Source organism: Artemia franciscana, chromosome 17 (genome assembly GCF_032884065.1).
Source record: "Artemia franciscana chromosome 17, ASM3288406v1, whole genome shotgun sequence".
In the NCBI taxonomy this organism is placed as follows: domain Eukaryota; kingdom Metazoa; phylum Arthropoda; class Branchiopoda; order Anostraca; family Artemiidae; genus Artemia; species Artemia franciscana.
The window spans coordinates 38,412,422-38,535,507 of record NC_088879.1 but is presented as its reverse complement, the minus strand read 5'-3'; the positions used below and the strand labels follow the sequence as shown (position 1 = coordinate 38,535,507).

The following is a 123,086-nucleotide window of genomic DNA, read 5'->3' as shown; positions in this document are numbered from 1 at the left end:
CTTCACCTGAGGATTCTCACAAACAAATACATAGGGTGATTCGCTTTCACCATCTGGGAATCGATTCCTGTACTCTTCTTGGGGAAGGACGTCAGAAACATCAACACAACCAAGGAGGCATCCTGTTGGATAGGCTTCAGGAAACACCAAATTTTCATCTACAATAAAAAAACAAAAATTATTGTTAGTTGTTATAAACCAAAAATCTAACATTTTCAGAAAAGGAATCACTTCATGAAATCTATTTTGTTTCTAATTCTAAGTAGACCAACGATGCCACGGAGAGCTACTTCAGCTGTGACTTATGGGTCCTACCTCTAAGTTTTAGGCCTTAAGAAATTTGATTAATTTGAGAAAAAAAGGGGGGGGGCAGGAGGGAGAGTGTTTATGATCAAAATTACACCGTCAATACTCAGTATTTCCGAAAATACAATAATAAAGTATTCTAATCCATAACTACAAATGATTGTGTGTTCTTTTTGAGAAAATTGTTCACGAATATTTTTTTTCTTTTTCAGGCGATTGTATTAAAACCAGTGGTTTTTCAAAAGTTCCTCAGTTTCAGAGGTTATAGTGACACATAGTGATAAACCTCACTCCTAAAGACACGACAGTTTATACACAATTGAGGTGTTAATACCTAAAGCCTAAAAGAAGTGTTTGTAGATCCAAATTTACAGACTTCCACTTATGAATCTGGATTTAAAGTTTCACTCCCCTTCATTAGGACGACAAGTATACGAAGAAAGATAGGATGAAACTTGTAACAATGATCTTGAACTTCAATTAAGATGTGGTACTAAAAACAAACGGAAATCAAAAAAGAAAATGTTTGTTTTTTCAAATGAAAGTAAATAGTAACATGAAAGTTTAAAACTAACAGGAGTTATTCTGTATATAAGGGGAATGCCTCTTCTCCCTCTCTTCGGTCTTCTACTCTTTACAGCAAAGTTGGATTATTTCCTCAATACTTCAAGACCAAATGCTGTAACACAAGGACAACACAAGTAACACAAGTGTAACACAAGGGCTGAGAAAAAAAAAGTGTTTTTCATGAAGCTTCAAGAGTGGAAACACTTATTTATGTACAACATTACGTTCATATATTACGGTTTCCATTTCAAGTGTTTAGAAAGTTTAGAATTGGTTAGAATTAGAATTAGTGTTTAGAAAGTGTTTAGAATTGTGTTTAGAAACACTTCCAATTATCCGCGTGCTTTTATTTGGTTTCACTCACAAATGCTTTCAATAAAGCAACAGTAAAACTTTACTTCTTGCAAACAGCCTGCAGAATCCCCTCAGCTAAACTTGCTCAACAGCGAAAGTTTTGGTTTTGCATGGCTAGACAAGGTCTATTTGAAAAAAGCGCTATATTTTGTCGGAAACATCCATCATTACTTGCTGGATCTCCGTTAAATCCTCCAGGATTTATCAGCTAGGTTATAATTGCGCCTTAGATCTTCTGAGCAATAGGACTTGTTTCATTTTTTTTTTAGTTACGGTACGTCTTCCTACTCGTAAATTGACAGTGTTACAGACAATCCATACTGCAGCAAATTTTGCGGAGGGATCATTTTGATTTAACTTTATTAAAAGTTTTTATTTATTACTCACAATTTATTACATATGAAAACTCCATTGGAACAAGTAGATATGCGTCAATGATTTGCAACTGGAAGTTAAAATTGAAATTTCGAAGTGCCGATGATTTGCAACAGTTCTCTTTTCCCACTACTACAATATTTTAATACCATATTTTATTTCTACAATACTATTACTAATATTATTACTATTATAACGCATACTATTACTACATACAATACTATATATAATACATATACAATACTATTACTACAATTATTACTACTATTACTATATATTTTATTACTAATACTATTACTACTGTATTTACTAACGATTTATTCCCACAAACTATTTGAGTATTCCCACAAACCAAAAACCTTTCAAACGAGCAGATAAGCAGCAAAGATTTGCAAAGGGAAGTCAAAAAGAAAATTTCGAAGTCCCACTACTACAATATTTTCTTGGAATAGTATACAAAAGAAACTTAATGACATCTAAAAAGCGGCAGGTAATTCTAAAGTGCTGCCATCTACTTTCATAAGCCATTTCAATCTGATTCAATCTGATGAAGTTCGTGACTTCATTTTTTTGCTTGAAACTAAGGTATAGAAAAGGCTTCCAAAGATTCGATAGTTCTCATTGCTAAAGAAATTGATGATTGCCCTTTTCTCAGCAGTGCTATTAGAAAGTTTTACCACAGCTAGAAAACCAAATTTTTTACCTGAAGAGATGAAATTTTCTTTTTAACAATTATTAAGTCTAATCTTAAAGCTGACAAATGACTACTCGCATTTTTTTAACAAAACGGATTCAAGAAATAAGCCATTTTGAAGATTTTGATAACACCTTTGCTGTGGTACACACTGGGAAAAAAAAGAATTGGATAATGACTTAGCTAAAAAACAAGCTTATTCTTCGCTGAATACCAATTAGGGGCAAATTAAAACCTGTGACTATCAATCCCTCCCATTGCTACTTTTGGTAAAATGGTTGGCATATTGCACTTTTTTTAAAAACTCATCAAAGGATTTCCGTTTCTAAAGTTGAAGAGTCAAACTGTGTTAGAGCAGGTAAAACTGAAAACAAATTCTTCAGTTGAAGAACCAAACACCATTAGTGGCAATCAACCCCCCCCCCCTTCTCCTCGAACGATCATTCTAACATTGATTTACTAAAGTTTCAGTATAGGACATTAAAGAACCAAAGTTGGGTCTTGTCCCTCCAAAATTTATTGCCGGCAACTCTACCGGTCTATAGCAGTAAGAAAGGTATGTTGCACCTTTTTTGAACCAAAAATCATGTAAAAATTCCTAATCTGTATGAATGGAGGACCAAACTGGGCCCATTACCCATTAAATACCCAACGCTTCTTTCGTACCAACTTTTTTGCAGAAAGATAGGCATGTTGCATCTCGCTGAAATCAAGAACAAACAATGATTTTCAATCTTTATGACTTGTGGGAAAAATGTATGTATAATTCCTCTAAAAGCACCGCTGTTCCCCGTTCGGTAAGCGTGCAACCCCTTACATCTACCTTACATACTCCTTTTTCACCCCCTGACATTAATAGCTTTTTAGCAGAACGGCCATTATGATACACTTCTTTCGAAAACGAGTCAAGCAAGGGTGTTAAATCTATTGAACAAGAAAATCAAAGCTGGACAGCTACCCCTTTAATACCCATGCATCTTGCACCTTGCATCTGGGTTGATTCGAAAATATGCAATGATTTTCTACAAAACACTGCATCCCGATGACATAGTTAAGCAATTATTAGTAAAACTTTAACATAGCAGTCAGTAGAGATAGACATAGAATAAAATTGTTCTTCATCAAATACATAGAACATAATTAATAGGTGCTATATTTGAGGCGAAGTAGCCTGCAACTTCAGAACTAACAAAATATTCCAGCCACTTTTATATTTTGGGAGCCCGACATTTAATATATGGAGCATTTTAAAACTAATACCATTGGCTGAATGTCAGAAAATACAGATTACAGTTGGCTTTAACAGCATACTTCAAGACCATCTTTAAGGAAAGCCCCAGCATTTTTTTTTTCGTTAGCTTTTTTTGTTGGTAAAAAAGTGACAATAGCGTTTTCAAGGTTTTGAAGAACTGACAGCTCTGGTCTTCAAGCAATAGAAAAGATACTTAATACTACAAAATTTTGTCGCCAAAGGTTGCTTCAACGCTTCAAGTTGTTCACCCATGCTAAACACTTCAATAAATAATTGGCTTCATTGATTTCTTTTTCTTTTCGCTAAAAGAGAATTAATATCAGGTAATATACAAAAACTGAGATTGCATTAGATACAATAGCATATTCATCTCATTAAATATTCATTAAAGATAAAGAAACTGAAGGAAAATTTTGACTCAAATTTTTTTTTTCAGATGTTTTTATTAGATATAATTAATTTCTATAATTTCTCAACGCAATATTACCTTTAAGAATATGTCTATAAAGATTTTCCAACTCTTTGATTTCTTGTTGAGTCGGAGTTTTAACAGCAGATGCGATCCAAAGTCGCCCTCTATGGGTTGAGTACCATGTCCTAAATTCATGCCTTGAAAAAAAATATTATCAATATCTAAAATAATTAATAAGTTCATTAGTGATTAGGCCTTTTACTTTAAATTATGTTACACTTCCAGTTTAGCAAAAATCACTGTTAAACTTTAAATTTTAGAATCTTACGACTAAACACGGCAAACCTAGCATAAAAGTTACATGATTACCGATGATAGCAACTAGTACGGCTAATTCAAGTTGACGAGAGAATTGGGAGGACACCATTTTGGGACGGTGTCAGCAGGTTCACAATACAAAAGGACAGTGTTCGTTTTACAGCAGATTCGCAATACTGCAAAAAAGCAGGTTCGCAATACTGCAAACGGAATGGTGTCAGTTTTAGAGCAGATCCGCAATACTGCAAAAAAGCAGGTTCGCAATACTGCAAACGGGATGGTGTCAGCTTTAGAGCAGATCCGCAATACTGCAAAAAAGCAGGTTCACAATAATGCAAACCAGACGGTGTCAGTTTTACCACAGATTCGCAATACTGCAAAAAAGCAGGTTCACAATACTGCAAACGGGATGGTGTCAGTTTTACAGCAGATTCGAAATACTTCAAAAAAGCAGGTTCGCAATAATGCAAACGAGATGGTGTCACTTTTACAGCAGATTCACAATACTTCAAAAAAGCAAGTTCGCAATACTGCAAACGGGATGGTGTCAGTTTTACAGCAGATTCGAAATACTTCAAAAAAGCAGGTTCGCAATAATGCGAACAAGATGGTGTCACTTTTACCACAGCAGGTTCACAATACTACAAAAAAGCCTGGAAAAGCAATTAATCAAAATATGAATTTGGGATCTCAGCGGAAATTGTTACCGAGGGTGGGAGAAGAATTTAATGCCGTGGAGAGCAAGTTTTCAGCCCATAGTTTTTAAAAAGCATGCTGGTTGTCCCCCTGGGCTTTCCTTGAGACTGAAGTTATATTTTCCCCCAATCATAGACACAAGCACCAGAAAGTATGTGTGATGAAAGAGAGGACTAGGAGCCAGACCCCAATATTGGGAGCCACACCACTGGGTCTGATGATTCATATTAGCATGTAATAACCTAACAACACCTAACATTTGGGATAAATCGTAGGGATTTTAAAAAACTGTAAGTAATTAAGCATATTGTCAATATTACAATTGCGCTGACAATATATTAGGCTTATGACGTTTATAGGACAATAAAAAAGTAAATTGGAAATGACCCATAGAGATATTTTGTAAGGAGGGAGGGGGGGGGGGGCATAAGTACTGTTGAATGTGTATGAGCTGTTTTCATTGCTGGTTATTTTTATCTTTTTTAGCCATGGTCCATGTGCCTTTAAAGGATTAAATATCTATCTGGCCACCTATATATTATGTGCGCGACATTATATGTAATTACATGAGTTAGTGTAATTGTATAATTGTGTCATAATTTTGTGCGTAAATGTTTTTTTTCCATGACCCAGTGACACTTTTTTTTTGCACTAAATATTTTTTTTTATCTACCTATATTATTTTTACTGTTGCTGTTTTTCTTCCTTTTTTTTCAAAAATAGCACCTTGCCAATCTATAAATTTTACAGTATTCTTTTCCTGAATAAAACCGAATGAAAACACGTGTTACTTTTTTGACATGGGAATTATTTCTAACATGTTTCCGAGTCCACTAAAATTTCAATTCAGATCTTCAAACTACCTCAAATTCTTTTTTTTTTCGCATTAAGAACACAAAGGAGTGATAAGCGTCTGGCCCTAAAAGAGAAGAAACACAATTTGGACACTATCAAGGATCAAGACAAAAGTTAACATCTTTTTACTTTAGATGTATACGAAGAAGGCAAGCTTTTCATCTTTCCGCAATTCTCTATCCTACAGAGATACTCTCTCATAATTCTTATTAAATTATCTCATAATTCTTATAAATTCTTATTAATTATTCATAATTCTTATAAAAATAATTCTATTAATTCTTTTAAAAGCCGAAATAAATTTATGGACTTGAAGTTCACAAACAGCACTCTAATGGAGAAAAACATACCCTTCTACTGGAGTGATAGCCATACTATTGCATACTGACAATGAGTACCATCCAAAATTGTGAAAAAAAATTACACAAGAAGATTATATTTTGTTTAAATTTTGAGCTATTAATAAAAAAACGTAAAAAAAGAAAAACAGTGAAAGACACTTAAATTATATTAAACAATCTAAGGAGGCATTCAGAAGATAGGTATAAAAAATGTAATATATACAATTTGCGAGGACAAGACACAATCATTTTTTCCCCTTACCCTACAGATAAAATTATAATTCTCTCTACCCCCCCCCCCCCCAAAAAAAAACATCTGAAAATTTCAACTTGATCCACTAGCTGTGAACCAAATCTCGTCTCTTCCGATGATGTAATCTCTTAAATATGAACTAGACTCTAATTGTAAAAGTAATTTAGAGGAATATTAGCTTTAACCACCCCTTTAAGATCACGTGATTGGCTAGGTGCCAAATACAGTGATATCTGTAAAAATTATGACAAAAAGTAAAATATGAGCTTTGTGCCGTTATGCATAAAGGTGGTCAGGTCCACTGTTGAAAGAAAATAACTACGAAAGGAAGAAACATTTATCTAATGCGTCTTTATCCTGTTTAAATCCACCTTTATCCTGCTTTTGAGGTGCATTTGCATCATATTTGGTTTAGGTCGCCCCATATTTGTAAAAAAAAATGGAACAGAGCATTTTGCTTAAATAATAAATAAGCACTACGCTTACAAAAATAAAGTTTATTTTTTAAAAAGAAGTTTATTTTAATTTTTTAATTAATTTTTTATTTATTTTTTTTAAGTTTATTTTTTATCTTTAAAAAAAATTTTAGCAAGTTTTGTATCTGATCGAGAGCAGTGTATTCTTCTTCAAAGCAGAGATGAATCCAACTTTGCCAAGATGGTTTTGTGGGTCTATGCAAGAAACAAAATCATGTCCTTTATCCATTCTGATAACTTATGATAGTGTTCTGAGCAATTACTAATATATTTTCAAGATTTTAGATGACCTAACTATTTTGCGGTTGACACAGGTGATTAACCTTACAGTAGAACTTAGTATCGATTCCTTAGTTAAGACATTGAAACACAACCACGATAGAGTAAAGCTTACTTTAAACAGTAACATAAAATTCCCTCATGCCAATTTCCTTCCTTAAACCATTTCAACTAACTTACCAAATTAACTACAATGTTTAATTTATTTTTCTTATTATTTTATCTCCTTGGTGGAAAATAATGTATCCCTAAAACACACAATATTTTTGCTGTCCTTTAACATTTCAAATAAGGGGAGTAGGCATCTTTATATGTGATATATACTGTAATAAGTTTGAATGAAAATTCAGCAAATTTTAAATAAGGGAAGTAGGTATCTTTTTAAATATATACCGTAATAAGATGGTCAAATATGGCTTTGAAGCAAGGGCAGTCCGAAAAGCAGATGAAAATTTACTAGATGTTTTCCAGAGAAACTGCCTACGGATTGTTCTGGGTACCCGGCTGACTGACCGTATTTCAAACAGTAGGTTGTACGAAAAATGTGGTTCAAGCCCGCTTTCTAGGGCTATAATGAAAGAAAGGTTGAGATGGCAAGGCCACGTTCTACGGATGAAGGATGACAGATTACCGAAAATTGTCCTTTTTGGCAACCGTCTGGGGCTACACGGCAAGTAGGCCGTTCTTGTTCAACCAGGACTGAAAAAGCTTTCTCAGAATCACCGCTTCTTCTGGGTGTGCTCCCATTGTATCTGAAAAGATAACTTATTTTATGGGTCACATTCCGAACTGGACATTAATGAGTGAGCTGTTAGTTGGCATTGTGTGCTTTTGTACGCAGTCAAACTGCCAAGTTCCAATTAATAATTTGCTTTAGAAAACTCAAGCAGTTTGTTTCCTATCTCTGTATATCCGGCCAACTTCTTATAAATCCAGCCCTAGTCTGTCCACAATCTTGATCCCATATTCATCAATTTATCTAAATATATAGTCGATTATGAAAATCAACAGAGAATTGAGACTGCAAGACTCCTTGTTTAGATCAAGCTATGAATTTGGAGTATCTTGTAATGCATTATAATATCAATGAAAAGCAGGTCATCCTCGAACAGGTTGGGAGAATGTCATAAGAATCATGGAAACTTCACGAGAGGGTGTAAAGAGGGAGGCTTCGAATAGATCGGGATAGAGGAGGGGCGTGCCTATAATGCCTATAGAGGAGGGGCGTACCAGCCATAATAATGGCTGGATTATAAGCTTTGACGCTTCTAGGCTCAAGCATTTTTGCCGTTACGATAGTTTCGGAGAAATCCCCGGAAATTTGGGGATAGTGGAAGCACCGAACAAAACACAGCTGATGAGCCTAAAGTAATGAAAGAGAGGGAGGGGATACCAAAATCTCAGCTGTCATTCGTGGGAAACATATGACAGCTTGTAAGTGGCCATGAAATTCTTGAGTTGTTTTAAAATCACTTTTCTGTGAATAAGCAGCTTGGCATTGGAGTGCACTTGGCACTTAGACGATAAATCACATCGTTCCAGTTCTGTTAAAAAAAAATCATTCATTATTAATTTATTGTGCCCCTTAGCACTGTTGATCTCTAAGTCCGGGCCTTGTAGGTCTTTTGGTAAATCTGGGCCTGTTGATAATCTCACAAAGCCCAGCAAGTCCTGGGCAATTCTTGGTTTGAAGCCCCGGTAGACTGAAATAATCCCAAAATTAAATCCTCTGTGAAGTTGAAGCCTTCTTCTTTCCCTTTCCCTTTGTTTCATTTTTATCTTAAATGGTGAGTCCTGGCAGATTGATTTTAAATATTTATTTTCTAATCCAAGAATTTTTGTGAATTATATGTGAACAAAAATTCCGCGTCTTCATTCACCTTGTATTGGGAGCAAAGTAGACTTGGTCTATTTCGATGTATATATCTTCTTCTTTGAGGAAAACTGATGAGGGCTTTAAATTTTAATTAAATATATTTTTATTAGTTTTTTTTATTTAATTCAAAATAGGGATGAAACCTTCTAAGTGACAATGAAACAAATATAAAATTTGTATCTGGATATTTCGAACGCATATACCGTGTCCATCATCAGCAGCAAATCTCATTTTTCTGCTGATGATGGACATTATATATGTGTTCAAAATATCCAGTTAAAAAATTTCTCATTTGTTTCACTGACAATTAAAAGGTTTTATCCTTATTTTGAACTGTTACATTTTGAGTTTTGGTCTTCATATTGCCATCCAGGACCCGTTGCCCCACCAAGGCACTGAGTCTCCTCCAGGGCCCCAATGCCACCCCTTCAACTTTTCGATCCCCCAAGGAATTTTTTCCTTTTTTCGACACATTTTCTTTTGACAGAATTTTGTGGGACTTGGAATTTTTTTTGGGACGCCGAGAATTTCAAGAATGATGCGTTACCCGGTACTGCGCAGTTATTCTTGTTGTCTGTGAAGCTATAGAATACGTTCTGTGAAGTACCTCACATCTGCTCTTTTGAGACACAGATACTGTTTTAGCCCATACTCTGATGTATTATTTGAGTTGCTAACACCTTCTTTGACATCATCCCAAAAATAAGCATCCTGGTTTCCAAGAATTTCTTGGTATGTCTCCGAGAATTTCAAGAATGATGCGTTATCTGGTTTTGTGTATTCATTCATTTAGTCAGTGAAACAATACAATACATCCTGTGACATCCCTCACATCTGAGATAACAACTGTCTTCTGAAATAACAACTGAGTCAACAATATTTTTAACTTTTAAGCAGTTTTCCATTGATTTTATGAAGTTTATGAGTTTTATGGGGACTTAGTGTTGTTTTTTTGTTTTGGACTTAGAATATTTGGGGACTTGGAATTATTTTGGAATTACAGAGATTTCTTGTGATGCTTCCGAGAATTTGAAGAATGGTACGCAGGTATTGCGTAATAATTACTGTTGTCAGTGAAACAAAACAATACATCCTGTTACAGCCCTCGCATCTGGTCATTTGATACATGGATACCGTGGCATTCACAGGCTTTATTGTATTGTTTCACTGACAACATGAGTAATTATGCTATACCAGATAACGGATCATTCTTGACATTCTCGGAAAAACGCTAAGAAATTCTTGGAAACCAGGATATATATTCTCGGAATGATGTCAAAAAGGTTTTAGCAACTCTAATAATACGTCCGAGTATGGGCTGCAACAGTATCTGTGTTCCCAAAAAATTAAGTCCCAAAAAATAAAAAGTCCCAAAAAAAAATTCAAGTCCAAAAAAAATATAAATTTCATAAAATCAATGGAAAACTGCTTAGAAGCTACTTATGTCTTTCTCCAAAATTACCCAAAAATTACAAGTAAAAATCAAAATAATTCTAAGTCAATCTCATAAAATCAATGGGAAAAACACATGATTCTTGAATTTCTCAGAAACATGCCAAGAATTTCTCGGTGAAAGTACAAAAAAATAAAATAAAAACAATTCCAAGTCCTCCAAAAAATCATAAATTTAATAAAATCATTGGAAAACTGCTTTGAAGCTAAAAATGTTGTTGACTTCAATTTCAAATTCAAGAATGATGCGCTATCTGGTATTGTGTAGTCATTCATTTTGTCAGTGAAACAATACAATACATCCTGTGACAGCCCTCACATCTGGTCTTCTGAGTCCAATAACTCCAAAAGTCTCAGTCCTAAAGTTCCCCCAAAAATTCTAAATTTTATAAAATGATTGGTAAACTGCTTACAAGCTAAAAATGTTGTTGACTCAGTTGTTATATCAAAAGACCAGATGTGATGGTTATCACAGGATGTCTTGTATTGTTTCACTGACAACATGAATGATTACAGAATACCAGATAACGCGTTATTCTTGAATTCTTGGAAACATGCCACAACATTTTCGGAAAACAGGATTTATATTCTTGGGATGATGCCAAAAAGATGCTAGCAACTCCAATAGCACATTGGAGTATGGGCTGCCACAGGATCCGTGTCTCAAATAACCAGATTTACGGGCTGTCACAGGATGTTTTATTTTGTTTCACTGATAACATGAACAATTACGCAATACCAGATAATGTATCATTTTTGACATTCTCGAAAACATATAAGGTTATTCTTGGTGCCTCTAAATAATTCTAGTCCCTAAAATATTCTAAGTCCAAAAATATTTGAAGTCCATAAATTATATGTTTCGAAATAATTCGAGGTTAGTTCCATAAAAAAAATTGAAGTCTGAAAAAAACACATAAATTTCATAAAATCAATGGAAAACTGTTTACAAGGTAAAAATACTATTGACTCAGTTGTTATCTCAGAACACCAGCTGTAAGGGCTGTCACAGGATGTATTGTGTTGTTTCACTGACAAAATGAGTGATTATGAAATACCAGATAACGCATCATTCTTGAAATTTTCGGAAATATACCAAGAAATTATCGGAAACCAGCATGTATATTCTTGGAATGATGTCAAAAATGTTTTTAGCAACTCCAATAATGCATCGGAGTATGGGCTGCAACAGTATCTGTGTCTCAAGAGACCAGATGTAAGGGCTGTCACAGGATATATTTAAGTACCAAAAAAAATTGAAGTCCAAAAATTACATGTTTCAAAATAATTCGAGGTTCCAAGAAAATTCCACGTCCCAAGAAAATTCTAAGTCCCAAAAAATCTTTCCAAAAACATTGTGTTGAAAAAAAGTTGAAAAATGGTTGGGGGCAGAAAGTGGGGGTGAGACATTGGGGAAAGGAGGGGAACTCGGGACCCTGGTGGGGGGGCATTGGATCCTGGTTGGGAATGTTGGGACCCAAAGTCATGCGCAAGCCCGGTGATGGAAAACCTATGTGATCCGGGCCATTACATTACCATAATGACTCCTGGCCAGTTGTAGTCATAGTCAGATATCTATTATCGGATTGATAACATTATAGTACAATAAGATCTCTACCCATTGTATATTAAAATCCATATCAAAACTTCGTTTATAAGACATCTTGCCACTTCAAACTCACTTCAATTATTGAGTAACGTACTTGGCAGCCGAAACTCAGATAATAATAGTTCCAGAGATTTTCTTATCAACCAGAAATGATTATGTAATACCGGATGCTCGACAGACCCCATCTCTCCAATAGCACATTGGGATAGGGCTCTTGTTGTATCCAAAGGACCTATAAGAGGGGTTAGCAACTCCAACAGTACATCGGGATAGGGCTCTAGTTTGATCTATCTGGGCCATAATATTCCTCTCTCTCCCACTCTCTCTCTCTTTCTTCCTTTATCTCACTCTTCCTCTCTTTTTCCCTCATTTGCTGCCTTTCCTCCCTTTTTGTTTGTCTCTATCACACTCTCTTGTTCCATGTCTGAATCTCATCTCTTATGATTTTTTCCATTTTATTACTTAGCTACCATTCTGGCTTTTCTTTCCTCCCAAATATGGTTCTGAATATAGAGTAGACTTATATTTAAGCTCGATTAATTTGTAGTATCAACCGAGATTTCAAAGTAAAAATAAAACTATTTGAATTAAATCTATTTATCCTTATGTTAAAAATGAATATTGACGAATTTAACTTGTTGTCCTTTTATGTGACTATTTTATGTGACTATTATGCTGCACAATAGTGCTCTTAATGGCTAGATTATAATAATGGCTGGAGTTCAACCAGGACTGAAAAAGCTTTCTCAGAATCACCACTTCTTCTGACTGTGCTCCCATTGTATCTGAAATAGATAGCTTATTTTATGGGTCGCATTCCGAACTGGACACTAATGGGTGAGCTGTTAGTTGGCATTGTGTGCTTTTGTACGCAGTCAAACTGCCAAGTTCCAATTAATAATTTGCTTTAGAAAACTCAAGCAGTTTGTTTCCTATCTCTGTATATCCGGCCAACTTCTTATAAATCCGGCACTAGTCTGTCCACAATCTTGATCCCATATTCATCAATTTATCTAAATATATAGTCGATTATGAAAATCAACAGAGAATTGAGACTGCAAGACTCCTTGTTTAGATCAAGCTATGAATTTGGAGTATCTTGTAATGCATTATAATATCAATGAAAAGCAGGTCATCCTCGAACAGGTTGGGAGAATGTCATAAGAATCATGGAAACTTCTCGAGAGGGTGTAAAGAGGGAGGCTTCGAATAGATCGGGATCCTTCTAATTTTTCGAGACGACCTTCTAATTTTTCAGTTTTCTTAACAATAAACCATATTCTATGTATATTTTTGAATCCTCCGAAACCATGTTTTGGGGTTTACCCTAGCATATGTCTACGAATTGATTAATTATATTCTGATCAAATGCTATTTTGTAGGTCCTGCGATTAAAAATGCACTTACTGAACTTCTGAAGAATCGACTGGACGAAGCTGTGCTTTCAAATCTCTACCGCCTACTTGCTAGAAATCCTCAACGAAAGTTAGATCCAGAAGATGTCGCGTTTTTGCAATCAGAAGGCGAACAACCATCAAAGAAATATCAGGTAAATGATCTCATATTGTTGATCCTTTTTTTTGAACCCTCTCCATGAGCCAGTAGGATGGAACAGTAAGAAGCATAACTTTAACAAGAATTGTAAATTTTTCCATTGGTCGGATGAATCTACCCTTTTCATTGTGTCTACATAAATGGTCAGTTGATTGAAGTGGTTTTGCCAGAATTGCATTATCTATATTGACTGCTCTAGTTTCCTTAGGAGGATTTTTTTAAAGTTTTTTTTTAAAGTTTTTTTTTTTTTAGAAAAAACATTATTAGTTTTTATTCTCACATTTTAATGTAAGTTTATATATATATATATATATATATATTATATATATATATATATATATATATATATATATATATATATATATATATTATATATATATATATATATATATATATATATATTTATATATATATATTATATATATATATATATATATATATATATATATATATATATATATATATATATATATATATATATATATATATATATATATATATATATTTCTTTCTCGTATTGTGCTGAAGACGGCCCTTAGACACAGGGCCGAAATATCCTCTGAACAGATTTACACTGTCTTGAAAAGATTTTCCCTATTGTTTCTACTTTGTGTTTGTTTGTCAAATTCCCTCTGAGCCTGTCCCTGTTTAAGATACTTATAAAAGGAAAGCGTGCTTCCTTAGTTAGCATAATGCTATTATGCTTTACATAGAGCACCAAGACATTACTTATTTTTGTTGCTGATTTTAAAGAGCTTTAAATGCCTTATCAACCCTATATCCAAGGCCATATTCAGGAAGGTAACGCGCTTTAACTCACCACCCTCCACCTTGAGCTTTTGTCCAACTCGTCAAAAAATATTAAAAACAAATTACATAAAATATAGAATAAATATAAACAATATTAAAAGACAAATATATAACAAAATATACAAACATGTAAACGTAACGTGTAAACGTATAACGTGTAAAAAAAGCGTATAATATAAGAGCATCTAGGAGCTGCTATGACCATGCTACAACTTGCTAAATCTTGATAAATGATTAATATTAAGTAAATGAAAACTGGATTTATGTCAAGTTTATTTTTATGGAAAGAAATTAGAATCCTAAGATGTTGCTCTAATTAGTGTGTACACACTTTACATCAAAAACATACTTAAAAAAAAGCTTACGCTAAAACAACACACTAAAAACTGCTAACCGCTATATACCAAAAATGCGTACACACTTTAAGTAACAGTGACAAGAAAAATCGACCCCTTTTGCTCAAAATGTTTTTTTTAAGTGAAAATTTTAAAATGAAGTCGAGAATGTAATTACGGTATTTCCGTCACACAAAGCTGTGTAAATTATTCTTTAATTATGTGTTTTTTGTCTCTTTTTTATGTAAAATTTGGGTTTTTCCGATGGAAACAAAACTGAGCAAGTTTTTATAATATATGCTTATATGCTTGACTTAAAAATTGAAATCAGACCATTTTAATACCGTTATTTTTGTGTGTTTTTTTCTTTGGATTTATTTTCCTTTGAATGGTATCTTTTCAATAGAAACCCCAAAAAATAACCATGTGAAGACTTTTAACACTAGACGCTATTGAAACATACCCATGGTAATAATTTTACTCAAAAATCTCAAAGTGCGTAAGATTTGCGACGATTTCCTGATTCTGTCAGAAATCCATAAAGTATTAGTTTCCATGGGTCTCAAAGTGCTGCTGTCTACTTTTATAAGCGATTTCTGTTTGGTACAGTTTACTCCCGATTACCCGCGGTTCGATTATTCGCAATGCGGATTGACTGCGGCAATGTAAATTAAAAAAAAGTTATAAATACAAAAGTCGAAAAAAAATATAGTACAAAGAAAATGTATTTATTTCATCTTTAAAAGCATATTAATTTTAAAATTATGTTAAGGTACTTTGCTTGTAATAATAAACTATGTATGCAATATTGCGAAATGTATGCTACATTTCGCAAACATTGCGTCTCGCCTGTGTTGCTCAGGGTTGTGACGTGCTATTGGCGGATAAACTCGTTTTGCAGATAATTCAGTCACAAATGAGAAAAAGAGCTATATGAAAAAGGAACAAACGCAAGTGATTCACTATTTTTAGAAAGTTTAATTAGGATTTTGATTTTTTTTTTTTTTTTTTTTTTTTTACACTTTAAAACTGTAAGTAATTCTACGGTTTGTTCTTCTTTTTTCGATTGATTGTCATTCCATTTATTACTTTTTTCCTTTGTTATGTTTTAAATACAGGTTTTAATAAGCGTAATTTTGTTTTTCTTTGTCCCTACAATCTATTTTTCTAATATATGGATTATCCACGAAATTCGATTTTCGCGGCATTCACGCCACTCAATTCCGCGGATGATTGAGTCGACTGTATTTCGATTAACTTTGTGATTTTATCTGATGTGTTTGGGCCTGAGACTGAATAATGGCACCATATGTGCCTGTAAACATCGAAACTTCAACTTCTGCACCTCTAAACTTCTCTACTCTAAATTTCAATTGATTGCTCATTCCTAAGATAGCCCAAGGCAAAAAATTCAGCTTTTAAACTAAAAAAAAAAATACAATTTCCTTGTTAAAGTTGATTAATACGCTCTGCAGAGCTGACGAATCTATATTTCTTGAATATGCTTTTTTTTCATAATAATTCGGTCGTGATTGAAGCCAACTTGGAAATTTTGAGGGGCTGGCAGTTTCTTTATTCTGGCAAAAACAACACAAAACTGGATAATTGATTATACTCAAAAGTAATCTTTAGTCTGATTCGTTGCAAACAACTTGCTTCCCTGGCATCTAAAATTCAGACGTGTTTTTGGAATTTTGTTTTTAAATCAACCTGGAGGCAAAAATTGACCCCCTGACCCTCTTAAAAAAACCAGGTGTGTGTTCCTTCTCCACCCTGCCCCTCCCAATGCCAGCTTTGTGACCTGAGCTTCGTCTCATTTTACGTTATCATTTACTTTTAATAATAGAGATAATGACAATTCTAAGGCACTTAACCATCTAATGGAACTGTATCAGTTTACGCTTCCTTCAGTTGCTCTGTCTTCTGCTGGACCACTTGAATATTATCTTTGCCACCAGTAGACAGCTTTGGCATATGACTTACTCAGTTTTGAGATGGCAGTGCATTTTAAGTGTGTCTTTAAGGAACGTGTCACTATTTTTTCTTTTTTTTTGGAAAACAACTTTCTTTTTGGGGCAACTCATTTTTAAGAATTTGAAGTGCTAATAGCTTTGCTACATTGCGTATCTGTTTTTTACGTCATAGAGTTAGTTTTGAGAGGGCAGTGCATTTTAAGCCTGTCTTTAAGGAACGTGTCGCAATTTTTTCTTCTTTTTTTGGAAAAAAAAATTCTTTTTGCGGCACCTCATTTTTAAGAATTGGAAGTGCAAATAGCTTTGGCATAGTGTACATCTATTTTTTACGTCATAGAGTCAGTTTTGAGATGGCAGTGCATTTTAAGTCTGTCTTTAAGGAACGTGTCACTGTTTTTTTCTTCTCTTTTTGGAAAAAAACATTCTTTTTGGGGCACCTCATTTTTAAGAATTTGAAGTGCGAATATCTTTGCCACATTGCGTATCCGTTTTTTACGTCATAGAGTCAGTTTTGAGATGGTAGTGCATTTTAAGACTATCTTTAAGGAACGTGTCACTATGTGAATAACTTTAGCACAGTGCGTATCTGTTTTTTACGTCGTAGAGTCAGTTTTGAGATGGCAGTGCATTTTAAGACTGTCTTTAAGGAACGCGTCACTATTTTTTTTTCTCCTTTTTTTTTGGAAAAAAGCATCCTTTTTGCGACACCTCATTTTTAATAACTTGAAGTGCGGATAGCTTTGGCGGATTGCGTATCTGTTTTTTAAGTCATAGTTAAGTCTGAATAATATTTCATGGCCCTATTTTATGTATTACTAGCTGTTGGGGTGGCGCTTCACGCCACCTCAACTCCTAGTTGGTGGGGGCGCTTCGCGCCCCCCCCCCCAAGCCCCCCCACGCGCGTAAGTCGTTACGCGCCATATTAGTTACGCGCCATTGTAGCTGTGTCCCTATGTCCGACCTGTGAATATAGATATATACATATATATATATATATATATATATATATATATATATATATATATATATATATATATATATATATATATCATGAAAAGAGAAATCACCAATGCAACAGCACAAACACAAAAAAAAGAGAGACAGAAGGAGAAAAGGAAGACTGTTTTCCTAAATTAGTGATTAATGTAGACCAGCACTTGAATGAGGCCTCAACCCTACTCATCCATACAATCACATAGGTCAAACAGCATAGCCACACACAATCAACCATAAAGAATAATCCATGGGCAGGCAGTCATGTCGTCAATAAGTATAAGTCGTCCTTTACCAAACAATAGAAAAACAATATAGACAAATAATTCAGAGGCAACACCCAACATAAGGGTTCATCAGGAGAATACACTGGCCTATATAGGATTTCTATATATATATATATATATATATATATATATATATATATATATATATATATATATATATATATATATATATATATATATATGTTTTTAACTACGTAAAACTTGCGAATATACAACATTCTTTGCTGTCCCATTGTCTGTGCATATAAATAGATTTCTCAGGTTTACCGACTCTTGAACATGCAACATATAATGGTCCATGGGAAAACAATCCGTATTCAGATCTATACCTCATGATTCTAATGATTGCCCTTGAGCTTTGTTAATGGTTATTGCTAATCGACGATTCCCTGTGTCGCCGTCGTCATTTATATATCCCCCTGTGCCCCCCGGCGTCCCTGTTGTAGTTGTGTCCCTGTGTCCCGGTCGTCATTTATATTCCCTGTGTCCCGGTCGTCATTTTTGTCCCGGTGTCCCAGTCTGTGATTTCTCTTTGAGTGTCCCGGGCGTCATTTATATTCCTTGTGTCCCGGTGTCCCGGTCGTCATTTGTGTCCCGGTGCTTTGTTGATGGTGATTGCTAATCGAACATTCCTTGTGTCCCGGTCGCTTTCTCTTTGAGTGTCCCGGTCGTCATTTATATTCCCTATGTGCCGGTGTCCCGGTCGTCATTTGTGTCCCGATGTCCCGGTCTGTAATTTCGCCAGTCGAAAACATGACGTCAGTCGACACACAAACATGAAGTCACTCGACAGACACACACACGCACAGATAACTTATTTTTATATATATAGATTATTCTAGCCATCCATCTTCATTAGCTTTTTGAAGCACACATGTTTCGATCTCTATCAAATGTTGGATGCGCCTCCTTTTTTTTCGTCTCGTTTTAACAATGGAAATAATGACGATTCTAACGCACTTAATTATCTAATTGAACTGTTTCAGTTTACATTGCCTTCAGTTGCTCTGCCTTTTACTGGACCCCTTGAATATTATCTTATGGAAAGTCTTAGCTCCTACTTCACACCTCCAAAATATGTTGATGCTCAGGGTGACTATCGATTTAAGGTAAGTTTAATTCATTTTCCTTATTGCTTGATTTACAGTCACTTAACTGAATTCAAAATTTTTGGGTTCTTCCCAAAAACAAATCATCAATAATTATAAATCATTTTTTTAGATAGATGGATGAACATATATATTTTTAATTGATTAATATTTCATTTACTGTGAAAAATCAAATACCACTAGCCTATATATCCAAACAAAACCTAGAGAGCTTTTTAGCTCATTCCATTATCCATACTTAACTAATTAAACTAACAAAGTATAAGAAATATGCTCATCGTCAGTTCACATTGACACGACATAATTCATCATCGTCAAAAAAAATAATAATAATAAACAAAATAATAAATTAATAAAACTGCTAGCATAGAGGCCCTTAAAGGCAATTATCTTAAAATGGCTCATAAATTGAAACTGTCGCCTGCTTTCTCAGAATAAGAACAAAAAGTTTGAAATTTTTTATACGGAACATGTTTGGGGGGAGGGGGGCACTAACGAAAATTGTGTTTCTTCATTGGTAGTTCGGGGCAATTCGCCTCTGTAATTAATATAACGTTCAACCTTCTAGGGGAACACGTACTTCTTTGCCAGTTCTTTCTGTATTTAGAAAGAACGTTTTGCCTAAATTTTAAGAAAAATGTAATGACAAATTATAAATGGGCATTAATGATGATTTAAGGTATCTGACACACCTTCAGTGTAGGATGAAGCGTGTTCAATTAAGTTTTTTAATCGCTATTTTTTATATGTTTTGTGTTTAGATAGTATATTCATCCAAAATTTGGAGGTAATTACAAGTAAATGTAGCTCAAAAGTATATTTAATCAGAATGAATCAATGGAATGATGAAATGATATAAGATTGTGGGACTTTTCTACTCCCTTTATTTGTTAATTATTGATGGAATGAAGTATATTGCACAATAGTAACCGAAACTCTAAGAAACGCAATTTTGATACCAATAGATACATCAGAAGAATTGAATTTTTATCTTGATTCTAAATATATAAGTTTTATTAAGTTTAATCCTACCCATCAAAAGTTATGAACCTGAGAAAATCTAACCTTATTTTCAATAAAGGGGGAAACACCCTCTAAAAGTCATTGAATCTTAATGAAAATAACACCATCAGATTCAGCGTATCAGAGAATTCTATTGTAGAGGTTTCAAGCTTCTATCTGTCTGTCTATCTATTTATAAGTGAGTAATAATTGTGTATGTATGTATGTTCTCGAAAACGGCTCCACATTTTTTCTGGAAAATTGGTATCTTGGGATATTCTTGCTGAGAAAATCTGTTAAGAGACAATGTTGGTTTTTGCAAATGACATTATGTACTATGTTAGTGCATCATATAAGCATTTCTTATGACATCATGTATGGCATCATATAAGAGTTTTCTTATATGTTGTCATGCATAGCATAAATAAGATTGTTTAGTTTCCAACGCAACAGTTATTTATATAATATAATTTCTGTTGGAAGGCCCAAAAAACGAAAATTTGCAGTTGTAGTTACTATAAATGACGATTCTATGGAACCAACACCTAAACTATCAAACGTGATAAAATTTAAAATTCGACAACCTGGACCATCAATTGCGACAACACCAATACGGACAGCTAAAGCAAAGCTCATTGCTAATATCAAAATCCAAAAATGTGTCAAAAATGAAAATGAAGAGCAAAGACAGGGGCGGTTAGAAGATATGCGATAACGACAACTAGAGCGTGCTAAAAGTAAGAATGAAGAGCAAAGACAGACGTGGTTAAAATACATACGACACTGACCTAGTAAGTGAGTCAAAAATTGAAAACAAAGAGCAAAGACACACATGATTAGAAGAAAAGCAACGGTGTGTCAAAAATAAAAATGAAAAGTGAAGAAACACGTGTTTAGAGGACACGCAACTGCTAGTATGTGAGCAATTCAAAAATTAAAATGAACAGCAAATACCCAGACGTTTAGAAGAACCGCGGCAGCGTGTCAAAAATGAAAATGAAGAGCACAGACACGCGGTTAGAAGACATGCAACACCGAACAAGTGAGCAAGTCCAAAATGAAAATGAAGAGCAAAGACACACGCGGTTAGAAGACATGCAAAGTATCGGGGAATAGGGCTGGAAGCCTTCTTCACATTTAGGATAACCCTGATTCGATGTTAAAACGAACACAAATTAAATATTAAAAAAGAGTCTTTCACGATGAAAGTAAAGAGCGATCAAAACTGAAAGCGAACGGAAAACATTCCACATATAAAGGGGGCTGACGCCTCCTTAATCCAGCTCCTTACAATAAGTTTTGACTTTTGCCCCCCCCCCCCCAATGCTTTGAGCATGACTCTTCAAACACAAGAGTAAGTGGAATGAGATAAAAATATTTTCCCGATTACATCAAGAATGAAACGGCTTATTAATGTGCATTACTTTAAACGATAAAATTTTCAGTTTAAATATTTGAAAGGCTATCGGTAAATAAAATTTGCAACTCCCGAATTTTTAAGTGCTTTTATTACTTATTTACTACAAAACTTAAGCGCAACAAGGGGGAATTTAAGGACTCCTCTTTATATATAGAGGGGAATTTAAGGACCCCCCCTTACAGATAGAAGAATTTTTGTTGATTTAAGTTTTAATTTCGCTCTTTATTTTCATCTTAGAAAAAGTTTTTTTTTTCATTTAATACCTCTAGAGAGGTTATTGTTAGGCGCTTATTTAAACCTTTACAGAAAAACTAGTTGCTTTTTTAAAGTCCGGTCTTAATTGGTGTTTTGGCTTTTCTTAAGTGGGGCATAATGGTAGTAAAGTACGGTATTTTCGGGCAATAACGTTAATAACGTTATACCATCATCATTAATAATGCTAAACTGGAAAATTGTCCTGTTTTCTTAGATATCTCAATATTGAAGCAGAATCTGTTTACAGGTTGGCGAACATTACAGGTCGAGTGAAGAACATCTGGTCTCTTCTAATCACTTATGTATACTTACAGGGAGATTAATAAAGATGAGGAGGTGTGTCTAGTCGTGTTATACACAAAAGCCCTTAAACATCTCTCTGTGACGTTCAGCGCACCACAAGTTGTAACAAAAAAGAAATAAAAACGAAAGAAACAGATCACTGCTTCCCATATGAAAAAGTGATGTTCCTTATTACTCACGATGGTGGACTCTAATTGAATTTTCCTAAATAGGGTTTTCGGCTATGGCAGCTCCAGTGATGTGGGTTTTCATTTCGATTCGATTTCATATTTAAGGGATTCCAGGCTGTTTTTCAAAATTACCGTATATTTTTGTCACAACAAACTTTTATCATTAAGATTAATCAAAATAATAGTTACCATTCATCAGTCAGGTTCAAATGACGATCCTTACTCAATTGATAGCTTTTGTGTTTTTTTTGTTTTTTTTTCAAATCTTGTTTTAAAACTTTTGGCTACTATATGAAGGAGTTGCTTCTTTTCTTAGGGTTTTGGCGAGTGCTTCAACCATGATTAAGACAAAGCCAGACTCAACAATTTGTGTACAACCTTCCTGGGGTATTGAATCCTTATAACCCTTTTTTTTTTACCGGTTAACATGGATCTTAAGATGTCAAATATTGTATACAGTAATTTATTAGAGTAAAACTGAAATCTATATTTATTTGCAGGACTACTCTCCTGACCCGGTTCCAGAAAGTCATATGCTCATGCATGTAAGAACACCAGAAATGTCCCAGACTTGGATAGGAATTGTTGGCTTTACATTTGTCGATGGATATGGTAATCCACTTTCTAGCCAAGAAAGATTGAACTTGCATGGCTGTAGAATGCCGTCTGATATGGCCGAAATGGAAGAATTTGTGAAAACTGAGCTTCTCTTAGAAAAAGAAGAAGAAAATTACAAGGGTATGTTTTTAGTTGGGCTATTCTGCTTTGTTGAGTCAATTAAATAAAAAAAACAAGTTTTTTTAACTGAAAGTAAGGAGCGACATTAAAAATTAAAACGAACAGAAATTACTTCGTATATGAAAGGGGCTGCTTCCTCATCAACGCCCCGCTCTTTACGCTAAGGTTTGACTCTTTCTTTCAACTCTTCTTTTTAAAACAGTAAAAACTTAAACAGTAAAACAGAAACGTTATCAAAACCTTTAACGAAGAAATGTCAGTTTTTTATTATCCAGTAAGTTCCATTTTCCCTTTGTCGAACTTTAGCAACCCAGAGGATGAGAGGGGGGCTGAAAAGGGGAAGTTCCCCATCGCAAACATAATAAAATTTTTGCACTTTAAGTTTTAATGTCGCTCTTTATTTGCATGTATCAAGTTCCTCCAGATGGAAACACCCGAAATCTTTTTCAACTACTTCGTCATTGCTAAAATATCTAATCAAAATCTCGTTAGAAATTGGAAAAATATTTGCTGAAGTATCCTATCTAAGACTTTATGCTAACTCAGAAATTTCTTGGGCTAAGTAAATGAAATTATCAGGTTTCAAGTTTCAACGTTGCAACTGCCAGGTTCTCAAAATCAGTCTAAATGCCTGGCAGTGAATATAAATCCAATGAAGCAAACTGGTTAATAGTGACTGTTGTACCTGAAAAGGGTCCAGTTAAACAGTTCGTGGTAACGAACTGCAGTAAGGAGTGACCCGGCTCAATAGTAACCGAAACTCTAAAAATGGAATTTTTACGCTGATTCTAAATATATAAGTTTCATGAAGTTTAGTTTTACCCATTAAAAGTCACGAGCCTGAGAAAATTTGCCTTATTTTAGAAGATAGGGGGAAAAACCCCTAAAAGTCAAAGAATTCTAACGAAAATCACACCATCAGATCCAGAGTATCAGAGAACCCTACTGTAGAAGTTTCAAGCTCCTATCTATCAAAATGTGGAATTTTTTATTTTTTGCCAGAAGATATCACGGATGCATGTTTATCTGTTTTTTTTTTTGTTTTTTTTTCCAGGGGTGATCGTATCGACCCAGTGGTCCTAGAATGTCGCGAGGGGGCTCATTTTAACGGAAATTAAAAGTTTTAGTGCCCTTTTTAAATGACCAAAAAATTGGAGGGCACCTAGGCCCCCTCCCACGCTCATTTTTTCTCAAAGCTACTGGATCAAAACTTTGAGATAGCCATTTTGTTCAACATAGTTGGAAAACCTAATAATTATGTCTTTGGGGAGGACTTACTCCCCCACAGTCCTCGGAGGAGGGGCTGCAAGTCACAAACTTTGACCATTGTTTACATATAGTGATGGTTATTGGGACGTGTACAGACGATTTCAGGGGGACTTTTTCACGTTAAAGGGGGTTTAGTGGAGGTGGCTACGTGGGAAGATCGTTCTATGGAGAAAATTTATCATGAGGGAAGAAAATTTCTGTGAAGCTTCTTTTCTTAGGGTTTTGGCGAGTGCTTCAACCATGATTAAGACAAAGCCAGACTCAACAATTTGTGTACAACCTTCCTGGGGTATTGAATCCTTATAACCCTTTTTTTTTTACCGGTTAACATGGATCTTAAGATGTCAAATATTGTATACAGTAATTTATTAGAGTAAAACTGAAATCTATATTTATTTGCAGGACTACTCTCCTGACCCGGTTCCAGAAAGTCATATGCTCATGCATGTAAGAACACCAGAAATGTCCCAGAGTTGGATAGGAATTGTTGGCTTTACATTTGTCGATGGATATGGTAATCCACTTTCTAGCCAAGAAAGATTGAACTTGCATGGCTGTAGAATGCCGTCTGATATGGCCGAAATGGAAGAATTTGTGAAAACTGAGCTTCTCTTAGAAAAAGAAGAAGAAAATTACAAGGGTATGTTTTTAGTTGGGCTATTCTGCTTTGTTGAGTCAATTAAATAAAAAAAAACAAGTTTTTTTAACTGAAAGTAAGGAGCGACATTAAAAATTAAAACGAACAGAAATTACTTCGTATATGATAGGGGCTGCTTCCTCATCAACGCCCCGCTCTTTACGCTAAGGTTTGACTCTTTCTTTCAACTCTTCTTTTTAAAACAGTAAAAACTTAAACAGTAAAACAGAAACGTTATCAAAACCTTTAACGAAGAAATGTCAGTTTTTTATTATCCAGTAAGTTCCATTTTCCCTTTGTCGAACTTTAGCATCCCAGAGGATGAGAGGGGGGCTGAAAAGGGGAAGTTCCCCATCGCAAACATAATAAAATTTTTGCACTTTAAGTTTTAATGTCGCTCTTTATTTGCATGTATCAAGTTCCTCCAGATGGAAACACCCGAAATCTTTTTCAACTACTTCGTCATTGCTAAAATATCTAATCAAAATCTCGTTAGAAATTGGAAAAATATTTGCTGAAGTATCCTATCTAAGACTTTATGCTAACTCAGAAATTTCTTGGGCTAAGTAAATGAAATTATCAGGTTTCAAGTTTCAACGTTGCAACTGCCAGGTTCTCAAAATCAGTCTAAATGCCTGGCAGTGAATATAAATCCAATGAAGCAAACTGGTTAATAGTGACTGTTGTACCTGAAAAGGGTCCAGTTAAACAGTTCGTGGTAACGAACTGCAGTAAGGAGTGACCCGGCTCAATAGTAACCGAAACTCTAAAAATGGAATTTTTACGCTGATTCTAAATATATAAGTTTCATGAAGTTTAGTTTTACCCATTAAAAGTCACGAGCCTGAGAAAATTTGCCTTATTTTAGAAGATAGGGGGAAAAACCCCTAAAAGTCAAAGAATCCTAACGAAAATCACACCATCAGATCCAGAGTATCAGAGAACCCTACTGTAGAAGTTTCAAGCTCCTATCTATCAAAATGTGGAATTTTTTATTTTTTGCCAGAAGATATCACGGATGCATGTTTATCTGTTTTTTTTTTTGTTTTTTTTTCCAGGGGTGATCGTATCGACCCAGTGGTCCTAGAATGTCGCGAGGGGGCTCATTTTAACGGAAATTAAAAGTTTTAGTGCCCTTTTTAAATGACCAAAAAATTGGAGGGCACCTAGGCCCCCTCCCACGCTCATTTTTTCTCAAAGCTACTGGATCAAAACTTTGAGATAGCCATTTTGTTCAACATAGTTGGAAAACCTAATAATTATGTCTTTGGGGAGGACTTACTCCCCCACAGTCCTCGGAGGAGGGGCTGCAAGTCACAAACTTTGACCATTGTTTACATATAGTGATGGTTATTGGGACGTGTACAGACGATTTCAGGGGGACTTTTTCATTTTCACGTTAAAGGGGGTTTGGTGGAGGTGGTTACGTGGGAAGATCGTTCTGTGGAGAATTTATCATGAGGGAAGAAAATTTCTGTGAAGCGGTCGTAGGATTTTCTAACATTATTTGAAAAAAAAGAGAAAATAAATATATAAAAAAAGTTTTTTTCTGGTGGAAGTAGGGAGCAGCATTAGAACCTAAAACGAAAAGAAATTATTACGTATATAAGGGGGTTCGTCTCCTCCACAATATCTCACTCTTTACGCTAAAGTATTTTTGGTAATTTCAACTATTTATTCTACGGCGTTTGTGATTCATGGGTTATTCTTAAAGAATTGGGACCAAGTTGAAGCTTTAGTGTAGAAAGCGAGGTATTGACGAAGGGGAGAACCCCCTCATATACGTAATAAAAATATACAAATATAGAATTTCGTTACATAAGTTAATTCGCAAGTTATGTATATTTATTACTAATAAAAACGTCCGCAAAAAAATAAAAAGTTCTAGTTGCCTTTTTATGCAGCCAAAAATAAAGAGCGAGGCGTTGAGGAGGGGACAATCCATTTCATAGACGGAATAATTTCTGTTCGTTTTAAGCTTTGATGTCGCTCCTTACTTGCAGTTAAAAAACTTGTTTCTTTTTATGAGTTTTTTTATTAGTTTTTTATTGTTTTAAAATGTAGAGTTGTGAGAAACACCTGAGATCTTTTTCAACTGCTTTGTCATTGTTAAATTATCTTATCAAAATCTCCTTGGGAATTAGACGAACATTTGTTGAAGCATTTATCTGAAAGCTTTGTCCCCCTTTGTCTGGTAGGGCCCCAGCCTTTACAGCCATGGACCTATTCCACACTTTGTGAATAATAGTTTCGCAAATGGGTTTATTGTCCAAATAATTATCCAGAAAGGTGTCTTCGTGCCTCCATTGCTACCCTCTTTGATAGTAAACAGAATCTTCCCAGTCTTACATGAATTAAATAAAAAAAACTAGTTTTTTTAACTGAAAGTAAGGAGCGACATTAAAACTTAAAACGAACAGAAATTACTCCGTATATGAAATGGGTTGTCCCCTCCGCAGTCCCTCGCTCTTTACGCTAAAGTTTGACTCTTTGCCACAATTCTACTTTTTAAAACAATTAAAAACTTTAGCGTAAAGAGCGAGGGACTGCGGAGGGGACAACCCATTTCATATACGGAGTAATTTCTGTTCGTTTTAAGTTTTAATGTCGCTCCTTACTTTCAGTTAAAAAAACTAGTTTTTTTTATTTAATTTCTGAACGTTTTTGAATTAATGCATGTTTGATTTTGGCTCTCCGCACATAAATTATTGAAATGAAATTAGTATATTAATTTTTTTTTGGCTAAATGGCTTTCTCTTAGTTTTGATCAGACGATTTTGAGAAATAAGGGGTGGGGAAGGAGGCCTAGCTGCCCTCCAATTCTTCGGTTACTTAAAAAGGCTACTAGAACTTTTAATATTCAACGAACGTTTTTATTAGTAAAAAATATACATAACTTAAGAATTAACTTACGTAACAAACTTTTATATTCTTATATTTTTATTATGTGTACGAGGGGGTTTGTACCCTCGTTAATACCTCGCTCTTTACACTAAATCGTAAGTTTTGTCCCAATTCTTTAAGAATGACCCCTGAATCAAAAAGGCCGTAGAATAAATAGTTGAAATTACTAAAAATATTTTAGCATCAAGAGCGAGGTATCTATCTCCTCCTAAATACCTCGCTCTTTATGCTAAAGTATTTTTAGAACCCCTCATATGCGTAATAATCTCTGTTCGTTTTAAATTTCAATGCTATTCCTTACTTTCATTTGAAAAAACGTTTTCATGTTTATTTTTTCATTGTTTTTTTTTTTATAGTAATGCTAGAAAATCCTGCGCCCTTTTCATTGAATTTTTCTTCCCCCGTGACATATTCCTCAAAGGAAAGATCCTCCCACAAAGGCCTCTCCCATCAACCCCACCCCCCAAACCAAAAAATCCCCATGAAAACGTCTGTGCACTTCCCAATAACCATTACTATATGTAAACACTGGTCAAAGTTTGTAACTTGCAGCCCCTCCCTCAGGGATTGTGGGGGAGTAAGTCATTCCCAAAGACAAAGTTATTATGGTTTTCGACTATGTTGAACAAAATGGCTATCTTAAAATTTTAATCTGTTGACTTTTGGAAAAAAATGAGCATGGGAGGGGGCCTATTTGCCCTCCAATTTTTTGGTCACTTAAAAAGGGCACTAGAACTTTTCATTCTAACGGAAATAGAATGAGCCCTCTCGCGACATCCTAGGACCACTTGGTCGATAAGATGACCCCTGGGAAAAAAACAAAAAAAAAAACAAACAAATAAATAAACACGCACCCGTGATTTGTCTTCTGGCAAAAAATACAAAATTCCACATTTTTTAGATAGGAGCTTGAAATTTTTGCTATAGAGTTCTCTGATATACCGAATGCGATAGTGTGATTTTCGTTAAGATTCTGTGACTTTAAATGGATGTTTCCCCCTTTTTTCCAAAATAGGGCAAATTTTCTCAGGCTCGTAACTTTTGATGACAAAGACTAAATTAATTGAAACTTAATATTTAGAATCAGCGTAAAAATTCGAATCTTTTGATGTATCTTTTAGCATAAAAATTCCGTTTTTTAGAGTTTCGTTTACTATTGAGCCGGGTCGCCCCTTACTACAGTTCCTTACCACGAAGTGTTTGAAAAGAAAATAATTCGGTATTTCGGGGCTTCTGACATTATTACTCCTTTGCGGAAGTTAGGCTCAAAATTGAAAAAGGACTATATTTTTTCTCTGGGCCCCTTCCACCTCTTAGTTCGTTTATTTTCCCGTTGGTTTTCACCTGTTTTCGCTTTATAGTTGTGTTATCTCTTAGCAGTTCTTTCGTTAGTTGAGTTATGGTTGTGGTATTAATGTTTTATCGCTCGTATAGTTGTGTTATTTTCAAATTATACTCCATAATAGAGAGGCTCCGAACACCCAGCATTGTATATTAAGCTCTTAATTTGACATTTTTTTCTAACGTGACCAGATTCGTCCTGCGCCCTTTTCATTGAATTTTTTTCCCCCATGGCATATTTCTCCAAGGAAAGATCCTCCCACATAGCCCCCTCCCTCAACCCTACCCCCAAAACCAAAAAAATCCCCCTGAAAACATCTGTACACTTTCCAATAGCCATTATTATATGTAAACACTGGTTGAAGTTTGTAACTTGCAACCCCTCCCCCAGGGGCTGTGGGGGAGCAAGTCATCCCCAAAAACATAGTTATTATGATTTTCGACTATGCTAAACAAAATGGCTATCTCAAAATTTTGATCCGTTGACTTTGGGAAAAAAATGAGCGTGGGAGGGGGCCTAGATGCCCTCCAATTTTTTTGGTCACTTAAAAAGGGCACTAGAACTTTTCATTTCCGTTAGAATGAGCCCTCTTGCGACATTCTAGGACCACTTGGTCGATACGATGACCCCTGGGGAAAAAAAAAACAAAAAAACAAAAAAACAAATAAACACGCATCCGTGATCTGCCTTCTGGCAGAAAATGCAAAATTCCACATTTTTGTAGATAGGAGCTCGAAACTTCTACAATAGGGTTCTCTGATACGCTGAATCTGATGGTGTGATTTTCGTTAAGATTCTATGACTTTTAGGGGGTGTTTCCCCCTATTTTCTAAAATAACGCAAATTTTCTCAGGCTCGTAACTTTTGATGGGTAAGACTAAACTTGATGAAACTTATATATTTAAAACCAGCATTAAAATGCGATTCTTTTGATATAGCTATTGGTATCAAAATTCCATTTTTTAGAGTTTTGGTTACTATTGAGCCGGGTCGCTCCTTACTACAGTTCGTTACCACGAACTGTTTGATAGTCTAGTTGCTGGCTTGAATGACAAAAAGTGCTTCGGATTTCATAACGTATGAAACAAAAAAAGATAATGATAAATGAAAAATAAAATCCAACATGTGAGAAAAAACAAGGATTTTTTCAGCCAGTAACAAAATATGAAAACGAAAACAAGCAAATAGTTCAACAAGGATCTCCGCAAAGTCGTCTTCAGTTCTCGGAAAAAAAAATCTAACCTTTTGAAGTCAACTCTACAAGAAGAGAAACGATACTAAATAAGTAAATCAAATTTGCTTATATACATGGTCATACAAAACTATACATTTACAGAGGTCTCTGTATCTGCTCAGATGATACACGTCAAGCCCTAAGGTGACGCTTCTTACTTGCGCCAAGTGGCTAAGCTTAACTGCTTTTTTTTTCGAATGTCTGGCCTCATGAGAATTTTTTATAATTTCAGATGCTATAAACAAGGATAGATTGAGCCCTTTCGCAGAAAGGGGGGGGGGGGTATATGCTAGTATAATAAACTAAGAAACACCCATACAATACTTAGCCAATGAATGCACAAAAATTTCTTTTAAGTTCAAGTTTTATTACTTTCAACAAGAAATATGCTGTTTAGTTAAATATGGTAGATTTGAATAGAAGTTGGGTTGGATCAGGAAGATTTTAGTTTAACTGTAGGGAATCATCTACAAAGGTTTGAGATTTAATGAGGAGTTACATTGGCTTGAGTTGAATTAGAAATGAGTTTCATTGACAAATTTTACAAGTGACAAGTCAAATCTGTCACATATTATTCATAAACATATAATCGTTAAGTAAGTTTCATGTTAAATTTCAGTTTTTATGGGAGTTAAATAGTGTTTGGGGAGAAATAGCCAGAAAGAATTTTCGCTAAAATAATATAATAAATATATAATATAAATGTGTCCTCTCCTTTTTAGATTGTATTTACCTCATAAAATAATATACGCTAGGGTTTTATTTATTTTTATGCCGACTGTTCGACTGTTTCTTTGTGTAAGAAAGTATACAAAATAGGATATTAGCAAAGGTGGGAACTACGATCGAGTCATACAATGAAAACAAAAATGGAAAAATTCAGTTTGACAGATTTGACTTGTCCTCCAAGGTTTGAGCTGAACAGTGATTACTTTAATGGGGTTTAGTTGAGGAGGCTAAGTTAAATGGTAAATAGGGTTGAAATGCAACATGGTACAGCTGAATTGGATTTAGTCCAGTAGGGTCTAATTAGAATGGAACAACTTTGTTAATTACAACCTTGTTAAATTGCAACCTTGTTACAAACCTAATTACAACCTTGTTGCAACCTAATTACAACCTTGTTGATTTATGACAGAATTATTTCGAATCCGAAATACATTGAAAATTGGAAGGAAGGAAATCATACCAAAGAAGAAAAAAAAAGATTTATGTGGTATACATTTTTGCGTTCTGATGCATTACGTCTACGGAGACGTTGGCTTTATTTTTTCTTATATATTTACTTTCCCAATGTAACAGCTCTAGCAAGTAATGGTCCCATCCGTACCCTGTACATATTGAGGCAATATAATGCTATTTAAGATACTTTATACATGATACTTTATACTTTGTACTTACTTTATACTTTATGATATTTATTTATACTTATTTATATTTTTTATGATATTACGTATTATATATTCCCGTTCGTACTACTGCTACTAGTACTAATAACTACTGCAGCACCAATCCACCTGAGGTCAACACTGCTATGCCTGCTCCCCCATCCCTATTTATTCCAAGTCCCCTCTTATTGGTATTTTTAGCCACTTATTAGTATAGAGCCGACCCATCTTAGAAGGGTAAGAGGTAAATTTAAACTTTTCAAACCATTTATTGTCCAAGTACTGAGTTTTGAACTTCAGAATTTTTTCATAGAAACTTTTCAACGTTAATATTTTTTTTTCTCTATGGATTTTTTCAAATTTTTTTTTCATTTTTTTTTAATTCATCGTCTCTGATTGCTCATGATGTCATTCTCCGTGAACGTTTATTTGATTGTTTTGTTATTGTGTTAATTATTTTGTCATTCTGTTTTGTATGGTGGGTCGTGGACTTGGGTATTGGATCTTCAACTAGTTTTATTTATGTTGTAAATATTGATAGGGTCACCGAAATCACGAGCTCTGCTTCTCCGTGGTGACCCATTGTATTTTATTTGCTATACGTACTATATTAATAAATTAAATTGAATTGAATTGACAAATGTAGCTTTTAAAATGTGTCCTCTCCTTTTTAGATTGTATTTACCGTTTTTTTTTTAAATAATACATGATTTAAAATTTAATTAAAAATAATTTTATTAAATTAAACTTCTTTAAAGAATCGGTAGTTAATAATTGAATTGCAATTAGTTCTTTCATTGAAAGACCATTTCAAGCCAACTTCGATCAAGTGTGACTGACATCAATGTTAATGTCTTTTGTGGTTTCAACTATACTACACTTTACATCTTCTAGAAAATTAAATATGCTCAATCAGTATTATCATTGGTGCACAATTCAATCCTGTCCAAAACGCCTGGAATTGTTTGATCTAGATCAAAACCCTATTGATATTAACATTGTTTTAACTCTAGATATTAACTTATATAACTCTACATATAACTCTAGATTAGATATTACCTCTATAGATCGAAACGCTATGAAAAGGCTCCCCGTGCAATTTTTGGTGGGTTTTTTTTTTGCTCCCCTATGGTTTAAATAAATCAACAAACAACAACAATTTTGTTGCCATTCCATAGTTAAGGTTCAGCTCTATTCATCCACCGAATTACATTTTTGAATGGTTTTCTAGATTAAAAATACATTGAATATGAATTAAAAAGTGCTGACAAAGGGCAATTTTCTTGTTTTTTAAGCAAGTTTAGATCCTTCTCCAGGGGAAATTTTTTGGTATTTCATGTTATGGCTTGGTGAATAGAAATCTGAGATTATCGAATCCAATGATATAATCGTTCGTTTGGTGCATGTTATAACTGTAGCCTTGTGGCAAAATCGCTTGTTTCAGAGGGAACATATATCTTAAACTATTGGTAGAAGCTTTGGCTAGTTCCAGAGTGCTTATGGGTTTGACTCCCACCAGCAGCGATTTTTTATAGCAGTTTTTCATTGATCTTTTATCTCCAGGCTCTGGTGCTCTAATTGAATTTCGACTCTGGGAAAGGGGAACTAGAAATGAAGATAGACTCGTACAGCTCTTTACTAGCTGTATACAGCATGCCCTTTGGGATCTGTTCATGGAGAACAATATGCTTGTGCACCCTTTATGCAATCAGTCAGAGAACCAATTCCCTGCTGTTGCTGTATCAGAGACAGAAACTCCTGTTCAAGGCAAGTTGAGCTATATACTTTATTTATTTGGTGGTGGTTGTAACCATTTTGTTTTAACTTGGTATAAAACTGAGAAGTAAGTATCGTTGGTCCTTAAACAAAAGCTGCTGTATCAAAAATTCAAGAAAATTTTTATTTAAATTTTTCTCTCTCTCTGTGCTTATAGAATAGAAATATTGTATGATAAATTGATTTAACCCTGTTGTTGCTGCATCAGAGTTAGAAACCCCTGTTCATGGCTGCTTGAAATAACGAAGTTAACTCTTGGCTAAATTTTTTATTATATGTTTTCTTCTTAAAGAGCTGAAATATTGCAAACATAATCTATTTATCTCTCTTGTTGCTAGATTTTTCCTGTTCTTGCTGTAACCATTACTCAAAAACTCCAAAATATTCAATCCATTTGCGGCGGGTACTATTTTTGTAAGCCCAAAGATCGTTTTTTTTAAGTCTAAAAGATTGTTTTCTACAGTTTTTCTGGACTGGCTGGGCTTACAGGACTTCATTCTGAATTTTGCCGAACCAGGGGCAAGAGCATTTGGTTAATAAGGATTAGTAGTGATTTAGGATAATAAGAATTAAGGACGAATGAAGGATAAATAAGAATTTTCTGATTGAAAGCCTGATAATTTTAACATGGCATTAAAGATAGTAATAAATTAAACGCAGTTGATATTTAGGATAAAAGGATAAATATCCTCCAGAGCGATTGATCACGCATAGGGCTTCGACAACTGTCGAGGTTTCAGTTGCCAGGAACAGTTTTACAGGAATGTACTGAAAGTGAAAAATGAAACTAAGGAAACGGTAAATGAGAACCCGCTTCCTTTTTTCTTTTTTTTCTCTTTTTTTTTTACCGTCAAAAACTATGTTTTATAACGGGTAAAGAAACGGTTTTATAAAGTGGTAGCTTGTTCTTTCCTTTTTTTTTTTACTTACCGTACTTACAGGACTACAACATGACTTCGCTGATCCAAGAGCAAGATCTGTCTCGTTTGGTGGCCCGATGACATATGTATCCCATGCAGCTGAGCAAAGTGGTAGCCAAGGTAAAGTACTTCTTTTTAAAACGTTTGAAAATGTTTTGTTTATATATTTAACTTCACCTCTGAAACATTTCTAATTTTCAGAACTTTGTGGATGCACCCCCTCCCTCCACACCTCCTTCCCTTTTCAGTCTATATTTGAATTTCTTTTTTCATTAAACTAGCCGAATAAACAATAGAGACCTATCAGAATTGGGTGTTTGAATTTCTTTTTTCGTGTAATTAGCCGAATAAATATTAGCGACCTACCAGAAATGGTTTCAGCCAGTTAATCAGTTAATTGTCCTAGTCAAAACTCTTGTAAAAAAAATCATAAGAAAACAAAGAGTATTACAAGTTTAATATATTTCAATATTTCCCTTTAAGTAGCATGTTTTCCGGACTTGTTTTGCAATGATTTTTATTTCTTTGAATTGGATGCCGTATATCATATTGGTTGTTCTATTTTCTTCTGTATTAACTGTTATGCTAACCAAAACTAGTGTCATGTCATATTATATACGTTGTTACCAAATTACGGTTATAACTTTAAAATGCTATATTACCCAATTACTTAAAAAAAAGAAGAAGAAACCATTTTATTTCTTTATGGTTAGTAAACAATTTGCAAAAATGGTTGTAAGGGTGATTGCCGCTTGTATTTTTCCAAGGACTGCTTGTATGGTCTGGTATATTTCACTCCAGGCAATAATTATGAGCCCCCTTTCATTTCTCAAAGATCCTTTTTGTCCTCTGCAAGATTGTGGCTAGGCGTACTTATGGAAAAGAACATTTTTTTCTGTTTTTAGATGGCAGAAAAAGAGGGGTGTTCAATTTCACTCAAAATTTCTTTTCTTTCATTTAGATTATATAGAAGTTAATCTAAAAAATATTGTTACTACTAACGACTCACTGTAGCATCATGCCTATTAAGGCAACACCGCTCTGCTCGCTCCTCTTACACTCCAACCTAAGAAGCTTCCATATTTATCATGAACCTTACTTGCCTGTTACCCCATCCTTCTTACCTATTATTAAATAAAAAAAAACAAGTTTTTTCAACTGAAAGTAAGGAGTGACATCAAAACTTAAAACGCACAGAAATTACTTCGTATATGAAAGAGGCTGCTTCCTCATCAACGCCCCGCTCTTTACGCTAAAGTTTGACTCTTTCTCTCAATTCTTCTTTCTAAAACAGTAAAAATCTTTAGCGTAAAGAGCGGGGCGTTGATGAGGAAGCAGCCTCTTTCATATACGAAGTAATTTCTGTGCGTTTTAAGTTTTGAAGTCACTCCTTACTTTCAGTTGAAAAAACTTGTTTTTTTTTTATTTAATATCTGAACGTTTTTGAATCAATGCATGTTTTGATTTTGGCTCTCCGCAGACGAATAATCAAAACGAAATTTGCATATTTTTTTTTTTGGCTCAATGGCTTTCTCATAATTTTGATCGAATGATTTTGAGAAAAAAAGAGCGGGGGACGAAGCCTAGTTGCCCAAAGATTTTTTGGTTAATTAAAAAGGCAACTAGAACTTTTAATTTTTTACGAATCTTTTTATTGGTAAAAGATTTACGTAACTTATAAATTAGCTTACGTAAAGAACTTTTGTATTCTCATGTTTTTATTACATATATGAGGGGATTCGCCCCATCGTCAGTACCTCGCTCTTTACACTAAAGCTTAAATTTTATCCCAATTCATTAAGAATGACCCCCTGAATCACAAAAGCCGTAGAATAAGTAGTTGAAATTACCGAAAATACTTTAGCGTAAAGAGCGAGGTATTAGAAGGAGGTGAGCCCCTCATATGGGTAATAATTTCTGTTTGTTTTAAGTTTTATTGCTGTTCCTTACTTCCAGCTGAAAAAGCTTTTTCACTTTTATTTTTTAATTGTTTTTTTTTAAATAATGCTAGTAAATCCTGCTCTCCCTTCATGGAAATTTTCTTCTCCCATTACAAATTCTCGAAGGAAAGTTCCCCCAGCATATCCCCCTCTTCTCAACCCCTCCCCCAAACAAAAAAAATCCTCCTGAAAACGCCTGTATACTTCCCAATAACCATTACTATATGTAAGCACAGGTCAAAGTTTGTAACTTGTTGCCCCTCCCACGGGGACTGTGGGGGAGTAAGTCGTCCCCAAAGACATAGTTATAAGGTTTTTCGACTACGCTGAATAAAATGGCTATCTCAGAATTTTGATCCGTTGACTTTGGGAAAATAATTAGCGTGGGAGGGGGCCTAGGTGCCCTCCAATTTTTTTGGTCACTTAAAAAGGTCACTAGAACTTTTCATTTCCGTTAAAATGAGCCCATTTGCAACATTCTAGGACCACTGGGTCGATACGATCACCCCCGGAAAAAAAAAAAAAAAAAAAAAAAAAAAACAAATAAACACGCATCCGTGATTTGCCTTCTGGCAAAAAATGCAAAATTCCACATTTTTGTAGATAGGAGCTCGAAACTTCTACAGTAGGGTTCTCTGATACGCTCAATCTGATGGTGTGATTTTCGTTTAGATTCTATGACTTTTAGGGGGCGTTTCCCCCTATTTTCTAAAATAACGCAAATTTTCTCAGGCTCGTAACTTTTGATGGGTAAGACTAAACTTGATGAAACTTATATATTTAAAACCAGCATTAAAATGCGATTCTTTTGATGTAGCTATTGGTATCAAAATTCCATTTTTAGAGTTTTGGTTACTATTGAGCCGGGTCGCTCCTTACTACAGTTCGTTACCACGAACTGTTTGATATGACCATTTTTCAAATTTCTCTGGGCGGTGATTTTTTGAAACCCCTAACAAGTCTAGTTAAAAAAAAATTAAAATTACTCAGTCAAATATAATAAAATAGTTATTTTTTAACGTTATAACGTTAAATTTCGGAACTTATATATTTTTTGAATCGTTGAAATTGTTTTGACCTCTAGAAAAGCAACTTTTGCCGCTAGTGTAGGCTTAGGGTTAATAACTTCTTATCAAGTCGACACATAACGCTTATGCCAACATGGAACCGGAAATCTAAGAATCCGTAGGACCTCTAATTGAAGGGAGGCAATTGCCCCTCTTGGCAGCACTTTGCAGTACTTGGCAGTACCTGTGCAATACTTGACCCCTCTAATACTGGCTTTTCTGCTTTTTCTGATGCTTCAACAAGAGTTGACGTCCTGTGCAAGCAATCGCAATTCTTTTACCTCTGACTCATTCTATATTTATGCCTACAAATACTATACTACAATGGAGGGTTAACCTATAAAAAAAAAACATTTTTTTTTTTAATGTTTGATTAGGAAGGGGCATTCTGCACAAAAAAGAACCCAAAAACAAATAAGATGCAGAAGAATTATCCATTAATCAAGGTCCTATCCGATACTGTGTTGTTTACTAAGATAAGTTCCTCGTGGGGTTTCACTCCCCAATGTTAAACAGCAGTGTTGTTTGAAATCTCGGTTCTTGTCAAACTCATGCCATTGCGAGGCCACGCAAGTACCATTCTCTTTCCAGACAGTGGGAAGTGGACAGGAAAATTTCCAGTATTTCCAGGTAGTGGACAGAAAAGTGGACATTTGAGACAGAAAAGAGAATCCAGGCCATCTCACAACACTAGAACAGCTCCAATCTTTTATATTCAAACAATCCTCGTCAAAAAATTTTCTTGGGAGCGCTTATACAATTCTCGATATTTTATATAGTGTAAGATTACCACCTTATATAGTTGCTTTCATCTAACGAAAGAATGTAGAGAAACATTAGAAATATCAGTCTTAACAATAATTATGGGCCCCTCCCATCGTTAAATCACCCTGTGTTATCCTTTGTAAGATTGTGGCTTGGCTCAATTATTGTTAGGACCACTCTTTTATTTATTTTTTTAGTAGAGAGAAAAAAAGGAGTGTTAAATTTGCCGTACAATATCTTCAGTTTTTTTTTATAAAATAAGGTACTTATGACTTTTTTTTACACCAAACAGTTATATTAGAACATTTCTTTATGTATTTATAATATGTGAGGATAAGTAAGCTTATTCCCGAATTAAATTCCTTCACTGATTCAAATATTGAATTCCTCTAATTAATTAACAGAAATAAACCTAAAAAAAAATATATAAACTGGACCTGATAATTAGTGCTATATTTCGTTTGTACAAACCTGATTCCCGTGCATCTTAAGCGACCCTCTCCTCATTGGCTGCAAGCCAAAAATATTAGTGAACAAAAGAGTCGGAATGCATTGATTCCATATATTGAAGAAGATGTGTGAACAACAAGTAACACCAACTACAAATAACAATATTCCCGAAAAAAGAAAAAGAAAAGCAGCACAAAATAAGATTAATTTCAACATTCAAAATTTCTGATTTTAAGCTTAAATTATCGATGAATTATTTTTTTTTGTCTTTTTTATGTGATGTATTATCCTTATTATCTTCATCTTGAAATATATCCCCTTCTTTTTCTTCACTGTCTATTCTTTTCTCTGCACTGTCTCTTCTTTTCTAGCAAATGTAGTAAAATCAAGACATACTAGCGGACTCACTGATGTAACCACAGTCGTAGCCCAGTCTCAGGTTTGGCTGATTATTTATATTTTTTTTTATTATTAAATCTGAAGCAAGTATTATTCGCATAATGAAACAAAATCAGTGACCTTATCTATACTATAAAGCATTTTGCTTGTCTGTTCATTTTTTATGTGTTAATAAGGTGAATGGATCGCCTGGGCTGAAATTTGGCCCGTGTAACCCTTGCAAAAGAATATTAAAATGGCGCTGGTGGGTTTATTTGCGAGAAGGGTTTTGAAAAATATTATTATTTACTTGGTAATTATTACCTAGTAGTGATCACGTCTTTATTACAATGAGAAAAGTCTTTGTTTTGATTTTAAATGGAAATGCGCTTTGGAATTTCCAAACTTTGCGAAATGTTTCCAAAACATTTCCAGAATGGCGGAATTTCCAACATGTTTGGAATTTCCAAACATTTTGCGGCTGGAAATACGGGACATGGCAGGAAAAGGTATCGAGAGGGCTGAAGAGATTTTTTGGAGAAGGGGGGGGGATTGATGGCCATAAAGTCATGTCAGAAAGCAGGAATAAATTAGGAGTATGATAAAATTCATTACCGAATCTCATACGACTTCCCAGATAATTATTCGATGAAGGGCCTTTTGGCCCTGCAGCACTGAGCCACCTAAGGCAACACAGCTCCACACGGTCCTCTTCCACCCCAAGTTTAGAAGCTACATTATTTGTCATGAGCCCTACTAACTGCCTTTCTACTCCGTCCTTCTCATCTGTTTAAATAAATTTTATGCTACCATATATAATATAAAACGTGCTATAATTCTGTCCATATATATTTATGTGTATTTTTGAAAAACTACCTACATAGGTCACCATTTTGGGAAAAATTTGTTACAAAAATAAACCAATAAATGAAAGTGGACTTTCTAACGTGGAGGTTTAATTCCACTTGCTCTAGGTCTATTTGAAAATAAAATATTAAATTTAATATTCGAGTTTAAATGTTGAATTTAAATTTAAGTCTCATTTTTAAAGACATGAGGGCTTCGAATTTGCTGTTATTTCTGTGACCTCTGTGACTTATATTCTCATCCAAAAATTATTTATGAATTTATCTCTAATTGTCTGTTTACAATCTTCTTGCAATAATAATTTAATTATCATTCTTTCTAGGTTCAATTTCTTTAATCTTTGACCTCTTCTTACAAATATTAAGGCATCAAAGAGAGTGTTAATGGAAAAAAATAGAATTATTTAAGTGGGAGCTTGTACAGCCATGTATGCCGTAAAAAAGTTAAGTAAAATCAGGAATTTCATTTTTAACGGAAGGAGCCTTCATTTTCAGTTATGCAGCTTTTGGTAGTAGCAGGTGCCACATTAGGAAAAAAATAAGTATGGAAAAAATCGACAAACCAATCCAAAATATATGGTATCAAATAGCATAAGAAGGTAAAACTTTTTTTGAAGGTTTATTTGTCTTTGGTAGTCAAGAGATCCTTAATGTTTGAATTATCACAGAAAAAAGGTGTTTTCAAATTTTACTGATTAATTTTACCTATTTATTTTCATGGTTCAACACGTCAACACTTGACGAAAAAGGGATACTACCCTAAAAACTTCATAAGTGCGAAACAACCAAAAGTAAAATCAAAGGAAATTGTTATTTTCTGGTATGAATAGGCCTATGGTAGATCCAAGAGGTCGATTTTTTTAATTTTACTTTCACATACTTGATGCTTTAAGTAATGACTTATTTAGGGCTTTTAAATAACCTTTTTTTAGATTAGAAAAAACCTAACTCCTCTCCATTCTAAACTTGGAATGACCTCTCTTTCAAATTTCTGTCCTTATTACTTTTTGTCAACTTCAGGGTAATGAGTGTTTCTAATTGAAACTTCGAAATTGAAGTATTCAAACATCTTGATAAAAAAAAGAAAAAAATTAAGAAACCCAGGATACATTACACTAATGAAAAATACCCAATCTATATCTAGAGCCCCCTCTAGAATTTGTCGGTGTTTGTTTCTGTTTCTCTTGCGTAGATGTTATTCTTAAACACATTTTGAAAATATCGAAAGTGACACTCGAGCGTATTTTGTATTATCATTGTGGTGTTCTTTATTTTAGACACAAGTTGAGGTATTATCTATTTAAGCATACCTTGTGTTAAATTAATCAAATATAATGGACATAGGTACGATTCCGTGTTTTCTCACATTCAGTACCAGATCTGAAGCAAAAGACACCTAGGCGCCTTTTCAAGACATCATCGGCTGAGAGCTCCTCAAAGAGTGCAGCTAATCTGCTGAGAAATAAGGTTTATTAGTGTTACTTATTTTGCACGGGCTCTGCTTTCTCTTCACTTCCTGCTCTTGCTAAAATATGCCGGTAAATGTTTACTTTCGTTTCAGGTGTTCTAAAGTGCGTATTACAGCATATAGCAAGATTCTGACGATCGCATATTGTTTCTTGTCATTACTAGAGAAGCATTTCCATTTCTGGTTGACCCTCCTCCTCCATGGGAAAACTAAAAATGGGTGGGCTTGCTTACAGGTAATATTACCTATAGAGCAACGCGTATTAGTCCATCAGCGAGTTTTTTTTTTTTTTTTTTTTTTTTTTTTTTTTTTTTTTTTTTTTTTTTTTTTTTTTTTTTTTTTTTGGTTTGATTACTCTTTGTTGAATAAATATAGTATACAGACCTCTCCCCTCTGCCCTCGGGGCTCATGGAATAATACGCTTCGCTCCATAGGTAATGTTATCTGTAAGCAAGCCCACTTTACGCATTTTTAGTCTCGGTGGAGGGGAATTTTAGAAAGCTAAAAAAAATTGATGTGCTTCTCTAATAATGACAAAGAGACAATATACGATCAAAATCTTGCCATATGCAGTCATACGCACTTTAGAGCACTTGGAACGAAAGTAAACTTTTACAAAATATGCATTTGTTTGCTCGAGGTATATGTGCAGCTCACTTTTAATTTATTTTTATGTTTTTGTTATTTTTGTTCCATCCTGGATGTAAGTGGCTCTACTGGCTTCTACAATCACCATACGACACTTTGGAGGTTTGGTTGTGTCTCCACTTTTAAATTCAGAACAAATAATTAGACGTTTTTTATGTTACTGCAGTCATATACGCATGATATGATCCTAAGGCAAAATATATTATACCTACAACACTCAAGCCTTTAAGCAAAACCTGGTTTTTATAAGGTATGAAGTTCAAATTTGCGATCTGGATGTTAAAATGAAAATTTGCAATTTGCCAAAGACTGAAAAAGAGGCAATTAGACTTTTCACGGTAACAGCGTTGCCCAAAACAAAACAGTGCATCAATGAGCCCTACATCACTTTATACTTTTTCGATAAAATGCCTCGTTGGAAGTGTACAAGTAAGGAATGTCTGAAACAAGCCGTTTGCGTGGCAATAAGTGGTTTGTTCGCGATAGAATGTATTCTATAAGCTTCTTCCGTAGTTTCCATATTTCTTTTAGTATTATATTTTCATAATATTTTTTGATATTTTATTAGAATTGAGCGTCAGAGAAACCGGTTCTACTTAAATGAAGCATTTGAGCGTTGGTGGTACAATACTTAAGTACCTTTTCCTCCTTTAGTTATCTCCTATTATTTCTTAATTTTCCATGATAATAATTATTATTATAATTATAATTAACGGAATTGTAATTATTATTCCTCACGGAAATAATGAATTCCTATGATATGCCCATACTGCTAAGCATTATCTTCTTACATATTTCTTTTCTTTGTTTTTTTTTGTGGGTGTGGGGGGGGGGGTCTTTCACATACTTTAGTGTGGTTTTCACTTGATTTACTAGCTTTGTTAAGCTAAAAAAAAAGTCACAAATAATGATACAAATATGTATTTAAATTACCTATCAAATTGTCAATTTTCGCGTACAATTAAGATTGGGGAAATACCGCGTTTTACTTGTATTAAATAAAAAATTCAATTTTTTTCTAGTGAAAGTAAGAACCAACATTAAAACTTAAAACGAACAGAAATTATTACGTCTATGAAGGGTGTTACCCCCTCCTCAACATCTCGCTCTTTACGCTAAAGTTTGTTAGTACTGTTAAAAAAGCGTTATATTGTTCTAATTAAACGGTCCTTGTGTTTCAGGAGTCATTATTACAGAATTGGTACAAAATTCAAACTTTAGCGTAAAGAGCAAGGTGTTGAGAAGGGGTCAACACCCTTCATTTGCGTAATAATTTCTGTTTATTTTAAGTTTTAATGTTGCTGTTACTCCTTACTTTCAGTTGAAAAAACCTAGTGTTTTTTTTTAAATTTCTGATCGTTTTTAAATAATGCTAGGAAAACTGGCCCTACCTCCGCGGAGGAATCCCCTCCCACACGGAAATATCCTCTAGACAATTCAATCCCGGTGGAAATTTACCCCGGACAATTACTCTTAACAACTCCAAGCGTAATAATTGAGACGGAAAAGAGAAAGCAAGACATTTAAAAAGAATTTTGTTTAAGAATTCTGGCAAATTCCTGCAGTGTATAATTTCCCCTGACAAGTTCACTCCCTGGAAACTTGCAGGCTAGAGTTTGTCCCCCCTCACGCAAAAATATATGCAACATCCCAATAAAAAATACCGTGTGTAAAAAATGGGCAAATTTTATAACTGAAAGTTCTTTCCCCTGGGGCTGTGGGGGGTCATTTTATACCCAAAGGCATAGTTATTGGGCCTTTCAACTGATGCACAAAATAACTTTATCAAATTTGATCCCACGATTGTGGGAAAAAAGGAGCGGAAGAGGGGACCTTGTTGCCCTCCAATCCTTTTTGGTCACTTAGGAAGGGCACTATAACTTTCAGTTTCCGTTCAAATAAGCCCTATCGTGATATTATTTTACCACTGGGTCGGTGCGATCACCCCTGAGAAAAAAAAAAAAAAGAAATAAACGCGCATCCGGGATCTTTCTTATGGCAAAAAATACAAAAAATTCCATATTTTTGCAGATAGGAGCTAGAAACCTCTACAGTAGGGTTTTCTAATACACTGAATCTAATGGTGTGATTTTCATTAAGATTATATGAGTTCTAGGTGGCGTTTCTCGCTTTTTTTGAAAATCGGGCTAATTTCCTCAGGCTCGTAACTAAACTGAATGCAATATATATTTGAAATCAGCATTATATTATGATTCCTCTGATATATCTATCAATCAAAATCCGTTTTTTAGATTTTTGGTTTCTATTTGGGCGGGTCGCTCCTTACTTACAGTCCGGTACCACGAACTGTTTGGCTTAGAATAATTCTTGTAACACTAGTCTCTTTTGCAATCAAGCAGAATTGTGTAGTTTTTTTGTACAAAGTAATTGGAAATTGTATCTGTATTATCATTGAGGTGTCGTAGGAGGGGCTAACTTTGAACAAAATTAGTAACGAACGATCAGTGCTCTCTTTTCAATGTCAGAGGAAGTGCTGGACTGCACTAAGTTACTGGTCGATGCCATCTGAATTATTTGGTAATTCTTGCAGTCAGACGATATATTCTCCTGCAATTCCAGCCTCCCGACTCGCTCACGGCATGAAATTTGTGCTCAATCACCACGTTGGTCATATAATGGTGGCTTAGTTTGACTTTTCTTTGCCTTTTGATTTGTAGAAATCATATTTTATTTCTCCCAATAAAAAAGTACCTCCTTCAACTCCTGTTCAATGTTATCTGTCAAAGTCATTTGCTGCTCAAAGAAAAACAGCCCTAGTGGTAACTTGGAACACCATTTTAGGATTAGTATAGGATCATTGGTGCAGGAACACCATAAAATCACAATATGAAAGTCAGGAATCGGGTACAGTTGCCATTCATCTTGGATGACATAATCCCCCATCGGCAAAAGTAATTCCTAGTATATGTTACATTAAAGAATAATACCACAAAATAACCCTGATTTTCACAATTTTTTAGTTTGAAATTACTTCTTTCTACAGCATCTAAAAAACTGGGAAACTCACTTTTTTCGTTCGTTTTCTTTTTTTCTTTCTTCTCAATAATGCATAAAGCATTAGCCCATAAATCTCATTTTTTTTTATCTTTGTCTGATTATTTCTTACATTTTCTATAGTATTTGTTGTTAGAAATTACCAGCCTTTTCGAAATTTATCCTCCCCCTCTCCCTTTCTGGAACCCTCAGGCCCCTTCGAGCCCTGTGACATTTATGTATTACTAAGTATTGCCTTCTTGCATAGTTTTGTTCTATTTTCTTTACTCCAACTTTTTTCGGGGGGGGGGGGACTTTAAATTACTTAATCATTGTGAAATAATTCAAATTTTTTAATTAGTTATTGAAGTTAGTATGTATAATGCACACGTCCTACCTTCTTTTCATGTGCCGCTTTTGCTAAAATGTGCCTTTGCGTGGTGAGGATATGTAAAGAAAGGAGGTGTTTGTTCACTCAAGTTTTTCTTCGTTTATTTCTTCTGAATGCTGCACTAAATATAAACACTTAAAAATTGTAATTTCTTTTGTAAACATATTAATGTAGGCTTCCGTGGCTTATACATGTAAGTTGGAAGCCTAAATCAATGACAGTTTCTGAATAGAAGACCTTCGTCTACTTCAATCTTCGTCTACGATATTTTGAAGAATTTATGGTTAATTAATTCCTCCTTTTATTGCTAGTAATAAAATTGGAAGTATTTTGCACGCAGGCTACTTTCTCTTCACTTGCTTCTCTGATCTTATTGGTCCATGGCTTTACCTCCTTATGTATGCTTTCTCCTCGTAAACCTTATGTATGTAACTATAATTTTCTTTATATAGTTTATAACTATCCATAGCGCCCTGCCAATCGCTAATCTAAAAACAATTGCGTGATACTGTAAAATGAGTAATGATTTCTCCTTACTACTTTTACATTCAGTCAGTCATTTTTTTTTATCCTCACAGGAAAGCATACATTTTCGCTTTTTTACTCCTGAAGCCTAAGGACAGGCGAGTTTATCTCATCGATATGGTGTGTAGTATGGTAAGCATATCCTCCTTTGTCTCTCGGCTGGGGGAGTAAGGTGAACTTTCCAATTTTTTTATGGGGGGGGGGGTTATGTTTGGGGAGAGGAGCAAGCTTTCTTCTCCAGTCCTTACAAAAGAGTATATGACTTCTTTCTCTTCTTTTCTTCTTTTTTATGTTAGTTTTCTGACAGGTTCTTTGCCTTGTTATTTATTAACTACGTTCATGTACATTATTGAACCAGTTATTACTGGTTTGCTCCTCTTTTCAGCACCTGCATATCTCTATACCTTCAAGGTCATACCTTTAACACGTTCACTACCTTCTTTTCATTGATCATTATGTTTTCCAATGTTTATTTCATATAAGCAATTAAGCTATTCCGTTTTCTCTATAGGGACTATTCTTTTCATTTTTTTTTTCTTGCTCTCCTCTACTTGCTTCAATGGAAATGCACGTGAGTAGAATAGGAACGTGCGTACATAGGCTTAGCTATTTCTATCAAATATGTTTAAGCTTTGACTACAAGCTTACGGAAATGGTTAATATTTCTTTTTTGCTTTTTTTTTTTTTTATTAAACCGTCCAGGGGTAAACTTGAAGAAGTCTGTAAAATTAGATACTAACATTTTTCTATTTAAAATTCCATTTGAAACTCCTGTTCAAATTTTTTTTTTCAATTTTTTTTCCTGTTTGAATTTCTAGCAGTGGAAATTTAATCAGGAGTGAACGTTAAAAACAAAGCTATGCATTAAAAGGAATTGATTTCAGTTTGTTTATAAATAGGTTCAATTAAAGATAAGAAATTTATTATAGGTTTTGACCGTTCAGAAGCCAATTTGAACGAGTCCTTAAAATTGAAAATATGACAAATCTCAGTTTAAATAAATATTTTGTGCAAATTTATGTTCAATTTCTTTAGGATTTCTGTTTAAATCTCAAGTGGAGGATATTTAAACAGGAGTGATAATTAAAGAAAATATAAATTCAGTTAAAGAAAAGAGATACTTATTGTTTGCTTTGATTGTAATGAACGAACAGTTGAAAAATTTATATGGGTTTTCATAGGACATGACAATGCTCTTAAATGTGTTCACTGTGAATTTGGTCAAATAGGCCCCCTCCTAAGTATTATTTAACGTTGAATGGCGAAAAAGCTCATTTTCAATGTATATATCTGAAGTATTCTGTTTAGGCAAAAGAATATGTAATCTTCAAACAAGGTTAAACGTTTGATGGTTATGTTATGACTATTGATTGCTTGAATGAGTGGTAGGTGTGGTCTCAACTTGAACTTTTACATACGAGATTCGGTAATATAAAGTATGGCTTGGAATTAAGTAAGAAGGGAGAAAGTTTGTTTAAGAGATTTACTAGGCAAAAAAATTACTTTCCAAAATGCTTTTATCTTTAGATACCTCTTACAAGTTTTATTTTTCTTGCTAAACGAAAATTTAATAATGTTTAACCCTGAAAACTAGACAGCATTTACAAATATTCTTTTTGCTGTCACGGCTATAGAAAATTTTAAACTTTTATCCCTTCTCCTCACCATCTTTGAGGTAAGATCTTGGCTATGCCGCGAAATCTTGGTTTATTTCAGCTATTAAAATGCGCACAAGAAAAATCACAATAACTCTTTTTTTACTCTTAGGTTTTATCATACTGTTCTTTATAGGTTGAAAAACTTCAGTTGATAGGTTTTGGCTCACGTTCATTGCCATTTGCGATGATAAATGACAAACGGACAAATGACATTATGATGTCTTTCAGGCATTAAAATGCTCACAAGTATGCTCAAATTGTAATAAGCATTATACAAAGACATTATGATGACAAACGAAAAATTACAAATTGTAATGATAATGGTGAAGTCATCATAGTGTCTTTTAGGTAGAAAAGTGCTCAGAAGAAAAACTACAAAATTTATACTTTTTTTTTTTACATACATCATAACGTCTTTCAGGTATCATGAGAAAAACTTCAATAAAACATTTTAATTATTAAGTTGCATTAGATTGTCCTTTTTAAATTGAAATATGTCTGTAAAAACGTTTATATCACTTCAATTGTCGTGACGCCTGATGGCAAATACATCATTATGATGAATAAGTGTATGAATAACTGAAATGACAACTATTTGTATTGATGATAGATACATCATAATGCCTTTTAGGTATCATAAGAAAAACGCCAATAACAATTTTAATTATTAAGTTGTATTATGTTATCGTTTTCAAATCGAAATATTTTTGTAGACACGTTTTGGCTCACGTCCATTGTCCCCAGCTTCTTTTGAGAATGATCCGAATAGTTGTCTTTCAATCATCAGTGCATCAAACGAGCCACCGTTAGCTGCTTATGAATTGGGTGAGAAAGGAATTTTAGATGTTGCTTATGGGACAAATATGAAAAACTGGCTTGATATTGCGATCAAATACGATATTCCAAGCGTGAAGAGTCAAATGTTTGACATTTCTTCTGAGTATGTAGCTTATCTTGTTATTATTGGTATTACCAAAATGCAATGTAAGTGTAAAGAGCTGTTAAAAAAAATCAAGTAAAGAGTAGAGGTAAAGTATTTAAACATATAATTTAACGCTAAAAATATGCAACACACTAAACCCTAAAGTCTTTCTCGTAAAATCTTGAGTTGGCTAAACTCGTCTTGAACATGTACACATTCATGGATATACTGTAGCTCCAGGCAATTTATTCCAAGGACCATAACCCCTTGTGAAGAAACCGGGTATATAATTTCGTCTTCGTACCTTAGGCTAAAATTAGATCTACGTTGTATGGGCAACGGGAATGTTGCGGCAACGTTTGTTTGGCTTGGCCAAGCAAACTGTTGCGAGAGCAACACTTTGGTTTTGTTTCCTCGCTTCGATTAAACGCTAAAGTTGTTAATCTGTAAAGATCTTAAATAGACAAGTCCCCTATATGTCTTACCACTGAAACCAAATAGGTCTTACCGTCAGATACACCGGAAACAAATCATAGGTACACCAACTAGCAAAAGTTGCGAACCCCTCATTGTCGAAGATGATTACGAGCTAACAGCCGACTGTTGCTTAAAACTCCCCTATATGTCTCACAACTGTTATCGGCCTATTCTTGGTTTCAGTGTGTACCTTACTACTGAAATTGTCAACCCCTTTAAACTTTCAAACTGCTACATCTCATTAAGGAATTTTTCTACCAAAAAATGGATGGCATATACTTTGATAGGCTCATCAAGAGCTATCGATTGCCGTCGAAAAAAAATCTATCTGTCTTATTTCAAAAGTTGACTTTTTTGCCGTAGGCCAAGTTTCTAATGTCATCACTTAGAAAGGAGCAAAGGATAAACTCTAATGTCTTTAGCAATGAGAGAACTTTTAAAGTTCAAGAGACACATCTGATAATATTTCTCTACTGCAATCCCAAGTGTGAAAAACCGAATGATAAACCCAGCTGAAATCATGAACAGAAATGGGTAGAAACAATAGATAATAGCACTTTTGGTCCCGTGGGAAAATGCCACTTTTTTGTTTCTGTAAATTTTTCTGTTTATCACTCAAAGAAGATATATTGGCTGTGGGGCCGGGTAACTGCCGCATATATTTAACACTTATAGATTTTAGTCCATCTTCAGTTTGAAACTGGTGCCTGCCTGCTTGCCTGCTATAATGGAGCTTTCCACTCGAAAGCAGAAACATGGTTTGATGAAACGAAAGCTTGACTGCATAACTTCAGATAGTTCTTTCTGACATAGGCTATAAAACTTCACTTCACTTCACACACTATAGGCTCTGGCTCAAGGACAAGCAAAAACCATTCTTTTTGGCCCCAAGCAAGAGTTCTACAAAGCTTTCCAAAATGCAAAGTCATATTCATCAATCCGGCCTAAGGCCCACACTTTCCGCAAAAACCCCAGAGGTTAGACCCTTACCACTTTCTAGGAATAAGCTGAAATCGGGGTGCTAGAAAAAAAAAACATGACAAAACCAAAGTGTTGCCCTCGTAACACAGTAATTTGCATGGGACTGTTATCTATAGTTAAACAATTAAAGAATTGGTGCACATTAGTGTTTCTGTGTACAATACGATGTGTTGATGATCATACTCATGTTGTTACGGAACTCTAGTCCAGGTAATCTCATCTTTCCAAACCCTCACTGTGTAAGATAGTGGATGATTTTACGCTGAAGCCTTTTGTTCGCCTGTCGCTGAATTCTCTCCGCCAATGACTGGTTAGGCTTGTCCAAACGGTTAACTGAACTGTAATATATGAAAGCACGTTTTGCCTAGGTAGCGAGCCATTTGCCCAACATGTATTATTTTTCTTTCCATCTTTTTTTCCCAACCATAATGTATGAGCATAGGTAGGCGTGCCTTGTTTACTCTCATTCCAGGTAATCTAATGGTCCTATGTCAATTTTAAATTCTTGATCAACCTGCCTGAGACTCTAGGCGGGCGTGACTTGCTAAAAGATAACAAATAAGTATTGGTCCAATAAGAGAGGCATAGTTACTCCCGCCGTTTACCCGTACCATTTAACCAAACACTTGGAAAACTATAGGTTCTATGACTATCTTAGCTCTATGACTATCTACCTTAGTTCTACTGCCCTAGGAATGACGCATGGACGGATAATAGATGGACATATCTATTAACAAATGAACTAACATCATTTTTATACAATCCTAATAAGGGGGTTAATGCCAGATTTGCCTCTCACTCAATTGGACTATCTGTCTTGGTTTTTTCTACAATTAGCCATGGCTTGATGCCCACAACTGTTCGATTTTAATTCGAAATCTCTCTTCAGGATAGGCGGGGAGGGGTGCCCGCCGTCTCCAATCACTTTCCAAATAGTATCTATTCATTGCCTCAGCTCAGTCCAGCATTCTCAGCCAATTTCATTTTTCACTATTTTTTTTCTATAGTGACCCCCTCATATAAGGTCTGTGGATTATCATCAGGGGTTCTGGTTGCAAATTTTTAATTAGTTAATTAAGCACAGTTTTTACCTCAGCTGTCTAGTCTGGGTAATACCATTTTACTGACTTTCTGGGCATTTTTTTTTTTTTTTTTTTTTTTTTTTAGTGGCCTCTTCGTAGAATTGGAATTTAAAGAATTTTTGTTTTTAATGGTGTAAAGTGGCTTCCGTAAGCTGGACTTCCTGTAGCGGGAGTACGTCTTATCTGAGGGAGAGCATTTTTTTATTGTAGTTTTTAGAGGTAGTAGTAAAATAATGCGAAGACCACTCTTCGGCTGCTATTTTTATTTAATTTAAAGTGTTGGTGCCAGCTAGTTTTTTGCAACTGTTGAAATAGTTTTTTTTTTGATTTATTGGTGCCACTGAGAGGAGAGGAGGTGGGAAAAAAAGCCAACAGATTTTTCTCACTGAGCAGATTAAAACTTAAAACCAAAAGGTCTTTGGATATGTGGAACCCAAACTACAAAAAAAAAATCTTAATCGGGAACTTCTACAATTTGATTAGCTTGAAACATTCAAGGATCATTACTTAGGCTAAGAGATCCACTCACTTTTTAGGGACGCCGGAGTGGGAAGTATGTTATTGGGGTCTTAACAGCGGTCTCGTATCTTTTTATTTGTTCAGTTTGAAACTTACTGCCATAAGTCCATGGGCCAGGGAAAGCCTAAATAAAGAACTGTGAATTTGTCGTCCAGAGCATTCATAAAATTATGTTTGTATGAGAATTAGTTAGATATGAACAGGTAGTTGACTGAAAATTTGCACCACATCAAAATTTTTAGAAAATTTATACGAGTTTGAGCAAAAGAGTTCATAACATTTAAAATATTCAGAAAATTTTGAAGTATTTATATTAAAAGTATTGTTTAGAACTGAAAAATTTATTTCTCCTTTTTTCCCATTTGTATAATATTGTTATTTAAATTTTTCTTATAAATTATTTATTTAACTTTAATAAATGTAAGATTATTAAGACTTTAAGGAATGCATATCGGTGTATGTAGATTAAACTGTCAATTCCCATCATTTTTTTTCAGTAATCTTGGTTATGTTTTTTTCCAATATTAGGAGAAATGGAAACATTCAGCTTGAAATAAGAAAAATGAAAACATTTAAAATGTATTGAAAACCGCAAATTTATGTTTTTAACCTGAATGAGAATGTAATAATATTACTCTTCTCTAGAAGAAAGAATTATATCTTTGTTATTATCTTTATCAGAATTAATATCCTTATATAAATTCATAATATATCTTCATAAGGGTAATATATTTAAATTATTCATCTTTACAAATCTTTTATAATTTGATCTTTATCTATATATTTTTATATCTCAACATTTTATCTTGTACAAAATTTTCTTAGAAACAAATCATTGTAAATACCGCTTCTATAAACCGTTTCTCTTCTAGTAACTATAGTTTTTAATGCACCAGGGGTGTGTCCCTGGTTTATTCATATTCTTATTCTGGCTTATATTGCTTTCAGTAATCTTCGTTTTTAATGCACCAGGGTTGTCTTCCTGGCTTATTCTTGAACAAAACCTTAAGTATTAACCATTCACTCTAAATTTTTGAAAGCCAAGAATAAAATTGCATATAGGAAAAGCGGTGCACAAGATTAAGTGGTAGTTAGTACGCCATCTAGCTGGAGCTCCATTTTGAAGTCCCAACTTGCCAAAAGGTTGGGAAGATCATAGTTCCAAAATTGAACTGAGAATCAAAAAGGAATAATCCCAACAAAACAATTTTGACAGCTCGATTTTATTGTAAATGAAAAACAACATCAAGGAGGGATAGTTGCATTTACTCAACTTTCTTACCAGTAATTGAAAGAAAAATATTACAAAAAAGAGGGAAAACAAACGTTCAAAATATAAGTTGAATCAAAAGAGGGAAAACAAACGTTCAAAACATTAGTTGCATAAAAAGATGATAACAAAAAAGAAAAATATACAAAAGAAAATTATAACAAAAAAGAGGGAAATCAAACGTTCAAAATATAAGTTGAATCAAAAGATGATAACAAAAAAGAAAAATATACAAAAGAAAATTATAACAAAAAAGAGGGAAATCAAACGTTCAAAATATACGTTGAATCAAAAGATGATAACCAATTTCTACCAAATTTATTCTATATTAATAACTCTCAAGGGAAAAAAGCAATGACGAAAGCACATACGAAAAAAGGAAAAAAAGAAACCATTCTCTCTAGCTTATTCTACAATAATTAATAATAACCTAAAGAGAAAAAAACAAATATTGTTAACTTTTTTTCTTAAAAACATCTCTTCATATACTTGAGTGGAATGTAACTTAATATCGTGTTTACCATTTTAGGCACCTGATTCCTGTGATAACGAAAACCTTCCAGGGCATGATAGGACAGTCTCATCAAGGTCTAACTTTACGACCTTTCTGGAATCAGAGTGCAACTCTAGATTTCTTTGTGCCTTTTGCTTTGTCATGCAGCTCTCAAAGATGCCTCAACTCAAAGCATATTCTCATTGCCCGACCAACGGAACTGTGGAAGGAATGCTTGAAGATCTTAGGGAATCAAGACCCTGATGTCATTAAATGTGCGCATCTATACAGTATTGTTAGCTTTTTCTTCTGATTTAATTAATTTGTGTATGTATTCAGGTCTAGCAATGGTTTTTGAACTGGCTGGTAGAAAACTGACCTAGTGTCTTCTAGACTTTTTGTGGGCGGTCAATTTTAAATTCTTTAAAATTGATTCTATAAAACTTTTTAATTTTTTCTTCTGATTTACTTAATTTATGTATGTATTCAGTTTTAGCAATGGTTTTTGAACTGGTTGCTAGAAAACTGTCCTGGTGTCTTCTAGACTTTTTGTGGTCGGTCAGTTTTAAATTCTTTAAAAAGTGATTCTTTAAAACTTTTTAACTTTTTCTTTTGATTTACTTAATTTGTGTATGTATTCACGTTTAGAAATGGTTTTTGAACTGGTTGCTCGAAAACTGTCCTGGTGGCTTCTAGACTTTTTGTGGTCGGTCAATTTTAAATTTTTAAAAGTGATTCTATAAAACTTTTTAACTTTTTCTTCTGATTTGCTTAATTTACGTATGTATTCAGGTCTAGATGCTCTTTAAAATTAACTATATACAATTCGCTTATAACATTTAATTATCGATTATTTAAATCAATTATTAGGCCTATTTAAAAATCGATAATTTACGCACAACTATAATCATAGTTAAAGTCAAATAGTAAACTACTACTACCTCTGCTATTACACTCTACAAGGCTCTTTTAGTATACTTACTCTACAAGGCCTACTTACTCGTGCTTGTTTCTTAGTAACAAGATACGAGTTGTCACTATTGTTGTAAAATTACCGTAAAATAAAACATGGTAATCAAAACTCCTGTGAGAAAATTTGGTAAAATTAAGTATTTCTCTGAAAATGTGGAATAAAGTGAATAAATGGGGCTATGAGATAAATATGAAACTAAGAACTGATCTACGCTCGTTTTCAGATCATAAAAGTATCTGACAGGGTTAATAGGATTGACGCATCTCCATCAATAATACCTATTGAAAATTTGCTTGTCTTTTTAATTCCAAATTTACAAAGATTTGCCCATTTAAAATATGTTAAATAGTCCTGTTTTAATATTTAGTCATAAAATGTCCAGATGAAAAGTATGATGAAAGGATACTCTGATCAACTAAGCACTGTATTAAATAGCTAAAGAATTGTATTATACTATGCTATCCAATATCTTGTTATAATCTTATCATCCTATTTGTTATAAATTATGCTTATATTTTAAAGGATCTCTTTTATCAGTGTTCACACCATCTATCAAACGCCTTGTCTCCCAACTCTTCAGCAGGCTGGGGTTGGCGCCAACCCTTAGCTAATCTTCGTATTTTTGTATTGTTTTATATGGAAAGGGCTTAGGTTATACAAAACTTCAACTCAGTTCATATTCCTGACCTTTGTCGCCTGAGCTTTGATTTGATTTTATGGATTCGCCTGCGGTGTGATATTAGTAATAACAGCAGGTCAATTGAGTTTGGCTGCATAGACACCTTTTAGCTGAAATTCCTCTCTATTACACCTGAGATGCTTGGAAGCTTAGAACTAATATTGGAATTTTAATAGCTGTTTGATACATACATGCCACCAGCAAACAGGCCACCAGCAATTGCGGCCATCTGCAATTGCAGGTGTAACAAAAAATGTAGAAGAATTACAAGTTTGTTTACAATTTCGTTTTTCTGAGGGGGAAGGGGCATTAAAATAATAATTTAAGCAAACCTATTAATTTATGGGGTGAATTAAAATGCTTATCTTACCAGTTTTTTGTAATTTAATGTGAGCTTCTCCATGCATGAAAATCTTCAATTTTTCCATATAAGTGTGACAAGTGGGACAACGTCATTGCAATACTGATGTATATAAAAATGATGTCACTCACATAATTTTTTTTCTAAAATTAAGGCTGTTGAAGAAGTTTGTCAAACTTCATATCTATCTAGGTCGCTTTTTAGGCCAGAATATATATATATATATATGTATATATATATATATATATATATATATATATATATATATATATATATATATATATATATATATATATATATATATATATATATATATATATATATAAAAGAGAAATCACCAATGCTACAGCACCAACACAAACACACAAAAAAAAAAAAAAAAAAAAAAAAAAAGAGACAGAAGGAGAAAAGGAAGACTGTTTTCCTAAATTAGTGATTAATATAGACTAGCACTTGAATGAGGCCTTAACCCTACTCATCCATACAATCACATAGGTCAAACAGCATAGCCACACACAATCAACCATAAAGAATAATCCATGGACAGGCAGTCATGTCGTCAATAAGTATAAGTCGTCATTTACCAAACAATAGAAAAAATAATATAGACAAATAATTCAGAGGCAACACCCAACATAAGGGCTCATCAGGAGAATACACTCCTGATATATATATATATATATATATATATATATATATATATATATATATATATATATATATATATATATATATATATATATATATATATATATATTCGTATAAATTTGGAAAACATTAAAAGAAATAAAACTCTTTTTTGCTATAAGTCCTTAAAATTGAATATAACATTATGTGTACTTGACTTTACCTTCTTAATTCTTACTTAACCTATTGTTTAGCCTACAAGTCTTTGCTCAAGTATCAGCCATTTATATGGGAAAAACTTAGAAATAGTAGTGGTGAAGTCAAATTATCAGACTCATCGAGTCAAGCCTCCATTGGTACCAGCAAAAACAGTGGTTTAAATCTGCAGTTCTACCCGTATGAAAGCAGCGATATCTTTGTTCCAAGACAGGCGTTAATTTGGGCTCTTATTGAAAACAAGAAGGTAAGGTGGACTCTTTTTCCCTTCAAAAGTTGTAGAAAACTAACTTTTTTTGAAAATTCAACTTTTTAAATAAAATGTTTGGTTATCGTGAGAAGCCTACCTAACAAATACAAGAAAGTAACTCGTTCAAAAGTTTAATTAGAAATTTTTCTCTTATATTTCGAAAATATATTGAGGGATTTTTACAAAAAATTTATCAATTAGAGAAGTAGAGACTCAATAGGTAACAGATCTTAGTTAATAAGAAATACCAAATAGTTTTTTACGAAGGAGTCTTTTATTTCTCAATTTTTTGTTTCAGTCAAATATACAAATGAATACATAAAAATACAAAAATGAAACATAAAAAAATTAACAAAGAGTACGTTGTTGGATGAGATTGATGTAAAACCATCATCAAGCACTTTTTATGTTATAACCGCATCTTCTGAATGATGGATTAATTTTAGATCCTCGACCAGTGATAATCCCTGTGGCTGGCTGTAATCCCTGTCTTACCTCTGTAATGGTTCCTTTCTTTATTCTGGTTAGTTAATCATGTTCAAAACTTACGTAAAGTCCAATTTAAAGACTAATTCGGACTGTGATTATGCAGATTAGAATAAAACGTTTTTTTATTCAGCATGTTTCTTTAAACCCAATTATTATGCCCTCTGCCACTCATTGTCACTCCTCTAGAAAGGTACCTGAGCTAGCCTGAGTAGAAGGAGTCTAGGTCCTGTAGCACTAGCAATCCCGAGCCCCACTAAAACACACCTATGGACGCCTCTTGACTCTAATTATGCTGATTAAGAAAAGTATCTTTGTAATCAGCATTTTGACGAAAAAGCTTCTGCAGCTTGTAATCAGACCTCCCGAACGACAGATTGTTTCCTGATTCTGGTCTATTAATATTTTTTCAGCCAGACTATGAATTTTATTGCACCATTTGAGCGATAAACTGGTTGTGAATTCTGGGCTATTAATAGTCTGTCAGCCTGACTATGAAAGAAAATGCACCTCTGAGCGACCCATTCTGTGTCCTTGACTGTTCATAAATCCTCAGCCTAGCCATTAGTTATATCGCACCTCATCAGCAACGTAGACTGTCTTGGACTGTTAGTAATCTATAAGTCTCGTTGTAAACACTACCTAATCGCTTGAGCGATTGGGTGATTCTTGATCCTAGGCTATTAATTCTTCAGCCTGACTCGAAACACTATCGCATCTTTTGAGCGATATAGACAGATACTGTGTCTTGGGCTTTTAGTAATCCTAAGCCTGACTATAAATACTATTATATCGCTTAATCATTAACTTTTAATAATCCCTCAGCCTGACTATAAATGTTTTCACCCCTTGGGTGACATTCTGTGTCATGGAACACTATTGCCCCTCGTTAGCGACATAAGCGGATTCTGCGTCATGGACTGTTAATAATCCGTCAGACTAACTGTAAATACTGTCATACCTGTTGAGCGACATAGAATGATTCTGTTTCCTTTACTTTTAATAATCCCATAGCCTGACTATGAATTTTATAGCACCTCTTGAGTGACATAGGCCAATTGTGCATCCAGGACTGATAATAGTCGTATTTTCTCAGCTTGACTATAAATAATATCATATTTTTCGGGCGATAAAACGATTCTGGGTTCTGGACTATTAAAAATCCCTCAGCCTGACTATATATGTTACCGTACCTCTCGAGTGATAGACTGGTTTTGGTGGTTATACCCCCCCCCCCTCCAACATTTTTCTTTCTGCCTGTATTTGCATCAATAGCCACCTTGCGGGGGCTATATGATGGTCTATTTGATTTTATAGTTGAACTGTCTAGTAAATCTATCTTTGTCTTAAAAAAAGGTCTTTTAAGCCTTCGGAGTAAGGATGGATGGAGGTTGGAACTTTATAACACCTTTTTTTTGGTGCTAGCTAGTACTATAAATTCATTATTGATAGCAACATTCTTTGAAGTTAGGCATAGTCACTCGTCTTGGCATTTATCGGTATGACTAATTTAATTTTTGATCCAAATTTTTTACATAAAAGTATTTTTTAAACTCCTATCTTCTTTTTGTTTGTTTATTTTAGGTATTCCGTTTCTGTGGCATGCAATTTTTGTGTCAACATATTTTCTTGGTTTTTATAGGATTGACTGTTTAGATTTTAGATGTTTAGATATTTATTTATTATTTTCAGTTTATACTGTATGCATACAACGTATCCAAAGATTTATTCCCAGAAACAAGAAAACTTTTGAAATGGGAAAATACTCGTTGGTTCCTATTTATTTCTTTAGTGGAGCAAAAACTTGGGATTTTCCATAACCTACCTTTAACCGTAAGAAGAGATCCACAAAACCCTTATAATCAGTGTGATCCCGAGACCTTAGTTCGAGCCCAGCTCCCTACTGCTCGTGATTTCCCTAGCGATAAACGATATCAATTTCGACATCGCCTCGAAGCATATAGAGACCGACAACCACCGAATTTGTTATGGAAGACGTCCTATAAAAACGATCCGGATCCTGTGAGAAGGTTTGGAACACAGATGTTGGAAACAAAGGCTGAAGATATGTCAGGTATTTTGTAATACCCTTTTATTCTAGTATTCTGCTTTTAAAAGGGTATCGTGAGTCTCTTAATTATCACCATTAAATATTGCTGAACATTTTTCTACATCGCTACCATCTAAATTTAAATTGAGCTCTCTTGGTAATCTATGGAAATTATAAAATCTCAAAGTAACTTGTTTCCAAAGCGATTTGAAAGCCCCCAAAGATCCCTTATTTGTACGAAAGTTTTGGACATCTTGAGAGGGCGGGGAGAGATGATTCCAAAGGCCTCGTGCGTATATACCTGTTGGGATTATTTTTTTTCATTCAGGTAATTGTTAAATCAAAACATTAATCGTTGAATAAGCTATTGAATTTATATAAAATAATTGTTTTGTCACCAAACAATGATTCGTATCTTTATGACAGCTGATGGTAGAAGCTGACAGACTGTGCACTACTTCAAAAGTACTCTCTGCTTCCTGGCTGACGTCAAATAAATTAGCAAACCAGTTTTGTCTGGCTTTGAATTCCGATGTCATTGTTTTTGAGCCGAAACACAACAAAGGCACCCTGACCATAGTTTTGTGATTTTTTTTTCAGATTGTACCGTGCTCTGAAATTACCATCCATTTCAAGAATGACGTCGTATGTGTTGTCAAACTGGTTTTACATGTTTTGTCGGGTTGTTGTTGCCTATTGTTTTTATTCTAGCTAGTGATTTATATTGATTTTTGTTATAAAACTAGTGATTTTTCACGCTATAGCCTTTAAGCGTATGATTCAAATTAAACTTAAAATTTTTCTTTATTCAACTTAAAAAATACAAAAACAAGATTATGCCCCAACGGAGAGCAGTGCTCCTAAGGCTGGGACAGTACAAAAACATCAACATCTCATCATAATAGTGATACCAAAATTTAACACGGCAAAAAACAAACAAAATAGGAAAAAAGGTCATAAAAGGAAAGTAACAAGGATAAGTAAATAAATAAATATCGGGCAGGAGGGGCGTGCGAGGCCATCCCAAACACAGGGACACAAAAACAAAACTCACAAAGAAGAAGATCAAATAATTTAATTTTCCATCATCAATGGTGAATAATAAATATTTTAGCCTTGACCTTTCAGAACTTACAAAAGGAAGTATGTATATCCCAGACCTCTGACATTCCGAACGAGGAAGTAAAATTAACAGAGATTTATCATAGAAATAATTTTTAGAATTTTGGATTTGAAAATGTCATATGCAAACCTTTAATGCTCGTATATCATTTCAATGTAACAAATTTAAGAAAAGGAATAACGTTTTAGTTTCCGAAACATTTGCAAGTTTTAAAGGTTGATGTAAAAAATTTCCAAGTATTCTTATTGCCCTATTTTGTAGTACCTGTAAGGGCTTTATATGCTTCCAAAATATATTAAGATATACAACAGAGCATTAATTCAAATAAAAAGCAATCAGAGAGTGGTAAATTATTTTTAAAATGGTAAAAGGAAAAATACTCTTCACACAATACATCGACCCAATATTTTGAGTAAGTTTTAATATTAAATACTCAATATGATTCTGAAATGACAAAAGGGGACCAATAAAAACTCCTAAATAGCGATAGGATTGGACCCCTACAAATTTTTTGATCACCAACCTGAAGCTCCTGACAAGAAATCTCTCGATTGGCACGTTTTGAACGACCAAAAACCATAAAATTAGTTTTTTTTTTAAATTCGGTACTAGATTATTGGAAACAAATCATCGATTAACCGAGGTAAGACTTATAGTCAGATTTTAGATCAATGTCGATGAACCCCTAGCTTTAACTGTTGTAGCTGTATCATCTGCAAATATAATTGCATGGCTAATATTCTCATGCAAACCTCGTTGAATATCATTAATATAAATCAAAAATAAAAGTGGACCTAATACTGAGCCTTGGGGGACACCAATACCAGTAAGTCTTTTTAAATTAGTCATTTTTCCACCGACATCTACTGTGATTTTCCGTCCACACAGGTATGATTTAATAATTTGCAATCCTTTCCCTCTTATGTCGGAATCTATCATTTTGTCAAGAAGGATTTCATGATTTAAAGTGTCAAATGCTTTTTTACATCATAGAAAACAGTAGCCACATGGAAATCATCACCTAAACAATCATTTATTTCTAATAAAAAAGCTACAACTGCCGGTTCTGTCGAACGGTCTGCCATAAATCCATTGATAATTGGTAAAGAAATTTATTTTATCCAAATTGCTAGAAATCCTTTCTTTTAAAAGTTTTTCAAACACTTTAGATAATGGCGATAAAATTACTTACATCAGATTTATCACCTTGTTTATACAACAGAATTACTCGGCCAATTTCCCATCTACTAAGAAATGTACCTGAATTGATACTCAAATTGAAAATGTGTATAAGTGGGTCAAAAATAACTTCGGCAATGCTCTTTAACAAATTTGTTGATAGTTTATCATGTCCCGCTGAATCACCGTTTTTTATATTGTGGATAATGTGAAGTCTAAAAAACTAACAGGGGCCAGAAATATGCTTGTACATTCATTTGGGGGTAAATATTCTTTATGCGACCTGCAAGGGGACAAATCTATTCCTGCTGAAACAATTGATTGACCAACACTAGCAAAATAATCACTAAACATAGTAACATCTTGCGGTCCTCTAACTTCTACACCATTTATATTAATTAATACCTCAAGATGTGATAACTTTTTATTTTTTCCAGTTTTATCCTTAATTAAATTGCAGGTTTTTCAGGGAGAATCTTTATTGTTAAATGACTTTTCATGACACCTTTTCATTTTCTCTAAGAATCCTTACTAACAGATTCTTATAGTTTTTAAAACCTATTATATTTCTTTCAGTAGGATACTTCATTTTAATTTAATATAAACGTTTTTTTTTTTTTTATAGACCTCAAAAGCGATGCATTTACCCTTAGTTTTCTTGGTGTATACCTCTTTCCTTTCAAATTCCTATACGGGCAAATTCATCAATATTTTCAGTCAATATATTATAAAAGTTATCTAAGGATTGATTTGGATCCATTTCATCAATTAATGAACTCCACCCTAAGTCACCAAGTTCTTCTTTTAATTTTTACAATTTTTTCCCCCAAAGTCTCTTCGCTTTGTTGACTTTTTTTCATTATACGGGAAATTAGCGAAAATTCAGCCATAAGTATGCAGTGATCAGATTAATCATCAGGAATGACCTGTACTAACAGTAATCCATGATATGGCGGACATTCTAAAAACTTCAAAGTGCTACTATCCAGTCTATTCTGATTAGCAAAAACAAGGTTCATTAAGTCAATATTAAAATCTTCCATAACTAGATAAGAAGTATTAAGACTAGCTAATTTATCCAAGAATTTTTCAAAATAATTCCTAAATTCTACCTGACTAGCTGACGGACTACGGTAAATAACTGCGATTAGAATCTTCTCATTATTTGGAAAAAAAAATTCAACAACACAAGGTTCAAATAGCATTAATATATTCATTGGCAAAAAACCTAGTCTTGCACGGGCTGGTATGTAACTTTTAATTAAAACACCAATACCACCTTTCTTTTGCATACTCCTCCCAACATGAAACAATTGATAACCTTCAACATGAATACTTTCAATTGAAAACTCATCTAAAAAAGTTTTGCATAAACTGAATATGTCCGTATCAGATGTCGATAGAAAAGTGTCAATTGTATCCTTTGCAATCTTCCAGCCCCGGCAATTCCAAAACGATATCCTCCTTGTTCTAGAATTTTTCTTTTTCAATCCATTCAAAAATAAATATTGATTTTTTGGTATATTTAATATGCTTCTATTATCTTCATTATCACTAGCTACAATCTTATGGAAAACTGAATGAAACAAAACGGAATCTAGCTCAAATTTTTTTAACCTTAATGATAGAATTCCGTCATTATCTCTATCCATTATCAAATATTACCACCATGTCAAAAATTACCACACCACGACCCATGCGCCCAACAAGCAAAAATGAAAGGTAACACACGCAGAAACAACTAAGAAAAGAAAAGAGAAATTTCTTCATTCTAAGACAAATTCTTTCAATATTCTACCGCGATTCATAAAGACCTCTATGTGCTTCAAAACAAGCAGTAAAAAAAATTAGATCAATAAAAAACAAATAAATCAAGACAAAACATGATTCAACGTTTCCTACTAGTATACTATTACTACTAATAACTCACTGCAGCACCAAGCCGCCTGAGGCTAACAGGGCGCTTTACTATTAGACGATATGATCTATTCCACTGAAGCATCACTGGGAAAACTATGATGTATATGTCTTCGGACGTTCGGAAAGTCGTCAACCTCTTGTATGCTTTAACTAAATGAATATTTTGTAATTGAGCCACAAGCTCTTTTCACAAACAAGTTTGTCTGAATCCCCTTTGATATCCGTGCCTCATATCTAGGAATCTTCCGTAATTTATCCCGTTTCACTAAAATCAGCTTACGTATTTTACGAATTTCGGCTGGTACATCATCACTAATAAACAACTTGCTATTATTTCCATGAAATGTCTTGTCCTTAAGCTTTCTGGCATTTTTTATAATAGAAAACTTGTCGTCTTTTTTATTTAGTTTCACCTTTAAGAATTTACGGTTTCTGTCGTTTTACGAGACTGTAAAATTTACTTCAGGCAATTCTAATCAATGGCGAACAACTTCTGGGAATGAAGTCTTAGCGTTATCAATATCCTCGCAAACTGCATTCCACGTGATGACATTATTTTCTGACTTGCCGGCTTCCAATTTCACAATCTGACACATTGAATCTTCATTTTTTCTTCTTAACTTTATTAATTCATCGATACAAGTTTTTAATTGCAAATTGAGGCAGGACGTTTCATTTTCAATTTTTCCAATTTTCGATTCACTATTAACCATCTTATTTTTAAGAAACAAATGTTCTTCATCCAGATTAACGACCCTTGTAGTAAGAGTACCTAATTGATTGCATAAATTCTCTAATTTATTACCATTTTCTTTTACGACTTCAAGAATTTGCTTAAATCTGCAGCTAGTATTGATCCTTTAACATCCCATTGCATATTAATAGTGTACTAATATCCAAATATCAATACGTATTACTAAATATCCAACAGTTCTTGAAATAATATTTTCATATAAATCCACACTGAAGTCTTAAATGCGGCTTACTGTAACCAGAGCATTGAATGAACGAGAGCAATTCAATCGAATAAATCATGCAAGAAACTAATTAATAAAAAAAACGCAAAATAGTGATTTGCTACAGTTCCTAGTATGTTCCAGATTAGAATTTATGTAAATATACCGATTTGAAACTTTCGACCAAGATTCGCTCTTTACGCTAAAGTTTAACTCTTTCTCTTAAATCTACTTTTTAAAACAGTAAAAAAACTTTAGCGTAAAGAGAGGGGCGTTGAGGAGACAACAATCCCTTTCATACACGGATTAATTTCTGTTCGTTTTAAGTTTTAATGTCGCTCCTTACTTCCAGTTAAAAAACATTTTTTTTATTTAATTTCTGAACGCTTTTGAATAAATGCATGTTTTGATTTTAGCTCTTCGTACATGAATGCTTAAACCGAAATTTGCATATTAATTTTTTTTTTTGCTAAATGGCTTTCTCTTAGTTTTAATCGGACGATTTTGAGAAAAAAGGAGTGGGGGAGGAGGCCTAGTTGACCTTTGATCTTTTGGCCATTTAAAAATGCAACTAGAACTTTTAAATTTTTACGAACGTTTTTATTTGTAAAAAATATACGTAACCTACAAATTAACATATGTAATTTTTTTATTACGTACATGAGGCGGTTTGCCTAATTTTTAATACCTTGCTCTTTACACTAAAGCTTAAATTTTGTCCCAATTCTTTAAGAATGACCCCTGAATCACAAAGGCCGTAGAATAAATAGTCGAAATTACTAAAAATACTTTAGAGTAAATAGCAGGTATTTAGGAGGGGATGAATCCCTCATATGCGTAATAGTTTCTGTTCGTTTTGTTTTAATGCTGCTCCTTACTTTCAGTTGAAAAAACTTTTTCGTATCTATTTTTTCACTGTTTTTTGTTTTAAATAATGCTAGGAAATCCTGTATCCCTTCATGGAAATTCTCTTCTCCTATGACAAATTCCTCCGTGGAAAAATCCTCCCACGTACTCCCCTCCCCGACCAGGAAAAAATTCCCCCGAAAATGTCTGTACACTTCCCTATAACCATTACTATATTTAAACATTGGTCAAAGTTTGTAACTTGCAGCCCCTCCCCCAAGGACTGTGAGGGAGTAAGCTGTCCCCAAAGACAATGCTATTAGGTGTTTTGACTATGCAAACAAAATGGCTATCTCAAAATTTTGATCTGTTGACTTTGGGAAAGAATGAGCGTGGGAAGGGGTCTAGGTGCCCTCCAATTTTTTTAGTCAGTTAAAAACGCCACTAGAACCTTTAATTTCCGTTAGAATGAGCCCTCTCGCAACATTCTAGGACCACTGGGTTGATCGATCACCCCTGGAAAATAAAACACCAACAACAAAAAACAAACAAATAAACACGCACCCGTGATCGGTCTTCTGGCAAAAATACGAAATTCTACATTTTTGTAGATAGGAGCTTGAAAAATTGTACAGTAAGGCTCTCGGATACGCTGAATGTGATGGTGTGACTTCTGTTAAGATTATATGACTGTTAAGGGGGTGTTTCCCTCTATTCTCCCAAATGAGGCAAATTTTCTCTGGCTCGTAGCTTTTGATAAGTAAGACTAAATTTGATGAAACTTATATATTTAAAATCAGCATAAAAATTCGATTCTCTTGATGTATCTATTAGCATCAAAATTCTATTTTTTAGAGTTCCGTTTACTATTGAGCCGGGTCGCTCCTTACTACAGTTCATTACCACGAACTGTTTGATCAATCTTCAAATCATCTGTGTAATTCAGGTAACATTTCTACCCCATTCACTCCGTCAGTTGGAGTTCAATCCTCTGACATGTTACCTGGAATACTCTGCCTAAGTTAGTTAAAAAGTGTCATGGGGATAGGTCTAGCTAAAACAAATTGCAAAAAAAAAATGACTTTCGAGTAATTACTTTTCATTTGCTTTCCTTTTTTATGCCCCTTATTGGGGAACTTTTCATGGACCATACTGGAACCGTGTGCTGGTAATGTTTTTTACCATGGTATTTCTCTGTAGCTTGGTGTATGGTTTGTGTTGACTGGATAACAGTTTATCGTTCTTTTTTTATGTTATTATTTTTTCAATCCTATTGTATTTTTGTTCTCTTTTTCTCTCACTGTACACCCGGCCATTGAGCCTTACGCTGGGAATAGGATGTTTCTTTATTTTTGGTTGAATAAATGAACTCTGAACTCTGGAAAATAGACAAGATGGCAAAATCCTAATAATTGAGCAATATTATATGCAATATTTTCTTAAAAGCGACTTTCTTGCAATACAAAAAGTGCATTTTGGGCAGTATTTTCAATATTTTATGAGGATTCCCCTTCATTTTAACTAAGTTGATGAATGAATGCCACTAATTTGCCAGTTTTTATTCTTTTAGAAATTTTCCAAAGGGTTGAAGCTCTCTGGAAATCTGCTATCACTACGGATTTAACTGTATCGGAAGATGTTATTCAAAGCCTGCTATTACATGGGAGAGTCATTCACTATTGTTATACCCCATTTTTGTTTCTTCCAAAATGGAGAATGCAGGTGGCAGCTACACGCGATCCCTACTTGGCCACTTTGTATGCTGACGAACTTATTGAACAAGGGCCTGTGAGTATTTTGATTTTGATCGTTTGTCTGAGTTTGTATGAAAATACAAGTGGCAGCTACAAGGAATCCTTTCATGACGTCTTTGCATGATGGCTAACTTATTAAAGAGTGGCCTATAAGTGTTGTTAGTTTTTAATCTTTGGATGATTATGTTTTAAAATACAGGCAATGACTACACTGGCTCCCTACGTGACTACTTAGTTGTACGTATTTTTTTCCTTTTTATGTATTTCCAAGATTATTTTCAATACTTACGAATTTTTTTTAAAAACACAGAATTATTCTCCCTTAAGTTTTAGAAACGAATCTATAAATCCTAATCCGTTTATCCATTATCCGTTTATCCGAATAAATCCAGTTATCTGTTTGGCTAATCTATCGACCCAAGAAATTGGAATCTAAGTTTTGTCATCTAATTTAATATTGACAAAGGCAGTGAATTATAATTTTGGACGAATATTACTACGAGATCTGTTAAAACAAATCAAGATCTGCTTTAATAAAAGGGATTAAGAGACAAAATACGATGTCTAAAAAAAATAAGTAAAGAATAAATATACGAAGCAGGCATCTCAAACATTTTTCGGTAGTTAAGCTGGAACTTACAACTGGACTGGAATTGACTGGGTCAAGCATTTAAGGATTCATTTAAAAGATTGTATTGGGTGCTGCTGTTTTCTAAACACATTAAAAGGCAAGATGTTTGTCCTAGTTCAAAAACGAAATGTAGAACGTTGTCTACAAAATTTGACTCATTAAACAAATTTTCGACATTACGAATATTCATTAGACTTTTTACGTTGCAAAAAAAAATATTCAAATTAAAAGACAGTTTATAAATTTATATCTCTCTTGAGAAACATAATAAATTGGCCCATTGACTCAAAGGGGGAGGGCTCGGGACCTTCCTCTGGAATATAGTTTACCTAGATTAGCAGCTGCTTTTCAACTATAGGTTTGGAATTATCTTTTATTTAGTTCACTCAGTCTCCCTCTGAAACGGTAAGCTGCCTAAAAATTTAAAGCGTCTCTTAATCCAATTTGTTTAAGGAAAACTTATTTGGTTTCAAGATTTAAAATTAAAGAGTCATTGGAATTAACTGTGATTAAGGTAGATAATTTTTATTTTAAGTCTGAGAATATTCTCTCTGTGCATAACTTTTTCCCTTTTTCCAGAATTTAAATAAGCTATTTTGTTTAGCTATTTATTTAAGTCTATTTTACATTTTTAATTTCATGTTTGGTTTGTTGAAGCATTTTTTTTTGCAATTTCGTTTACGTATTTTATGTACTCCTTGATTTAAGGGAAATAATTAAATAAGCGGACAAATTCCTATTGCGAAACCATGAGTGTGTCTGAGTGCTTCTTCTCTTTAATTAAGGTCGTAAGTTTAAGTTCCATCTCTGGGTGGCGGAACAGGAGTATTTCCCAGTGTGTCTGCCCCAGGTAGCCAAATGCTGCGATGAGTTTTAGTAGCAATTGTGTCGTCAACAAGTAAAGTACATTACAATTGTAAAATCCATCGGACTTGAAAGCTCATAAAAAACTGATTTTGGTATTCAAGACTTTTCAATCAGGGAAACAGGGGTCCAGTTGCCAATTTTCCTAAAGATTTTAACAGCGACATCGCTTTGACTGCGCCAACATGTAGCTCCTACCTAGTAAGCTGGGTTTTCTACAGCATACATCTGTTGTCTTTTCGCTGATCCCTTCAAAAAATTTCAGCTATTTTAAGCAAACCAAAAAACATAATTGTTGACGGCAAGATCTGTATTGTATCACTGTGTACCAAGTTTAATACATGTGCCTAGCCCAAAAGTAGCGAGATTTGTTACATTGTTTAAAAATTGCCTCGCGGTCTTTAGTGACTTGTCCTGCGAAGCTGAAAATTTAATAGCCCAATCGGTGGAAAATAGCCCAATCTGGCAACACAGACTGGCTCTTGGTAGCTAAACGCTGCAATTAGTTTTTAGTAGGAATTAAGTCGCCAATAGGTAAATTATATTACACTTGTAAAATCTATTGGACTTGGAAGCTTTTCTCTTTGCAGCGTTCCCGTGCCAGTTCTGGCTCTCAAAGTGAATGTGGCGCAGCTGGCCGACGAATGACGGATGATAAATGGCACGACACCTTATGTGTTGCATTCGTTCAAGACTATGTCTATTACTTAGAGCATGTACTGGGATTTACGCGTATGGATATTCAACAGAGGCCACCAAGCAAAAGGTAAAATATATAAAGTCCTTAGAACCTAGATTTTTTTTGATTTTTTTTTTTATTTAAAAATCCATCATCAACCATTCGGCGCTATACCTTCAACTTTGGGTGTTAAAGCATTTTCCCTAAACATTTAGGGAAACCATCGAAATACATAAACATAATTAATCATCAAAAGACATAAACAAGACATAAAAAGACAAAATTAATCATAAACCAAAAGATATAAACTCATAGACATACTTTTCGGACCCTTCGACCAGAAATAACATTTTTTTATAAGTATATAAGGCTTTGTATATGCACAGACAATGGGACAGCGAAGAATTTTGTATATTCGCAAGTTTTACGTAGTTAAAAACATGGGGACGTGAAGCGCCCCCACCAACTAGGCGTTGGCGTGGCGTGAAGTGCCACACCAGCAGTTGTGACGCCACAATTCAGTTCAAATTTTTTCAGTTTTATCACAAAAGAGTGCGCGGAGCTAAATCTTGAGATTAATTGGAACAAGTGGAAGGTAGCACGCTTTGACTCGCTAAAAAGGGATGTTATGGAACCAAAGGTTCTATTCCCTCTAACAAACAGTATGAAGATCCTTGGAGTTACTTTCTCCAATGACTTCAGCTTTGCCGCACATATCGAAAACGTCGTTAAAAGTGCAAACGCTAGCCTACAGACTTTAAACGGAATGCGTAGGTTCAGTGCGAACACAGACAGTATTGAATATGCATACCTAACGTACGCCTGCCCCATTCTGAAATATGCGTGCCCTGTTTGGGTGCCCTCAGCACTTAGAACAGTGTATCTTTATCAGGAGTTTGAATCGGTTCAGAAGCGAATCGGTTCAGAAGAATCGATCATCTTGGGCCGCCGTGAAATCCCCTACGAAAAGGCTCTGGAAGTGCTAGGACTGCCGTCACTCCAAAACCGGTGCGAAACTCTGATACTGAGTTTTGAAAAGTTCTTGCTTTCTAAATCTCAGCACCGTGACATTATACCTGTTCAACCTCTATGATCAAGAACGAGAAAGCAAGATAAGTTAGTTCCCATTAAAGCAAGAACAAACCGATATGGTAATTCTTTCGTCCCGGTTTTCGTCGATATGTACAATAAGAGCTAATGTTTATAGTTTTAGTTTGATTTTGAATATGTTGTACAAAAAAGCGCAAATCAGCGATAGCTGCCAAGTTTTTGCTATTAAACCTGTCTATTACTACTACTACTAATACTTTGTAATTTTTGAAGATTTATTAATAAAATAGAGGGCGCAGTAAATAAATGAAAATGAAAATGATTAATAAATTATTCATTAATCTATAATATAAACTAAATAATAATAATCGAACTAATTAATCTAAAACAATTAGTAATAGCTAAATAATTTGAATAATACATCAAAAAACAAGTTATCAATTAGTTAATAAATTGAAAATAATTCTATTAAAAAAAATGAAAATTTTGTTAAAATTAGGCTAGAAAATTTTATGGGAGACAGAAGGGGGGGGATAATCAATATTAGCTCCCGGGCACAAAAGAAGCCTGAAATGCTACCGTTGAGACTCCGGTCATACCCGTTTGCGGTGGGTAAAACTTTCATATCTTGCCCCAAGGGCTGTAGGGGGAGGGTGTCATCCCCAGTTACATAGTTATTGGACCTTTCAACTATGCTGAAGAAGATGGTTGTCTCAAAGTTTTGTGGAAAAAAATCTTTTTTGTGGAAAAAGGTGCATGTTAGGGGGGTCGTTGCCGGCCAGTCACTTTTAAGTCTTAAAAGAGCTCTAGAACTTTCAATTTTCTATCGAATGAGCCCCTTTCGAAATTTCTACGATAACTCCTTTTATACGAAGTTCCTTTTTGAAAAAATAAATAAATAATACATCGTGTCCGTTTTGTTCTTTACTTAGGCTATGCTATTAGTATTATTTGCAAAATATGTGATTTTTCTATTGGAAAGTAATAACAAAAAAAGAAATTCAAAGCACTAATATTGGTTAAATGTCACATAAATTTTCGCTTTTCTTTTAGTTTCGTTTAGTTTATTTAGTTTTAAGATATCCATAATTTTCCTTTTAGTTTTGGGGATGTAATATCTTCTCGCGTCTCTGACAAAGTGGAATCTTCAAAGCCTGGAAGGTCCAAAGGAAAAGTTGGCGGAGGGCCAATATACCTCAAGAAATCCTTACAAGCTGGAATCATCATTTGTGAGATTGAAGTCAAGTCCCCATTCTTTTCAACTAAACTTATAATATTTGAATCGAGTCGTTTCAAAGGAAGTCGGCCATTTGTAAACTTCAATGTGAGTAGTATTTTCTGTATATTTTCTATACAAGTAAGGTACCTCTTATCATCATTTTACCGTTCCAGCGGTGCTATCCTATGGGCAAAATTTATTTTGAAAATATCGGTGTACGATTCAGATTTTATATATATATATATATATATATATATATATATATATATATATATATATATATATATATATATATATATATATATATATATATATATATATATATATATATTTTAATTTATTTTGAAAATATTTGAAAAAATACTTTTCAACTAAACTTATAATATTTGAATCTAGTCGTTTCAAAGGAAGCCGGCTATTTGTAAACTTCACTGTGAGTTGTATTTTCTGTATATTTCCTATATAAGTAAGGTACTTTTATCGTCATTCTACGGTTCCAGCGGCGCTATATTGGCAAAATTTATTTTGAAAATACCGGTGCACAATTCAGATTTAATATTATTTTTTGCCATATTCGGTGGTATTTTTAGGCTGGGACTGGTAGGTGGTACGTGTAGTATCGACTTTAAGTAATATGTTTTTAGATTAGAATCTATAAATTTTCAAAACGTCCATGCGTAAACATTATGATATTGTATACGTAACGAATCTTAGTTGACCATAAATCACACTATCTTCATTTAAAGCCAATGCCAGGTTTTATCAAACAGTTTCTGGGGATTTTATATTCAATGGAAAATTATATTGTAAAAAATGCTAATTGATGATGTGACAGATGTATCCCATCATTGGTGTACAGTTTTATCAATAATTGAGTTTTCCACCCTGCTTTAATAGGACTTCATGCTATAAAGGCAGTGTTGCCAACGCTTCGGAAGAAAAAGTACCGCAAAACGCCCTAAAATTGTAACACTGATAGTTATATTGGCAAAATTTATTTAGAAAATACCGGTGTATAATTCAGATTTTATATCATTTTGTCCTCATGTCTGGTTGTATTTTTTTGGCTGGGACCGGTAGGTGGTTCGTGTAGTATCGACTTTGAATAATATAAAGGTGATAATTTTTTTAGATTAGAATCTGTCAAAACGTCCAATGCGTAAACATTATAATATTGTATACGTAACGAATTTTAGTTGATTATAAATCACGCTATCTTTATTTAAAGTCAACACCACGTTTTACCAAACAATTTCTGGGAATTTTATATTCAGTGGGCAAATATATTTTAGGAAAATTTTATTGATGATGTGTCAGATGCATTCCATTATTGGTGTTCAGTTCTGTTAATAATTGAGTTTTCCACCCTGCTATAAAGCCCATGCTTATAGGAGTTGGACACTCTAGCCTTTAGAGTAGGTGCTTCACTGATAAAATCTACTTACGTAACTAGAAAGATGGCGATATTGCTTACATGGGAGTTTCTTAGTTTGCAAAATGTCCAATTGTTGTGGGTAACCGGCTAACTTACCGTATTTCGAGCAGTAGGTTGTATGAAATATGTGGTTCAATCCCGCTTTCTAGGGCTATAATGAAAGAAAGGTTGAGATGGCTAGGCCACGTTCTGTGGATGAAGGATGACAGATTGCCGAAGAGTGTCCTTTTTGGCCAACTGTCTGGTGCTACACGGAAAGCAGGTCGTCCTCGTCTGGGTTGGGAGGATGTCATAAATAAAGATTTGAAGGAAATAGGAACTTCCTGGGAAGGTGTAAAGAGGGAGTCCTTAAATAGATTAGGTTGGAGGAGGAGCGTGCGTAGCTGTGTTGGCCCCAGGCAGCTTGGTGCTACAGTGAGTTAGTAGTAGTAGTAGTAGTAGTAGAAAATATCCAATACGTGAACTTTACAGTGTCGCATACTTCATGAATTTTAATTGACTAAAAGTTTGACCATGTTAGTACGTAGCGGCAGCGAATACATTACGACTCCTAATCAAAATCGCCATATTTACTTTAGATATACCGGTTGCGAGTCTAAAGTGGCAACTGCAGAAGGTATTTGCAAAAATTGAAGAATAGAGATCCAATTCTCTTCCGCTCAAATAGTGTGAAAAACCTAAGCAGACTATGTCAACTACATCTTGGAGAACTTAGAGATCATCTGATAGCAGAATAATGTCATCCGCGCTACAGAGGCATCTGGCATGAATGTAGGGATCGATCAGGAACGGAGGGATATTTTTAGTAACGTTTCGGATGGCATTATTAAAAAGACCTGGAATAAGCACAGAGCCTTGTTTTACACCTTTCCAATTAGTGATGGGGCTCCTGGCTTCCCAGGTGCACCCATATGGAGGCATTATCATACCAATTCTGTAAGAGACCGATGAGAAAAGGGTTTATTCTACTTCTCAACAGGGAAAGAATAGTCTGTGAACTAACAATGGAATCGAACGCCTTTGAAATGTTGAATGCACACACATAATGATCCTTTTTTAGCATCCGAAAGCGGGCTAAAATAGCCGAAAAGTTGCGTGCGCGCACCCTACCATTCACAGAGTCCTAACTGGTTGTCTCCGTGGTCACACCTTGTGTTGATATCTTGGTAAATCAGCTATTCAAAAAGCTTACCCATAGTGGAGTAAATGGTAATTGGTTAGTGCGATTTACAAACCTTCGGGTTTTGCCCTTCTTTAAGACACAGGTAACATTCAAAGGCGCAGTTGGAAAATATTTACAACCAGAAATAACAGTGATACATATTGTATAAGAAATAGGATGGTAGATGGAAGGTGCTCAGTTTTTACCCCATCTATTCTGGGGCTTTAACAGGTTTCATTAGACAATTTTGGGTCTGGACAGCTGAAGGTGTAAAAACGACAAAATTCTTCCGGTGGTCAGGTTTTGACATATGGCGAAGGAGAACACGTTTTCATGTTTAATGGTAGCTTCAACTTGGGGAGAATCATCGGAGAAAAGCGAGGAAAAATCTTTTTCCCATGCAGCAACATCGATTGGGTTAGATTGTGAAGATGAACTTGGCATCAGCTTCGAAGCTCTCTTCCAAATCTAATGGTCGTAGGTGGTTTTGAACCCAACCGAAATCTTTGTCTGGCTAGTAAAAACATAACAGGTACATAGGTACATCTCTGCGAACTCGGACTGACGTTTTGGCGGATTCTGCGGATATGCATAATTTTCTTACGTGAAGTGAAGTTAGGTTAAGTATAATTTTTCAGATTTAATTAAGTCGTTTCACACTAGATTAACGTAAAAATACTTCTAATCTTCATAAGTATTGTCTAAAATCAGCATAAACATCATGAGCAAGACTTTTTTATTTTTATTTCACGGTTATTTTTTATCTCACGTGTCACTATTTGAACCTGTCTATTTTCCCAACAGTGGAGAGCTTTATGGAATTTATGTCAATGTTGTTTCCTATTTATTCTTTTTATATTTACTGATTTGTCATATACGACGATATCTCAAAACTTCTTTATTGAGCATCTCACCTTTGGGAAGCATATAACCTATACCGCGTCACTTTTTAAGATTTTTGAAGAGTGTGTGATGCAATCAAAGTAATTCTCTATTATTTTGCAGCAGAGACTAAGGGGGGGGGGATCGAGAAGAGGAGGAGGCTTGAAAGAAAAAAGAGAGGCAGATAGATAAAGAGAGAGTGGGATACCTCAAGCAGCCAACAGCCAACAGAGTACTCTATATATGACCGATTGAGCTATATGGGAGAAACTTCTGCGATGTAACATAGATTTTTATTTTTTTTTTATTTATTTTTTTTTTTTTTATTTTTTTTTTACAGAAGCTCTCTGATTATTGTGATGAAATAAAAGTGATACTGCAGCCTTTCGCGCGAGAGAGACCGAGTTATATGGAATAAAGACAATATAGAGAGTAAGAAATGGATGGATGGCACGAGAGGGAGAGAGAAAGATAGATTACAACCCTAAACAGATATCAGTGTACCCCGTTGATGAGATAACGGACTATATTATGAAAGTATATGTCACGTAACGTGTTTTTTAAAGTTTTTCTTAGCAAGCCAAGAAAAAGTTCATTTACAAATTGTCTTTGGTATTGGGAAACATACGAAGATTTTCGAAGGGGGGATTTTCTACGGAGCAATATTTATGGGAATAATTTTTCTTGGGAAGAGAGTCTCCATAAAGAGCGCAAGAAGCTAGGGCTGAACAAAGAAAGCTCCCTCATATACAGAATAATTTATGTCCGTTTCAAGTTTTAATAGGCTACTACTCCTTACTTTCAGTTGAAAAAACTTGTTTTTTTTAATTTAATTCTCTTAAAGAAACAAACAATTCCTTCGTGATATATTTAACATCCTCTATTGACTTTTTCTACTGGTCAAACCTTTTCATCTTCTCGTTGACATTCCATCGAATTAGCTTTCACTTTCTATTTACTTTCTTATTATTATTATATAATTTGTATTGTGTTTTCTTAGCACTGTAATCTTAGCTAACAGTGTACCGTGTTGATGAGATAACGGAGTATATTATGAAAGTATTTGTGACGCAATGTTTTTTTTTTAGGTTTTTCAGAAGTTTGCTGATGAATGTGACCAGATAAAAGTGCTGCTTCATGTTCATTCTTTCGCGTATGATTATCATCTGCGATGTGTTCAAATGTATGCCAACGGAAAACAGTCTCCTATCAAACAGGGATATCATCTCATAAGCTTTTTGGATGACTTCACCAAGTACTATAACAAAGGACCAAACTTTGCAAGGAATCTAGTTTATGCAGGTACATAATTTGTTCTTGACTGCCAAGTTGTCTAATCTTAATAAAAAATGAACTAAAAAATTTTGGCTAATCCTAACGAAAAATAGACTAAAAATGTTGGCTAATCCTAATGAAAAATGAACTAAGGGCCAAACTTTGCAAGAAATCTAGTTTATTCAGGTACATAATTTTGTTCTTGACAGAAGAGCTGGATAATCCTAGTGAAAAATGAACTAAAAAAGTTGGCTAATCCTAATACAAAATGAACTATAAAAATGTTGGCTAATCCTAATGAAAAATGAACTAAGGACCAAACTTTGCAAGGAATCTAGTTTATGCAGGTACATAATTTTGTTCTTGACAGACAAGTTGGCTAATCCTATTGAAAAATGAACCAAAAAAGTTGGCTAATCCAAATGAAAAGTCAACTTAAAAATGTTGGCTAATCCTAATGAAAAATGAACTAAGGACCGAACTTTGCAAGGAATCTAGTTTATGTAGGTACATAATTTTGCTCTTGACAGACGAGTTGGCTAATCCTTGTGAAAAATAAACTAAAAAAGTTTGCTAATCCTAATGAAAAATGAACACAAAAATGTTGGCTAATCCTAATGAAAAATGAACTAAGGACCAAACTTTGCAAGGAGTTCAGTTAATACAGGTACATAATTTTGTTCTTGACAGATAAGCTGGCTAATCCTAATGAAAAATGAACTAAAAAAGGTTGGCTAATCCTAATGAAAAATGAAATAAAAATGTTGGCTAATCCTAATGAAAAATGGACTAAGGTCCAAACTTTGCAAGAAATCTAGTTTATGCAGGTGCATAATTTTGTTCTTGACAGACTAGTAAAAAAAAAAAAAAAAAAAAAAAAAAAAAAAAAAAAAAAAAAAAAAAAAAAAAAAAAAAAAAAAAAAAAAAAAAAAACACTTGAGGCATTGAAAAATTGCAAAGTTAAGAATTTTTAAATTATGCGATTCCTGAAAATATCAGATATTCTCTATCATTTAATAGAGTAAAATTCTATTTTTCATTACATAGATTTAACCTTTCTTAATTGATTGCCTTTGTATAATTTGTATTTGTTTTAGGAATTACTTAATTGTGACGGTTCTTCTTTTTATTTATCAGATCCGGTGCCAAATTTTGACTAATTTTGATTTGGTAAAGTTAAGGACATGGTTGTTCATTTCTTCTGTAAAAATTACTTGGCATTCAACTTAAAAATAACAATTTAGATTGCAGTGGCTAAATACGTTGCTTATATCTATTCGGGCTAAAATTGTTGTTTTACTGCTCAAAATTGCAGAAATTACAGCACAAAAACAGCCTCATTGCTGTGATATGATCTCGCTCGTCACTTAAATTCTAATACAGGAAGCAGCCCGATATTAAATTCTAGAGTTTAAGTTACATTGGATTAGCACCGAACCTTTCTGAGATTAAATTAAAAAAAAATATATCGAGCGATATTGAAACTTAAGGTATACAGATTTTCCTTTTGAGGGTGCTATTTTCTCTCTCACACTTTACTCTTTAAGCTAATTTTTTGCTGGTGCTTCGCTGACAGCACTTTTTGTCTAAAAAGGGTACTACAACTTTAAAGTTTTGGATGAATCATATCATTCCTAATGTTCCACGAATCACTTTATCGAAGCGTTTGCCCCTGAAAAAAAATAAATACGCATGCTTGACCCCTTCTTATAAAAAAGCGAAGTTGTGTATATTTACAGCTAATGACTTGAAACTACTGATCTAGGTCTCTTAGACATGATATGAACTGAGTAATTTTCACCACATTTTTGTGGAAAAATCTCTTCCTTAAAAGTATGTAAATTGCTAATGCTAATAACCTTTTATTGATAAATTTAAAATCAGTGAATCTTGCACATTTGGAATCAGCATTAACATCAAATTCCTTTCATATATTTATCTTTATTAATTCCCCGCGGGGAATTCTCCCGCGTGAAATCCCCTAATTTATGACAGAAGTGTCACGAATTTAGCAACCATTAAAATAAGAACTTACTTCTCTAACTTGGTATAGACAGTCTTGTGGGATACCCATCCTGATTGCAAAGTATTGCTTACCACCAGTGACCTTGAATAGAGGTATAATCTCGCCTGATTCTTCCATAGAATTCATTCGTTATTAATTCCCCGCGGGAAATTCCCCTACGTGAAATCCCCTAATTTGTGACAGAAGTGTAACGCATTTAGCAACCATTAAAATAAGAACTTACTTCTCTAACTTGGTCTAGGCATTCTTGTGGAATACCCATCCTAATTGCAATGTTCAACGCGTAACTAAAGTCTTGTTTACCATTAACGACCTTGAATAAGGGTATAATCTCGCCTGATTCTTCCACAGAAGTCATCCTCTAGAAAAAGAGCAGTTATAAATAAAAGAATTTCTTGATGTTCCAAAGACAGTGAAACTGAAATCTGGGGAATTCCCCATGGGGAATTTATAGTTATTAAAATCAAATTCCTTTCATGTATTTATCGTTAATAATTCCCCGTGGGGAATTCCCCTACGTGAAATCCCCTAATTTATGACAAAAGCATATCGTTATTAAAATCAATTTCCTTTCATGTATTTATCGTATTTAAAGTTTTGCTATTAATTACCAGGAATTGTTTGATAAGAATATGATATTGCGTTTTTAAAGTCGCTTTTGAATATGGTGTATTGGCTTGTCTTAATTGGAAATAACGGTAAAAAGGATAATAGTGTTGACTCTAGGATAATATTGTGAATGCAGTGAACAGTGTTAGTAACGCTAAAGCTGAACAACACTAGAATAATTTCTTAAACCACAATGGCCTTTCATAACAAAAACAAAGAAAACGACCAAAAATAGGGTTTTTAAAGGCCGAATGAAAATACTGAAGAAAACACAGAAAGCGAATATTTCGAGAGAACAACCGCCTCTCTGCTTCAGTGCGAACAAAATAATAATGTCAAGAAAAAAACGAAAATTGTGAATAACTCACTTTATTGTTGTTAGATATTTGATTTTAATTCTTTTAATTTTTGGTCTTTTATTGAATTTTATGAATTTTTAAGGCGGTTTTTTTCATTGGCTTTGTTTTACTTTCCGCACTTGTTTTTTTGTTTTTTGGTTTTTTCCTTGATCTTATTTGTTTGTATGTGCTGAAGAAGAGAGGCGGTTGTTCTCTCGAAACATTCGCTTTTTCTGTTTTCTTTAGTATTTTCATTTGGCCTTTGAAAACCCTATTTTTGGTCGTTTTCTTTCTTTATGCTGAACAACACTCTTTTTTCACTTCAATATCATTAAAAATGGATTCTATACCTTATAGAATTGCTCTATCTCGTCCAATATAAACTTTTTTGGTTTGTGTGGTCACACTGTTTAGAATTAATTGGGTGGTCTTGCCATAACTTTTAGAGCTTGGATTATAAGCGATCTGAATAAACGGCAGAAATATAAAAGCCGACACTTACTTTCCTGGAAATCTTAGAAAAATCTTGAAACTTCTCTTGTTTTATGGCGGAAATAGATATAATTATTTTTAGAGAATCTTTTATCATTAGAAAGTGCAATTGTTTTCGATCGAACGGAGCAGAATTTTCTTTTAAAATTCGGGGCAGCATTGTCCCTAAAAACGTTCTAATATACCTGATAGGAAAATGTCCAAAATCACCTCAAAAGAAATGTCATTTGTCTCAGTTTGACCGCTCTTCGAATTTTCTATGGTGCAACCTGCTTTGATTGAAAATTGTGCCGACAGAATTTCATTGTCTTTTCAGTCAAATTTCGTAATCAAATCACAAATTCTCAATAGGTTTCAACGATAAGTAGTCCCCTGGGAGAATTTACGAATGGACTTTTTGCCTTTGAGGCAGTCAGCCGACGTCGAGGCTCATGTTTCAAGTGTCGAATCCCCGCTTACAGGTTCGGAAAGGGTTTTGGTTTGAAGGAGAAGATTACAATGATAACTGCTAATGGAAAGCCAATATTACATGAAGAAAAATAAAGTGAGGTTTACCCTTGGAAACTTATGTCTAACTTCCATAATGTCTAAAATCCGTACAGCCCTTATTAAATTGAAGTGAGACGGGGTTAAGAACCCTTTTATTGGGTCTTGATTTTCACTGAGTACATTTGCAGGGGCGTAATAGTTTCATAAAAGAAGTGACGACCGTGTATTATTCCAGGATATGTAGGCCAAAATATGACCTGACATAATTTTAGACCCAACATATTTCCTGTGTTGAAAATATGCACTATTTTAGTATATATGCTACCAAAATGGGGTTATGCTTTTAAGTAGCACTCTCATATTACCCAGTGAGCTAGTCTAGCCTACGGTCTAGGCTCCTCAAGGCTCAATGAGTGTATTCGTACCTATTTTTTTTACTGCAATAACTTTTTCGAGGAAAAAGTATAGTTTACTTAAATTTTGGAATAATCTATTATGTAATTCTCTTAAACTAAAATAATCTTAAGTAAGGAAATGCAAGTATATAAATATGCAATGAAAGAAACAACAGCTTTAGAAATAACAGCCCCCAGTATTATGTTTAAGACGTCTGTCACGCACCTATCTTAGGTTATATGACTATCTACCTTAGTTCTGCCCTAGGAATGACGCATGGACGGATGATAGACAGACCTATCTATTAACAAATAAACTGACATCATTTTTAAACAATCCTAATAAGGGCTTATGCCAAATTTGCCAAGGTCAAGGACAAATCGAATCGAACAATTATTTATGTTTAAGACGTCTGTCACGCACCTATCTTAGGTTATATGACTATCTACCTTACTTCTGCCCTAGGAATGACGCATGGACGGATGATAGATAGACCTATCTATTAAGAAATAAACTGAAATCATTTTTATACGATCCTTATAAGGGCTTATGCCAGATTTGCCGAGGTCGAGGGCAAATCGGATCGAACAATCGGACTATCTGCCTTGGCTTTCTCTTCAATTACACCTCGACCGAATCTGATGATTTTGAATTTAAATCAAGTAGTTATGGGCATCAAGCCATGGCTAAATGTAAAAAAGGCGAAGACAGATAGTCGAGTGAGTGAGAGGCAAATCTGGCATAAGTCCTTATTAAGATTGTATAAATATGATTTCAGTTTCAATAACATTTTGCGTTTCAAAAAGATTTCAATCTATTTAGATGACTAAACAAGTACGCCTCCACCGAGTCTGTTGATTTTGAACTGAAATCAAGTAGTTGTGGGCATCAAGCCACGGCTAATTGTAGAAAAAGCCAAGACAGATAGTCCAGTGAGTTAGACGCAAATCCATTTGAATTTTTAAATTCCGTGGATCTTTCAGGGTTTCCACCACACGTGCTACAACTAAAAATACGCGTACCAATAATACTGTTAAGAAATATCAACCCACCAAAGCTTTGCAATGGCACGCGACTTGCCGTAAAAAAAACAATGGAAAACGTAATAGAGGCCACAATCTTGACAGGGCCTTTTGAGGGCGAGGCTGTTCTTATTCCTCGCATTCCCATGATTCCAACGGATCTGTCTTTTCAATTTAAAAGATTGCAATTCCCAATTCGATTAGCATTTGCAATCACCATCAACAAAGCTCAAGGTCAATCATTAGAAAAAAGTGGTATAGATCTTAATACTGATTGTTTTTCCCATGGACAATTGTACGTTGCATGTTCGAGGGTCGGTAAACCTGACAATCTATTTATATGCAGCGACAATTGGACAGCGAAGAATGTTGTATATTCGCAAGTTTTACGCAGTTAATTTGTATTGTATCTATCTATCTATCTATCTATATAAAAACGTTCTGTGTGTATGCATGTTTGTTTGTTTGTTTGTAAAAAGAGCGTTTGCATATGACGTCATTATAAGTACATAAGGCTTTGTATATGCACAGACAATGGGAAAGCCAAGAATGTTGTATATTCGCAAGTTTTACGTAGTTCAAAACACAGCTTATTTTTTGGTTGAATTTAAGAAAAATTTATAGTATTAATCGCACTGTTATTCCACAAACCCAATATGATCAGCAAAAAGATTTCTTTTTTTTGTTGGTTTGTCATCTATATAACAATAAAAAAAAGAGCCCATAAACTTCCTAATTTTACATATTTATTAATAATTTCATAAGTATAATTGAATGTAACTGAATTATAATATTATTTATTTATAATCATTTGAACGCTAATAAACAAATTTGTTTGTTTTTTGTCTATTTGCCATAATAATAATGATAAAAATTTAGTCCGTAAACTTCCCAGCTTAACATACTTTTGAAAAAGTTTATTTATAATTTCTGCTTGTTTAATCTATTTATAACCATAGGGACATTAATATTCGACGAACCATCGCTCGCTGCACGCCAACTATACGACTATATTTTGGACCACGAACGGAATTACGGCTTCAAAGTCTTACGGATGTCTCCTCTTGACGCCAATGGAGAAACTGAATACATTCTTGTAAGGACGTTGACTAATGTGGCCTTTAGGAGTATGCATGAGCAGCGTAATGTACCAGATTATGATGCTACATTCATCGTCTCATTTTCTCGGTCGGAGGCCTCATCGCGATCACCACATATTCTTGAACTAAAATTCTATGTCATCCTTGTTACACGAAGGTGAGCAATTTTTGTTTCTTGAATTATTTCTTAAAGACCTAATTGGATTAAGAGACCTTTTCTAGGGTATTTTTTCAATTCTCTTTATGGGCTCTTAAGCTCAACTTCGACGCAAGTCAGTAAACGTTGTCAATTGAAAATATTAATAAATTAAAAATATTAATAAAATATTAATATTAAACGTTGTCGGTTGATATTGAATTCCAGATGATATTTCTGATTAAAGTTATTTCTATAGAGTTTTTGTTGTAAATTCCTGTGAAAAAACGACATTTCTTCCAATACGTGTCTTAGAATTAATTAAATAGAAAAAACAAAAACTTTTCAACTGAAAGTAGGGAGCAACATTCAATCTTAAAACGAAAAAAAATTAATCCTTATGAGAATGGGAGCTAGTGCAAATAGTGAGGTTTGAGGAAAGGGTAGGTGAAAAATAAAACTGAGATGGCAAACAGCCAAGGGTCACGTCACCTGTAAGCTCTTACACTCTGTGGCGGAGATCTTTCATTAATCGAGGGAGAGTTGTTTGAATGTTACTTGAGTTACAGAGACAGTAACTAGATGATATTGATGGTCAAATGAAGATAATGTTAGGCTATGAACATCTTAGATTTTAATCATAGATACAATACAAAGTACGTCTAAGGACCCCAGGGAGATAAATATGGAGCAGAAGAAAAATCGAAAGGTGCTCATTAAAGATTATAAGGAGTTTTTAGATCAAGTAACGACCAAGCTACGGGGAGATTGGTTTTCAGTGCTGAATATCTTTGTTAAAAAAATAACAAAAAACTTTGCAGTCGTTTTAGAAAAGAAGAAAAGTCAACATCCTTATAATCGGACTTTTTCGGGAAGAGGGGAATAGTAATGAAAAAAATAAATATTCGATGATTTGGATAAAAATTGCTTAAAATTCAACAAATTGGGATTTCGGAAGGGGGTGGGTGCTTCGAAGACAGGTTTTCATCAAGAAGAATGTCTGAAAATCAGAATTTTATATTTAGTATGTCTAGGATCGTAAAGCCTTTATTCCTAGTAATAGTTGACAGCAGTGTTTTAGACAACCAAACAAAAACTTGAGGTACTAGCGAGTATATCAAAAGGAGAGTTAGAAATGGCGAGTATATCAAAAGGAGAGTTAGAAATGTGCAGGGGAAAATATTTAGCATCGAACGAATATATGTTCTCTCAAAACATGTCTACGAAGTTTGGACGAACCTCAGACTGTGTTCTTCTAGAAGAGTTATCATCACTAAAGTCAGCGATAGCATCAAATGAAGGCAAACTAGTGAAGCACAGGCATTGGCGTATCTAGATTTTTTGTTATGGGAGATATATTTTTTCTTTGGGGGACGGTACAAAAAAACTATGAAAACGCATTAAAATCTTGTTTGTATTCATTTTGTTGCATTTTTACGAGGGGAACAATTTTTGGGTTGGATTAAAAAATCGACTGAAAAACACAAGTTCTCCTTTTAACAGCCAAAATTACATAGATTATATCTAATGAAAAAAAACAGCACCCGCCCTACAATTAAGCCTTGAGGGAAACCATAATCACTCTCTGAGGGTGAATAGGAAAGCTGATCATTCTAGGTTATCGTAATAAACAAATGAGACTTAAGGTAAGAAAACTTACTCCTTGTGCCGAAATAAGGTAACTTCATCAGAAAAATTATACTATGCTTGAAGAATGAAAAGCTTAAGAAGTATCCTGGAAGAGTGTAGCAGGGGTCGCTTTAGAGCCTAGCACAGAATATAGATAATAGATAATATAGATAATTCAAGAGAGTTGCACAATCGTGCTGTTTTGAATGTTTAACTCAAAAACAGAATGGGATATCCTGAAAAATATTCTTTTGAATCTAGGAAAGCACATGAAATTGTAGCTTTTTTGAATATTGCTGGACATAGGCAGCAGGGATATCGTAGCTTTTGTCGAATAATTAGCTGGATCTTGTCGTTGGCAACGTGTAAATAAAACAATAAATCGAGCACACTTTGGAGTACTCCGAAAACTGCCCTGATCTACTAAAATATGGATCCATTGAAAGATATTAGATGCCCTAGGATGTAAAGGTTATAGGCTGTCTATCAACCAGTGAAATGACATATTTTATACAATTCTGAAAAAGGCTTATACCAGCTTTGCCTCTCAACCAGACTATATGTCTTGGCTTTGTCTCCATCTAGCCATGGCTTGATGGCAACTTGATATTAATTCAAAAATCGATTGACTCAAATTTTTCAAATTTTATTTTCAAAATTTTATGAAAATTAAGAGGTGGTTCCATCGGTGCTTGCTAGGGACCAAAATATAGGCGTAATTTCAACTTTGGGTTAAAGTATAGGGGCTAAGGGGGATTGCCCCACATCCCTCATATTAGAGTAGTCTACCAATCTATGTTTACTAGTGATAATCATAAAGCCTGTCACTATCACAGAGAAAGAGAGACAGCTCACAGAGAAAGAGAGAAAAATAAAGGAAAAAAACAAAACTAAAAAAATAAAAATAAAAAAAAAAAAACTAAAAAGAAAAAAGAAAAAAAAACTAAAAAAAGTAAAAAAATGTAAAAACCAAAAAAAAACTAAAAAGGAAAAAAGGGGAAAAATACAAAAATTTATTTCATCATTTACCATTTCAAAAACGAATGTATATACAGACTGGGACATCGGAATACAAATGACGACCGGGACACAGGGAATATAAATGACGACCGGGACACAGGGACACAACTACAACGGGGACGCCGGGGGCACAGGGGGATATATAAATGACGATGGGGACACAGAAAATGTTCGATTAGCAATCACCATCAACAAAGCTCAAGGGCAATCATTAGAATCATGAGGTATAACTAAAAAAAACTAAAAAAAAGGCAGAAAACTAAAACCTAAAAAAAAGACCAATTCAAAAACGAATGTATATACAGACTGGGACACCGGGACACGAATGACGACCGGGACACCGGGACACAAGGAATATCAATGACGCCCGGGACCCTCAAAGAGAATTCACAGACTGGGACACCGGGACATAAATGACGACCGGAACACATGGAATATAAATGACGACCGGGACACCGGGGGGCACACGGGGATATATAAATGACGACGGCGACACAGGGAATCGTCGATTAGCAATCACCATCAACAAAGCTCAAGGGCAATCATTAGAATCATGAGGTATAGATCTGAATACGGATTGTTTTCCCATGGACCATTATATGTTGCATGTTCAAGAGTCGGTAAACCTGACAATCTATTTATATGCACAGACAATGGGACAGCAAAGAATGTTGTATATTTGCATGTTTTACATAGTTAAAAACATATATATATATATATATATCTATCTATATTCACAGGTGGGACATAGGGACACAACTACAATGGCGCGTAACTAATATGGCGCGTAACGACTTACGCGCGCGGGGGGGCTTGGGGGGGGGGGGGGGCGCGAAGCGCCCCCACCAACAAGGTGTTGGGGTGGCGCTTCGCGCCACCCCAACAGCTAGTATATATATATAAATAAGTTGTATGTATTTTTGTGTTGAGGGTTTGTATATGACGTCTGAAAAATAAAGAAGAAAAAAAAAACAAACTAAAATGTAAAAACTGGGAATTGCATAAATATTTCGAAATATTTTGACAATAGATTAAAGTAATTCGAAAACCTTAAAACAGATACTTAAAATTTTGAGGTTTATTATAAATTGTTGAGCTTTAGCAAGCTTGGTACGTATAGGAAGCTGCCCATATAGTTAATTCAAAGAGAAATTTTAGTATAAATCCTACAATGGCAGAAGAAACAGCCGAGGAATCTGCTCAAAGGGTTAATGCCAAAAGGCTTGCGGCTAAAGAACGCAAAACCGCGCAGTTAGATGAAAATCCACCTGGACAGCGAGAGTCAAATCGTATCAAAACTGAAAATGATAGCGATGATGATTGGGTTTGGGATTTTGACTTAGATAAGGTCATCAATGCCTACCAGATTTTAGTTAAAAAAACAAAGGTTTGGCGATATATATTTAATAGTGACGCTGAAAAATAAAGAAGAAAAGAAAACTGAAAAAAGAAAAAAGGTAAAAAACTAAAAAAAAAAACTAAAAAGAAAAAAATAAAAAAAAAACTAAAAAATTAAAAAAAGAAAAAACCTAAAAAGAAAAACGTAAAAAAAATAAAAAAAAAGAAAAAACTAAAAAAAAATTGGGAATGGCACAAATATTTCAATATATTTTGACAATAGATTAAAGTAATTCGAAAACCTTAAAACAGATACCCAAATTTTGAAGTTTATTATAAATTGTTGGAGCTTTGGCATGCTTGTCACGTAAAGATTTTTCCAAGTGTCAATGTTAGAATGAACATTGACAAATTGAAGAAAACAAATCAATAAAAAGAAGAAACTAAAAAAAGAAAAACTAAAAAAGAAAAAAACTAAGAAAAGAAAAAACTAAAAGAGAAAAAAAACTAAAAAAGAAACTGTATCTATATATATATAAAAATAAGTTGTATATATGCATGTTTATTTGTTTGTGGGTTTGTATTTCACGCCATTATTAAGTATATAAGGCTTTGTATATGACGTCATTATAAGATGACACTACAGACCGGGACACCGGGACACAAATGATGACCGGAACACAGGGAATATAAATGACGACCGGGACACTCAAAGAGAAATTACAGACCGGGACACAAATGACGACCGGGACACCGGGACAGAGGGAATATAAATGACGACCGGGACACTCAAAGAGAAATTACAGACTGGGATACCGGGACACAAATGACGACCGGAACACAGGGAATATAAATGACGACCAGGACACAGGGACATAACTACAACGGGGACGCCGGTGGCACAGGGGGATATATAAATGACGACGGGGACACAGGGAATGTTCGATTAGTAATCACCATCAACAAAGCTCAAGGGCAATCGTTAGAAAAATGCGGTATAGATCTGAATACGGATGGTTTTCCCATGGACAATTATTATGTTGCATGTTTGAGAGTTGGTAAACCTGAAAATCTATTTATATGGACAGACAATGGGACAGCAAAGAATGTTGTATATTCGCAAGTTTTAACGACTTACGCGCGCGGGGGGCTTGGGGGGTGCGAAGCGCCACCACCAACTAGATGTTGGGGTGGCGCAAAGCGCCACCCCAACAGCTAGTATTATATGTATTTTGACAATTCTGAGAAAAATCAAAAGTTTGAAGCTTGGTAGAAATCGTTGTTAGACCTTGGATTTGATCAGTAATGTCTTTCTTAGATATGAAAAAAAAAGTTTTTAAGTTTTATAACTTCGGTTCAGAATCGCTAAATTTATTATGTAAACTGCAAAAATATAAATGGTGCCTGAGAAATAATTTTAATTTTTTTTTTTCTAACATGAAACATACCTGAAAATTTTTAAATTAGTTTTTTTTATAATATTTTTATATACGTCATTATTGCAATATTGTTGTCACACTTGTCGTACTTGTGTGAATAATTGAAGATTTTCATGTATGGAAAAGTTTACATTTAATTGGTGAATAAATCAACTGGTAATTACAATTGTATATTTTTAGCAAGGGATTACAACAATTCAAAACCCTCAAGCAAGGAAACAAAAGGTTTTAAGCTTAATAAACAATTGGTGTTAGAAATTGTACTTGCTTCAATAATCAAATATCCCAAAAGTTTAGCATGAATAGACATTAAATTGCTTAAAGAGCAAAAAACTGGTAATTGCAAAATATTTGTATATATTTTAAGCGTCTGAGGTAAAGATGAAAAAAAAATGCACAATAAAAAAAAATGTACAATAAAATCTTTGGTTGGAAAACAAGATACAGCGGTGACTGGCCACAAAAACGATCTATTTACGGCCACAAAACGATCTAAAATGGCCACAAAAACGAATAGGTTAGTACTTTAAGAGAGAATTCGTATTTTTCACTAAGTGGCTGTATCGAACCTATAGTGATGTCATGACATCAAGAAAAGGTTAATCATTTTTGCGATTTAATCTTAGTTTTCTTTATATATTTCCATAGTTTCATAGTATGGTGATTAAGGTGTTTATCATGTCTGCTTTAAGCATTTTTGCACTTGAATCATACTTTAAGTTTTACATGGTTTCATCTTTTTATTTCTGTATTGTCTCTTGCTGCTTTTTTAGTATAATCTGATTCAAGAAAATAGGGAGTTACAGAATAGAGTTTCTGTTGTGCAATTTAACTCAGAGACTGTATGAGCTTCTTAACTTATTCTTAAAACTCTGTCAACTAAAGAAAAGACCATGCTTCATTTCACAAAAAAGGGGGTGTTGAATACCGATCATTATGAGCTGTTTCCTATAGATAGAAAATTCAAGGTTGAAAACTCATTTTAAAATGAGGAGGTGAAATAAAATTAGCATCTTCTAATCTTCGATTCTACCGTAAATTAAATAAAAAAACAAGTTTTTTTAGCGGAAAGTAAGGAGCGACATTAAAACTTAAAACGAACAGAAATTACTTCGTCTGTGAAAGGGGCTGCTTCCTCATCAACGCCCCGCTCTTTACGCTAAAGTTTGACTCTTTCTCTTAGCTCTACTTTTAAAACAGTAAAAAACTTTAGCGTAAAGAGCGTGGCGTTGATGAGGAAGCAGCCCCTTTCACATACGAAGTAATTTCTGTTCGTTTTACGTTTTAAGTTTTAAGATTCTATGACTTTAAGGGGTTGTTTCCCCCTATTTTCTAAAATAAGGCAACTTTTCTCAGGCTCGTAACTTTTGCTGGGTAAGATTAAACTTGATGAAACTTAAATATTTAAAATCAGCATTAAAATGCGATTCTTTTGATGTAGCTATTGGTATCAAAATTCCATTTTTTAGAGTTTTGGTTACTATTGAGCCGGGTCGCTCCTTACTACGGTTCGTTACCGCGAACTGTTCGACTATAAATTGGTATCAAAAGTGTTCAAATGTGCCGTTAATCCATGCAGAGAAGTAGGTAAATGATCCCAAGGAAACAAAATGGTCCAAGAAAGAATTGTTCAGTGGAAAATATTCAAAGCAGAATTTTTTTCGAAATCCAGTCAGAAGCTTTCTATGTTATATCTTTCTTCTTTTGAATTGATTCAATGCCTTTCTTAGCAGTACATCAGTTTTCATTCTCTCTTTTATTCATTCCGTTTTATTATATAATTTTGTATATTTATTCTAGACAAGAATCTATAAATTATCTTGGCTACTATTCGGGCCATGAGCAGTTGTTGCAAGCAGCCATCCAGGAACAAGCCAGAAATTTTGAATTGCTGTTGAAACAAGAGCTAAAAAATGCCAGAATTCATTGTCGGAGAGACCTATTATGGCAACGGCTGTTTAGTTGGCCAGGAAAAGAGGCCGAGTCTCGTAAAGAGGTAAGTGGCTACTGTCATGCTGTCAAAATTCATAACAAATTCCATAGTAAAAACAGGTTTTGAGGTAAGTGTACCATTTTAACGCTGGAAGGTGTTATGTTACATGACGTAACTTTCACAGGGGATCAGAGAACATGAAATATGACTTTGGAATTTTGGCTCTTATTAAAGACCATAAGTTTTTCCACGGCAGGTCTTTTAACAGTCTAAGATGTGGCAATAACAAATAACCATATTGAATTTTATGGCAGATCAGAAAAGAATATTTTGTCGCAGTCCATGTGTAAACTTCGTAACACATTGTACACTTCTGAGATAATTGCCAATAACTGTTTGCTAAGGTGTTTTCAAACAGAGTGTCAACAGGGCAATATATAAATATATATATATATATATATATATATATATACATATATACATATATCTTCTATATATATAAAAATAAGTTGTCTGTCTGTCTGTGGGTCTGTGGATCTGTGGATCAGGTGACGTCATGTTTCGGCTGACGTCATGAAATTAGTTGCCGTCATTTTTGTTATGATGATGCTTAGTATATTGTAAAACACATTAATTTGGTTAATAATATACCATTTAAAACACCAAAATGAACATGCTGGAGTAGTCACTCGGTGAGAGAGGGTGTCAGAACGGAGAATGAAGGTCCCAGGTTCAAATCCTGGTTAGGCTAAAAAAGGTAAAAAACTAAAAACTAAAAAAAAAACTGAAAAAACTAAAAAAAGGCAAAAACTACAAAAAAAACTAAAAACTAATAAAAAAATAAAAAAGCCGAAAAACTAAAAAAACTAAAGAAACTAAAAAAAGGAAAAAACTTAAAAAACTAAAAACTAAAAAAAACTAAAAAAAGGAAAAATGAAAAATAGAAGAGAAAAAGAATACTAATAAAATTAAAAATAAAAATAAAAAAAAATAAAAAAGATAAAAAGCTAAAAAAAAGGTAAAAACCAATAAAAACTAAAAAGAAAAAAAGGTAAAAAACTAAAAAAAAAAAATTCATCTAAAAAACTAAAAAAAACTAAAAGAACTAAAAAAGTAAAAAAAAACTAAAAAAAGGAAAAAACTGAAAAATAAGCGGGATATAAAACAGGGGGATATAAATGACGACCGGGACACCGGGACATAAGGAATATAAATGAATCAGAAAATACAACTCATGTTTCCAAATGACGTCGTTTGGAGCCCAAATTGAAAATCCAGATCAATTTATGTCTACTTTCAAAGTAAAAGGGCAAATTTATCATAGAGCAGGGTCTCTTCTACCATTCTCAGGCGAGAATCATAAATTTTTACAATTGTACTTCATCAGTGATAGAAATTCTGAATTGAATGCACGTTGCGAAATTTCTCCCAACATTGAAAGGACAATCGTTTCCCAATTACAACATCTTTTCCACGAAAATAATAATTTAGTGCGTCTGTTCAAAACAGCCATCGATTTGATGCCTACTTATACGCATAAAATTGTTATTTCCGCTGACAAAACGCCTCCTGGCCAACATGTGCGTAGATACAATGCTCCAACTATCGACGAAGTGGCCATCGTTATGGTCGGTGATCAGTTTTTACCTCGAGATATTATTCTCAGGGTTTCCACCACACGTGCTACAACTAAAAATAGGCCTACCAATAATACTTTTAAGAAATATAAACCCACCAAAGCTTTGCTATGGCACTCGACCTGGCGTAAAAAAAAAACAATGGAAAACCTAATAGAGGCCACAATCTTGACAGGGCCTTTTGAGGGTGAGGCTGTTCTTATTCCTCGCATTCCCAAGATTCCAACGGATCTGCCTTTTCAATTTAAAAGATTGCAATTCCCAATTCGATTAGCATTTGCAATCACCATTAACAAACCTCAAGGTCAATCATTAGAAAAATGTGGTATAGATATTAATACTGATTGTTTTTCCCATTGACAATTGTACGTTGCATGTTCGAGGGTCGGTAAACCTGACAATCTATTTATATGCAGCGACAATTGGACAGCGAAGAATGTTGTATATTCGCAAGTTTTACGCAGTTAATTTGTATTTTATCTATCTATCTATCTATCTATCTCTATAAAAACGAGTTGTATGTATGCATGTTTGTTTGTTTGTAAAAAGAGCGTTTGCATATGATGTCATTATTAGTACATACGGCTTTGTATATGCAGAGACAATGGGAAAGCCAAGAATGTTGTATATTCGCAATTTTTACGTAGTTTAACTCCTGCAGACGAAATGAATGCTTGCCTAAAAAATTCTAATTTATAGGCACACGTAAAAATATTAAAATTAACTACAAATATGCGTGTCCGATTGCAAAACGATGACTCTGGTCAAACAGTAGACTCAATTTCAGGACGTATACAACTACCTGCTGATTTCTGTAATTTAGTGACGTCCAAAAATGAATTGATTGAAAAAGTATTTCCGAATATTCTAAAAAATTATCAAAATAATAAATGGCTAAGTGAAAGAGCGATTCTCGCACCCAAAAATATAGACGTCCACGAAATCAACAATATTGTTTTGAACAAGATTCGAGACCAGGCAGTCCTTTACAAGTCACTCGACACAGTTTTGGAACCAAATGAAGCGGTTAATTATCCATCTGAATTTTTAAATTCCATAGATCCTTCAGGGTTTCCACCACACGTGCTACAACTAAAAATAGGCGTACCAATAATACTTTTAAGAAATATCAACCCACCAAAGCTTTGCAATGGCACGCGACTTGCCGTAAAAAAAAAAACAATGGAAAACATAATAGAGGCCACAATCTTGACAGGGCCTTATGAGGGTGAGGCTGTTCTTATTCCTCGCATTCCCATGATTCCAACGGATCTGCTTTTTCAATTTAAAAGATTGCAATTCCCAATTCGATTAGTATTTGCTATCACCATTAACAAAGCTCATGGTCAATCATTAGAAAAATGTGGTATAGATCTTAATCCTGATTGTTTTTCCCATGGACAATTATACGTTGCATGTTCGAGGGTCGGTAAACCTGACAATGTATTTATATGCAGCGACAATTGGACAGCGAAGAATGTTGTTTATTCGCAAGTTTTACGCAGTTAATTTGTATTGTATCTATCTATATAAAAACGAGTTATGTGGATGCATGTTTGTTTGTTTGTAAAAAGAGCGTTTGTATATGACGTCATCATTAGTACATACGGCTTTGCATATGCACAGACAATGGGAAAGCCAAGAATGTTGTTTATTCGCAATTTTTGCGTAGTTTGAAAAACATATATAAATCTATCTATATTCACAGGTGGGACACAGGGACACAACTACAATGGCGCATAACTAATATGGCACGTAACGACTTACGCGCGCGGGGGGGCTTGGGGGGCGTAAAGCGCCCCACCAACTAGGTGTTGGGGTGGCGCGAAGCGCCACCCCAACAGCTAGTATATATATATATATATATATATATATATATATATATATATATATATATCTCTATATATATATATATATATACATAAATATATATATACATATATATACAGGTATTTTGGAATACCACACTGTCTTTCCATGATGTACAATAAACAGCTCTATAGGGAAAAATACTTTTATGAGACAGGTAATAAAAAATCCCTGGATATTTCGGTCACATGCACAGTAGCCGTCCTCAGCAGATAAACACTTAGGTTAATCTGCTGAAAACGGCAACTGTTAATGTGACGGAAATATGCAGAGATTATGTTTTTGTTTTCACTGTCTAATAAAAGGATCTGTCCCTATTGAACTGCTATTTGTAGGGCAATATGTGTTCAAGAAATATGTGTTCAAACTTTGTAAGTGACACTTTTCTTCGGAAAATCTTGTGAGGTAAACATTACGTGCAATGATGAACTCATTTCGTATGCAATATTAGTGATTGGTCATTCAATCGTCGGTATCACACCTTAAGATTATATCTAAAAATTTTAAAACACCGAAATAGTTGCCAAAAATGAATAGCTAAGTTTTTATCAAAAGAAGTATCAGTAGGGCGATGTGTGTTCAATCGTAATTTGACCCGTCTGGTCTATAGTGTTCTACTGATCCTCTCTTTGAGAAGAGCCTAGCAATTGGTTTTGAGGAAATTTTTCAGAAGTGGGAAATTAAGCTACAGTCTTTCGTGACGGTGACGTGACCGTGGCCTGTCGATTTTTCCAGATCGTCAAGATGTCGAAGTCGAAACTCTTTTTTTTATTGGTGCGATTTGGTCGCGTTTAATAAAGAGGTATTTTGCTGAGCTTTAGCATATGATGAGATTTTATGCTTTCTGGTGTAATATTGAGCTCTGGAGATATTTAAAAGGTTTGGGTGTTTGGAAAATGTGTTATGCATGTACACAAATAGCGTACCGTAACCTCTGTACATCATGCTATTTTGATGAATCCGCCTTTATAAGGTTCATTTCGATGGACCTCGTCTTAATGAGCACAGGATAGGCAATGAGAGAACTCGAAATCAAATGGGGGGGGGGGGGCTTTCCTGGACTTATATCATGCTGGTGATTTAAACATCCTAAATGAAAGTATGAGCAAAGTAAATAAACTTCTTGTGGTTTTGCGAGTTCAGGCCGGTAGAACAGTTCTGAAAATTAATACTAAGAAGACCAAGTCGCTAAGGCTAGGAATAAGTGAAGATGAAAAGGTTATGTTGGGTAACGAAAAGATTGATCAGGTGAACAGCTTCACTTACCTTGGTTGTATTATTAGTAACGACGGTGGGAGCAGCGAAGATGTTAAGAATAGAATAGCTAAGGATCAGGGTGTTTTTTCGCAGCTGAAAAAAGTTTGGAAATATCGGAAAACAGTTCTACAAACCAAGGTCAGAATATTGGAAGCTACAGTGATGACAGTGGTCAAATATGGTTCGGAAGCATGGGCGATCCGAAAAGCGGATGAAGATTTGCTAGATGTTTTTTTTTTTTAGAAAAATTGCCTACGGATTTGTTCTGAGTACCCGGCTTACTGACCGTATTTCAAACAGTAGGATGTACGAATAGTGTGTTTCAAACCCTCTTTCTAGGGCTAAAATGAGAGAAAGGCTGAGATGGCTAGGGCACGTTCTGTGGATGAAAGATGAAAGGTTTCCAAAGATTGTCGTTTTCGGCCAACCGTCTAGGGCTAAACGGAAAGCAGGTTGTCCGCTGTTGGGGTGAGAGGATATCATAAAGAAAGATTTTAGGGAAATGGGAATTTCCTGAAAGGGTGTAAAGAGGAAGGCTTTGAATAGATTGGGTTGAAAGAGGAGTGAGCTGTGAGGCTGTGTTGTCCTCAGGCAGCTTGGTGCTGCGGTGATTTGTTAATAGTATCAGTAGTAGTAATAGCGAAGAACACTAGAGTTGCAAAAATTATGAACAAATTGCGCAATTTCGCTATTAGTAGAGAGTTTCCCGATATTAAAATAGTGTACTGTAATCTCTGTAGCGCATGCTATTTTGATAATGGTGCTGAAGAAGAGTATGGAATTGTTATTTTACGAAAATTATACTTCTGCTAGATACGCTTTTTTTAACTTTATTGGTCTGAATGCAGTGGCGTATAATTCAAACAGCCCATCACACTGCTTTAGATCCCTGGTTCGATCCCGGGTTTCGGCAATTTTTTTTTTCTGTGGTGGCGCAGTGGGTTTGACCTTAGCTTGGTAATACGGGACCAAGAGATCGAATAATGCTGCAGCAATGCACTGCAGGGCCGACGCAGGGACCTTAGTAGTCAAGAAGCGTCGTTACTCTGATACAATACAATTTATTGGTAAGTAGCATCTATTAGTTTGTATTATATGGCTATTTACTTGTCAGACTAAATTGATCCAGGTTCTCAAAAGAGATTCAATATTTGATACATTTTTGTCTTCATTAAAAAAACAAAAACTTTTTTGCATTCTGACCAATGGTCTGCGTAGCGCAGGTACCGATATCCAGACTCTCTGCCTTCAGCTGGGAGTGCAATGTGTAGTTGGGATCATCTAAGGTGTGTCAATGTTACCTTCAATGCGTGTTTTTTCTTTCTTTTTATGAGAACTGAGAACAGCTTTTATTTTTTCCCTTCCTACAATCATCCTCGTTTCTTTTTTGTTGTTTTTTAATATGTTTTTGTTTCTCGTTTTTGTCAAATATTCATGTATAGTCAGTGTCATCGTAAAACTTATTTATTTTGTAATCGTGAGCACCACTTAACGTTTCGAGAAACTCCTGCTGAAATTTTTACCAGTGAATTTTTACTAGTAAATTTTTACTAGTGTTAGCCTTTGACACAAATTAGCGAAGTTAGGAATAGTCTCCAATATTACCTGCCTGTGAATAATCTTTTCATATATACTATATCCAAATTTAGCTTATAATTTCTTTTTTCAGTCCGGATTATCGTTCACGGAATTTCAAGAAATGATGAATCTTTCCAGTATTGTCGAAATCGATGCCTTTGACCCTAGCTTAAAACATTTCCTCTCTCAGCCTTATAGCTTTTATCAAGGACTCAGTAAATTAATAACTAATCGGTATGCAGAACGATGTCGCGCTTACAGTTCTGAAACTGTCCAATATACTGTTTTGCTTAGTCAAAAAGATCAAAATTGGTTCACTTGTATGGTTGTAGCTGTGGATTTAAAAAGACCGGTAAGCAGCATTTTATCTAAACATTTCTATGTGATTGTTGCTATAATCTAAGTTGTAAGACCTAGAACTCGTCATAAATTTCAATCAATGCAATGATTGATTTTAAGATGATTGTTTCATTTATCTAAAGTAATGTTCTCATTAATATCGGGTGTAGGAAAAACTTTATCCGGCTGGGAGAAAATAATCCCTAAACAAACCTTCGAAAAACCACTTCACTATAAAAACAGCTTCTAAAGAAATTATCCTTGGCTGGGCATTAATAGTTTTTAACCAAAAATCCTGGTGGCAAAGTTGGAACTGTCTGATACCAATTGGCGGAATTAGCTCAGTTTAACCCAAAGCTTTGCTAAAAGCTCACGCGTGTCGTTTTAGCCGAGGATTCTAAAAGCCGGATAAGCCTGCTTCACGTGACTGTAACTGTCGTCTAAGTTGTAAGGCCTAGAACTGTGCATGAATTTTAGCCAATCAGTGAAAAAATCAATTTTAAGTGCCTACCTTGAAATTTCTGCCTTTACTCTATTTGGTTAAAGTTTGTAGATAGTTCTAGGTCTACAACTTGGATGGAAACTATGGTTTTATTTGGCTAAAACGATATTTGTTACAGCACATAGCAATATAGTTGCTAGAAATAAAACTCCTGTCGATTGTTTTCCCAATCTGTCTTTATATAATCCTTCCTTTTCTTATTTTCAAGTTTTTATTGTGGTATATTCATCTCAAAAGTCTAAAGATAAAGTCTAATTTGACTGAAACACGTTTACTACGGCTGGGACAAACGAATCCCTAAATCTGCACCTTCGTAAATTCATCACACTGGAAATACAGTTAATAGAAAATATTTACCCTAACCTAATCGAAAGCTGTCTTTGACCAAGAAGATTGGCGACGAAATTTAAGTTCTTGAAACGATCGATAGAATTAGCTCAGTTAGACACAGATTTTACAAATTCCCTCGTGCAGCGTTGCCAATTCTTTGAAATAAACCGTATCAGTTTTCTGACTAAAATCGTACTGCAAAAGATTAATTGGTTCCACCTGAACAGCCGGCTAAAATTTGCCGTGACAAGAAGAAAATTTTAGATCTGAATCAGAAAGGAGCAAATAAGAACAAAATGTACCAAAAATTTTATCGTACCGAAAAAATTCCAAATTTGTCACACAATGCCAAGACCTCTAATTTGTACCAAAAACGTTATAATTGTACCTTGTTGGCAACACTGCACTCGTGTCGTTGTATCTGTGCATTTTAAAATACTGATAAGCCTTATATTATCTAAAGAGGCATCTGCATATGATTTTAGCTATCTTTCAAGTTGTAAGGCCTATAACTGTATGTGAGTTTCAACCTGTTGATGAATGGAAGAATTTTAGTTACCAGCCTTGAAAATTATGCTGAGTGGTTTTGCGTGCAAGACTCTCAGTCATATGTCCCTCTGGAAGGGGTTTAAGTCTCAGTGTTACCCATTAATTTGTTTGAGACGGGGAGGGGTCATCGATGTGGCTCTGGGCATAGTCAAAATCGACCAAGTATCAAAAGGATGCCTGGACAAATCCAGGGAAGGTAAACAGGAAAGGTGTGTGAAATGACAGGATGGCTGACCTCTAGCCCATCATTTTAATTCCTGGATGACTGGTCATGAAAAGGAGATCAGCACCACTGGTAGGGACTCTAAAGTCTAGTATGCATCCTTTACCTTTTACTTTCAGATTTTCTCCTTTAGTCTGATTGGTTGGAATTGGAACATAGTTCTGGGTATTACAACTTAGGTTTTTGCTATATTTGTCAGTTAAAACGCTTTACCATTTTTTTATGACCTGTTTAAAATAATATTTTCTTACTATGTAACTTGTATAGTAGTGCTTCCCAAAAATGAAAAGAATTGGATTTGACTCGAGCAGGTTTTTCACAGCTTGGAAAACAGAATCACTAGACACACCGTGAAAAAAACAATAAACGCTTGAGGCATCCCTAAGAATCGTTTTCTGCTTTTATTCTTTATCTGATGGTGCAATCTTGTACCTTAATCCCCCAACAAGCCAAGATGCTAACGAGTTTCGACTCCAGCTAAAGCGTCTTTCAAAGGGTTGCTGTCGTTGCGAACGCTGACTATGTCATATAGGAAATCCAACCTAATAATTTGACTAGAAAAGTAGTAATGTGACTAGGACGTATCTGAAGAAAGAATTACTTAAACTGACTACTAAACATCAAAGCTAAGACTCTGGGACCAAACAACTGTTAGCACCGTTTATTAAAAATATTCTATTATGAATAAATTGACTGGTTATACTATATATGTTTCTGTTTCTTCTTTTAAACAGGCTATAAAGCCTTTAAGGGATGTGTTATTAATGTAATGGTTTATTATATATTCCAGCGGAAATAAATTATAAATTCTATAAAACTGTGTCGACGCATTTGGGTATTGGAATTCGGTGACAAAATTAGAACCGTGTAAACTCAGTCGGTATGAATTATCTCAACATTCTATAAATGTTAAATATGTGAAATAAAAAATAAAAATGCAAATATAAAATATAATTACAAAATATATAAAATATCAAAAATCATAATATAATTATATATATATATATATACTTATATATTATAATACTTGTCTTATTTCTAACATATTTCAGACTATTTTCAACTTGTCAAGGGACTCTGATGGTATGGTGGTCATAGCTAAGAATAAAATTGAAAGAACTTCTCAAAGAGATGCCCTGATAAAAGAGTTTGTCAATCTATGCTGTTTTCATACATGGACAGGGCTTCTCGGATGATTTTATTGATGATTTACTGATGATGATTTTATTTTTGTTCAGGTTTGTTATTGCGAAATAAAATACTATATATTTTCATCTTTTGTCGTCATAATTTTGGAGTCATTATAATCTTATAAACATAGGCTAGTTCTAAGAATTTCAACTTTTTAGAAATTGATATTTTATATTCAAAAATTATATTTTTTGAAACATAGGCCAGTTCTAAGAATTTTAACTTTTTTGTATATTGTAAGCAGGGCCATATCCAGGATTTTTTTTTCGAAGGTGGGGCTACAAAAGAAAAAAAAACTTCATAAAACGTATCAAAAATTTGTTTATATTCATTTTTGGTGGTTATTTTAGTAGTTGGACAAACATTTCGGGAGGGGGAGGGGGTTCAAACTGCTAACCCCCCCCCACTCCTGGATGCGGCCTTGATTTTAAGTAACTTATTATTGAACGTCATCATGTTCCAGGGTACCTTACACAACTTGTCTTAATTTTGAGAAGTGTAAGGGTAAAGTAGCCCAGTCCCGCCAGTCCAGGCAAGGGATCAATAATCCATCTAAAGTATAAACAAATAGTGCTAATCAGCTTATTAATGGACAGCAAGAAGTCTCGGGTACCTCCTGGCCACTGTTTAGGTAGGATATTACAAAATGAATATTAAAACTTCTAAGTAACATTCTGTAAATAAGAGATGACTGCTTTTTTGCAATTTTACTGGGGGGAAACAAAAGTAGTAGCGCCCGTGAAGCGGGCGGGAATCTGTCATAAGAAAGATGAAAAGGAACTGGGATTCATATTGGAGGTAGAAAAAATTGGAACTTCGAATAATGTGGGGTGGGGTAAAAGTTTAAAGGGAGTCAAACTTCTTATTACATTGTTATTGTGCTAGAGCCATAATTTTGGAAGCTTTGAGGCAAGAAGATATACTTCGGCTTAACAAAAGGGGCTGAGGGGAAGGTAGGCTATTGTGCATAGTATAATTTATGCCTGTTCTATGTTTTTACTCTTTACTCTCAATAAAAAAAAAATGTCCTTAGGGTTAATATTTGTTTATTTTAATATTAATAGATTAAGTGAAATTTATCAATCACCAGGTAATATATTGACTAAAAAGTTCTGTTTAAAGCATCGGGGCAAAATTTTTAACAGAAATAAGAAAGCTGTTGCGTCTGTTATTCATTTATTAATAGCCATGACAGGCCCCTTGACATTCAAACCAATGTATTATCTCATAATAGGGTGTTTTGTTTTTTATGTTTTTTTTATCCAGGAAGGGCTCCAACTAGAAAGTTCTGTTTAAACCATTAACAACAAGAAAGCTGGTGCGTCTGTCATTCATATATCAATAATCATGACACGCCACTCGTCATCCAAACCTTTGTATTATCTTAAAATAGGTGGTATTTGTTACCCAGGAAGGGCTCCAAGTAGAAAGTTCTGTTATAACCAAGGGGTCAAAAATTTTAACAAAATAAGAAAGCTCTTGCGTCTGTTATTCCTTAATCAATAGCCATGACAGGCCCTTCGTCATTCAAATCATTGCATTATCTTGAAATAAAGTGTATTTGTTACCCTGGGAGGGCTCCAAGTAGAAAGTTTTGTTTTAAACATCGGGTCAAAATTAAAAAAAAAACAAACAAGAAAGCTGTTGCGTCTGTTATTCCTTTATCAATAGCCGTAACAGGCCCCCTGGCATCCAAACCATTTTTATATCTTGAAAAAGAGTGTCTTTTTACCACGGTAAGAGGGTTGACGGGCTTTGCAAGAAAGGCTCCAAATAGGAAGATCTTATTTAGCCTATGGGCCAAAATTTTTAGCAAAAACAGAAAAGATCTTGCTTCTGTTGCTCATTTATCTGTGGCACAAATAGTAAATGGTCCCACGCAGCCTTTAAACAACTGAAATCCATATTTTTGTACGTTTACTAATAGCAGTGAGGATTCCAAACCCTTTTCATCTGTAGAGCCTTGAGAGAAATTTGATTTTATTTTTTACTAAATGAAATTAACTTTAGGAAGAATTAAAATGTTAATAACCCAGGAAGCGCTAAAAAGGAAGATTAGAAAACACCCGGAATTTGTCTTGACAACTTCCTGTGTGGAAATGAGCCGGTAAAAGACAAATGGATTGATAAAGTTAAAAGCGAGACTGCATAAGTACAACAAGCCAATGTCCTGATCAGTTTTAAATATGATTTTATATGTAAATACTTATAAAAATCGTAAAAAACTTTTAAAACCCGTTTTACATTAGCTCTTATTAAATCGAGGATGTCAGACTAAGATTTTCGCCAACTGAATGGTTATTCTTTTCTTTTTTTTCTTTTTTTTGGTAATATTTCTATAGTCGGCACTGTTTTGGTAGTAGATGATTTATAATATAAAATGAGTTGCACAATTTACCTTGGTATTGGTTGGCTGGGTATCGTGTACCCCATCTATTTAAAATTAACAGAGATAAAGTATCAATTAATGCTTGAATAGTTTTTTTGTTGTTTTTTTTTACCCACAAAAAGCACAATTAATAATATGGCACAGAAATGATAATAAAAATAAAAGAAAAGAAAAAAAGAAACAAGACAAAAATGACGGAACACTATAAAACAAAAGCAGAACATCAGTTAACCAGCTTTAGGAAGGAAAAAGCGCCAAAGAGTGTCATACTCAGAAATAAGTCAACGTTCTCACACATAAAGCTTCATCAACACCCTTTAATTTTAGTGGTATAGGCTAATAATGATCGATTCACTGATATAGGCTACTGTTTCGGAACCATCGCGTTAAACGAAGCAAAAACTTACTGTATCTGAAATACGCCAAACCTAGGGTACTGCAGTAGTGAGGGCTATGAAGGTTTCACCGGGGCCCTATCCCTCCGGGTCCTGTCTTGACACTTTTTTTGAAAGCTTCTTCAAGACGCAGGTGCATATTACGTCATAGGAAATGTTTTTAAAGAGATGGAGGCGTCTGTTACGTGATTGGAGTTGCTTGTTTACTTGAGGATTATCGTGATTGTCACGTCATAGCTTCTCTGAATTTCAAAAATTCTTCAGGGGTTGCAAGTGGGTGACTTTAAAGAAACTGGGCCCTAGCATCCAACTCCACTGGAGTCCCTTGCATCATATTTCACTGATCCCCATTGCCACCAATTTCAACGGGGAGGGGGTCTAGTAGTCAATTCCGTCGGAGCTCTTGCATTCAATTTCACCGGAGCCCCCTAACCTAACCACCTGGGCTCTAGCATCCAATTCCATCGAGGGCCCAGCCTCTAATTTGATCGGGCCCCTAACCTAACCACCGGGGGCGCTAGCATCCAATCTCACTGGGGCACATAGCATCCAATTTTTCCGTCAAGACATTTTTCAAGACATTTTTAAGACATTTTCTTTAAGACGTTTCAAGATTTCTTTTAAGATATTATTCTCAAAACCTTTTTCGAGATTTCTTTAGCTGTTATTTTATAGCGGAATGTTTACTTGTGTCAAGGATGACGCAATTTCGTATGAATTGTTTCTTAAAGACCCGTGGGGAATCCGCGATTGTAACTGAGGAGAATACACACGTAGGGTGTTCCGTAATGACGGTGTACATGCGTGTGTTACATGATGGCAACGCACACTTGGGTCTTACGTAAAGAAGGCGCATACGTGGGACGTTAGGTAATGACGGAGCACACGCAGGATATTTCGTAATACTTTAACGAGATTTTCTCCTTCGGAATTTCCTTTTTCTTTCAAGGTGTTTTTTTCTTCAGGATTTTATTTTCCTCCGCGGAGTTTTTTTTTTGTTTAAAGGCGTTTTTCATATGTTTTCGAGATTTCATTTTCTTTCAAGACGTTTTTCTTAGGGAACCTCCATATTCCAAAAATTTTATGTCCACATTAAGATTCGAAAGGGATTCCCTCTCAATGGAATGGAGCCCTAACAAAACGAACTTGGTTCGCAATAATTTGATTCGGGTAACCTTTCTACATGATAAGGTGTTTTTCGATCGAAGAATTCACTGTCTTGCATACTAGAATGTTTAAATGGATTGTGTGTTCCCACAGGGCTGCAATAACTGACACACACGGGGGAAAATCAATTACTAGAATGTGTTTACATTTGAAGTACACCTGCTTGTTAAGTAATCCTATAGAGAGTATTATCAGATAATTTTGCGGGTTGCTCTTAGCTCATTTACTTATAGAGTCTTTTACTCTCTACACAACACTGAATTTAGCACTTATATTAGAGGCAATCTTAAACGAACAAAACCACAATTTGAAACGTTGATTGCATATTTTCTTAGATGTTCAAACATCAACGTCGTTACTTAGCAATCACTAAGAAGTGATTATTTTTGATAAACAAATAATTATTGTGTGTTTAAAAGAGCTGTACGGGGTTTGAGAGAAGCTCGTGTCTTATTCCGTGTAGTTTTTTCTTTACTTAACGCTCATTAAAAAGCACAGTATTTGCTAAACAAATAATTCTTTTATCTTTTTATTGCATGTACAGGTTTTATTACTAAAAACAAATTTACAGATGTTATTAAAACACAGAAAAGGCAGTTAAAGCACATCAACCGAAAAAACAAAACGTGAAAAAAGACTTATAAAGGATAAAATATAAGTAAAAAAACATGAATTAAAGAAAGCTGGGTGCCATAACATCCAATTACAACGACCCCCTAGCAACCAATTCCAACGGGACACTAGAAACCGATTCCAGCGGGGGCCCAACCAACCAATTCAAATGGGGCCCTGAGAGGCAATTCCAGCGGGGCCCCCTATCAAGTAATTCCAATGAGGGAGGGCACTAGCAAGTAATTGAAGCAGGGGCTGGACAGCCAGTAGATGTAAATTCAATTCATTTTAAGAGTTATTTCTGAGAGGTTTTAATGAAAAATGCCTCGTTTCTATTGATCTATTTGATGCACCTGCCTGTTACATTCCATTAATTTAAATCTTGATACTAGAAAAATCATATTTTGAAAAATGAAACATGTAACGAACAAAAAGAGATACATTTTTGCATTCGGTTATTTCTGAAAGGTTTTAATGAAAACGCCACGTTTCTTTGACCCAAGACAATGTATATTAACACCACCGTGCCAATAATTGGCTAGACCACCCTATCAAGCAATTTTAAGAAAGGATTGGGTTGTTAAATTTAAGCCATAATAAGTGGTATATCTGAGAAATCTTAATGAAAATACCTCCTTTCTTTGACTGAGTCATAGATTTCAGTCCCCTCCGCCGAAAAAATTATTTTAAAACCTTCCACCTTAACTTTAAGCTGTAAAATATGTTAGTCTAAGCAATTCACGTCAGCGCATTACACTATGGATGGCACACTGCACCCTCTGATACCCTTCATCATTCTAAAGGCATTTTCGTGCATTTTTCTACAAAATTATGATTCAAATCCAATGATTTCCTGTTTTTGAAATTCAAACTCGAAGGGATACACCATCTTAATTCATCCCACCATGCCACACTGTGACTGGCCCTCTAACACCCACTAGCACCTCTCATCATTTCTAAGACATTTTCCAGATGTTTTCTTGTTGAAAATCGTGCATTAAATCCAGTGGTTTATGTTTTCACAGCCTAACCCACTGTGATGCACTATGTCAAGTCAACCAACTGTGTCACACTATTACTGGCCTTCTGACACCCTCTGGCAGCCCCTCTTCATTCCAAAGACATTTTCCAAATATTTTCTTGCTAAAAATCATGCGTTACATCTACTGGCTCATGTTTTTGCAAACCATCCTTCCATGATACACCATGTCATTTCACATTACATTGCCACACTATGGCTGGCCCTTTGGCACCCTTTGGCACACAATCATCATTCCTAAGCCATTTATAATATTTTTTGAAGTAAAGCGATATCCAATCTTGCTTCCCCAACTTTAGAAACCCTGGTTACACTGGTTCCACCTCCGATTCTGCTGGATTCCATCCTGATCCAACCAATTCCAGCTCCCACTATGCCTGCTCCAATCCCATCTTCAAATCTGGCTCCGGTTGCGTCAGTTCCGGATTCCCTACTTCTTTCCCCGGTTCCAGAATTTCGATTCCACTGATTCAACTCAACGTTCCGCCAATTCCAAGAATATGTACGCAGCTGCCTCTGTGGTAATCTATGGATTACAAATGGTACCCCTCTGGTGCACACTGGCACGTCTAACGGTTTTTCAACCTTTTTCCCACAGAAATAGCTTCATAAAGTGAAATTGGTCATTATTTTTTTATTTGAACAGCGGAAACGTGCCATTTCATTGTTAATTTGCAATGATCCTTGGCAATTCCCAGTCTGTAGCACCTAATTGCTAGCATATGGCACCCTCTGGTGTGCATTATCACACATAAAGCCTTTTCAGACATTTTCCTGCAAAGATATCCATTTACACTAGAATCGATCATTTAAACTTCATATATAAAAAACAATAGCGTCTCTTCTGATGACTTCTGGCAATTGAGGCCAGCGTGGCACAGTATAACAGCCCTGTGACACCCTCTGGCGCACATCCTAAAAAATCACAAATTATTAATACAAAATACTTGTATCAAAACAAAAATAAATAATTCTTACAAAACAAAAATACATTCTAAAAGATCATACATTTTTCTTTAAAAATACAAAATACTTCTTACAAAAAAATAGTTCTTACAAAACAATAATACATCCTAAGAAATCACAAATTCTTATTACAAAACAAAAAATACTTCTTATAAAACTTAAAACAATTCATACAAATCAGAAAATAATTCTTAAAAATCTAAAATACCTAGAGAAATCAGAAATTGTTCTTACAAAATACAGAATACTACATAAAAAACCCAAATGCTTCTTATAAAGCAAAAAAAAACCTCAATAAACAAATATACATCCAAAACAATCACGAACTATTCTTATAAAATTAAAAATACTTCCCCTCTAGCAGCCCCTGAAGGTTTTCTTTTAAGAATCAAACAAATTATGACATAACAATCACAGTAATCCTAAAATACACAAGCAACTCCAGTTACCTAACAGACGCCGGCATCCTTTAGAAAATATTTGTTTATGACGTAACATGCACCTGCGTCTCGAAGAAGTTTTTAAGAAAGTGTCGGTACTGGGATTTGAAGAGATAGGGCCCCGGTAGAACCTTAAAAGCCCACACTGCTAAGTGCTTTACTTTTTTTAGGCAAATGAGTAATACCAGAAAGGAAAAGTTTAACCGAGGCACTAAAACTGCGGTACAAACAACAAATACCCTTTCCATCACATCTTCCTTTATTAGGCGCAATTAAAGGCTTTTTTGAAGTTCTGGGTACTTCAATCGAAATTATCAAGCACGTTTTTGTCATTGCCACTCCCTCCCCCCAAAAATGAAAATTCCTTCGTGCGTGCCGGCAAATGATGCTTTGAAAATTGTATTAATGTGAATGACACAGCCCGTTGTAATGATACCATCTATTTTCGATTGTATATTGTCTTTTTTCATCTGTTTTGTGTTTTTGGGCGTATATCATTCTTCTGTGCTATTATTCGTTTTATTAGATTATTTAGTTACTTTTAGAAGCCATGTGACCCAAAGTCTTTTAGAAAATAATTGTTATTATAGCAGTTGGTAATTCAAATGTTTTTCATCTTGTTTGAAAAAAAAAAAAACAAATTTCCAAGTACGGATTATAACCAAATTTTTTAAATAGGCTACTGTTAAATTTAAAACATGATCGTTATTTTACATATGGGGAAAATTTTTCAAGTGGTAATTTTTGCGGGATGGGATGTTCTCTTTGAGAATTTTTATCACAAGGAAATTTTCCACGGGGGAGGGAGAATTAGCAGCGGGAGGAATTTTACCTGGGGGAAATATTCTGTGGAGGGAGAGTGTTTCGTAAGGAGTATTGACATTTACTTTTCTTTCTTTCGAGATCGCAGCAACGTGCGATGGTAGGTTATTGAAAATAAAAATACAAATATAAAATAGTTTTTAGATATAAAAGAATTGTCATTTGAATCCAATTCAGGAAGGACAACTATTACCCATATGAAACTAATGCTTTCCCTCATGGAGGATTCCTCCCGCTGTTAATTCTCCCTCCCCCGTGGAAAATTCTCACACAGAACACCCCATCCCGCGAAAACTGCCCCTTGGATAATTTTCCCCATATGTAAAATAACGATCATGTTTTTAAATTTAACAGTAGCCTATTTAAAAAATTTGGTTAAAATCCGTTCTTGGATAATTAATACCCAGAAAGTGTGAATAACATGACCGAAAGCGACTGTGATGGATTTGTGTTCAGATCTATAATTTTAGTCAGTCCAAAAAGTATGTCAAGAGGGCTTTGGGGTGAGGGAGATTTTATGCTTAAAATATTCGTAATAGTAATACTCAACAATACTTCGTAATACTTCAATACTTCGGACAACAATCAGTACATACTTACACCAATACAATGCTTACATACATATTATCAGACAACATATTATCGATATAAACAGTACAATACTTACCACAATACAGTACAACAATACTTCGGAATACTCAACAATTTCTTAAAGATTTTTTGCGATCGGATTAACTGTGTAATAATGCATACAGGAGAGAGAAAAATGACTGTCAAGAATTTGTGTTCAGGGGGCTATAATTTCAGTCAGCCCAAAACGTGTTAAGGGGGCTTTGGGGTGAGGGAGTTTTTAGCTTAGAACGTTCCTAATAGTGTATTCAGCAACTTCTTAAAGATTCTTTGCGATCGGATGAACGGTGTATTAATGCATACAGGAGAGAGAGACATATATTCGACTTTAATAATTTCCTGCTTATGGAGGAAAGAAGTTCATAATTTCCTCCTTGTAGTATTCTCGCAACTAATAAAAAATCATAGTCCCTTTCAGAAAAAAACGTATCTTCTACGTTAAACAGAAAATAACTTTGCAGCAAATACGCACGGAATCAAACGGCAGCGTACGATGAAGTTGGGGCAGTCACTTAATAATCACGGTATCGAAGAAATTTAAAGATATCTAGAAACAGGTACCCCAACTGCTAGCTTTGGTGCTCAGAAAAAATCACTAAGGCAGGCTACATAATATGATAGTACATCCATACAATAATGGCTCCGGTGTGATCATATTAGTGCTTAGCTATGATGTTCCTTTTGAGGAAGAGCTTTTTGAGACTTTATATGCCCCTCTTTTGCGCCTTTCATCCCCAATCTAGGAAAGGCTGTACGAGCCTCTTGATCTTGGCTATGCTAATTGTTGCTGTCTTAGTTATTTTTCTTTTTTGTTGTTCTTATTTTTTATAGTCGGTTAAAAAAAAATTGTTGAATTTAATACTTGCTAAAATCCTTGCGCTAGGAAAACAGATAGTAAATATAGCAAATATGTAATAGTAAATAAATCGGTTTAAAAAACTTATTGAATTTAATACTTGCTAAAAGCCTTACGCTAGGAAAACAGATAGTAAATATAGCAAATATGTAATAGTAAATAGTAAATATAAAAGTAAATAGTCGACACATCTCAGCTGATTTATTGCCTCCATACCCCCCTCCCCAAAAAGGAGATACAAAGTTATGAGAGCTAAACATTAATTTTTGCTAAGAAGAATCGATGAGGACTCTACTATATGTACCCTTATGTAATCATAACATGTTGTTGTGGGGCAGTTTTAATTGTTTTCTCTACCCCACCCCCTTCCAAACGATAAAACATAGCGTGCAAAAATACGAAGTAAACTTGCCTGCTACCAATGCAAACGAAATTTCTCCAAGTAATGTTTGAAAACCCAATTTCATTGGTTTTCAAACCCCAGAAAATCACTCACAAGGGATAAATGTGACTTCACATACGTGCTTGTAAAATAGACAATGCATTACAAAGAATATCATTTTATTTAAGCAGGGAAATAATTCTTAGAAACGCGTTGGCCCCCAAATTGGATAATGTTACAAGTGAAACAAAATATAGCGAACATAGCTGATACTAATAGCTATTAATTAAAAAAAAAAACTATTTTTTTCAACGGAAAGTAAGGAGCGACATTAAGACTTAAAAAGAACAGAAATCATTCCGTATTTGAAAGGGGCTATCCCTCGTCAATGCTTCACCGTTTACGCTAAAGTTTGATTCTAATTCGCAACTCCACATTTTAAAACAATAAAAACTTTAGCATAAAGAACGAGGAATTGGGGAGGGGACAACCCCTTTCATATGCGGAATAATCTGTATTCGTTTTAAGTTCTAATGTCGCTCTATACTTTCGGTAAAAAATCCTTGTTTTTATTCAATTTCTGAACGTTTTTCAACTAGTTGTTGCCTTCCTCCTCAATACCTTGGTCTTTACGATACAGCTATTAGCACTTAAAAAAAAAACTTCCTATTCTAATTTAATGTCCCTTGTGTTTCAGTAGACGTTCTTAAAAAATTTGGACAAGCCGTCAAACTTCAGCGTAAAGAGCAAGGTATTGAGAACGGGGCAACACTTCATATATGGAATAATTTATCTTCGTTTTTCAAATAATGGTGGAAAATGTTGCTCACCCTCAATGAAATATACCCCTCCTCCTCACGGAAAGCTCCTCCGTGGAAATTTCTTCCAACGTAAAGTGCAACCCCCCTCCGTCAATTCTCTCCAAACGGTTCCATCTTAGCAGAAAATCCCCCCTCCCTGTAGAATTGCTTGCGGACGATTCAGCCTGAAAAATCATCTCAAGTATTCTTTCATTTGAATAAGAATTTAATCCTTAATTAGTTTCTCGATCACTCCAGAAATGCCCCCGGAAACCGAAACACGCGGAAGCAATTCCCTGGATAATTCCCCCGGGACATCTTCATTTGAAAAATTTGGCAAAGAAAATTTAAGACAATTCAAAAAAGAATTTCGTATAGTAATTATGTCAAATCCCCCAGTGTAACATTTCCCCTGGAATATTCAGCCCCCAGAAATTTCCCTCTTCAAGGAAGGTTCTCCCTATAGAAATCAACCTCAAGCCTAACATTCCCCCCCAAAAAAAATGTTTGTTTACTTCCCAATAACAAATACTGCACGTAAACAATGGGCAAAATTCATAACTTACAGGCCTCTTCCCACGAACTGTAGGGGATCATTTTACACGTAAAGACGTAATTATTTGATCTTTCAACTATATCTCAAAATTTTTATCAGATAATTTTGGGGGAAACATGGGCGTGGGAGATGGTCAAGTTGCCCTCCAATCTTCTTATTCACTTAAAAAAAGGCACTAGAACTTTTGATATCCGTTCAAATAAACGCTCTCCTGATCTTCTAGGACCATTATTTCAACACAATCACCCCTGGAGAAACAAACAAAAAACAACAACAAATAAACACACATTTTTTCAGATATGAGCTTGAAGCTTCTACAGTAGGGCTCTCTGGTACGCTGAATATGATGGTGTGAATTTCATTCCTTTAATTTTAGGGGGGTTTTCCTGCTATTTAAAAAATCAGGCAAATTTTTACAGGCTCGAGACTTTTGATGGGTAACACTAAACTTAATGTATTTTATATATTTGGGATCAGCATAATAAGCTGATTCTTTTGATGTATCTTTGATACTAAAATTCTGTTTTTTAGAGTTTCGATTACTATTAAGCCGAGTCGCTCCTTACTTACAGTTCGTTACCACGAACTGTTTGATTAGCTGTTCAAATGCCTTCAAGCTTCTTCGCATCGCAAGGCTCATTCTGTGATGACAAATAAAAAAAATAGCACATTGACATAAGATAAATGCAATCTCGCTGATACGTGCATAAAATAGACAATATGTCACCCAATGCATGAAACTGTAAGTAAGTAATACCAACAGATCAAAGAGTTCGTGGTAACAAACTGTAGTAAGGAGCGACCCGGCTCAATAGTAACCAAAACTCTAAAAAATGGAATTTTGATACCAATAGCTACATCAAAAGAATCGCATTTTAATGCTGGTTTTAAATATATAAGTTTCATCAAGTTTAGTTTTACCCATCAAAAGTTACGAGCCTGAGAAAATTTGCGTTATTTTAGAAAATAGGGGGAAACGCCCCCTAAAAGTCATAGAAACTTAACGAAAATCACACCATCAGATTCAGCGTATCAGAGAACCCTGTTGTAGAAGTTTCGAGCTCCTATCTACAAAAATGTGGAATTTTGCATTTTTTGCCAGAAGGCAGATCACGGATGCGTGTTTATTTGTTTTTTTGTTTTTTTGTTTTTTTTTGTTTTTTTTCCCAGGGGTGATCGTATCGACCCAGTTGTCCTAGAATGTTGCAAGAGGGTTCATTCTAACGGAAATGAAAAGTTCTAGTGCCCTTTTTAAGTGACCAAAAAAATTGGAGGGCACCTAGGCCCCCTCCCACGCTAATTATTTTCCCAAAGTCAACGGATCAAAATTCTGAGATAGCCATTTTATTCAGCGTAGTCGAAAAACCTTATAACTATGTCTTTGGGGACGACTCACTCCCCCACAGTCCCCGTGGGAGGGGCAACAAGTTACAAACTTTGACCTGTGCTTACATATAGTAATGGTTATTGGGAAGTATACAGGAGTTTTCAGGAGGATTTTTTTGGTTTGGGGGAGGGGTTGAGAAGAGGGGGATATGCTGGGGGAACTTTCCTTAGAGAATTTGTAATGGGAGAAGAAAATTTCCATGAAGGGAGAGCAGGATATAGGCTACTAGCATTATTTAAAAAAAAAACAATTAAAAAATGAAAGTGAAAAAGCTTTTTCAGCTGGAAGTAAGGAACAGCAATAAAACTTAAAACAAACAGAAATTATTACCCATATGAGGGGCTCACCTCCTTCTAATACCTCGCTCTTTACACTAAAGTATTTTCAGTAATTTCAACTACTTATTCTACGGCTTTTGTGATTCAGGGGGTCATTCTTAATGAATTGGGATAAAATTTAAGCTTTAGTGTAAAGAGCGAGGTACTGACGATGGGGCGAATCCCCTCATATATGTAATAAAAACATGAGAATACAAAAGTTCTTTACGTAAGCTAATTTATAAGTTACGTAAATCTTTTACCAATAAAAAGATTCGTAAAAAATTAAAAGTTCTAGTTGCCTTTTTAATTAACCAAAAAATCTGGGGGCAACTAGGTTTCGTCCCCCGCTCTTTTTTTCTCAAAATCATTCGATCAAAATTATGAGAAAGCCATTGATACCCAAAAAAAATATGCAAATTTCGTTTTGATTATTCCTCTGTGGAGAGCCAAAATCAAAACATGCATTGATTCAAAAACGTTCAGAAATTAAATAAAAAAAAACAAGTTTTTTTAACTGAAAGTAAGGAGCGACATTAAAACTTAAAACGCACAGAAATTACTTCGTATATGAAAGAGGCTGCTTCCTCATCAACGCCCCGCTCTTTACGCTAAAGTTTTTTACTGTTTTAAAAAGAAGAATTGAGAGAAAGAGTCAAACTTCAGCGTAAAGAGCGGGGCGTTGATGAGGAAGCAGCCTCTTTCATATACGAAGCAATTTCTGTGCGTTTTAAGTTTTAATGTCGCTCCTTACTTTCAGTTAAAAAAACTTGTTTTTTTTATTTAATACACCAAAAGAATCGGATTTTTATGCTGATTTTAAATATGTAAGTTTCATCAAGATTAGTTTTACCCGTCAAAAATTTACAAGCCTAAGAAAATTTGCCCGGTCTTTGAAATAGGAGGAAACACCCCCTAAAATCAAAAGAATGAAAATCATACCATCAGATTCAGTTACCAGAGAACCCTACTGTAGAAGCTTCAAGTTCCTATCCGCAAAAATGCGCGTTTATTTGTTTTTTTTTCTTTGTTTTGTTTTTTTTCCAGGGGTGATTGTATTGAAGTAATGGTCCTAGAAGTTCAGGAGAGGGCTTATTTTTTGGAAATCAAAAGTTTTACTGCCCTTTTTAAGTAATCAAAAAGATTGGAGGGGCAGCTAGTTTCCGTCCACGTCCTATTTTTCCCCAGGCATTCGATAAAAATAGACCACATCAAAATCCAATCAAAATCGTCTCATAGTGGCATCAGGGTGGACCATTTGATTCAGCATAGTTGGAAGGTCCAATAACTATGCCTTTGAGGATGTCCTATAGTCGCGCGGGAAAGGGCTGAAAGTTAAATAGTTTGTCCATTGTTTCTAGGTAATATTTGTTATTTGGATTTTCCGGGGCAAATTTTACACGGGGGAGGGCGGACGATTTCCTGGCATGTTTTGACAACGGCTAGAGATTATAAAAAAAAACAAGCTTTTTCAACTGAAATTAGGGAACAGCAATAAAACCTAAAACGAACAGAAACTAATCGTATATGAGGGGGGTCGACCCTTCCTCACCCTCACTTTGTATGTTAAAGTTTTACTTTTTGCCCTGATTCTTTAAGAAGCACTGCTCAAACACAAGAGCCGTTTAATTTGAGTGAGAAGTAGTTTTAAAGAAGTTAAAGACTTAAAGAGCAAGAGTTGAGAAAGGGGCAGCTACTCTCATATTCTCAATAATTTCTGTTCATTTTAGACTTTAATATTGCTCATGATTTTCAGTTTTTGTTAAGGTCCATTAGCCTACGGTTATTAATTAGTCTACTAATTAATACTAATACTAAAATTATTAATACTTAGTCTACTAAAACGTATACTAATCAGGTACATAGAGTGGGAGGTGGAGAATCCAGGCATAGACTCTAAAGTATAGATTTTTTCTGGCTTTTTTTTGCTGCTGATTATGTGCCATTTACAAAAAATATAGCATTTGATTATTCACTTCCGATAAAATATACACTAATCTTGAACCTAGACCTGCCCCTTCCCAAATTTCAAGATGTTTTCACTATTTTCTTATATTTACCTATGCTTCGTCTAATTTCGGTCCTTTTTTAAATCCCCCCCCCCCACACGAAAACTAGCTTAGTTATAGTAGTTAATGAATATTTTTAAGCTTCTTTGAATCACATTGGCTGAAAATCCTATTGAAAACGTCTGTACATTTCCCAATAACCATTACTATATAAACACTGATCAAAGTTTGTAACTTGTAGCCCCTTCCACGGGGATTCTAGTGGAGTAAGTCGTCCCCAAAGACACAGTTATAAGGTTTTTCGACTATGCTGAATAAAATGGCTATCTCAGGATTTTAATCGGGTGACTGTGGGAAAATAATTAGCGTGAGAGGGGGCCTAGGTTCCCACCAATTTTTTAGATCACTTAAAAAGTGTACTATATGCTTCATTTTTTATATACAATTCACTTATATATAGCTTCATTTCCGTTGGAAGGAGCCCGCTCGCAACATTCTAAGACAACTGGTTCGATATGATCACCCCTAGAAAAAAAAAGTCCATGTTTTTCCAGATAGAAGCTTAAAACTTCCGCGGTAGGGTTGCCTGATAGGCTGAATCGGATGGGTGTAAGTTTGGTTTTATTACTTTTAGCGGGTGTTCCCCTCTATTTTCTAAAATAAGGCAATTTTTCTTAGACTCGTAATTTTAGATAGGTAAAACTGATATATTTAAAGTCAGCATTAAAATGCGATTTTGTTCATGTAGCTATTGGTATCAAAAATCCGTTTTTTAGAGTTTTGGTTACTATTGAGCCGGGTCGCTCCTTAGTACAGTTCGTTACCACGAAATGTTTGATAAAATGAAATAAATTGGTCACTTCGCTGCGAGCAATTATTTAAATTATATTTTTCTAAATAGGTCTGTACGAAGTAAAAACCCGAAAATATTTAATTTTTATTTGTAATTTCCACAATTTTATACCGCGTCCTGGCAAATAATGATGACTAGATCACAGGCACACACGCAGGCGAGGGATTCACCCACCTTAAATTTGTATAATGCTTAAATTTCTCAGCGAAATGTTTAATTTTCCTGTGTTTTCCTGGTATTTCTTTCGTAAGAGTTGAACCCCCCTCCTCCCAAAAAAAATCTCGAATAATAATTTCTCTAATTTTCTCCACGAATAATAGTTCTTTTCCAAATAAATATTACTATTTACTTGTTGAATTACGAAGAATGATAATACAATAATCGTAATTTTCAGTGAGAAACCCCTTGAGTTTAATAACGGCAGTGAAATCTGATAACCTTGAGTGTTTGTCGATTTGCCGCGATTGAAAACGAACTGATCATAGAATAGAATAAATATCGCATTCGGAATATCAGAAAACTCTATAGCAAAAATTTCAAGTTCCTATCTAAAAAAAGTGGAATTTCATATTTTTTGCCAGAAGACAAATCACAGGTGTGTGTTTATTTGTTTGTTTGTTGTTTTTTTTTCTTTTCCCCAGGGGTCATCGTATTGACCAAGTGGTCATAGAGTGTCGCAAGAGGGCTCATTCTTACGGAAATGAAAAGTTCTAGTGCCCTTTTTAAGTGATAAAAAAATTGGAGGGCAAATAGGCCCCCTCCCACGCTAATTTTTTTCCAAAAGTCAACAGATTTAAATTTTGAGATTGCCATTTTGTTCCACATAGTCGAAAAAAATAATAACTATGTCCTTGGGAATGACTTACTCCCCCACAATCGCTGGGGGAGGGGCTGCAAGTTACAAACTTTGACCAGTGTTTACATATAGTAATGGTTATTGGGAAGTGTACAGACGTTTTCAGGGGGATTTTTTGGTTTGGGGGTGGGGTTGATGGGAGAGGGCTTTGTGGGAGGATCTTTCCTTTGAGGAATATGTCATGGGGGAAGAAAAATTCAATGAAAAGGGCGCAGGATTTTCTAGCATTACTATAAAAAAACAATGAAATAATAAACATGAAAACGTTTTTTCAAATGAAAGTAAGGAATAGCATTGAAATTTAAAACGAACAGAGATTATTACGCATATGAGGGGTTCTAAAAATACTTTAGCATAAAGAGCGAGGTATTTAGGAGGATATAAATTTCTCGCTCTTTAGGCTAAAGTATTTTTGGTAATATCAACTTTTTATTCTACGGCCTTTTTGATTCAGGGGTCATTCTTAAAGAATTGGGACAAAACTTACGATTTAGTGTAAAGAGTGAGGTATTAACGAGGGTACAAGCCCCTTCGTATACATAATAAAAATATAAGAATATAAAAGTTTGTTACGTAAGTTAATTCTTAAGTTACGTATATTTTTTACTAATAAAAACGTTCGTTGAAATTAAAAGTTCTAGTAGCTTTTTAAGTAACCGAAAAATTGGAGGGCAGCTAGGCCTTCTTCCCCACCCCTTATTTCTCAAAATCGTCTGATCAAAACCAAGAGAAAGCCATTTAGCCAAAAAAAATTAATATACTAATTTCATTTCAATATTTTATGTGCGGGGAGCCAAAATCAAACATGCATTAATTCAAAAACGTTCAGAAATTAAATATAAAAAAAATAGTTTTTTTAACTGAAAGTAAGGAGCGACATTAATACTTAAAACGAACAGAAATTACTCCGTATATGAAATGGGTTGTCCCCTCCGCAATCCCTCGCTCTTTACGCTAAAATTTGACTCTTTGCCACAACTCTACTTTTTAAAACAATTAAAACTTTAGCGTAAAGAGCGAGGGACTGCGGAAGGGACAACCCATTTCATATACGGAGTAATTTCTGTTCGTTTTAAGTTTTAATGTCGCTCCTTACTTTCAGTTAAAAAAATATTTTTTTTTAATTTAATTTTCTTAATATGAGGGAGTCGAGCCATGATGAAAAGGATAAAAACTATTTCATGATGTCTAGGCAGAGTTGAACCAGCTCCAATCAGTAGAGCTGAAGAAATCAGGGGAAGGTAAAGAAATGAATTTAAAAATTCTTTACGGCATGGTTGCCGAACTTGAATTTTACGTCACAAATAGTACTAGAATATATATATATATATATATATATATATATATATATATATATATATATATATATATATATATATATATATATATATATATACTTCAATTTCCCCATCTTCATCATTATCCCATTCTTCAGATTCCCAATCTTCATCTTCTCCAATTTCCCATTCTTCTTCAGTTTCCCAATCTTCATCATTATCCCATTCTTCAGATTCCCAATCTTCATCTTCTCCAATTTCCCATTCTCCTTCAGTTTCCCAATCTTCATCATTATCCCTTTCTTCTCCAGAGTCTCTTCTTCTTTTTCTTGCAGCTACAAGCTCAGCCCTTTTGATCTTTTCATTTTGAGTGTAAGCAAATTCTATAATTATTTTAATGCAATCTTCAAGAAGAAAATCATTACGGCGAAAAAAGTAGGTAGCCCCGCACAGTGGGCATTCTTTTTTAATTTGTTCAAAATCAAGGACGCAAGTTTGACAGAATGTATGCAGACACGGCAGTCTAACCGGTCTTACAAATACCTTGTAGCAGATGCAGCAAGATAGTTCTGAAAACAACAAGTCTAGTTGTTTCTTCTTTAAGATTTCGGTTTTCTCCGTCTCTTGACGGATTTGAGATTCTAATGCCATATTTTTCTTCAGAGGTATTTCAATTTCTTTATTTCTATGAAACCCTTGCTCTGAAGAGTGCCCAAATTCTCCTATAGAGTAACTGCAACTCGCTTCTGCCCCTGTGGCTACAGGGGATTCTAATCCCATATTTTTCTTCAGAAGTATTTCAATTTCTTTATTTCTTTTTTTCATTTCTTCAAGTGTCTTCTTTATTTTGGTTATCTCTTGACAGATTTGAGATTTTAATACCATATTTTTCTTCAGAAATATTTCAATTTCTTTATTCCTATGAAACACTTGCTCCGAAGAGTGCCCATATTCTCCTATAGAGTAACTGCAACTCACTTCTGCCCCTGTGGCTACAGGGGATTCTAATGCCATATTTTTCTTTGGAAGTATTTCCATTTCTTCAAGTGTCTTCTTTTTTTTGGTTATCTCTTGACAGATTTGAGATTTTAATACCATATTTTTCTTCAGAAATATTTCAATTTCTTTATTCCTATGAAACCCTTGCTCCGAAGAGTGCCCATATTCTCCTAGAGAGTAACTGCAACTCGCTTCTGCCCCTGTGGCTACAAATTCATCACTTTTGGTCTTCCCACTTTGAAACCCGATACATTCAATGCAGCTGACTAGAAGAGCATCTTTACTGATAAACATGTACTTGGATCTGCACTGGTCACAATCTGTTTGGTTTAGTTCATGCTCAACTACACAAGTTTGGCAGACTGTTAATATATTTGAACGGCAATCACATAGCAGTCTAGGTGGGTCAATAAGCACAGCATTGCATAATGTAGTTTTGAATACAAAAAGTCGAGTTGTTTCTTCATTGATGTTTTGATTTTACAGATATCTGAATCCAATACTGAATTCTTCTGTTGAAGTAAATTAATTTCTTGGTTTCTCTGCTTGAGCGTATCTAATTCAAACATGGTATTCTTTGAATTATCACTATAATTCAACATTATAGATTATCACTGTATAAGATTTACTAAAGTTATGATTACTACAGCATAATGAATCAGAAATATATAGTGAATATGACGTCATTGTCATCAGAACACCATGATTTTTATACAATGACGTCATTTAAAATCTTCAAAGCTACCCACGGATTATAATCATAATGACGTTATATTAAAATAACACCTTAAAATCACAATGATGTTATGTACCAATCACAGGTGTGTGATAATCATATGCGTACAAAAGGGTCAAGATTGCAGTACCCTTTAAAATTACTTTTTTTGGGAGAAATTGTCTTAGAAACTTCCTTAGAGTTTCAATTTAAGCCACAAATTGAAGCTCCAATTAGTTTTCTAGGATATCTACTAATGAATAAAATCTAAATGACTGACTGACATTGTTAATGGTGGATTATGTTCGAAGACAATAGACTCGGGAAAAATAGATATTAGGTGTAATGTTCTTTTTTAAAAATTAATTTAGATAACTTTCCGAAAAAGAAGTTTTTCAGAGTAAAAGCAGAGGCGTGTTGAGCTAAATAAATCCTGAATTGAACCAAAATGAAAATAACCAATCATAGCAAACATAAGGGTTGCAAGTAAAAACATAGATGAATAAATAAATTTCAAAACAAATAGAATTTAATTGATTCACGTATACTAATCAGGTACATAGAGTGGGAGGTGGAGAATCCAGGCATAGACTCTAAAGTATAGATTTTTTCTGGCTTTTTTTTGCTGCTGATTATGTGCCATTTACAAAAAATATAGCATTTGATTATTCACTTCCGATAAAATATACACTAATCTTGAACCTACACCTGCCCCTTCCCAAATTTCAAGATGTTTTCACTATTTTCTTATATTTACCTATGCTTCGTCTAATTTCGGTCTTTTTTTAAATCCCCCCCCCACACGAAAACTAGCTTAGTTATAGTAGCTAATGAATATTTTTAAGCTTCTTTGAATCACATTGGCTGTTATTCCAATAAGAAATAAATTAACAAAAAACAACCGTTCGCAGAAGATAAACAAGACCTCCTTTTTGTATAGGTAAAATAATTTCGGTCTTTTTTTAAATCCCCCCCCCCACACGAAAACTAGCTTAGTTATAGTAGCTAATGAATATTTTTAAGCTTCTTTGAATCACATTGGCTGTTATTGCAATAAGAAATAAATTAACAAAAAACAACCGTTCGCAGAAGATAAACAAGACCTCCTTTTTGTATAGGTAAAATATATATCTGCCATTATAAAGACGGGTTTATATCTGGCCTCGGAATGTCTTTTAGGAGATGTATTCTATTTTGAAAAACATATACTAATCATAGGCCTCCTTTTTGTACCTTTTTGAAATAGTTCATGGTAACGAACTGTAGTAAGGAGTGACCCGGCTCAATAGTAACCAAAACTCTAAAAAATGGAATTTTGATACCAATAGCTACATCAAAAGAATCGCATTTTAATGCTGGTTTTAAATATATAAGTTTCATCAAGTTTAGTCTTACCCATCAAAAGTTACGCCTGAGAAAATTTGCGTTATTTTAGAAAATAGGGGGAAACGCCCCCTAGAAGTCATAGAATCTTAACGAAAATCACACCATCAGATTCAGCGTATCAGAGAACCCTGCTGTAGAAGTTTCAAGCTCCTATCTACAAAAATGTGGAATTTTGTATTTTTTGCCAGAAGGCAGATCACGGATGCGTGTTTATTTGTTTTTTTGTTTTGTTTTTTTTTTCTTTTTCCTAGGGGTGATCGTATCGACCCAGTTGTCCTAGAATGTTGCAAGAGGGCTCATTCTAACGGAAATGAAAAGTTCTAGTGCCCTTTTTAAGTGACCAAAAAAATTGGAGGGCACTTAGGCCCCCTCCCACGATAATTATTTTACCAAAGTCAACGGATCAAAATTCTGAGATAGCCATTTTATTCAGCGTAGTCGAAAAACCTTATAACTATGTCTTTGGGGACGACTTACTCCGCCACAGTCCCCATAGGAGGGGCAACAAGTTACAAACTTTGACCAATGCTTACATATAGTAATGGTTATTGGGAAGTATACAGGCGTTTTCAGGAGGATTTTTTTGGTTGGGGGAGGGATTGAGAAGAGGGGGATATGCTGGGGGAACTTTCCATCGATAATTTGTCATGGGGGAAGAAAATCTCCATGAAGGGAGCGCAGGATTTACTAGCATTATTTAAAAACACAATGAAAAAATAAATATGAAAAAATCTTTTAGCTGGAAGTAAGGAACAGCATTAAAACTTAAAACAAACAGAAATTATTACCCATTTGAGGGGCTCACCTCCTCCTAATACCTCGCTCTTTACGTTAAAGTATTTTTAGTAATTTCAACTATTTATTCTACGGCTTTTGTAATTCTGGGGTGATTCTTAATGAATTGGGACAAAATTTAATCTTTAGTGTAAAGAGCGAGGATCTGACAAGGGGGCGAACCCCCTCATATATGTAATAAAAATATGAGAATACAAAAGTTCTTTACGTAAGCTAATTTATAAGTTACGTAAATCTTTTACTAATAAAAATATTCGTAAAAAATTAAAAGTTCTAGTTGCCTTTTTAATTAACCAAAAAATCGGAGGGCAACTAGGCTTCCTCCCCCGCTCTTTTTTTCTCAAAATCATTCGATCAAAATTATGAGAAAGCCATTTAGCCAAAAAAAAAAAATGCAAATTTCGTTTTAATTATTCCTCTGCGGAGAGCCAAAATCAAAACATGCATTGATTCAAAAACGTTCAGAAATTAAATAAAAAAAACAAGTTTTTTTAACTGAAAGTAAGGAGCGACATTAAAACTTAAAACGAACAGAAATTACTTCGTATATGAAAGAGGCTGCTTCCTCATCAACGCCTCGCTCTTTACGCTAAAGTTTTTACTGTTTTAAAAAGAAGAATTGAGAGACAGAGTCAAACTTTAGCGTAAAGAGCGGGGCGTTGATGAGGAAGCAGCCTCTTTCATATACGAAGTAATTTCTGTTCGTTTTAAGTTTTAATGTCGCTCCTTACTTTCAGTTAAAAAAAGTAGTTTTTTTTATTTAATAAAATTTAATCCTTTGCATGGGTTACAATAAATTGTATGTCCCGTTTTGTCAATTTAATTGACTTGTTTGTGCAGTAATTGAACTTATCCAAATTTAATTCTACATGGGAATGCATTAATGAATCTTCTTTGTTCATCTCGGAAATTGTACAAAAAAGAATATGACAATTTTCTATGTCAATTGGCTCATTTTTGCAGAAATCTCGGTGACAATTGTGTGATTTTAGTTTGTCAACCGACCTTTGACAGTAGAATATGTTTTGGTCGTTTTTCCTACCGTCGTTTTGGGTGCAGTAAATAATTTTAGATTATTTCGCAGGTCAATAAATGTTTCTCTTTTTTTCTTCCTATTAAAGCTCACAAAACTCAGGAATATCTTGTTGTTGTGATTCCTTAAGAAAAAGATCCAACATTCATGGTCCTATTTTTACGTTATAAATTAGCAACGTCAGTTGGCAAACTAAGTTTTTGTATGAGACGCATTCTTTTCTGTCTTGATCGGTTAGCAGGTATTCTGCTTCTGGTACAATGCTCATGAATAAGGAGCGAATTTTAAATATAAAAAAACAAGTTTTTTTAACTGAAAGTAAGGAGCGACAATAATACTTAAAACGCACAGAAATTACATCGTATATGAAAGAGGCTGCTTCCTCATCAACGCCCCGCTCTTTACGCTAAAGTTTGACTCTTTCTCTCAATTCTTCTTTTTAAAACAGTAAAAAACTTTAGCGTAAAGAGCGGGGCGTTGATGAGGAAGCAGCCTCTTTCATATACGAAGTAATTTCTGTGCGTTTTAAGTTTTAATGTCGCTCCTTACTTTCAGGTAAAAAAAAACTTGTTATTTTTAATTTAATTTCTGAATGTTTTTGAATCAATGCATGTTTTGATTTTGGCTCTCCGCAGAGGAATAATTAAAACGAAATTTGCATATTTTTTTTTTTTGGCTCAATGGCTTTCTCATAATTTTGATCGAATGATTTTGAGAAAAAAAGAGCGGGGGACGAAGTCTAGTTGCCCTCCGATTTTTTGGTTAATTAAAAAGGCAACTAGAACTTTTAATTTTTTACGAATCTTTTTATTGGTAAAAGATTTACGTAACTTATAAATTAGCTTACGTAAAGAACTTTTGTATTCTCATGTTTTTATTACATATATGAGGGGATTCGCCCCATCGTCAGTACCTCGC

At 34.5% G+C, this 123,086-nt stretch overlaps 1 protein-coding gene across 1 annotated transcript; it reads left to right on the top strand.

Annotated features, from left to right (window-relative positions):
- Positions 1–10,229: 10,229 nt before the first annotated feature.
- Positions 10,230–99,570, top strand: LOC136037578 (KICSTOR complex protein SZT2-like). Its single transcript, XM_065720299.1, has 20 exons — positions 10,230–10,233; positions 13,498–13,664; positions 19,054–19,176; positions 24,736–24,973; positions 33,402–33,605; positions 34,556–34,654; positions 39,128–39,195; positions 41,345–41,467; positions 48,398–48,624; positions 53,465–53,703; positions 56,323–56,531; positions 58,713–59,094; positions 66,665–66,882; positions 68,934–69,109; positions 71,174–71,396; positions 75,859–76,072; positions 82,377–82,674; positions 89,880–90,075; positions 96,445–96,705; positions 99,349–99,570. Exons 1-20 carry the CDS (start codon positions 10,230–10,232, stop codon positions 99,490–99,492), a joined length of 3,813 nt encoding a protein of 1,270 aa, XP_065576371.1. The 3' UTR covers positions 99,493–99,570.
- The last annotated feature ends 23,516 nt before the right edge of the window (positions 99,571–123,086 follow it).

Bases quoted from the DNA above. Each gene is read 5' to 3' on its own strand.
- LOC136037578 (XM_065720299.1), top strand. The intron at 19,177-24,735 runs GTAAGTTTAATT...ATTTATTTGCAG, and splicing joins AGGGTGACTATCGATTTAAG to GACTACTCTCCTGACCCGGT. The intron at 76,073-82,376 runs GTACATAATTTG...TTATAACCATAG, and splicing joins AAGGAATCTAGTTTATGCAG to GGACATTAATATTCGACGAA.